General features: G+C 42.8%; 2 protein-coding genes across 4 annotated transcripts; both read left to right on the top strand.

Annotated features, from left to right (window-relative positions):
* The first annotated feature begins 16468 nt into the window (after window positions 1–16468).
* Window positions 16469–20277, top strand: LOC134475426 (RING finger protein 225). Its single transcript, XM_063245838.1, has 2 exons — window positions 16469–16838; window positions 17413–20277. Exon 2 carries the CDS (start codon window positions 17529–17531, stop codon window positions 18549–18551), a length of 1023 nt encoding a protein of 340 aa, XP_063101908.1. The 5' UTR covers window positions 16469–16838; window positions 17413–17528; the 3' UTR covers window positions 18552–20277.
* A 17012-nt stretch (window positions 20278–37289) lies between these two features.
* On the top strand, window positions 37290–127222 carry Pax3 (paired box 3). 3 transcript variants are annotated; one of them, XM_063245816.1, is made up of 10 exons: window positions 37290–37643; window positions 38716–38951; window positions 40275–40404; window positions 41427–41561; window positions 98626–98831; window positions 106861–107026; window positions 107938–108152; window positions 124955–125201; window positions 125691–125721; window positions 125885–127222. In XM_063245816.1, the coding sequence occupies exons 1-10, from the start codon at window positions 37559–37561 to the stop codon at window positions 126000–126002; spliced, it is 1569 nt and encodes a 522-aa protein (XP_063101886.1). In that variant the 5' UTR covers window positions 37290–37558; the 3' UTR covers window positions 126003–127222. The 3 variants fall into 3 exon arrangements, with proteins under 3 accessions (XP_063101886.1, XP_005001090.1, XP_003464037.1); XM_005001033.2 differs by having other exon boundaries at window positions 40278–40404; window positions 125691–127222; XM_003463989.2 differs by having other exon boundaries at window positions 125691–127222.
* Window positions 127223–144179: the final 16957 nt, after the last annotated feature.

Raw genomic sequence — 144179 nt, 5'->3', positions numbered from 1 at the left:
CCTGTGCCTGCCCTGAACAGTTGCCCCTCAGCCATGTCACCCGGCCTTGGAGCGAAACCTCCAAAAACTGTCAGCTAAAAAACCTTTCCTTGCTTCACTTTGGGTGTCAGATATTTTGTCTCAACAATAAGAGAAAAATAAAGAAGGCAACAGCCAAAGAAAAAAATTTTGTATATGTTACTGGCGATTAAACACAGAACCTTTGCATTGAGCTATATCCCAGCCCTTTTTGTTTCTCTTTGAGCCGGGTTTCTCCAAGTTTCCCAGGCTGGGCAGGAAAGCACCACCCTTCTGCTTCAGCCTCCCATAATGCTGGGATTTCAGGCATGCACCATCATTCCCAGCTGAAATGTGTATTTTTTAAAGCAACACATAATGTTTTAACCCAATGCCAGATTTAAGAGCCACTGATCCACATAATGCTAAATAATTGCTTTATTAGATTTAATAAATTGGCTAACTGAGATTCTATGCATTTGCTTTGTATTTTCTAGAGATCTGGCCCTTCAGTTCAAGGTGCAAACTTACAGCCTTCCAAAAGAAACAACAGTATGTCTGATGGAAGAAAATTTGAATTTAAACTAGAAGTGGGTTTGCCATGAAAATAATGAAGCTTAAGTTTCAAACCCCCTTGCTTGGAATTATAAGTGTTTCCATGGCCATCTGTTCCCATAATGTTTACAGAAATATGATATTTTAACTGCAAATGCTTGCAACCACTGTTTCTCCGACTGCAACTTTCCCTTAGCCTTATTTCCTCTTGTGTTGGGCAGCACGGAAGTAGCCATGTGCAATTCTAGGCCATGAATAAGAATGATACAGTTAGAGTTAGCGAGATATGTATGTGAGTCATGACATTCATGGCCTCTTCTTTACAGTTTAGCTTCTATCGGTTGTCCTTGTGCAAGAACAGTTTCCAATAAGAAGTAGGGGCTGACGATACAGTTCCCTAGCACAGTGCCTGTCTGGCAAGCATGAGGTCCTCAGTTCAATTTCTGGGACCCACTGCCCCCCACAAAAGAATCCCACCACTGCTGTATCTGTGTATACAACATTGTGGAATCAATGTGCAGGTTTAATAATAGCTTCATAATATACAATAACACTAGGGAAAAACAAGAGGCTGTCTGGAGAGTACTGTTGATTCAGGATTTAAAAGTATTTAAAATCTTAAAAGTATTCAAGATTACTCCCTGTGGACAGGAGCCCTGGTGCATGCCTCTAATCCCAGCTAGGTGGGAGGCTAAGGCAAGAGGGTTGTAGCTTGAGAATAGACTGGGAAATTAGCAAAACTTTATCTCAAAATAAACAAAAAGGAAGGACTAGGGGTATAGCTCAGTGGTACAAGCCCATTTGGTTCAATCTGTAGAAATTAAAAACATCAAATTGTCAACAGATAATTCCCTGAGAAGCCTTGATATCTTCAGCTCATTTATAAAAGACACAGGAGACAAATTTTCCTAAAAGGGATAATAATCCTAAAAATATCACATCAATACCAACAATAAGTCATAATGCCAAAAGAAACATCTACACTAGAAATAAGAAGACACATTATTGGGTCCAGTAAGCTAGAGGAAAGATTGATTTTCCCTTCCATGCTTTCTGCATAAACTGTGAGAAAAATCACTGTTACACATAAAATCAAATAGTATGCATACAAATAATTTTATTGGGTATACGGGTCAGTTAATTAAGAAAAGTATTTTTTCTGGACTTTGAGATCTTTCCAAAACTTGCCAGCTTTTAAGTGTTTTGCTGTGGAGGTGGCTTATAATTCTAGATGAATATTTCATTGTTTAACTCTCAATTCTTTTCTGTACAAAGGGGCCGTAAAACCGAACAAGCTGCAAACACACGGGCTTGTCCGGGTGGCAGTGAGCACCTCGTCTTTGTATTCTTGTAATGGATGTGAAAGACCCTAATGGATTTGTCCTTTATGGCTGCCTCAGTCTCCTGAAAACCAAATCTGCTTATGATTAAGTCAGCAAATGCACAGTTGATGGATTGTAATGACTCTGAAGGAATCCGTGTGGCCAGAAAGATAAATAATACATTGTTTAAAGGTTTTTGAACTCTTAAAGATATTTCAGAAGAAGCCATTCTTTAAACTATAAGAGAAATTAGGAGGCAGGCTACATCATATTCAGGGAGCCAAACATATAAACAAGCAACTGTGATTAACCAGGCTAGATGAAAGATGATTTATCTCTTATTTTCATCTCTAGGAAATATTATAGAATCAGCATGTGAGAAGCCAACACAGCAGACCCCACGGATCATCGTACTGGACTCAACACACGCTCAGATTCTCTGTGCTCCTTTCCAGGAGGGCACTGCCACAAGCAGGATGGCATATAGCTTCACACGGATGACGCAAACAGCATACGGAAGAAATCTCCCTGTTCTTCATTACAAACATGCAGGGTTCTGTATAGGCCACCTCTTGCTCCCAGCTCTGGCCCCTTATAATAGGGGTAAAGGGAGAAATCAGTTCCATCCTACTTTTTGCACCTCTTTGAATAATCTTAATATTTACAATCCAGCATCTAAAAAATACTGTGCATTTAAAAGTCTCTGTTGCAAGTGGCACTGGTTGTACTATTGACTCATTAAAAGATTTACCAAGAAATATAACTGCAAACATGCTATGTACTGGCTTGTACAGCACTGAGCTGATTTCTATACATGTCTTCCATGGCACTTCTCAGAGCCTTTACTAATCAACCCGTGAACGCAGAGTCTAAGCAGTGTAGCTTGAAATGCTTCCCAAATTACTTAATCCTTTTTTGAGGAATTAGTGTTTCTGGGATCATACATAACTTTGAGAAATACTGCCTTGGACCACAATAAAATGAGATGTAAACGAGTGTAGATGCTTTATATAATCTAAAAAAGACTAAGCAAATTGTATGATACTATGGTAATAATTCTCATTGTTATTATTAAAGCCACAATAATCAAAGGAATAAACTACTCTTTTATATACTCTCTATATGGAGTGTGGGAAAAAGGTATAATAAGACAAATGTGTTTACTTGCATGATTTTCTGCTATGATGATTTCATTTTACAAAAGAGGCTGAGAAAAATTATAGTAGATCTTGCTGCCAATCTTCTGTCTTCCTGTAGATTTCACTACCTCATTTTTTAAAGATTTTCCACTAAAGAACAGACTGCCAGCACCATTTCTATGAAAGCCCTGTGGGATGCTTTGCAGAAATGGAAAACAATTCATCGTAAAATTCATGTGGAAGGCCTATGGATCCAAATAGCTAAAACAGTTCTGAAAAAGGGCTAAAAGAAAAGGCTCCACTTTCTGAATTCAAAAGATATTACAAAATTACAGTAGCTGAAAGTGTGGTATTGGGCTGGGGGCATAGCTCAGTGGGAAAGGACTTACCTAAGACAGTCCCTAGCGACCCCTAACACTGGGAAAAAATGAGGAACTATCTCGCTGGAACACAACACAGATCCCAGGGATAAACTCCCGTATATATAATCAAAGGATCTTTGAGAAGGGAGCCAAGGCCAATAGAGGAAATGTCAATCTCTTCAACAACTGTTGGAAAAACTAAATGACTTACATTACATACAAAAATTAAATCAAAATGGATGAAAGACTTAAGATTATGAAATTTCTAGAAGAAAAACATTGGGGGAAATATTTATATTTGCCTCAACTATGAGTTCTTGGCCATAATAGTAGAGCACAGGCAACAAAAGTAGAACGGATAAATGGGTAAACTGAAACTGAATCCAATTTTTAAACTCTTGTAAATCAAAATAGTGAAAAGGTAAAAGGTTAACAGCTAGAATATACCAAGAACTATTAGTCAACAACAACAAAAATAGGACCGGGGATTTAGCTGAGAGGCATAAGTGCCTGCTTGGCAAGTGCAAGGTCATGAGTTCCATCCTCAGCACCAAACAATAAAAAAGAGCAAAACAACAACAAAAAAACACAGCGATAAACATGCAAAAAACTATATGATTCATGGTAAAGTTCATAGAAACAGAAAGTAGAATGATGGTGACCAGACGGGCTGGATAAAAATGGGGGGAAAGGGAATTGTTGCTTAATGGATAGAGTCTCATAATTGCAAAATTAAAAACTTTTCAAGAAGTTTCATAGCAATGTGAATATACTCAGCATTACTGAGCCGCATGCTTAAAAATGGCTGTGACAGCGAATGTTGTGGTGTACGCGTACACACTCACTCACACACACACACACACACACCCCAGTACGGTTTTGAAGCTATGCAAAGATAAGCTGAGTTCACTTACATCTGGATTTTCGAGTACTTCTGTTTACCTTTGTTTTATCAAATGTTGGTGACAGGATATCTAAGACATAAATAGATGCACATGTGGATACAACAAGGGAAACAAAAAGTGAGAAGTTGATGATAGACTGAAATGCTTTCATTCCCAAGCCCCCTTCCTTTCAAATCTTTTCAGTTGATGACCACACATGTGGAGACTTGTGTGGCCACTCGTATGGCCACGAAGCCTTAAAGCTTTTTACTGCGGAGGCCTGTGGGAAGGATCAGAGGCTGGGGTGTTTTTAATATTTCCTCAGGCACACGTAGAGTTTTGGAATTCATTGCCGTCACAGCAGCATCAGGACGACTAATGCTTAACAATGCCGTACAATCCTAGCTTCATTTACTGCTGCTTACGGCATCTGAGGAGCTTTTTTGTTTTGGTTTCTTTCTTGTTTGTTTTGCTAAATCTGTACCTTACTTTCACATCTCAAAAAGAAGATCTATAGCTCAAAGAGAAAATGCTTTTGTAAATTTAACACCATATCTACCTAATTGTTTTAATAACACTGAATAACAGGGCAGACTTAGAAGAGGGGATGTGGTTCGTGACAATATCCAGATTTAATTCAAAGGCTGCAGAAAGATCTTGCAGAAAAAATAACATTGCATGTGTGCCCAGCTGATCTGCTCTTCAGTGCACAAAGGGTTACTACATAACATAAGGGGAAAGGGTGTTTTAGGATTGAGCCTGGTTGGCATTTAAAGCACGAACTCTTGAATGACTCCCAGACACAACGATAGGATAATCTTATCACAGACTTTTCCAGTTAGGAAATGGCCCTGCCCTTTCCCTTCCCTTCCTTTTCTTTCTCTTCCCTTCCCTCCCCCAGCCTCCACCTTGGGAGGCAGGTTAAACCCAGGGCTTTTACAGAGTTTAGTTGTCCACACTGGGCTTGAACTTGTGATCCCCTTGCCTCAGTTTCCCATGTGAATGTGCCACCACTTTCAGCTGTTTTTGTATGTATATATGTATGCAAGCATTGACGAGGTCTTGCTAAATTGCCCAGTCTGGCAAACTTGCAAACCTGCCTCAGCCTACCAGGGTGCTGTGGTTAGAAGTGTGCACCACATGCATCTCTAACATTTCAGAAGTATCTATGAGCAGCAAAAAGTTTCACAGACCATGTGGAGAGGCAGGCATTTAAATCCACTTCAAGGAAGGAACTGTCCTTCAATTCTGCTTGCAGAACATCCATAACCCCTTCCCTTCCCTCTTCCTCCCCAGATGCAGTCACCCCAGGATGTAAGGCAGTGACATCACTGATGTCTGGAGCGAGGCAGACATGGGGCGGGGGAGGTCTCCCCACCCCCGTCCTTGGAAAGAGATGCAGGAGACAAACTGTGATAAGGGAAAGGAAGAATGGTTAAAGAAAAAATGCTTATCTATACAGGGTAGTTCAGGTAGTTATACAGCTAGCTTCAGTTTGTTCCTTGAAAAGAATGTTTTAATGTTGTTCAGACAAGATGTCATGCCTAAGTCCTGAACTCTGAATAGCAACCACAAGATGCCAAGTATTGTAACTGTCCTACTGCCCTTTTTGAAACTTGTTCTCATTATGTTTTTCTCTTTAAAATAAAATAAAATAAAGGAAAGGAAAGGAAAAAGACCCTGATTCCTTAAAGGAGAATGAGAAGGAGAAAAGAGCAGAGTGAAAAAGGGAAGCTAGATTGAAGAATCATTCCCTCACTCCTTCTAAAGTGCTCAGCGGGGTCTTTAAAATGTAAGCACCACTAGTGTCATTTTATTTTAAGAACGCTGCTGAAAGTCAGCCTGTCTCTAAGACGGATGGCCAATCCAAACCCTTGCAAAAATCACAAAAAAGAATGATATGATGAACTCCTATGTCCCTGTCATCTGACGTCAGCCACTTTCATACTCTGTGACACTCTGATTTTTTCCACCCACTTTTTATTTTTTTATGCAGTCTAGGAGACAAGCATTTTTTTAAACTATGCTGCTATGATTATAACACCCCCCCCCCCGTAATTCCGTGGTAACAGCTGAAAAGTTGCAGGGTCTCCATCTCATCTGCTGAGTTCCCTGAGGTCAAAAGAAGCTGCCAAGAGACAGCCCTTGGACACGTGTTTTCCCATTTCTCCTTTTTGCTGACCCCTCTGCTGGGTTTAGGGGTATTAGATCGCCCCATAGCACTGGAGCCTTGATAGTCCTCCTCTTTTCAAGATGGCTCTGACCTCTCACTTCTTTAGACCCACGAGAGGAAAGCAACTTAGGGGAACATGGTGTGTGTGTGTGTGTGTGTGTGTGTGTGTGTGTGTGTGTGTGTGGCGAGGTGGGCTGAGAAATACAGTCGTTTTGGTTTGATACATTTGTATTAGTCTACATCGTCTAATAAACCTGTTGTTGCCTGAGTTTACTCCTATGGTGCCAATAGGGATGGACCACAGATCCAACAGGTAATGAAATACCCTCTCTGATGACAGGTGTGATATTTTCTGCTCAGATTTGTAAGCTCCTCGTCTTTCTTAAATGACAGCAATACAAACTTAATTTTGCTAATAGCTCAGTCACTTCCCTTTCCACTTCAGAGCAGCTTATTTGAGGGTAGCTGTCCAGCAAGCTCAACAGGAGCTCTCTCTCTCTCTCTCTCTTCGGTTTCCTTTCTCTCTGGATAGTGCTGGGCTGGAGGAAGGCTGGCACGCCCTGCCCTGCCAGGGTGCTCTGTCACATCAGGGCACTGGATGCTGACTGATGGCCTGATCTGGGCCTGTCCCCACTGCGCTGCGTGGGCCTGCCCTGCCCCATCACTAGTCCACACCCCTGGCCTTTTCAAATGCAGCTTCTCTGAAGGGCTTTGCAGAAGGGAGACACCAACCTCCATCCTTGGAATCGCCTATACTCTGTGAGTTACCAGTCCTGACCCTGCTTTACTTCAAGACAGGCTCCGCAAGAAACACCTTCCCAGAGGTACCCAGATATTCTTTGTGCTATGCTCCTGTCAGAGATTTTCCTGGGGCTTAACTTGGGGTCCGCCAGAGGCCAAAGTAAGACAGAGGTGATCCTAAGAAAGGGTCGAGAATACTGATAGGAAAAACAGATGGACACTAGTACATGCCCTGTCAACACAGCAACCACAGGGTGCACCTGGGGCTTAATTATGCTGTGCAAAACTCCAAAGCCAAAGGGAAAACATGCACTTCAGAAATAAGTTGCCTCCCATCAGCCAGAGGTGCAGGGCTGCTCCTGGGGTGTTCATCTTTTAAGAACTCTGAGCAGCCAAGAAGACTGTGGTTGCAGGAGAAAATCTTCAAGGAAATAAATTCAGATGCTCACAGATGAAATCAGCAAGTCCATTGGATTGGGAAGGGCCAGGAGACATGGGCAAGATACTGGCTGTATTTGCTATACCCAGAACACAGACTGTGCTTCTCTTCTTACTGTGACAAGACATCGGCTCTTATGTTACCTTACATTTACAACCAAGCTTCCCATAACCCCACAGACCACAAATGGACTTGAGGATTCTGATTCCCCCAGTCCCTTTGCAGTTAAGTGAGGTCCACTCAACTGAAGCTACTTGAGAGATAGCCACATAAGGATCCCAGGAATCTTATACTCCCAGAAAAGGACTTTTGTGGGTGTGATTAACCTACAGATGTTGAGGGAGGGCAAGTACCCTTGATTATCTAGATGGAGCCATATGGTCACAAGAGCCGTTTGTGAGTGAGACAGAGGACGCAAGAGGAAGAGACACCATGATGGAGTGATGTGGCCAGGAGCCAAGGAATGCCGATACCTCTGCAAGCTGAGGAAGGGAATGGATTTTTCTCTAGACCCAACATCAGGAATGCACCTTTTAATTTTATCTGAACTCATTCAGTGGCCCTGCATCAGTGGTTTTGACTTTCATGCTTTATACTTTCACCCTTGGCAGGAAATGGGAGCAGAATGAAGAGCAAAGAATCACTAAAGATTGCTGAGGTCTGCTAATTCAGAGCACAGAAAAGCCACTTCTTATCTAGAAAGCATCTTTTAAAACAGAAGACAGTGACATTCTTACTACCTCTTGTCTTGTTCAGACTTGACTCTGTTTAGCTTTGACATGAAGATACATGATAGCTCTTGGCAATTACCCCCTGACACCAAAACGAACCCTGGAACCCACCTAGATGATGAACACCATAAACCTGGGGCACTAAAAGCATCACAGGATTGCATAAATCCTGACAATTCATGGGGTTACAGGTCACTAGACTTTTTATTTTTGTTGGTACTTCAAATAATTATGGTGATTGATGCTTCAAAATTTATTTATTTATTGGTACCGGGGATCGAACTCACAACTGCCTGTTTACAAGGCATGTGTTTATGCCGCTGAGCTAAATCCCCAGCCAATGCTTCAAAATTTAAAAATGCAATTTCCAATAATCACCAGGGAGGGCCGGGGATTTAGCTTAGCAGCTCAAGTGCAAGGTTGTAAGTTCGATTCCCCGTATCAACAAATAGATAAATAATCAGCAGGGAGCACAGAAATCACAAACTACAGTCTAAACAGAGCAATGTAAAGCAGTGGTCAAACATCTAATGAGACAAGAAAACATAAACAAATGGAACATATTTATTGAATAAATGATACTCATTCTTGACTGACAGTTCAGTGACACAAAATTAGAACAAACCTGTTACAATGTCCTCTTTTATCTCAGTCTCCTCCTTTTTAAATTAATCTATTTTTTCTCATTTTTTTTAATTAAGGGAAAACTAAAAAATGTGGATTATAGTAACTTTTTTGTTTTCCTATTAACCTGATTTGAACCCCAGTATTGCTCTCCCCATCTTGTTCTGTCTGATTATTCTATTTTGTTTGAAAGTATCAAGTTTAAGGGTATAGGCAACCACTTTGAAGGCATTAAGATATACTATGATGCCCATTATGGTTTGACTATTATCTTTTTTTGAAGTCCTGTAAGGTCTCAAGTGTAGGTTTTATTGGTCTTGTTCTGTACTGTTTTGATCAGTTCTATTATACATGATGATATAGGCAACTCAATTTAAAAATAGCAAGAGGCACAATGGTAGCCACTTTTGATCACCTGGTATTCTATTTTTGCATTATGTACTATGCCCATCTTTCTGTTCTAACTGACACTGTTTTGCTTAGTCATGTTTGGTTTTATTCTCTTCAAAAAAAGTAATAAGAACTGTGAGAGTAATAAAACCCAAAAAGTGTAATTGTTATTGTAAAAAAAGAGAGGAAAGGAAGGTGGACTAAGATAAACACAGGTATGTTTGAGTGTGTAGGATGGAAAGCCATATTACTGAGCTTTTGCTGGATCACTGAATGGAGCTGTCTCCAATATCACTGTATGAATGTATACTTTATATGCTTTAATTTTATAATTTGGACAACTGTTTCTAAGAAGACAGTATGTAACCTATTAACTAGTGATCTCTTACTGTATACATTTTTTCTTGATATTCTGTATTACTTGTATCCTTTTACTGCTTTGTTTTTTATGTCCTTTTTTCTCTTTAAATAAAAAAAATTTTAAAAAAATTAAAACAAACAACAGAAAAAAATGACTTTAACACAATGGATTCTGGAAGCAAAAAAAAAAAAAAAAAAAAAATTCCCTTTTTCTTTTAAATGTATTTCTTGGGGCCGGAGATTTAGCTCTATGGCATAAGCACCTGCCTGGCAAACACAAAGTCATGAGTTCGATTCCCGGTACCAAATAAATAAATAAATGTATTTCTTCACATACATGACTGTTTACAAAAATAAAGCACTTTTTGTGCAGTAAGTAAATGAATAAATCTATTCAAATTGTCAAAAAGTAATTAATATGATGTAAGGTTAACGAGCCAATCACATGTAGCAAATTACATTTTTGGAAGATATGGCCTACATAAATCCTACTCTGATAACCAACCTTAAGGAACGCATCAAAAACTGACAAAAGCTTTATGATGAAAACTTTTATTGCCACATGATTTGCACAAATAGGAATAGCAAATATTTTACTTGCATATTCACTAATGGAGGAATGCTTAAGAAAGTTCCAGGACTGTAATTACATGAAATGTTTATTAGCCATTGAAATAATGGCTATGTATGGTACTGTGTGTCTGCCACCTTCGACTTACTGTTCCAGATACCGGAGGAAGGGCAGAGAACAAAAGCACAGAGACCCCAGCCTCCCACCGAGTGTGCCGAGGGGCAGAATAGAAACCAATAAATGTCACTCGTGTACAGGCCCTGCACCCAGAAAGGCCTCCTAGCAACTTTAATGCTCTGCTGATAAACTTCTCAAAATCCTTAATTTTATAACAAAGGCCCCACATTTTAATTCACACCAGACGCAGCCAACTGTGTTGGTATGAAATGAAATACAGCAGAGCAAGAGGGACAGGAAGCCGGGAGGGGCTGTAATTTGAGAACGAGTGGCCAAGGAGAGTCTCAGGAGGTGACATCTGAACAGGACAGGCAGGAGACCCTGGTAATAAAGACGACAGACGTACACGTGGAAGACGCTTGCGCGTATTTGTATTTGTTACATTAATGGTCGCCATTTAAAAATCGTGCTGGTGTTCAGTGATTCAGAAGCCTCAGAAAGTTCCTGGAAAATGACTTTGCCCTCCCCACACTGCATCAGGGAATTCTGGTCAATTTCACCTCCAAATGGCTCACAGAGGCCAAGCAGCTGAGCACTCCTCTCCCAGCCCACACTGCTTCGTCAACGACTCCTACCTGGACTAACCATGCCAACATGCACCCTCTGCTCAGCTCTTCACAAGGAATCTACCGTGGCTCTTTCCTTTTGAAAGCTAAATTGGACTTTAGCTTTCTGCTCAAAACTCTCCAGTGGTTTTTATTTCCCTCTAATTTAAGATCTTAAAAATCACTGAAATAGAGCTAATGCAGAGGCACATGCCTGTCTGTAATCCCATCTATTTGAGAGGCTGGGGCAGATGGATGGCAAGTTTATAATTTAAGAAGATCCTGTCTCAAAATTTAAAAATTTGTAAAAAAGGAGGGGGGGATGTAGCTCAATGCTAGAACACTTGCCTAGCATGTATGAGGCCCTGGATTAAATCCTCAATACCATGAAGAGAGAGAGAGAGAGAGAGAGAGAGAGAGAGAGAGAGAGAGAGAGAGAGAGAGAGAGAGAGAGAGAGAGAAAGAAGAAGAAGAAGGAGGAGGAGGAAGAAATAAGGAATCAAAATATCTTAAGTCCCTACATGATTATCCCTGCCCCAGTGTCCCCTGTAGTCCCCTCTCCTAGTTCATTCTGCTCCTGCTATTGGCCTCTGGTTTGTTTATAGAGCACAGTAAGCACAGTCCCACCTCAGGACCTTTGCATGTGCTGCTCACCTTTGTGTGGAACCATCTCCTTCATGACAACAGAACCACACTTCCTTGAAATCTCTGCTCAAAGTTCACCTTATTGGATGGGCTTTCCTGGCCACCTTAGAGTGGCAGAACACCTCCTTCACACCAACACTTTCTGTGCTCTGATCCTGGTCTTTCTTGCCATTGTGCTTTCCACCTCCTGCCATATGATATATCCATCCATCCATTTGTTTATCATCTGTCACACACACTTCTCCACTAGAATATAAACTCCACAAAGGCATGAATGTCATTCCCTGTCAGTTATGTGTCCTCAGTTCCCACACAGAGTCTGGCACACTGTGGGCACCAGAAACTGTCATTTTTATAACTACATCTAGAATGAAGCAAGTAATTCACATTATTACAACTACATAAAATACATGTCTACAAGAATAAACTCAATGATGGTACCAGCTAGGCTGAAATGCTGACATACAGATTTTAACACGCTCCTGCCTCAATTTTCTAGTTGCAGGATTTCTATACATCTAAACAAATTACTATTATTTGGATGTTATAATTATTATTATTTGGATGTTACTATTATTTGGATGTGATACTCTAATATAATAAATAATAAATAAAACATTCCCTTTAAAGTTTTTTCATATTGGCTTAATGGATTTTACCAGAAGTGATGATACAAAGGCCAGTGAACAGATATGATTTAATTGAAAAACATTTTAAATGTTGAATTTGAACCAAGGGGCTCACACGCTGGGCAAGTGTCCAGTCACTGAGACACACACAGTGCTCTTCGTCTAAAACATGGAATTCTAGTAGCCTTGGAGTTGCAAATCTCATAAATCATCCACATTTTTTAAAAAATCAACCTTTTTCGGAAAACAACCCACCGGGGCTGGCAGTGTAGCTCAGTGACTCCTGGAATGCACAGGACCCAGCCTTCCATCCCCAGCGCTGCACAGAAATCAGGGCTTGGATGTGTCCCCCACAAATGGTCACGCTAAAGGCCCGGCTGCCAGCCTACTGTGATATTAGGAGGTCGTGGAGCCTTTGAGAGATGGAGCCTCATGAAAGAAGTTAAACCATTGGAAGGGGAAAGGGGGAAGGGGAAGCCCTTGAAGGAAAGGATCAACTACCTCCTCCCTCTCTTTTGGCTTCAGGTTGCCCTCAAAAGCAGCTGGACCAGCTGGCCAAGGACTAAAAGCTCCAAAACTGTGAGCCAAAACAAACCTTTCGTCTTTATAAGTTGATTATCTCAGGTATTTTCTTACCGGTAATAGCCAAGTTGACTAATACAACCCCACAAATATGTACAATGACAAAATTAAACTTATTTTAGAATAGCTCTAGATTTACAGAAAACTGCAAAAAATTTCCAGTAGTCTCTTATCACCATGCCTAACGTTCTGTATTCCTCACATCCTAGAGCAATATACTACACTTATCATAACTCATGGACTCATGTTGACCCTTTATTATTCTCTAGAATCCAAGCTTTATTCAGATTTCCTTAGTTTTCCCCTAATGTCGCTTTTCTGTCAGACCCCACCCTGACCCAAGGATACCACAGGGCGTTTAGCTATCTTGTCTCTTCAGGCTGCTCTTGGCTTCTCTGTTAATTCTCGGTTCCCAGAGGCCGGGTGTCATGATCAGTATCATGTCTTCTGAAACAGGGCCTCAATAAATGTGAAACTGAATCGACCCAGCTCCTACTTTAAAATGTCAGCTGTTTGATGGAATGATTTACTACTTGCTTCTGAGTGACATTTTCTGCCTAGAAATCTATCCCTCCATCCACTATTACCAATGAAATCACACTTCGCTCTGAAGTTGTATGCAGAGCTTTATTTATGACAGCTGGCAGATCCACAGTGTACGGTCAAATGCATAGTGCCAGCTCTGGCATGGTCTTCCGGAATGGGATGCTGCTACCTGTATCTCCACCTCTGGAACAGCAGAAGAGTTGGATGAGAACCATTTTTACTATTGACTGTGCCATCTCAGGCTGGTTACATGAACCCACGGGGCCACTCAGTAGGGTATTTGTTAAAGTTACTGAGATCAGGTTTGCAAATCTCTGCAAATAAGCAGTATTAACAGGGGTTGGGAACTACACTTTGTATGCTGTATATTCAACATATTCAGTCCTTACAATAGGCTTATGCAGTAACTGCTCTTACTTCCATTTTAAAGTTTGGGTAACTGAGGAACAGAGAAGCCAAGAAGCAAATCTAACACTACATAGAGAGTGAAGAGCTGTCCTGGGGTATGGATTTAGGACTGTCAACCCACATGTGAATGCTTATTCCTACCAAGTCCTTAGTGAGACAGCTCTTCCTGTAACGTAACACAGGCTTCATGGAGGGAACAGAGACCAAAAACTGCCTGAGGTTATGCCTGGCTCCTGTTTACTCAGATTCTTAAGAATTAAGAGTAATGTCTAATCTGGTCACTGCATGAGCAACATTCTCACAAAGCCTATCCAAATACCAACAAGGATACAATGCCACAGAAAACACCCCCTTCCCCCAGCCAGTATACCACAGTTTCTCAGTTGCCCAGGTAATGGTTCCTGTTCTAGTTCCTGTTGCTTCTGGTCTCTTAGAAACAGCGGGGCACTGTGACACATAGCTGGTCACTATGATGCCTGTTGTAAGAACCAATCACCACTGGCAAGCATTCTGCCTCTGCACTTCCTGCTTGCTGATCCCCTATAAGCCCTAGACCATCAGCAATCAGGGCCTGATATCTGAAGGTGATCCTGATCAGTGCCCACTCATGTAAAATAAATCTGCCTCCAAATCCTGGGTGTGTCATTTCAGTATTTCTGTTTGCTGAAGCAATAACATAAGGACCTTTTCAACACATTTTTCTTCTCAGGGAGATAGTTACTCCTATAGGAATGACCAAGCTTTGTACTGATTAGTGCAAGTAAACAGCAGGCACTGGGCCCTAAGGTTCATTAGGATAGATGACTGTGGCCTCCCTCAGAAATGTCAGGGCCCCTCACTGTGCAAGAGGAAACCCCTCTCTCACTACACCTTCTCAACTTCCCTAAAAGTGAGCAACTGGCCCCAGGATATAAAGGAACTAGAGAGCCTATGGCCCCTAAAAGTACTATCCTAATTCAAACAGCAAGTCCTGGCATCTTTGACCACACTTTGGTTTTTTATTAACAAAAACCATACTATGCCTTTTCAAAGAGTGCATTGGTACCTAAATTACAATGAGTTATAAAAGAAATGCCTGTAGCTTCAAAATAATTATTTTGGTTGCTCCTCTATTTATTTATTTTTGGCGGTGGTAGGAGGGACTGAACCGGGGGCCCTGAGCCCTGGGTATTCAGGGCAGGTGCTGTACCACTGAGCCACTTTCCCAGTCCCCACGACACAAATACATTGCTTCCTGCACTAGACAAGAGTCTGGAGATGGTCCTTGTCTTGGCATAACTTTATGTCCCATCGTCTCCAGCCAGGGGGGATTTTGGTTGCCAGGGACACTGTTTTGTTGATGGTCACAACTGGGACACACTGCAGTCAACATCAAGTGAGTAAAGGCCTGGGGCACAGTTAAATATCAGCCACATATAGAATATCAGCCGTGCACAGAAACTATCCAGTTCAGAATTCAATAGGACTGAGGGCAAGGAGCCACGGTGCAGGGTGAAAATGCATTAATAGGGTGAAACTGTGAAGTCGTAAATGTTTTGCTCCCACACATGCTGCTCCATATCCAAACATAAAGGCCATCAGAATTCCGACCAAGGCACCTTTCAGCACTGAGGAAGTACACGTCCTAGGAACCAGGTGGTGGGCAGAATGGCCCAAGTGCACAGGAGTTCTCCCGCTTCTCTACGCCTCGGCTCAGTACTCTGCTTTTACATTTTTCCTGTTTCACCGGCATGCCTCTTGTCAGCGCAGAGCTAATTGAGGTTTAGAGCAGCAAAACCCAGTTTCAACTGTGCACAAAACAGACATGTCCAGGTCCTTCACAATTATACAGCAAAGGGCAGAAAGCCTTGCACTGTGGTGAGCTGTGTGGAGCTCTGCAACCATCCAAGGCCAGAGTGGATCCTTCTGATTTCCCACCCTCCTGCCCTCTTTAACCACAAGATGAAATTGCTAAGCAAAACTAAACGAACATCACTCCAAATTGGAACTGTAAAACTTGAAACTGGGAAATGGAAAATTAAAAGTTCAACAGACTCCCCCTAAGTCCCCCTAAACTAAAGATGCTGTTCACATACTGTAGCGATCGCCTATCACTATTTCACTGTTCATGCAATGTGGGTAAATATACACACATATTCAAATGCCACCCCAACACAGTAGCTATTTATGACTCCACCTCTTCTCTGTACTGTGGTGCTTTCTTTCTGTCCTTTCTCTTGCTTTAGCTCGCTTGCTATCCGTTATTCTTTTCATGACATTCCCTGGGGCATCTTACTGTCTTCTGCAGGGAATCTGGACAGAGACAGCGGCCCCTCTCCTGGGAATCTGGAATCTTACAGAGCCATCTTTCCCCCCTTCTTTATTGGATGCGTGGGTGGCAGCCTCCCTCTTCCCAGGGCGACACCCGGCCTGGAGAAATGGCAGGACCATGTCAGCATCACTTCTGGTTAGGAATATGGGACCATCAGTCCTTAGCTGGTGCCCGAAGCACTCTTGTAGGGCTTAGAGTGTTTAAAAAAAAACTCTACTTCTTGTTAACCTGATCATTAGGGCTCCTGCAAGGTTTACTAAAATGAAGATGTACCATTTGCTCACAGTTCTGGTGCGCATATTTGTCTGATGACATTCGCAGAAGCAGACAGGTAGGGGCAGGAGGCAGAGATACTGGCAGCTTTTGGAGCTCTGTGGTCCCCCCGACCTTTTTCCAACCGCTTTGCCCCTGTAAAACATCTGGGCACCTAGGACACAGGGAGGATGCACTGCGGTTAGTCCGGGAAGGGGCAACACCCTGCTCTGTGTCTGTGTCTTGGTGCCTCAAATCTCACGAAGTAACAGAGCAGAGGGGGAAAAGGTACCTCTGGGCTCCAAAGAGCGCAGAGTACATGGCTTGGTGATTATTGGCTTTCGCCTTTGGACAGAGAAATGAGATCACGGTTCTCACCAAGGGAAGGAACCGCCGCTGCCAGGCTGCCGAGGCGGCCGCTTCCCCTCCCTGCGCGGGTCCGCATTACATCACCGGTGAGCTCTTGCGGGTGGGGGGAGAGGAGGCTTCTCCAGGGACCCAGCCCCAGAGGAGGATAAGCAGAATGGAAAGGAGGGGTGGCGCGGGAGCGTGTTAGAGAACAGAGGAAAGAGCAGATCCGCGTTTACCACCGTCAGTCCTTGGAGGTGGGGTGCACAGGAAAACCGCCACATCCTTACGCAGTTACAACCCCAAAAGCGTTCCCGCGATCCTCCCAGCAGCCCCCAACTTCCAAGTCCAACAGAACTGAAATCCAGAGCTGCCAGAAGAGCTGCCTCAGGGGGCTACAGGGGACAGCGGTGCACAGACGCGGGGGAGGGGGAGGTACAGGGAGGGACCGCTGCGTCCAGTCGGGGGCGGGGTAAGAGGGGTGGGGTGGACGGAGGGAAGAGGAGGAAAAGGAAGAGGAGGAGGAGGGAGAGGAGGAGGAGAGGAGGAGGAGGAGGAGGAGGAGGAGGAGGAGGAGGAGGAGGAGGAGGAGGAGGAGGAGGAGGCGGCGGCGGCGGCGGCGGCGGCGGCGGCTGCCTCTGTGCCCCCAGCCAGCCCGGCCGGCGGTGCCTTCCCTGCCAGGCGACAGCAGTTGGAGTGGGGGAGGCAGAAGCGCCTCCTCCCCACCCCGAGCCGAGGCGGCGACCCAGGGGGAGGAAGGTGCCTCACCTTGCCCCCTATGAAGGGCGGATCATGCCATGGCAGCGCCGGCGAGCGACAGCGGCGGCAGCGAACAGAGCCCGAGCAGCAGTCCTGGGGGCCGGGTGGGAGCCGGGGACGCCGTGGCCGGGCGCCGGGACGGCGGGGACGCGGGAGCCCGGGACGCCGTGGAGACCGCCCCCGGCCTTCCTCCGCTCGAGGACTACGAGTGCAAAATCTGCTACAACTACTTCGACGCGGATCGGCGCGCGCCCAAGCTGCTGGCGTGCCTGCACACCTTCTGCCAGGAGTGCCTGAGCCAGCTGCAGCTCCGCGCCGCCGCCGCCGCCGCCGCCGCCTCCAGCGCCGCGCCCGAGCGCGCGCCGCGCCCGCCGCCCTGGCACGGCCCTGCGGGCGCCATCGCGTGCCCCGTGTGCCGCCACCGCACTCCGCTGCCCGACAGCCGCGTGCACGGCCTGCCCAACAACACCAAGCTCGCCGAGGCCTTCCCGCTGGCGGTGCGCGCCGCGCAGGACCCGCTGCCCCAGGACCGCCTCCCGCCGCGCCGCGCCGCGCCCGCCCCGGCCCCGCCGCCCGCCCCGGCCCCGCCGCAGCCCCCGCCGCCGCCCGCCGAGGACCAGGGTCCCGCGCCGCGCTCTCGCGCCGGCCTGCGCGCCCCGGGCGCCTACGAGAGCTGCCAGAACTGCAAGCGCGCCGCCCTCACCGCCGGCTGCGTGTGCGTGGTCTTCTCCTTCCTGTCCATGGTGGTGCTGCTGTTCACCGGCCTCATCTTCGTCAACCACTACGGCGGCGGCGGCGGCGGCGGGGGACCCCCTGCAGGCGGCGCGCCCCCTGGCGCTGCCCCGGCGCCTGGCTCGCCCTCGCCCTCGCCCGTGGGGCCCATCTGCCTGTCGGTGGCCAGCATCCTGGCGCTCTTCTCAGTCGTCGTCACCTGGGTCATCTGCTGGCTCAAGTACCGGCCTGAGGGTGCGGCCGCGGGCTCGGCGGGGGGCGGCGGCGGCGGTGGCCCGAGGGCGCGGGCGGCGGCGGCAGCTAGCAGCACCTGGAGGAGCGACACGTAGCGGGACAGCGCACTGGGCTCTGCGTCCGCATCGAGGCCTCGGGCTCTGTGCGCTGGAGCTTCTCCTCCTTCTCCCTGCGACCCTGGACGCTCAGGACGCGCACTCTCCCCGCCACCCGCCCACGGCCGAGTCTCGGTTTTCGGCCCCTTGGACTGTCCGCGCCCCACCTCCTTCCCGCTGGGCGAGACCGCCAAGCCGAAGAGGAGAGGATGCTGGAGTCCCTTTTGCCTTGTCAGTGCAAGATCGACCTCCGCCTCATGCAGCCACCCCACCCATCCCGGCCGGAGTGCGTAGGCATCCTCTCCCAAAGTCTGAAAGAGGACTGGCAGAAAGGGGCCGAGGTGTGGGACCCCGCCAACCTCCCGGAAGCTGGTTTTCGGGAGCCTGGAGTTTAAGGGTGCAGGTGCGCGCGCAGTTATGTCCGCAGCAGTTGTGAATGGACTTGTGTTCTACTGCCCAAAGGGAGAATGAATAGGATATTACTAAGCAGGGGAGAAAGATTTTCTTGCTTCCTGGCGATCTTGAAAAGGTAGACACCCAGAGCGCTGGGAACGTGGCGCCCATCCTTGCTGGCGCAGTTCGGGCGCGATTGCGGCTGCGACTTTACCAGCCGCCGCCTTGAGCGCGCTACTGGGCAGGTGCGCACCGCGCATGCGCGTCTCGGGGCCGCGGGCTGACTCCGCCCGGCAGAGGCGGCCGCGCGCGCAGGGCAGCGTTCGGATGGGGCTGGAGCTGAGCCCAGAAGTCCCATCTCCTGGATGCCTGCGCCTCGTCTCATTCACAGTGTTACTGCCAGGAAGTCATTTCGTCTTGTGTAACTGGACTCAGGGAGCTTTAAAGAGCCCGACCTCCCTTCTCTCAAAACTGACTTACTGTTGCCCCCACCTGGAAGAGGCTGAGAGCTATTCACGCCTGCTGTAGACCACAACTTTCTCCTCGCCTTTGCCTTTTTTCCTAATTTCATTGGAAAAGCAGTTTATTTTTGAATAAATACATCTGGAAATTTTAAGATTTCCAGAGAAGTTATTTTACTAAGTGGTGACCTCCGATCCAACTACATTTCAAAATTAGGAGCAGAGAGTAAAGCTGTATTGGTAATCGATTAAGATTTTATACTGTGAAACAAATCAATGACTTTCAATTATCTGACAAAATAGTGCCCAAAGATAAATCAACTCTTTTCTGCCTTTTACTACAATATATATATAATATATGCATATATAGTGTATATTTATCAGAAAGTATTATTTTGAATTTAGCTGTTTGTTAATGTTGGAATCACTGAAATGTTCATATCCTAGTCACACGACATAAAAGAATATATGTTTATCTGATTTTGTAACTTAGGAGATGAGTGTATATTGCCAGTAGGTTAGATGCCCTTTTTAATGTGGGGAAAGGTCACAAATGTATTTTATATGAAAACGTTTCTTATTCCATTTTTTTAAAAATTTGGAATAAGACAAAGTTTTCATGCTTAAAACTCACAGAAGAGACTAAGGATATGCTGTTATTCCTTGTGTATTTATGCAAGCTGTCTGCATGATATCCTGATACTATTCAATTAGCTGAATTTGAGTGGAGTATTTGTAGCTATCATATGAGCAAAGTAATTTATTGGCCATTGATAAGTGGCTGTGGCTGCAATTTATGAACCACAATATGGTGTGTTACATGTCCACATTGTCTTGATAATAAAAACAAGAACCATTTATAGAAAAGAAAACGTTTTTGTGACATTTATTTCACGGTGAAATTGCTCCAAGATATTTGTGTGGCTGTTTCCTTCCACAAACACATCTGCCCATCTAGATCCCAATTTCACATTTTGAATGGGGCTGAGAAAGAAAGAATTTGCAAGTGGGAATATGTATTGAGAGGTTGAAATTTCAGGAATTTTTTCTAATATTTAATAGGAGTCCTTTAAGGCCCAGTAAGAGCTGTTGTAATATTCAAGGGAGAAGCAGCTTACCCATGTACATCTATAATATCCTCTAAAGCCAAATTCTGTTTTCACACTCTGGCTTTTGTGAAATGTTTTCACATTCCTAATACTAAGGACTACATTTCAGAGATTAATTTTAGTTGACATATCCCAACATCTTGTGTTATTTTCATGTATATTTTATCTTTTTATTCTCCTCTTACCTCCAGTATGAAGGTTCTTTTTATAATCACTTTAGTTACACAAATGTCTCTACATATGTACGTGCCATGTACATGGCTACATATATAATATGTATAGGCACACCAGTAATACAGCTTGGCTTTGTGGATGTAACCATGTGCATATGTGTACACAAACATGTGTTTATTATTTCACACCATTAAACTGGAAACCTAGAAGTCTGTCTAAACTTACTTGGGGACCAGTTTGCTTCTTATAGAGTTTACTTATGTTCCACAGAAGTACACCAATGATGTAACCTAAATTATTCCTCACAAATGACAAATACATTTCCTAGTTGCCTCAGTTCCAGTAAAGCTACATTTTGCTTCTTTTGTGGGTTTCCCATGTAAATTTCTTGAATGAGAAACTTGATTCTGGAACTACTCTAAAACCAAATAGATACAGTTAGTAGCTCAATACTTAAACATACTTAAAAGCACTTAAAGCTTTTCTTCGTGACTGATTTAACAGCCAATTTCTGATTTTGTTCATTTAATGGCAAGGTGGAGTGACTGCTTTCCCATGGTTCTCTGGTATCAGGTGTGTCCCCACCCCTTATTCTGCAGATTTGATTATTCATGCCTACCACACTGGTGTCTGAGTCCAATCAAGAGTTTGGAAAGTAACTCCTGAAATAGTGACTGAGCTCTTTGAAGTGCTTCTTCTCTCCTTTTGCATGGTATTGCTCATCTTACTGAGGAGTTTTATTCAGTCCTGGACACTGCTCATGACTGACCAGTAAAGTCCATTCTAAAAGCCAAACCTGACCTGGAATGCATAGTTCTGTCTAGATTTTGGAGCTGCAAGCTGGAGTTACCATGATGCTTCCACAGAACCTAAAGTTCAACGGAAAGACCCTTGTGTAGGGGACAAGATGAGATGCTTGACCTTCGAAAGCAGTAGGATTTGATGAACAGTGTCCATCAACAAGAGTTCCTTGGTTTTTGGGATTCAAAAGCCAGTATCTGGAGCCAGGAGATGTGATTCTGAATATTGCTTACTCCTTTATTTAGAAAGATTTAAGAAGTTATTTAACCTCACTGAACCCAGACTCCTCATTTCTAATAGGGGGAGAAAAGATATTGGTTCCTTCCCTCTAAGGAATCTGTGTGAGACTTAAAGTGTATACACTTTAAGACTAAATGGCTAAGGGCTTGGGGATTTAGCTCAGTGGCATAAGCGCCTGCCTGGCAAGCTCTAGGTTGTGAGTTTGATCCCCAGTACCAACAAACCAAAATCAAAACAAAAGCTAAATGGCTAAAAATGGTTTGGAAGTAAAGTCTGATGTATAGTTATAGCCTTATTTTCATTTAGGTCTCCAAGAATTTGACATTATTTCTCCAGAGAGGACTTCTCCACTCTTTCTCTAGGGGATTTTGATCCTAGGGGTTATTAATGCCAGTTTTCCTTCTTTTTCTTCTTCCTTTCTTTCTCTCTCTTCCTTCCTTTCTTTCTTTCTTTCTTTCTTTCTTTCTTTCTTTCTTTCTTTCTTTCTTTCTTTCTGTTTCTATCTTTTCTGGAGACAGGATCTTGCTATATGGTTCACGCTGGCCTTGAACTCATAATGATCATCCTGCCTCAGCCTCCTGAGTGCTAGGATTACAGATATATGAAGCCACCTCTGGATATTTACTTCCTTCGTAACAGAGCTGTCTGCAGGGGTTTTATATAGTTGTTGCATATTTTATTTTCCCCAATCTCCAGAAACCAGCATGCAAAGACAAAGACAAGATCCTTTTCTGCTTGGTCCTCTGCTCTGTCCAACAGTGAATGTTCCTCTACAGTGAGCCTTAATGAGTTTTCAGCACATAGAATGTGACTGATAAGTATTGTGCTAAGTATGCTTGAAGAAAACTCTGTAAGGTGTTTTAAACAAATTGGCTCCCAGACTCACTGTTAATCAACAATAAGTCTGGAGGCCGGCAAGTCTTAGGTAAGCAATTGTTTTCCTACTCCTTAAGGGTTATTGAATGATGAAAAGCTAGGTAATGCACTTTGAATTTTAAAAATACCATTATAACAGTGGAACTCTTACTGTGCTATATTCAGTAAAAGAAACCACTATGGAGACTAAAGGAAGTTTGGCTTCTGTTTCTTTCCATTTCTACATGTAGGCGCATTTATGAATGTACTTCCACCGTTCCCCTCCAGAGCAAGCAGCATTTGTGTAGTTGGGAAGAGCCCACGCTGCGGTGGAATTCCCCACAATGCTGAAAACAAATTCTATTAAACTGCGCATTCTTTATTGTTCCCTGTTTTATTAGCTCCTCCATCTTTGCCATTCTGACTATTCTTCATGAACTTGTAACTGTTTTGTTCTCAATTTTAACTGAAAAATCTCTTTGCTCTGTGATTCAACTGGTACCTCCCATAATTATTTAATTTCTATGGGCTATTATACATATTTTACATTTCTGCATGGATACAGAAATGATTAAATTCACATCATGGGCAATGAATTACATATCCTTGCTTAGTAGGCACTTGCCTTTCTTCTTTTGAAGTTGTATGTTTTGACTGTATACGTTACAGTGAGTTTGTTAAAAGGGTAGCTAATTTTAGTACACTATTTCTAAGGTGAGTATTAGACATAGTTACAACCTGGTTTTAGTTTGAAATGGTGTGGATTAATCAAATATGAGAGATAATACCTATTCATGGCTAGATCTCTTTTAAGTGCCCTAAGCTTTGTGATGTATACCATCACCAATATTTCTTCTTCTCAGTTTTAGTTATGAGGTTTGTATTTATTTATTTATTATCTTTTTGAGACAGGGTCTTACTGCGCGGTTCAGGCTAGTCTTGAGCTCACTTTGTAGCCCAGGCTGGTCTCAAATTTGCAACAATCCTCTTGCCTCAGCCTACTGAGTGCTGGGATCACAGGTGTGCGCCACCACTCCCCAGCTTGGTTATGTGGGTTTTATTCTCTTGTGCAGAGCTAATTTGAAATCACTCCTAATTGTAAGACAAGTTTAGGAAATAAGCATTCATGTCCTATCTCCAAAACTATTACTAGGAGCTAAGGAAGGATGTGTACCCATCTTTTGGAAAGAGTTGTCCCCATATGTACAATTGGATTATCTCTGGTTTAGAAAAGCCACATCTCCACAATGTAGAGCAGGACATGAAATGAAAAGAAAATCTCCTTAGCTCCCAATATTACAAAACACATCATAACAGGAAGAGAAGAATATCTAATCTTTGCAAAACATAAAGCACCTGCATTTCAACCATGAGATGTTTGGAATCATGAAATGTACAGGACTCCCAGCTACCTCTTGCCAAAACGACCAGGAGTATTTACCACCGTGAGTATGGAATCCGTTCATGTTTTTATATGTGTGCATTTGAAAACATTTTGCAGTCAAACTTGAGAAGCTGAGATTAAGTTACTTCTGACCCAAAGTTCTGAGGAAGGATTAACTCTCAGTGGCGCTTAGATAGCTATTGCCTGGGGGAAATTGGTGCCGGTGTGCTGAACTCTGTGTAGCAGATTTGTTCTTAGAGGCTCACAGTTTACTAAATTCATCCACCACGCGGCAGATTTATTTCCTGATGTGAGTCTCCGCAGAGGCTTTCAAACCCAGGTCACAGGTTAACTTTACCTGGAGGGCTGAATAAAACTAATATAGAAGCAATCTTGGCCCCCAAGAGACTACATTTAATTGGCCTAGACAGGGGGAAAGGAGGTGTATTTTAGAAAGGCAACCCCAGGTCATTTTTCCGAGCAGCTAGATTTCCATCATTACATTTCACAATGTTTTTGTTGAGTGCAACTGTCCCCCTAATCTCACTTTAAAGAACTAAATGCCACCAGGTTGTGTTTTCTTCATAATTCATCGGAAGATCAGGGGGTTCTGCTTGTATTCCTGAAATGGTCATAATTTAGAACATCAGAAGGGCTGTTTAATTGGTTCATATCTCTCTCTCTCTCTCTCTCTCTCTGTCACACACACACACACACACACACACACACACACACACACACCATCCCTGATCCCTTTGCCTCACTCCCATCTCGTGCACTCCAATTTTCCAGTGGGCCAGGGCACTGTTTGTGTCTTCTCCATGATGATGAAGTTATTTCCTGCGCGAAGCCAAGTCCGGGGAAATTCAGTTACAAGCCTGGAACAGTGTGGAGGGTCCGTAGGCCCAGCACGCCGGGGGTCTCAGGGAGGCTGAGGACCACAAGAAAATAGCCTGAACAGCATAGCAAAACCTAGTCGGAAGACAAAAGGAAAGAAAGGTGACAATGTAGGGATTTGGAAGAGGAGTCTATGAATGGCCTGAAAAGTCTGCAGGTGAGATGACCCTGAAAAACCAGCAAGGACGGTTTCGCTATCAACCCCCCTGACAGCGGACGGTGCTTCTCAGCTGTCCACCAGTGGCAGACAGGAGCGGATGCAGGAGCCACAGTGGTTCGCACAGTCGGAACTCAAAATACTCGCTGGGTGAGCTGTTAAATTCATTGCAAAGATCCTTCCGAGTAGCCATGCAGCGTGCAAATTAATTCCATGCACCAGGGTCCAGGTGTCAATGGGTTCGGCGCGGAGACCCAGCTGCCCTGGGTCAGCGAGGCGGGGATTACCTTGATTTCTCTGCATTTGGGCGCAGAAGGAAGCGTCCAGGGTTCCAGTGGATGCGCTCACAGGGGAGGAGACGGTCACAGGGGAGGAGAGGGGACTCGGCTTGGAGCCCCCCGGGTCGGTCGTGCAGAACCTGCCTCGTCGGCGCAGCGACGCTTTGGATTGCCCACTGCGCACCGGCGCGGAGTCGCCGTCGCCAACCCAATCGTCGCGCGTGGGGGGAACACGCTGTAACCTCTGCATTGCCGCTCGTGCTCGCACGTGGTTTTCTGTCTTTGTGTGGAATCTGGTTTTCGGCCTCCCCTCTCCGGACTTCGGGACGACCCCGGATTTCAGATGTGAGTTCCCATCCCAGGTCCCCATGACCGACCGCTTGCACGCCATCCCGGCTGTAGCGACGACGCGCAGGGACAGAGGCACATCCGGGCCAGGTCTTTAATTGAGTTGATCTTTGGGGTCTCTGGCCCTTTTGCTCCCCCGCAAGTCTTCACCAGTCCCCAACTCCCGCGGCCCCGGGAAAACTCGCCCGACGCTAAGCGCCCTAGTTTCTCAGTGACAACCAAAGTTGCATAGATGTGACACCAATGAGAAGGGGGTGCGTGGGGCGGGAAACACCCCAACTCTCCGGATTCTCATGCCCTCACAACTGGGGTCCCAAGACCACGTGGGAGACGTCGCAGAACGCTCAGGACAGACCAGGACCTGCCCATGGGGAGAAGGCAAATTCCTGCGTGGGGCTCGGCGCCACGCAAGACCACAGGCCGCGCGAGGACGCTGCTTTCTCGGGTCTGAGCAGTCGCGGCAGGAAGGCGAAAGCCACCTGGAGGCCTGTGAGCTGTGGTCACCCCGCCGCGTGTCTGGCCCCAATCAGACATGGACGGAGGATTCCTCGAGCCTCAGGTTTTCTTCGGTGAGCGTGAGCGAGGAGAGTCTGATAAATTCTCCCCAGGACAAAACTCAGAGCTGTTTAAAATAAACCAAAGAAAAATATGTAAAATGGTATAACATCCCTTGGGTGTGTTTTAAGGGAGAACTGAGTTAGAAGGAATTGTACAGATTCTTTTCCATCGAAATAAGGTAAACCCCTGCCTGCCTCCCGGCAACATGAAAGGTCAATTTCGTTGACGTTATTTTCAGCCAGAGTAAGATAAACAGTGAAAGGTGAGTTATTAGATAGCTCTGAGATTGCATCCCTTCAGAGACTGATTAGAAGGGTAGAACCTTGAGGTCTCCTGACAAGCAGGACTGCAGACCAGACAGGTCTGGGTTTGAGTCCTAGCACAGATCCTCCTGAGCTGTGTAACGTGGGGCAAGTTCAGGAACCGTTCTGGGCCTCTTTTCTGCATGTTTAACTAGTTATTTTGAGCCACACGTGTACCTTTTTGTCACACCGAGGACAGTGCTGGCACAAACTAAGCATGCAGTAAATTAGACAGTTTTGCTATGGTGACTCACAATCATCAACTATGGTTTTCACCGCAGACTGAGGGATCCCTACAACTCCCTCCGAGGTAATTTACTCCGCCGATGGAAGTGGAAAACAGCAGGCTCTCTGAGTTTTCCAGACACTGACACCACCTTGGAGAAGTCCCACGGCGTGTAAGTCACCAGGCGAATGGAGAGGGGACAAGTAGCCGGTGAGAGGGTTCAGCTATTCACAGCCACTCTTTCGTTCAACACCCTGAGCTTCAACAGGCAGAGCCCAACCGCTTATTTCACTTTCTTTTTAAAGTAAACGAATTTTAACAATTTGAGAGCAGACCAATTTGCATTGTTTTTAAGGTAGTGCTAAGCAAGGGTATCAAGAGCCTAGTAGGATCAGAACCTCTTCAGTTTCCTTCGTAAGGTCGTTTTCCTTTCCTGGTCCCCTATGCATGGCTGTACCCAAATGGGCGAGTTTCTTCCCATTCACACACATTCTGGGGGTGAATGGGGGCTTGGATCGCCTCTCCTGGTGCTAGTCCCTTCTTCAGAGCAGAAACAGTAATTCAGTGCTGGCAAGAATGAGCCCACCTTGATTTTGTGAGGGGCATAATTAGGATTCATTTTGTCACAAATGCAATACTGGTTCACCCAGTCTCCCTCTTCTCCTCTATTTGGTTTGGAATAACCCTCTCTTTTCTGAAAGTCTTTCTTTCTCTTCCTTCCTTCCTTCCTTCCTTCCTTCCTTCCTTCCTTCCTTCCTTCCTTCCTTTTTCTGTCTGTCTCCAATAACATATATTGATATGAGCCTCTTCTGCTTTTTGGGCTTAAGTCTCTGACTCCCAAGGTGATCCTCCTCTGCCTCAAACAGCCCTGGGGACAGACTCCAGCCCCCAGTCACCCTTCCCCAGTGAAGTCACACTATTTGCTTTACTGAAATTAAGACTTCTGCACCAACCCGGAGAATGGAGTTCAAGTCCTCCCTCTCCACATATGACCTTGTCTTGAGGAACTAGAGATTGTTATTTCCATTACAGGGGTGACACTCATTCCCATTGTGACCAGGGCTAACGGGTGTTTCTGAGAACTTCTTGGCTTGAACTAGAGATATAAAACTTAGGTCCGGAGATGTTACAGTAATTCCCTTTCCACATGAATCTTCCCACCTCTGCTAGTCCCTGCTAAGCAACCCTAAGGTAAAGTTTTGCTTTATCCACTAATTTTGTGACAGGTAAAAACCACTCCCTCTGCCTGGGCAGCGTTGCTGCTCTGAGAAACCCATGGTTTCTTTTCAAGCCCCTGCCATGGGGTGATGAGCTATCGCCTCCACTTCTGTTTTCCTGGTTCCCAAGCTTCCAGGGCTTTCAGAAATGTTTTCAAAACTTGATGTTAAGAACCAGTGGAGCATTCTGAAGCTGTTCTACCCTCAATGGCCCTCTTTGTTTTTTCCTCCTCTTTTTTCTGTTTGTCTCACAGAGAATAAGGTCTCAGTCTTCCCTGAATTAGGTGGGAGGAGGACACAGGTAGTGGCATCTGTCCCTATGTCATGTAGGAGGGACGTGCTGAGCAGTTCACACAGTGTGACTCAGGAGACTTCTACTCATGGGGCATTTCCCATGCCATTTGGGGAGTGGAAAGAAGGGCCAGATAAATGTGTTTTGTGCAGCTCATGGAAACCTAAAGGAAGGTGTTTACACTCATCTTGGATTTTTGAGCCACAAACACAAGAAGGGAGGAGGTTGGAGAGTTTCATACTTCTGACCAAACAACCATGACATCTACCTTACACCTAGAAATGTGTGTGTGTTTGTGTGTGTGTGTGTGGTGAGGAAGGGGGGCCCAAGTTCAGTCCCTCTGTCACTCAGAGTCAGGATAAAATGCCACCTCAAGGAGATAGTGAGGACTCACAAAGGTATGTCAGGTACCAGGAGGACATGAGCTCATTCTCCCCCAGGCAGAGCCTATCTGGACTATCCAGGTCCTGCCCCAGTTTGCCAGGACCACAGACTCCCAGCCAAGGTGGGGACCTTCCCAAGACAGCACTGTTAGGCTTGTGTAGTTCTTCACTCTCCTTGCTCTTCCTCCAGCAAGCTCTGTCCACCCACCTCCTGTAGAGCCTGCCTGGAACTCCCTGGCTGAGTCAGCCGGTGTCCTTACCTGACCTCACCCTTCCACACCACCCATCCATCCCTGCTGTCACCCAGGAGAGGAGAGGGAAACCAGGTGAACTGTGAGCAAACAGGCCTGAAACACTGATGAGCACTGTGGGAGGAGGAGAAAGAGGATGCCAGGTGCCCCAAGTGTATACCCAGCTCTGGTGGCAAAGAAATAGTGTAAAGTGGGCGCCCCACCTTCCACAGCCACAAGCACCTCTCCTCCTGCCAGTGCAGCCCAAGCAGCGCAGCAGGGTGGCTCTCTCCACAGGTCAGTGGCCCCCAAGGCTGTGCACCCAGCTCCTCCTTGGAAGCTCCCTCCCAGGAGCACATTCCAGGGAGGCTCAGGAAGCAGAGCAAGGCTGACTTTTCCTCCCCTAGGGGAAGGTCCTAGGGGAGATCGGAAATGGTCCTGGGGCCAGAAGCTCACCAGCATACCAGGGTGGTGCTGCCAGTCCTTCAGGACAGGGGTTGGTTAGGGTTTGAACTTCTGAAGCTGGGCTGGATCCAGTGTTTATAATTGGGTTGAAAAACCCACTAGGCATGGACACAGCCTCCCTTGGGATGCCTTCCTGACTCCCAGAGAGCTCACAGCCCAAGAAGAGGGCTTGCACAGCCTTACCTCATTGGCTGCATACGGCCTCTGATACCACTGCCCTGTGAGTTTGGACCCTGAATTTTTTCTCTCTTTACTATTTTATTGAGTAGAATCTTTTCCCCTTTGGTACTAGGGATTGAGCTTAGTGCCTCTGCACTGAGCTCCATCGTAAATCCCTTTTCATTTTTTTCTTCTTTTTTCTGGTACCGGGGATCGAACTCACGACCGCCTGCTTGCAAGGCAGGTGCTTGTGCCACTGAGCTAAATCCCCAGCCCCGTTTTTTTAAAAATCCCTTTTCATTTTTTTAGCTTTGAGACAGTGTCTGTACAAATCACTAATTTCCCCAGCATGAATTCACGTTTGGCCATCCTCCTGCTTCAGCCTACCAATATGCTGGGTTACAGGAATGTGCCACAATGCCTGGCCACCAGTAGATTCTTTTTCAGAGGCTAGAATGGAGAAATCCAATAGTCCAGGGTCCCGGCACAGGAAGGGCAAGACCTGCCAGGGTGGCACTCGACATATGGGGTTCAGACCAAGAGGACTGGCCCTGCCAGTCCTGAAGTCGTGTGGCTGGGATATGGCTAGAGCTGTCCTCAAGGAAAAGGATTGTAACCCCTCTTGTAGTCATCTTTCTCCAAGCAGGCATCTGACTGACAACCTGGGGTGTCTACCTTTCTTGGGTCTCAGCCTCCCCACTCTGCTTCACATGCACCTGTGCTGCAGACCTCTGGGCGACCAGAAAGAGTTGGTGGCCCAGGCAGTATCTCAGGTCTTTTGTACCCCTCTCCTGGGACAGTTTTCCTGGTTGTCCTAGGGACAACTGGACTGGATTTTCTGTCTCTCTCTGCCATCTCACCTCAGGGACAAACTGGCTGTTCCTGGATTGCTTCTCTGCTGGGATTTGGGTCTGGGAGAATTGATTTTTATTACACTCCTCTTGGGAGAATCCCAAATTAGATGATAATCTGAGATCTATGTGTCCAACCAGCTCTGGAGGGAAGTGGGCAGGCAGAGGGTGTCCTAGGATGCAGCCCCAGACATCTGTGGTGAATTTTTCTGTGTGTTTATGAGCCACAAGCAAGTGCCTAAAGGTTCATGAGTGAAGGACTTTTGGGGGGCCAGTTCCAGCGACTAGAGCCGTGGGGCCGAAGCCATGGGAAGCTCAGGCTTCCAGTGGTCACCCAACCTGGTCACCAACACAGGGATAGCCCAGAAAGCTGAAAGTGGTGGAGGAATGCTGGCCTCTCCCTCCTCCAAACATGTGATGGGAGAAAATCCCATTCCGAGCCTCCTGTACTTTCGTTTTGGATGTGATTGATGGGGATGAACACTGAGGACTGTGTAATTAATAAAGATTACATTCAATTTGTAGAAATGTCCCTCTTAATTAATGGAGAGACCCAGGGTGATTTATTTGCATTTGGAAAATTCCCTAGGCATTGAAGTCTTTAAGGTAGAGGCAGCTGCAGGGACCCAAGACCAATCCCCAATTCCTACATCCTCTCCTGCTTGGTGAGCTTCTCAGTCCTCAGCCTAAAGGCCTGGCTCAGTGGACACTTCCCAACCCTGCAGGGTCCCAGCTGTGGCTTGTTATCTGCTCCTGTTACCATCCAGAGGGGACCTCGAAGAGCTTAATTCATCCACTGCTGGGTTCCATCAGGGCTTCCCTCATGGTGCCCCTGGGAGCAGATATCCAGATGGCAAAAGGCACTGTCCTGTGTCCGGAAGCCAAGGGGGCACATGGAGGCTGAGAAGCTTTCTTTCGTGTTAATGTGTCTGTATGCCAAGGTGTCTTAATGCGGTGACATTTACCACCTTCCTGCCCACCTGAATGAGCCCAGTAGAAAGTGTCACCTCTCCCCTGAGTTAACAGCTGTAGGTAGACTTCCCTACTCCCAGCAGAATGGGAGAAACAAGTGCTTCCATCCCAGCAGGAGCTGGGGGCGAGGGGTGGGGGGAAGAAAGCCAGGAAGCAGCTTCAAAGGTTCTGGTAATGACTCTTCGGCCTTTATTTATGTCCCTATTAATACAATATCCATCATGCAGATATCGATCTTTATCCTTTAAACTGATATGCCGAGAATCAATTAGCCATGCAGATTACGTTTCCTACGTATCCAAATGTTAATCTTTCAGACTCAGGCTTGGTGATATATATTTTTGCAGCCAGATAGTATTAGATTTCGTTTCGAAAAGAGAAGAAGAAAGGCTCTCTGATGCTTCCTCCTCTTGGGGCTACTTGTCTTAACTCCTGGTCTGGGCTGGGTGCTGGGGGCTGGGGCTGGAATGCCGCTCACAAAGCAAGACCAAAAGGGTGACCTGAGCACGGGGCCACGAAGGGGACCCGAAACAACTTACTGCAAGATGGCTCAGGAGGAACCATCTCTTAGCCTGGCCTATGCGTTTTTCTCCACGTGCCCTTTGCAGCTCCGTGGCCCCATTGTGTGCCCCCCCCATCAGTTTGTGGTCCAGGACGGTCAGCTTTAATGTTTCCGTCTCCCCTTAGGGCTCTCCCATTTCCAAGCTTCCGAATCAAAATTATTCTCTCTCTCTTCCCCAGCCTAAGACTGGTTTCAGGTTTCCTCTGGAGAAAGAGAAAGCATATTTAAAAGAGGAAATGAGCATCTTCCTGAGGGAGGAGGAAGGGAGAAACGGTACGGTCTAGGAAAGAACTTGATGGAAGTCAAGGTTAGAAACCAGAGGCTGGAGCTTCCTGGTGTGTTGTGCTGGTGAGAGATTTTCCTTCCTGCCCTCCTCTCTCTCGGTCCTGCCTTCCTTTCCTCTCGCTCCCCGCCTTCCTCTTCTCCCTCCTTCGCTCTCCTCTCTCTCCCCATTCTTGGGAAGGGCCTGGGGTCTGGAGGGCTGCATTCCCACTGGGCGGGCCTGCCCGGCTCTCGGGGCTCCCAGGGGCTGCCAGGTCAGAGCTGGGGTGCGGGCCGGGCAAGGGAACGCGGCGCGCTGCCGACCTCGCCCTGGAGTCCCGGAGGCTTCTGCGCTCTGCTGCGACCCGGCCCAGCTCGGTCTCCGGAGCGCAGCCTCCTCCACCTGTTGCATTTGGTCCACTCACTGGGCTGCTCAGCCCTCGGCTCAGGCCGGCTTTTAAACCCGAGGGCTGCGGGTGCTGGGCTCACTTACAGCCTGTGGGCTCGGGCTCCTGTGACCCCATTGTGGCTTGTGGGGAGACCCTGGGTTTGGACAATCGTCTCCCAGATTTTTCTTCTTGCTCCTTGCCGTTAGCTTCTCAACCCCGTCCCGTCCCTCCGGCTGAAATCCGTCTCCCGGAAAATTTCCTGCAGGAGTTGAAAAGATCTGGGCTGAGAGGGCCTGGCAGCTGCCTGCGCTGGGTCAGACTCCGAGGCCCGCAGAGTGAAGACTGCGCGCCCCCATCCGAGGAAGAGGCCGTGAGCTCCGCTCCCACCCCTGCCCTTCTGCTCTCCTACCGCGTCGCGCAGCCGGCCTGACCGCGGACACACATTTTCCAGAGTAGCAAGGGACTTCCTGGGCAGTCGTGTGCCTGCCTTTTGCCCCAGAGGCCCACAGTGTGCTCACAACCCCTCCAGGGCCTCAGCTTTCCTTCCTCAGTCCTCCGGCTCTGTTTGGCAGCCTCCACGGCGCTCAGATGGCCCAGGCTGTGCCCCTGTGTCACTGCCCAGACGCTACAGGCACACAGCAGTTAACGAAGTTCTTTTCTAAACCTCAAGTCCCAGTGGACTCTTAGTTCTACAGAGGTAACTAACTTTAGTTCTTTTCCAAGACCTTTCTTCTCCTGGAGTAGTGGGTTCTGGTGTCTTGGCTTTCTAATTTGCATAAAAATTTTCAGAGACCCAAAGGAACTTCTGTAGGAAACCAGAAGCTGAGAGATTAATTTTCTGCCTTTCAATTACTTTTTCCAACTCTCTCCTCTCTCCTTCTTGCCTTTTCCCCTTCCTTCCTTACTTCTTTCCTCCTTCCTTTCCTCCCTCTCTCCTACAAACCATGCAGAAGCTGCTCTCATTCCTGCGATCCCTGGGCTGCAGGGTCACCGCAGGGGCCAGCCCACGGTGCTGGTCAGGCCACATTTCATCGCGTCACCAGGATCCTCATCCAGTTCAGAAATCCTAACTCACCCCCTGACTTTCTGATGTGGGGAAGGCGGCGCCAATGCTTTTGACAAGTAACAGCAAGGGGCCTAATGGGTCGCTGGGCCTCAGCAGCCTCGAATTTAACCAGCACATTGACCAATCCCTACCTTCGCATCCAGCCAGGAAGCTCATGACCAGGAATCTGGAGTTTTAATTTCCTTCCTGGGAGCCTGGGGTAGCCTTTTGGTTGGACTAAGGATTTAGCGGGATCTGCCCAACCTGAGACTGCAGTCCTGAGTTGAGCCCGGGGCTGGCCCAGACACCTGGCTCCTCGATGTCAGACCTATCCAAGCTCCCAGTGCTGGGAGCCTGGCTGGAGCAGCCCAGGTCACCTCCTGGACCCCACCCATTGCCCTCCTCCAGCCCTGGGCATCTGGGTCCTGATTCTGCACAGATCATAACTCTGCTTAAAGAGTGACATCTTCTGTCAGAGGCTTGCAGAAGCCCGTGAGCCAAGAAACACTTGCTTGGGGTCCCTAGTCTGGCACCGGCACCTCCGGGGGAGTTGCTAGCAATGAGAACGTAGATCAGTCCTGCAAACACTGGGAGAGCCTTCACCAGGCAGGTGCCTCCTCTGAGACAGGGACAGCCTGCTCACTGTCACCTGAAGTGCCTCTGAATCCGGCAGAGGAGCAAAGGAGGCAACAAGTTATTTTCCTTTTTTAAAAACCCCTTAATTATCCTACTGTTGTCCTCTAGGCTCCAGTTTCATTTTACAGGTGAGCGGATAGCACAGGTAGATTCCAGGTCCACTCAGGGAACTCTACTAGGGACTCCCCGACTCTTTCGGGGTAGTTTGTCAGCCTGGGGAAATGCTGCTTCTCTAAGCCCTGCCCAGGCTGCAGGACACTGGCTCTCTCCTTCCAAGCCCCACCATGGGGTTTTGCCAATTAACACCTACACAGTGGCCAGTTCCAAACTTGTGGCTTGCTGGTTGGCATCTAGGTGGTGATGCCTTTCTCCATTTGAGGAGTTGGGGGGGGGCGTGACTTCTGGAGACTCTTTAGAAAGAAGGGGAGGCCCAAGCCTCGAAGACTTGACAGAGGAGTTGAAGCATCCAACCCTGGTGTCCTGTGCTGTGTGCTTTAAACCTCTGTGGGAGCCGAAGGCCCTCTTGTGACCTGTTGCACAGGCTTCTGTCAAGTCCCTAGCTCTGGGCCTGGTTTGGTCTGGTGGCAAGTGGATGGCACCAACAGGGGACCCTTAGTCCACATCCATAGCACTGGCCAAAGAAAATGTGGACTCTGGAGGTCTTTGGAATGTGGACTCTGGAGACTCAGCTGTTGACAGCCTGAGGGTGACCATGTACCCACCTCTAGAGCTACAGGGCTCTCCTGGTATAAGGGTGAAGCTGATTCTCTGGCTATACAGAAGCCTCTGAGCTCTCAGCAGGGGAAGGCTTTGGAAAGAGGAGAGAATGGGTCATCTTCCCAATTGGGAGCTTTAGGCCCCCAGCATTCACACAGGCTCAAGCTAGGTGCTTCCCATTTTTTAAAAAATATTTTTATAACAAATGGCAACTGGTTTATAAATGTACTACCAGAACCCACACACACTGGAGAGTGGTCTCGGTATCCTGGGGAGTTGGGGATGCAGTATCCTGGGAGAGAATGCACTACTGGAGAGCACAGATCAGCACTGCTGAGCAGCCTGGAGACGGAACTTGGGCTCAGAAACAAATGAGACCAGCCGTGGTGTTTCTGGGTTGCTCACTTTGGATATCAGAGTTCCCTCTAGCTGAGTTTTGAGCCATGTTTGCCAGGTGGAAATCTACATTAGGTCTTTTTCCTCCCCTTCCTTTTACCTCCCTCTCAGTCTTTTGGAGGTAGAAAACTTGGAAAAGGTCTATCTCCTTGGATACTGTTCATGAGAAGTGGCCTAGGAAACAAGGACAGAGAGAGACCTTGGTGGCTGACTTTCACTCTGCCCTCAAAAAGGAAGTGAGAATGTTTCTCCCCTGACAAATTGAATCATTTGATGTGAAACTAGGTTAAGCAGGGCTCTGTTCCAAACAGCTTCCCCATACTCTGAATGCACATGCTCTTCCCGGGTGGATGGATGGATGGGGAAGGGGTTTCCTAGAATCCCCACGGGCCTGTCTCAGCTGCTCTCGGGGTCTACTAAGCCTTTTGGCATCAGGCCTAGGAGAAAGCTTGTCTGTTTTCTCCCCCGGGAGTGTTTTTGTTGTTGTTTTGTTTTTTCCTAAAGGCTGACTTGGGGACTGCTGAACAGCTATACTTTATGCCCTCCCCCTCTAGCCTTCGGAGTTTGCTTTAATGAGGGGGTGGGCAAGTAGGGTTGGGGGCCTGAGTTCACATCAAAACTGTCAAAGGAAAGGGAGAGGGGACAGAGAGAGAGAGGGAGAGAGCAGTGGAGAACTCCAGGGCAGGAAAAATTCAAAAAATCGTAAAAGGAAAAGGGGGAACTTGAAGCTCAGAAGTCATTGTTTCCTTTATTTCAAAGGGAAAAACCTGCCCGATTCTCATCCTTTTGATTGATTAAGGCCCTGAATACCTCGAGGCCCCGGAGTGACAGTCATTGAATAGACTTGAGCGAATAAAGCCCAGTGCAGAACGCGGGGCTGGCACTCGGGGGTGTAAAGGAGGCGAGTTCGCTGGCACTTACCAAGTTATAAATAAAGGGCTATGCACAATGGTACCTTCTCTAAGGACAGACAGTCTTTACAACACTCCTGGCGTCATATCCTGCTGGGGACACTTCAGCTCCTAGCCAAGACTTCACTCCTTTTATTTTTCCAGCAGTTTAGTCTGAATGCCATAATAAATTCCTGAGAACAAACGCCGCAGCCGGGCAAACTTTAACATATAGATGCATCTCTGCGTCAGGGACCTCCACATGGAGATTTAGAATCCCAGCTTCTCGGAGTAGTTTTTAAATCAAGAAAATGAGATCCTCTCCTCAACTAACAATCCCATAGTTTAGCGGCTGGCTGCCTGGGCCTCAAGAACGTCACTCGCCCCCACCCCTAGATTAAGAAGACAAAAGAACATTACAGGGACACCCCCCACACTCTCCCTGGGAGGAACCCCGCTGGGAGGATCCCCTAACAAGCCCAGGCTTAGGGGTACTGCGCAGAAAGGCGCGGGGTGGGGGGGGGAGCATACTTCTCTGGGGGTCCCGATGCTTTCTTAGAAGGACGGCGCTCCCTGCAGGTAGTAAACCCCGAGAGAGCCCCGCAGGTGAAAGGGGATCCCTAGGGACAGATTGAGAAGCCTGAGAGAGAACCGCAAACACAGAGAGACTCACAGAGAGACAGACTAGCAAGCCAAGGAGGGCGAGCAGAGACGCGGCCCAGAGAGTGCCTGGCAGAGCCCGAGCCGCCTCTGCACCCTCCGCGCTCCGGTCACCCGCGTGGCGCTCTCTCGGGAAGGGGCGCACGCGGGTCCCGTCGGGGCCGGGGAGGCCTGGGCGCTGTCAGGGATGGGAAGAGAAAGTGGCCGCTGTCGCCCAATCAGCGCGTGTCTCCGCCACCCGGGACGGTCTCCCCGTCGGCCAATCGCAGCTCAGGGCTCCTGACCCAGCTTTGGGTGAAAGAACTAATAAATGCTCCCCAGCCGGGATCCCCGCACTCGGTGTCACGACGGGAGGAGACTCGCCGCGCTCCAGCCGCGCCCCCTCCCCGCCGGCCGCGGCGCCCCGAGCCCCCTTCCAGCGCCCCCGGCCGCGGGGCGGCCCGCCCGGAATCGCGCCCAACTTTTGCGCCCTGGGTTGGGGGTCCCGGCCTCGGAGCTCCCCGGCAGCCGGCCCCGGCCCGGTCTCCGGCCCCGGCGGACAGGCGCTCGCCGCCCGCCTCCCCGCGTCCACCCTCTCCCCGCCGCCTTTCGGGGAGGAGCTCCCCGCGCCCCGGAGCCTCCGGAGTCCCCGCCACGCCGCTCGCGCCCGTCCCTGTCGCCCGCACCTGGATATAATTTCCGAGCGAAGCCGCCCCCAGGATGACCACGCTGGCCGGCGCAGTGCCCAGGATGATGCGGCCGGGCCCGGGGCAGAACTACCCGCGCAGCGGCTTCCCGCTGGAAGGTAAGCAGGGCCGCGCCCGGGGCCCGGCCTGGACTCGGCGTCCGGGGAGCCCGGTCCCCCGGCAGCTCCCGCCCCGAGGAGCCAGGGCTGGGCCAGGCCCGGCTGGAGTCTCCGTCTGCACGCGGAGCGGAGGCCAGGCCTGCCCGGGCCGGGTGCGCTGTGCCCCGCAGCGCTGGAGACAGGCGGTGGGAGTGGGGGCGACCCGCTTCGGAGGCCCGAAGCAACTTTGCCGCACGCAAAGCCATCTTCGAATTGTGGCGGCTGCGGCTCAGAGTGCGAAATTCTTGTTTCTTTGGGGAGAATTTCCTGATGGTGGCTGACGCAGCGCGTGTTAACTTAAATTGAATTATTAATTATTATTACTATCGATTATAGTTCCATTCACCTCAATCTCGAAGTCCCTGTTATTTGTTTGAAAATCTCCCTTCGGGTTTCCCTAGAGACTCTGGGAACCCCTGGGATGTAGGAAGCCGTGCTAACTGGACCCTACCAAACAATCTGCCGACACTGGGCGCTAAGGAGGGATTCTGGCGGCCCCAATGGGGAATGGGTTGACCTCTGGTAGCCTCTGTCTAGAGGTGTAACAGGTGACAGGCGCTGTCTCCTATACTGCCTTTTGGGATTCTCTCTTTCTCTCTCTTGAGTTCTGCAAAAGCCAAGACAGAACCCCCAGGACTGTCAGCTCACCCAAGACCCCTGGGGCAGCCCCGTGGGTCCGATTTGGTGGCAGCTCCTGTTTTTACGGCGAGGCAGACTCTGCAGGGACCCCGAGGTCTTCCTCTGGCTTGCCTGCCCTCGCGGACCCACGAGAAGGACAGTTCTGGAGCGAGTTACCTTGCCCCAGTTCCTCTCATTACCCTAGATGATCTGCCCCTGAGTCCTTAATGATTTGAACAAATGAGACTGAAAGCGGGTCTGGGGCCAGAGGCTGGAAGTGGAGAGTTTCAGCTGTCACGTGCGGGATGGAGGGAAGAAAGCCCTTCGAGGTGAGGTAGGTTCTTCCTCACCGTGCTTTCTGTTCCCCCAAGTGACTCTCCCTTTGCTTCTTTCTTTTTGTCGCCTTCTCTGCCAGTTTCTACTCCACTTGGCCAGGGCCGGGTCAACCAGCTTGGTGGGGTCTTTATCAACGGCAGGCCGCTGCCCAACCACATCCGCCACAAGATCGTGGAGATGGCCCACCACGGCATCCGGCCCTGCGTCATCTCACGCCAGCTGCGCGTGTCCCACGGCTGCGTCTCTAAGATCCTGTGCAGGTACCAGGAGACGGGCTCCATCCGTCCTGGGGCCATTGGCGGCAGCAAGCCCAAGGTGAGCGCTGTCCTTGGCCCTGCCGCCTGCTGGCCTGCAGTCGCCAGATGGGGGAGGAAAGAAGGGCTGGGAGCAAGGGGTGCTATCCGGGCTTCCGAGGAGCTGCTCTCCAAGTCCGTGAGAACGCCTGTGCGCGTGTGTGTGTGTGTGTGTGTGTGTGTGTGTGTGTGTGCGTTTTGGACAGTGGAATCAGCTCTGCCTGAGGCTGATGCTCCTTGAGGAACTATGGGAAATCTCCAGCTTCTTTTGCAAAGGAAAAATAACATTTTTTTAAATGTCTGGGAACTCTGGGTTTCTTTCTCATCAAGTTACTATAATAAATACTGAACTCCCCGAGCTGTAAGCCTGTGGGCTCCTACCTGTTACCTTTCTTGCTCAGTTCACTCCCCAGCCCCACCCACTGTGTGTGCTGTCCTTTCCCAAAGGAATCTAAGCAGTCTTTTTTTTTTTTTTTTAAACTGTTTCTCCCCCAACCTCCGTTCCCTTCTGTGTAAATTGGTTTCTAAGAGCCAAAAGCCAGGGCAATTAGTTTTCTTTGGAATAAGCCTGAGTACTCTCAGTTTTTAAAATTGCAGTTCGGTGCTACCCCCGGAGTATTTTGGTGCTTCTTAGGGGAGAGGCTCGCACAGGGCCTGTCTTTGCTTCTGCTTTGAGGGGAAGCCAGTCTGACTTTGCAGCTTCCGTGGGACAAAATCAAGAGGGTTAGAGCACTGTGGAGACTTCTGTGTCTGGTCCTCTCTGTTCTGTCCTGAACCCCTTGTTCACCTAAGAATCTTTGCAAACACTTTTTATTTGAGTGGGGTTGAGGTGAAGAGCCAGTGTCTCATCTTATACATACTTGCTTTCCACTGTAATTTAAAACAAACAAAAAACAGGCACTGAAACTTTTGCATGTACATCCATTCTTCTCCGTAGCTATGATCTTCTTGCCCTTTGGCACGGCACAAGTTGCCTAATTTGATTTTTGCAGCCCTCTTTGAAGCATTTCCTTTTTTAGTTTCATTTTCGTGTTGCTTCAGTGTAAGGACTTGCCTTTATTTCCCCGGATCAGCAACGCACAGCCTCCGCCCCTAGATGTTCTCATTCTGTATTTAACCGGGTTGTCTGAACTTATCTAGGCAGGTGGAGGGTCCCGGGGCTGCTTTGGAGTGGATCACCTCCTTCCGGCCTCAGAAAGTTGCGGTTGTTTGGCTAAGAAAGGGGGGCGGGCATGCTTCCCAGGCTATGCAGCCTGGACCTTCCGGACAAGACCAAAGGCAGTGGGACCATGGTGCCTGGCCCAGAGTACCCGGTACCAGCGCCGGCCCGCCTGTTCTCTTAAAGCAGGTAACAACACCTGATGTGGAGAAGAAAATTGAGGAATACAAAAGAGAGAACCCGGGCATGTTCAGCTGGGAAATCAGAGACAAATTACTCAAGGATGCAGTCTGCGATCGAAACACCGTGCCCTCAGGTACGAAGCCCATCAGCTTCTCCCAGAGGTGGAACCATCAGTCAGCCACTGTTACCCAAGGGGGGTCTTCCCAGCCCCGATCACCCCAATTATGGAGGCCACCTCTCCAAGGGCCTGGAACATTCACAAACCAGAGGTTTCTGGGGGTCTGTAGACCTCAGTGTGAGGTGTTCATCCCAGGGGAGGAAGGTCTGAGAGACTGCCACCTAGGGCTCCCCAAAGAGACTCTCCATCTGGAGGAAGGGGGGCCAAGTGTTTATTAATACTCATTCCCCTTTTAAAGAGAAACAAATGTTTTGGTAACCAAGCTGGCTGAGACCTTGCCACGTGCTGAAGGAGGGCAGGGAGTGCAGGTCACCCCGATTTTCCCTGAGAGTCCTCAGAAGCTTTTGGGAGCCCCAGAAGACTGGGGGAGGCAGAGGGAGAAGGATCAGCACAGGGCCAGTGCGAGGGTGCGTGGCAGAGTTTGTTTTTAATTAAAAGGAAAACTCCCTTTTCCCCCTCTGCGAGAACGATATATTTCAGAGCATGGATTTGTTTACTATACTGGAATCTGGAAAAAATAAATGAGGGAAGAGTGCTTTTTCTTTTGATTTTTACAATAGGAAACGATTCTGCAGTTGAAATTTAAGTCCTGTTTACAGCCTCCAAAAGTTGATTTGGAGGGGCCAGGTCCTGTCGCTTAGCCGGAATCGCGGGGCCCAGTGTCTTCAGGTGGGGAGGAGTCTTCAGGTGGGGAGTGCAGGGCTGGCTGGAGGAAGAACTCTCCAGGTCGGGGCCCTGGAGCCCCGCCTGGGGTGCGGAGTGAGGAAGCACCCGCTTCCTGCCAGGACCACAGAAACAGTGATAGCATTTCTAGTTCTGATTTGGAGGTGCTTTCAGGCTTTCTGTACCTAGAAGGCCAGAAAAGGGCACTGGGGGGTTGAGCGGGAGGACAGGCGGGGCCGGGGTCCGAAAGCCAAAGCCGTGGCTGGAGGTGTGGGGCTCAGTCGGGTGCGCGCTCTTTCTCCTCTTGTCCCCAGTGAGTTCCATCAGCCGCATCCTCAGGAGTAAATTCGGGAAGGGCGAAGACGAAGAGACGGACCTGGAGAGGAAGGAGGCGGAGGAGAGCGAGAAGAAGGCCAAACACAGCATCGACGGCATCCTGAGCGAGCGAGGTGAGCGGCGCGCTTGGGTTGGGCTTTGCGAGCCAGAGACCAGAGAGACGCTATTTAAACAAACATCTTCTCTATTCTAATTTTAAAATTTTGTAAATCTTTCTCCGTACCACTTGTGTCTAGGACTGCTAATTGCGCTGTAAGGTGCTGAGAATCTGTGTGTGTGTGTGTGTGTGTGTGTGTGTGTGTGTGTGTGTGTAAATGGTCTTTTGAGGGATTGGGGTATAGATTAGGGAGACAGAATATTTAGAGTTCCTGAGCCTGAAGTAGCTTTTGTACTCTCAAGTAAAGCCAGAATTTCTGAGAAAGGGAAGGAGAAAGAGAGAGAGAGAGAGAGAGAGAGAGACACCTGAGGTTGCCCACATCTGCCTTATGTTTGGTTTTTCATACATGCATGCGTGTGTCTATGTGTGTGTGTAAGGTGACTGTTTTTGATTTGTTTTTAAATTGGTTTTCACGTGTGAGGGCATTTAACTTGCATGTATCTGGGAATCACAAGTCAAGGGATCTGTTTTCTTGGGTCCTTAGCACTGGTACCCCTTGTCTCTCAGGGGTGAAGACCACCCACTCCATGTTGGCTGTGGCCTGTCAACACCAGGAGGAAATCTCCCCCAGGGAAGCAAGAATTGCAGCCAGCTTCCCCTTTACCTGTGCTTAGAATCATCTTTGAAGAGAGATAGATAGAGAGAGAGAGAGAGAGAGAGAGAGACAGAGAGAGAGACAGAGAGAGACAGAGACAGAGACAGAGAGAGAACAGGCGGGCGCTGATGTTTTGAGAGGTGAACTAGGAAAGAACATTGCTGCAGCAGGAAGGGAAGTTTGGTCTCAGTGTCTTTAGCCTCGTGATAGTTGATAGTCGCATCTTTTCAGATGGTCAGCAGGGACCCGGACCCTGTGCCCTGCGTTTACCTGGAGACTGGCCTGGCACTTCTTTGGGCTGAGTTGAGTTGGGAAGTTGTTCCAGAGGGGCAGGCTTGGATGAGTCACCCACCTACTGTGACCAGTGGGCTGTGTGTTCCACCAGGACTGCAACGGGGCGGGCGAGACTTAAGCCCAAGTTGGTTGCTTCCTTTACCTTCATTATTGTACTCCAGAGCAGCTGCTGGCCTCCACAGCTTCGGGTGTGAATGTTACAAGTCCGGGTTAGGAGATCAACAGAAGAGTGTACACTCTGAGGGCATTCAGACAACCAAGAAAAGATACCCCAGGGCTGAGGATCTAGCTCAGTGGTGAGGTGCTTGCTTAGCACACATGAACCCCTAGGTTCAATACCTGCTACTTGGAATAAAAATACGAAATTGAAAAAAATGCAGAAACAAAAGCCAGCCCAGACCATAGCAGGTCCGGCAGGGTGATAGCATGCACGGTTCTTTTCCTCTCTTGTTAGCAGGGGACTCCCAAGGGCTGAGTCTAAGTCCGTCTTCATTGGCTGGGTATTTTCTGCCCTGGTCTCTGAGAAGATGCCTCTACTTTTACCCTAGCCTGAGCCAGAGCTCTGAGGCACTAGGGTGGGAGGAAAGTGAGAAGCCGAGGAGTCGGACTACCCCAAACTGAACAGTCTTTCTGAGGCTGTGCAGAGAGGCGATCTGGGTTAGAGAAGCTTCCGGGCCCCTGGCTTTGCTACTTGTTGCTGGAGGCGCAGGCGGTCAGCTCCAGCGGCGCCCTCACAGCATAGGCAAGCGAGGCCCAGGAGACAAAACGTCCCAAATGAGCTGGTCAAACATTTGTACAACTTTTCCAGCTTTTACAAAGAAGGCCTTCTCTACACAATCTACACTTGGAGATGAACTTGGGAGACAAAGCCTGGAGAGTCCATTGAAACTCACACTTTAGCTTGGACCAGACAAAGCTCCAGCTCGGAGCAGCTTGATGTGAACAAAGGAAGGCAACCTTTTTATAATTCAAGGAGAAAGGAAGAGAAAACAGCCCCACAAAGGACCCAGAATAGACATTATGGGCTTGCAATGAGGGATGAATTATTCAATGAGCCCCAATAGCTGCTGCGCCAGGAAGTTTTATGGACTCTTCAGCGTGGAAAAAGTGGCCATTTCACCTACAAAATGTTTCTAGTCTTTTGGGCCGGCTAGCTGGGCCGGCTGCCACTCACGGGCAATTGCTACCATTTTAAAATCCGAGTATTCTCCCCAGTGGGGGCTGTGCCTTTGTACACACACACACACACACACACACACACACACACACACCCCTCAGAGGCTGAAGCCTAATTTAATTTCGGGTTGTCAAGGAAGATGCAGAGTCAGTCTTCCCAGTGCCTCCAGCTCTTTTTCCGGATGAGCCCTGGAGCGCCAGAGGGGCCCAGAGAAAGGACGGGCAGAGATGTGCTATGAAGTTTAGAAACCTCAAAAACTTGCCTCTGTTGTTTGGGCATCAAAAATTTCTGGCTGCCCCGCTAGGCTCGCTTGTAAATAGAGTGAATGCTGAGAAGGGGCTCCCGGCTCCCCGGCGGAGGGGGAGGGCGAAGTGGCCGGAAGAGGACTGTGGGTGTCTGCACACCGCCGCGTGGATGTCGCAGCGGTGGGTGTGCTGAGGCTGGCTTCGAGGGGACATCGGTGGCCCGAGGTCCACTTGCAGGCGCCAGGACACAGGGAAGGCGGCGGCCCGCGGGAGACCAGACCATCCTCGTCCTCTCGGGGCTCCTACCCCTTTCCCTGGCCAACTCCTTTTGCCTTCCCAAGTTTCCCTTTTCCCTCGCCCAATCCGAGAGCGGCGCAGCTTGCTGCAGAGGACCAGGTGCGGGGCGGCGCCTGCGCCCTTCTGGGTTCCCCCGGTGAGAGCAGCGGGTGGGGCTCCCCTGGAACCCCCAGCCCCTCCTACTCCTGCCCCCGGCCCGCACGGAGATCGCAACGGCAGCACCCGGAGGAGCCAAGCCCCGGCCGGGCACGGAGGCTTCGGGCAGTGCCTGCTCAATGGGCGCCTCTGTTCCTCCCTTGGCGCGGCCGAGCGGCCCGCGGGCGCCGCCACAATGGGCCGGGCCCCCGCTGCTGCGCCCTGCGCCAAAGCGCCGCGCCGCGCGCCCCTCCCCTGCGCTCCGGCCGGCCCGCAGCTTAGCTCGCCGGGCTGCAGCCGACTCAATTGCCCCCTTTATGTCCTCCTCACTTTCATCTAGACACAGCCCGCCTTCCCCTCCTCCTCCTCTTTTTTTTTTCTCCCTTGCCCGAGGCTCACATTAGTGAAATTTCTGCAGCCTCCTCCCCCATTTTTTCTTATTTTAAAGAAAGCCTTTAACACAAAAGCAGTGACTAATCAATAGAAACTGCTCCTTCATCATCTCCTCCTCCTCCTCCTCCTCCTGCTCCTCCTCCCTTTCCCCCCTCCCCCGTGACGCTTTTCCTGTTTGCAAGTTTTGGGCAATATTTTTGCTTCGCGCTGTAATAGAATTACCGGACAGATGAGGACTGTAAATGGACACGCGTCTGCAAGGCTCTCGCTTAAATGTTTAGATGCATCGTTACAATTACTGACTTGTTGTAGCGGCTTTGAAGTGGCAGCTCGGGTGTACGAGGGGAGAGAGGCCAGATTGCCGGACCGATGTTTTGATTGCGCCTGAGATACACTTTCCTAGGAGCCTCCTCCCTTTAAAAAATCCCCAGTGAGCGTGGGAGGTTTGCAAGAGTTTCAAAGGTTAAACTGAGAGGCTCCAGTTCGGGCTGCTCCAGGGTTGTATCTCGTTCCTATCTTTCCCCTTGCAGCCGCACATTGCTGGAGAGGGGTTTGATTTATTTACTTATTTAGGTAGTTTGTGAAAGTCAAAATCACAAAACTTTTGCTTTGGGCCTATTTTGGTTGTGAGCTTGTGAACGTTTCTGAAATTAACCAGATTTCTTTAAAAATATAAACCCGCAAATAAACGAAGTTTTGGAGTCCTTCGAATATTTCCTTTCCAGTGGATGGGTGAAAAGAGCGTTTTTATCACCGAGCGCTGTCACTGAGGGAAAGAAAGTCCATTTGTTTCCCCAAAGTAGTGAGGAGGGAGGCGGATTTTTGCTTAAATTTGGGGTCCAGCACAGCGGAGGACGAACTTTCCCATAGATGAAAACAATGGAATGTGGATCATGTATCAGTGGCATCGGAACTTTATTAAAGGAGCCACAGCCCGACCACTCTGCAGATCCACTTGTTAGGATCAGGAATTTGACCTGAACATCGTCTCTATTCAACAGGACGTTATTTCATGTTTCCATTGCCCTTAAAATACTCAACAAGGACGTATCTCCCATTTGGGGGGGGGGGGAGACATTGGAGATAGCAGAACTTGAATTAAGTCAGCGGACCATGCTATGTTTCTGTCGGTCCAGGTAGCCATAGCGATTTCTCGGCTGCAGCAGTGTGAAGAGAAGCACCAGGGTTGGACTGGGTTGGTAGCATTTTTCGTTTTGGCTTGTTTGTTTGACTTGGTTGACCGCTGTACCCTTACTTTCTAGCCTTATTGAAAACATGCAGATTTTCTAATTAATGCTTGAAATCGTATGTTTATTTTGGAGTTTGATGTGATTGTTGATAGCCCCAGAACGGGGAGGTAGAGACTTCAAGTGCGTAATAATTACCGAAGGGTCATTTAAGAGTCCCCAGGGCTGAGCAATAAAAGCCACCCGGGCGGGGAAGCGGAACCAGTGAGCGCCCCTCGGTTCAGGCCAGTGGAATATGGCGAAATCCGTCACGTGCACAGGAGCTTGTGCACAGACATGTCCATTTTCAGCGCAAAGCAAATATCCTTCCTAACCATGCGATTCAAAGTTTACGTGATGGCTGATGAAAATCAAATGCTCAGCAGCATCTATGATGGTTGGAGAGAGTTTGGTTTCAACTGGGATCAGGAAGGTTGGTGGGACTCTCTGACAGGTAACTTACTTACGCGGGTAAATAAAGATTAAGGAACCATTAAGAATGTACATACATAACCAACAAGGCACTAAAAGGCAATTAAGCAGTCAGTTTAATGCCTTATCTCACGGGCTGCTCAGGGGTTGTTTTACAACTAGGAATTAAAATCTGAAAAGGAAGTTTTCAGCGACTCTGGCCAAATATTGATTAAGTAGCTGTTTGTTGATACCATTGTTCCACAGTAAAAGGCGGTGAGCAGGACCTCTCAGTAGCGATCTTCTATTGTGAGGGATTCTTAACCGCAGAGATCAAAGCGGGATCATTTCAATTTATCTGTCGCAGAAAATCCTCCTTTTCCTCTGAAACCTCTAAGGAGGAATTGACCAAATTCTCTCTAAGAAATGGGAACTGAAACCAGTTACATGTTGGCTGGCAGAGAAAACTCATGGGGTGTTTTTAATTATCCTATGGTGATTTCTTGTTTAGAACTGAGGCTAAAGTGGTGACTTTATCATCAAATTGATTCTCAGTTTTATGGAAGGGGGGAGATGGGTGCTATTATTGGCCCTTGACTAAATTTCTAAATATAGAAATCTCATTAGGTGCCTTCCACGCTGGAATGATGTAGAGAAAAGAGGTCAGATTTTGGCATAAAACTAGGTGGAATGATTTAAATACACAGGAAGCTGTAGTTACATGGACCACTTATCTCTCTGTGTGCTTTCATAATTTTTGTGTTTACAGGTGGCTGTCTGAGTGTCCTATACATTTTAACTGCCCCATGATGTGAGAATAGAGTTTCATTTACATGTAGGCTGCGTGCATCCTTGGATTTACTTATAAAGTGGTCACTAACAACTGTGCTGGCACTAAGTTATGTCCATCTGCACCATGTAAAGGTTTGTTTATCCTGTGGACTGTACTTTCTAGATTACTTTGAGGTAACCAAACAACCCTATTTCATACTCAGTTGTTGAATGCTAGGAAAAATACTTCCTTGAATGATTTTGGTTGTTGAGTTTTAGATGAAGTATTAGACTTTTGTTTGTTTGTTTAAGAATTCAATATATTTGGATTGTTTTTTGTTTCTTATGAGAGCAAAACATTCTTTCAAGGGCTCTTCTGGAAATACCATCTCTGTGCTTAATTTACAAATTCCAACAAATCACTCTGAGGTTCTAAAATTTATGCCAGATTCAGGCTTTGGGTATTTAACTATGTATCATGAATCTGACTGTGTATCATTTTTTTTTTAAATCCCCCTTTCAGTATTAAATGACTGCATAGAATTTATTTTATTTTATTTTATTTTTTACTTTTTCTTGCTTACTCTTGAATAAACTGAGCCTTGACATACAGTGCAGATGCATGGGTGGATATTTTACAATAATTTTTATTACAATCCCTCAATGAATAATAGGTCTATCTTTAAGTGCTCTGTAAAATAATATAAAATGTTTAATATCAACCATTGCAGTGTAGGTTAATATCATAAATGTTAATATCAAAAATAATACAATGTTTAATATCAACCAGTGCAGCGTACTTGTTGAAATAATCATGCTAGAAGTTAGTACCAGCTTGGATCTGCCATAGGCCCATGTCCTGGGTGCAGATGGAGGCTTAGAGAGTTTTTTGTTGCATATTTCACAAGTACATGAATATTTTATATACACGGAGTGGGGTGGGAAGATAACTTTTCACCCTTGAGTATTATGTTTACACACTGCTGGGGTGATGGCAAATCCCAATTTAAAACTGGGTCTGAGCTTAGTACCAAGGCCAAATTGCTGACCCCAAAACTGGCTACCTCAGCCTGGGTAGCTGTTACTTCTGCAGAGTGCAGAGAAAGTGAAAGGGAATTTCAGACTTTGTCATTTTTCTTCCCCAACACAAAAGTGGAACCAGACTCATCTCATGGCCGTCCCTTGCCCTGTTGGGAAATATTTTTCGGGTCCACTCACACTCATCTCCTGTTCACTAGTCCTGCTGCCCTGTAGTGTTGGTCCAGTGCTGAGCTCAGTAGTATTGTGAATTTTGCTTGGAATGAGGACTTCTTTCCTCTCAGGAAGCCTCTCAGACACATACCAATGATTTGTGTTGAGATTATGCTCTGAAATCAAAAGAGGATATGTATTTTCCAATTTCTAGTTGGGACATGCACAGTTATCAAGATGTTCATTAATATTTCAAAATATTTAAATGAGATGAGTTAGAAACTTCACTGTTGTCAAAAGAAAGCAGGAAAATCACAAACTGCAGTTGCTGAGAATGGTTGAATAGGTTTATACATTCTTTCTTTAAAGGTCTCATTTCCTTCCTTTTTTTGTGATAAAAACTAAGACAAAACTAGCAGATGATTTCTGCTCTAGAAATAATCACTCACCTTTAAAAAGAAAGTGCGTTTTCATTAAAAAAAAAAAAAAAAAACAGTGTGCAATTTAGAATTTGATTTGATACGCTTTTTCCCTAAAGAGGAAACTCTGGAGAAATTGTTTCACCTTGCACATTGCATGTAGAAAAAAAAATTTTGTAGCATTTTAAATTTAGCTGGCAAGATTTTAAATAAAACGAAGTGAAACACCTCCTCCTTGGAGTAAAGCAACTTGATCAAAGTCCTCTAAAGTTTTATGTCATTTTCCTACTGCAGTGACTAAGAAATAGCCTTCTCCAAAAAAGCAGACTAGATCTCATACTAGGCAGTATCAAAGGGGCTTTCTGTTGATGTCCTTAAACCCATTCCAGAATTTTCTGATTGAACTTTCTTAAGTACTTGTCGCTAGGCAGTGTTACTGCATCTAAATTAATTTCAACTCTGGATTCTAAGAGCCCCACTCATCCTAGTCCAACAGATTCCATTTAAAAAAAAAATAGCTGGTTAAAATATTTTGGGGCAAGGAAAGGAGACAGTTCTGGGCTAATGGAAATGGACTGAGGGGGAGAAAATACCACTGATTTTCAACATTTAACAATTTACAAGATCACACTGAGAACTCAAAAGGCGTAGTTTTATGATGATTTAAATGTAGACTTTTAAAAGTTCTTATAATTGATTTTTTTTTGTCTTTTTCATTTTTATCAAAAGTTCTTATAATTGACTAGTTGGCCTATTTCTGGAAACAATTGGAGATTTAAATGCATTTGTTTTTATGTCAGATGGGTACAATAAGAAGTTGGTGTAGAATAGTTTAAAAAGTTAATTTATACTGCAACACGAAGCTTGTGTTGTTCCTTGGATAGTTTCATAGTAAATACCAATATGGCCATTTGCACTTTTAGCAGAAAGTCTGTGTCTGTATTTTATTATTTTTACAGGTACACAGACAAAGTACAGTTACAGATACCCATTTTATCTTTATTTTTTTTGGCAAATTCTAGCATAGACTTAATTAATTAATTAACTTAGTTATTGTGGTGTTTGGGATTAAACTCAGGGCCCAACATATATATTCTATCACTGAACTATATCCCCACCTTTAAACATACATCTTAAACTTTAGTATTCAACTATATTATCATGAATAAGAAAATATTAGCCAAAGATTGGGTGCATGAGTGTGCCTATGTGATCATGGATCTAAATTATCATCAATATCAAATTGAATTTAACTTGCATTAAAGAAAATTAATTGGTCCAACTCATTTTATTATAACAAAAGTAATAGGTTTCATCTCTCTGAACCCTCAGCTGGCCAGTTTTAGAGTCACTAGGGCAATGAGTGTTTCTTGCCTGTCTAATTTAAATGCACCCCAAAGTACTTTCCAATGTCCTTTCGTACCATAGAAGAGCATAATACAGAAAGTAAAAGTGGCCTGTTCTTGTATAGCCAGTTTTGCTCTGGAGTTGAGACCTCACATGTTTCAGGTGTGACCTTTTGCACTTTAGTTTTGACATCTGGAAGATAGGAAACATCACACTAACTTCACGGGGTTCTGTGGGAACAAAACAGAAGATGCATGTTATGAGAAAATGACAAATGTAGTTTCAAAACCCAGAGTCTTGGGGCCAGGGGAAATCTCTGAACACTCAGAAAGTGCCTGGCCTACAAACTAGCATATGGGCTCTGCCCAAGGGCAGATAAAAGCTTAATTCAGGGCTTAGCAGCAACAATGAAGACCAAACCCCACCAGTACACACACACACACACACACACACACGAATATGCATGCGCGCGTGCACACACACACACACACACACACACACACACACACAACACAAAGTGCATTTTCACCACACCAAAAAAAAAAAAAGTTTATAAACAACTACTTAATGTGGAGGGTTTCACTGATTTAATACATATGAAAAATAATAGCAGTCTAAAACTGTTCACTGAGATGTCAGAGGCTGTTTCTTAATGAGTTTTCCTCCTACTTTGTCATGATTGTTTTTTTCTTAGTTTGGCTTTTTTTTTAGAAGCCCTCGAATCTAACTTTTATTTGCACACTTTTTTTCCCATGTCAAAGACTGACAAGTTGCTTTTGGAAAGTGGTCCCGAAGTCCATTTTTACTCCTGAAGCCCTTTCACTGTGTAGAGCAGTGCATTTTCCCCCAATTTCTCAGGAGCGTCCTCTGCAGCCTGCCATGGTACTCACATGCCCTCAGAGCTCCACACCTGACTGTGCAGTTCTTCCTAACTTTCTTTCCCTTAAGTTTAGAGCTCAGAAATTTCAAGGAAATGTTCCCACATAACCCTCTTTAAACTAGAGGATAAATCTCAAGGAGTTTTCTATTTTATTTCCGTCTATTCAACCCCCTTGGATGGAAAAGATCCATTCAGCACCCTCACCTGCCACCATGGGTGTTACTGGGATACAATTTGAGAGTGAAAAGAAAGTGGCCCAGCTTCCAAGGCTCCTGGGGGTTGAGGAGCTCTTGCCCCCATCTTTCTAGCTGAAGCAGCTTGACAGTGGGGCCAGTGGCTGCGAGGAAGGTTGTTTTCTTATCCCCACATGCTCTGGTCTGACCTGTCTCCAAAATAGGTCAGGCTGGGGCATGGCCAGTTTATGCAGCTGTTACGGCTTAGGCGTCACAGCAGGCAGCCGGAGCTCCTTGGCTGGCCAGCCCCCAGCAAACTGATAAAAATGCACCGGAGAGCTTGGAGCCTTCCTTCTGGACCGTCCTGACCCTCTAAAGGCTTTTAGATGCAAGGGGACTCCTGGATTAAGGAGCTCAGCTGCAGAGGGAACGGTCCTCTGTTCCTGGGATTGCCTTCTCATGGACCTAAACACTCAAGTGAAGTATGTGCTGTGTCAGGTTTTATCTTCCAAAATATCATCCTTGTTTGTGAGTGGATGAAACATGTGCTTTGTACTAAATCACAAAGATATAAATGAAGGTATAGTGAAAAATGCCCCTCCCAATTTTGTCCACTGCTTAGTTCCCCATATCTTGTTTCTCTGGAGCTATGTATGAACATGCAACTACATTTCTGTCTTTCTCAGAAGATGGGGCTATGAAGGCCTTAGATTTAATCCTTGGTACCAAAATAAATAGTAAATATATAAAAAAAATTAAAAATCAGATTCTTCTCACCTCTTGCAGAAATGGAAGTGTACTGTAAGACATATTCTGTGCCTCTCTGGCCTTTTCAGGTTTTACGGTAGATCATATCTCAGCATTAGTCTTCAGCAGAGCCTGGTGTTTGTCTTCAGCCTCGTTTGTCTAGCAGTGTAGTATTCCGTTGCATTGGCAACCAGTGATTTATCTTACAACAATTAGAGTGTTTTCCGTTCATCAGCACCATTTGGTCCATGTGTGAGTTTATTTGTAAAATAAATGGATGGGTATTTGTAATTTTGGTAGCTTTGGGAGAATTTGGCTTCTGCCTTGAAAACAAATGGTTGAAAAGCTTGGAGCTAGAGTGTGTTTGCCCTCAGGCTCTTGCTCTACACCAACAAGACACTTTCTTTTACTGCCCTAATAGTAAGCAGGAGTTTCAAAATGACTACACAGAGTTGCTCTAACAACTGTAACTGCTTCTGGAAATGCTTCCAACTTTCTGTTGCTTTTCCAAGTGAAGCATTTCCTAAATCTAAGGCAAACTTTTTTCTTCTATTGATCGGTTCTTTTTCCTTCCTTCTTCTTTTGTTATTGTTGGTTGTTCATTTAATTTCACTCTCATCACACGTAGCCTCTTTAGAGGAAGTGTTCTTACTTTTCTCCTTGTATTGGAGATATTATGGATAGTTTTACAACAATTTAGGGGCAACTTATGGTGATTAGTTACAAAGAGAAACTATCTTCTAAGGTCACACTATGATGTTTGAACTAGTAAGTGATAAAATGCAGTCTTTTAAGGATTTTTAAGAAGTGCTAACCTGATATTCTAGGGGTTTCTTGGGTTAGGAAGGGGTTGATTTTTGATGTTATAAATTTTTAGAGACTATGTATCCATTCCCTTCCATGCACAAAACACTTTCTATGCTTTTTTTCAAATACCTTGCCTCCCCCAAATCATTTTAGCCTATTTTCCCTTAAATATGATGCTCTGGAATTCATTTGTTGATACTGTTGAGTGCTGTGCTTACCCAAGTTGCAAATCAGAGTCTGAAATGAGTCAGGAAGAACTGGCTTCCAACTATGTGAGAAAAACAAGCCTTTGCACTCCCCCTCGAAGAAATGGGGCAGTGGGTGCCAAGTGAACACTGCACAGAGCAGGTTCCAGGCGTCCCGCCTTAGGAATGGGCTGTTCAGAGACAGGAGAACGAAGCAAGGGCTCAGGGTTAATTTTTGGAAATAAAATCTTAATTTGGCTTTAAAAAGTAACAAAAGTAATAAAAAACAAATCTTTTTTTCCTCACTGTTCTATGACTAACCTGGAATACCAAGCGTCTGCCAGCATTGGACAGGCAACAGGCAGGAAGGTGTGCTCCTCCCCTCCCCTCCCCTCCCCTCCCCTTCCCTCCCCTCCCCTCCCCTCCCCTCCCCTCCCCCTCCCCTTTCCTCTCCTGTCCTCTTTCCTCTTTTTCTTTCCTTTCCCTTCCTTCTCTCCTTTCCTCCCTCCCTCCTTCCCTCCCTCCCTCTCTCCCTCCCTCCCTCCCTCTCTGTTTTGGTGCTAGGGAGGTACATTTTCTTTCTTTTTTTAAAAAACAAGTTAGTTTATTAGTACATGTGTGTGGCGCACAATGTTTACATGCGTTTTCTTAATGCTGGAGCTTTTGTTTCTGCTTAGCTAGAAGACAGCTAACTAGGTTCCCTGTGTGCCCATCCTGCTTTCTGTCTGACTTGCTTATGGAAACCTGAAGGAGTCAGTTAGGGGATATAAACAGGCCTGGTGTTATGAGCATCTGCAAAGTGCTGAGAATCAAAAGCAGCTTTTTTCTCTTTCTCCGGCTCTGTGCATAATTTGGATTGAATCAGGCCCATAATTTGTGGGGTCTGATTACTACCTGTAAGTATATCCAGCTTTATTCATAGGAAGCAAGCTCTTGAAAGGGTTAATCCCAAAGAAGAAAATTTTGATGGGTTTGTCATGTTAGTGTGATGTTCTCAACAGAAATCTAGACCACAGCAAGTAAATGACTACTGGGCTTGCATCAACAGAGTGACCACAATTTAGGTTCACAACACGTTACTTTTAGCTGTACAGGTAAAGGGAGATGACCAGCTGAACTGTCCTCTAGGGATCTGGCTTTAAGTCATCGAGCAGGTGTTTGGTTGGGAGAGGTGCCCCTCTGCTTCAAATGAACAATTATGCATTTCTGTAAAATATGAACTCAGTGGTAGAGCTCTTGCTTAGTGTGTGCAAGTGCTCCAAATTTCTTCTCACCCTGAAAAACAAAATAAACAAGAAATAAAATAGGAAGGAATTCATGAATTCATCTGGGGGAAATGCTTCAGCTTTCCATTTCATGATCCCCAAGTAGATGGGCTCTCAGTGTCTGGAATTTTTGGTCGCAATTTGGAAAGTTTTGGGCCTCTAACATGTTCTCAGACCATTTCTAAAGGGAGTTGGAAATCCATTTCAGGAAGCAGAGCACACAAATGCAAGTGTCCTCACAGTGCCTCTGTGCGGACAAAACAGCACTTGGAAACCAAGGCTGTGTGGAACTTTTCTAGGGGGTAGATCTGCTTGGCGTTTATGCAGACAGGGCACATCCGTGGCCCGTGTGTGCAGAACACACATTTATCAGAGGCAATAAAAAGGCAACTTCTATAGTTTCTTACCAGCAGCCAGCGTCTGCTTGTGGTCGCTGGGCTTGCCAAGCTCTAATACTTGCTGAGATTTTGTCTGGAATAAGAAGGCAAATGGAAGGCTCAAGGTATAATATCAAGTCAGAGACTGCAAAGAGCCGGACTTTAGTGTGCAGGGGCCCGAAGGATGCTTGGGTGTCAGGCAAATCCTTCTTAGACAAGAGGTGGGCTACAGGTAGAAGGCAGGGATGGAAACTCAGGGCCTGATTGATTTGAGATTCAGTTTCTGGGCTTTTGTCAGTGAACTCTTTGGGCTTTGACTTCTCTGTGTCTTCTCCTTCCTGCAGTGCTTTGTGTCACATTCTTGTCCCATGTTTTCTGTTCCCTTTAGGAAAATCGAACCTAAGCTGTTGGCCAAAGCTTCTATTTTTAGTGGGGTGCCAGCATATACCTTCATCAGATAAGGGCAAGAACAATTGCTTTCTTGCAAAATACAAATGATATACAGAACTGAGTTTGGTCTGAATCTTTGTTGGCTAACTTTCATTATTTTATTGAATTACTATAATTTAATGTTACTAGTTTAAACTAATGATTCCCCCCCTGAAACACATTTTGTTTTCTATGTTTTAAAAATGAAAACCCAAACTAAATTCATTAGGAAAGGCAACGACTATCTTTCACATTAAAATTTCTGATACTTGGAAAATTCTTTCGGAAAAACCTTAGGAAAAAAATTAAAGAAATACGGGGAAATGGTATTACCAGAACAAGGTTAGCCCTTTCTCAAGCATGTGTGAAAATCCACTTAAACTCCCAACCCTCCTTTGGGGACGGTCTTCATGTTTCCCTTCCACACCCACCTGGTGAGCTGGTGTTTGGTGAAGGACTGAGGTGATCTCAGGCCTGAGCTCTTTCCCTTTCTGCACCCTCCTGCCTTCGCCTCCGCTGAGCTCATACTCTACACTCAGACACACAGGCGTGTGCGTGCACACATGGTATCCCACACAGTGTGCACTTCCGTCCAGCTCTGCCTCCTTCAAGAGAAACTCATGCAGAGGTGTGCGCACTTTCTGAAGGGATCCTGCAGACTGACAGCTTAGCATGGAGGAGAAAGGGATTCCTGAAGGTGGGACTTTAGATACTCGAGCAGCAAAGCTTTGACTGGTAAGGAACAGAGGTCTGGGTGCCACACACATCACACCCTTGCAGACCCTGCCTTCACTTTGGACAGGAGTAATTCTGCCATTGGACTTCCCTTGTGGCTGAGCAGGACCTGTGAGGACACGATGCCTATTCAGCTGTCCTGGAGGGAGCAGGGTCAGGCTGGGCCACAGTACCCTTCACCACAGAGGAATTTTCCCTTACTTCTTTGGAGAAGATGCTTAGTTTGTCTTTTGTGCTCTCTGGCAGAGTAGGGCCAGAGGAGACCATGAGGTGTTTTTCTGACTCAGAGTCACAGCCACAGAGGGTACTACGGGACCCATCCTGTTTCCTAGCTTAAAACCTTCCCTAAGAGCAAAGCTCTGATCTGAGCTCTCATGATTCCAGTGGTTCCAGGAAAGTCATCAGGAGTCTGAAAAGATGAGCCTGTCCTTCACAGATCTAGGACATCAGAGGTGTCCCTCGTGGATATTCTCTGGTACCTAAAGACTAGAAGTTGAAGTCTGCAGAGCCTTCTAAACTCTTGGTTCTAGGGCACTGGAGAACCTCAGAGACACATATGTAAGCCCCCAGCCTTTCAGAGAGACAGCAGAATTTATCCCACCCACTATAACTGGGCTTAGAAAGCGCTTGTGTTGTGGATTATTTAAATGATCATGGGTTCCTATTGGACTCCAGGCCCACTCAGACTCAATCAGTATTTTATGAAAATTATTGCAGTGAATGCAGGTGTCTAGAAAAAGCCCACAGATGTCCTAAGAGTGGCCCTTGTCAAACATGTAGTCATCTTAAAGCTAAGGAAACGATGCCACTGCACCTGGGGGACCCCTTGCAGGCTTGGGGAGAAGCCCTAACTACATCTTTGTTTCATTAGATTTTTGTAAATGTTGCAAAATTAAGACATGATGATATTATATCTCACTAGGGGTCCCTAAATTGGAAGTGCTGTGAGTTCCCCAGAACTGTGTCTATCTCTGTCCTTGGTTGGCAGGGGTGGGGAGAGATGGCACACGTCTTCCTGCCAAGGGCCCATGGAAGAGCAGAGCTCCGTGGCTTGGATACCCTCTGTGCTATCTCAGGATGAGGCTTTCCAGGCTGGTTCCTCATTTCTTGTGCCTTATCTTGTTTACCTAGGGAACCAAAGTCTGGTTGGGCAACTTACCTTTGTGGTCCTTATACTGTATAGTGTCCTTAGCCCTGGCAGGGAGCCTCTTAAGAAAGTCTTGGGCTGACTCCTTCAAAGAAGCACAGGCGGTAAACTCACTAGATAAGGGCAGGAAAGCAAAGCCCTTCGTTAGGTGGGGCTTAGTGGTTTCTGCCAAGGTGGCATTAGATAATTTTTACATGTTTCTTTCTTTTTTGGTATTGGGGATGGAACTCATGACCTCATGCTTGCCAGACAGGTGCTTATACCACTGAGCTAAATCCCCGGTCCAATATTTCACTGTTTATTTTTTGTCTAATCTATTTTTTTTTTTTAATCGGTACTGGGGATTGAACTCAGGACCATGGGTTTGCAAAGCAGGCGTTTATGCCCCTGAGCTAAATCTCCAGCCCCTTTTATGTGTTTTTTGTTCTGGAATCAGTTTACTTTCTCTTCCTAGAGATCATTTGCCCCTCTTCTGACAAAAACACTTGGCAAGGGGCAGGTTGTGGTGACACAGCTCTGGAAGGCTGTGGTGTCCCAGGCCACATGCTGGTCTCTGGACTCCTAGTAGCCCCAGATAACCGTGTGCAGACACAGTGGGGCCTTGAAGCAACGGGGCTGGACAAAGCCGTGGCCTCTTGATTTGGTAAGTGAAGGACTCCTGCTTTTGGGGGTGGAGCAGGATGCCTTTAGGTACTGGAAGAGAACAGTGGCAACAGAAGCCCACTGTGCAGTCTTGCAGTGTGGCCACACTGCTCTGCACCCTCCATGCAGGGCATGCATGTTGGTTTGTACTTCTTGTCAAAGCAGAGGCTTTTAGAAGACTCTGGAAGGGTCTGGCTTGTTACTTAGTGAGTTTTTTCCTGTGTGCGCGCGCGTCTGTGTGTGTGTGTGTGTGTGCGCGTGCGCGCGTGTGAGAGAGAGAGAGAGAGTTAGGTGCCTTATGCAGGATGGTCACATTTCCTCTTTCAAGTCACCTGGGCCTAGATGATTGCTCTAAGAGGGCCATGGAGATTTCTGGTCACGAACCAAGCCAGTCCCAGAAACTGTCCGGGCTCAAAAAGAGAATCAGAGAATGGTCTACTCCCTTCGGCTGAATCTAAATCGTCTCTTAAGTGAACTCCTTCATGTCTCACACTTCGTAGTTGTAAAAAACCTAAATCAGGCAAAAACAACAACAACAACAACCCAAAGTTAAAAAAAAAATTTCTGCATTAAAGTACACATGCCACACATGTTTTCCAAACTCTTATTTGAATCAGTGAAAAATTTCCACACAAAACAAAATTTGGGAGAGACTTTGTAAAGAATAAACAGGAGACCATTTCAAATCTGAACATTTTATTTGAATTTTGATTACTTTGGTATGAAGCATTTTAGAAACTTGGGTGTGAATTTTTCTTTCTTTGTGGTGCTGGGGATCAAACTCATGGCTTCATGGGTGCCAGGTAGGCACTGTGCCACTGGGCTCTATCCCCACCCTGTTTTAGAAACTTGGAAAAAATGTAAAAATACCTTTTTCGTTATACTAAAAATAACTGAAGGCAAAATGTCATCTATCAAGAGGTGATTTTAGCAACCTTTTCCCCCTATTCTTTTTATTATTTTACTTTTATGGAACATTATTTCAAAAGAATGCTATTTCATATGTCTATAACATACAGACTTTTAAACTATATATCCTGAAAATAGACAATGATTCATTTGAGTATTTCAAACTCTTGCGGCAAAAACAGGATGATAAAATTAACTATGTAAATTGGATTCCGGAAATTTTGTTTTTTTGTTTGGAGGAAATTTTGATGCATGTAAAATTCAAAATAATATTTACATGCATTTTTAACGTACTTTTTATCTATGGCTCAATTCCATTGTAGTTTTCTTTATTCTACATAGGCTTGTAGAAAAACATGTAAGTGTTGCTATAAAATACTTACTAATCTTTTAAAATATAAGGCGAACACTATGAAATGAGAACATTAGGGTGATAAACTATATCCTTTCTACATCTAGAATTCAAAGCACTACTACTGACCATATGAAAGTTTACTTCTATTTTTCTTAGTGGTTATCCTTTACTCAGATCAGATATTTTGCAATTCTGAGCTTTGCATTGCAAATTAAGGTTTTTATTTGATAAGAGAGAAAGGCAGTACTTGACCTTTAGATTAAAGAAACCCGATCTTAGCCACTATTTGACAATGTTAGATTGTTTTTTTTTTTTTTTTTGCTGAGTAACTTCATACGAATCAAAACAACCTAAATTATTGACTCCACTTTCCGTATACATGGGCAGACTCTGAGTTATACTACCACATGAATTCAGTTCCAACAGGTTGTAAGAAGTTAAATTTGTGAAAGTTATGGCATAAATTTGTTTAATACAGTTTGAACAGCAAGATAACCATATAACTTTGAACACAGCAGGCATTTATAATGCTTTGCCAAGTTTGGGGTGGTGGTAAGTAGCATTCGATCTGAGTGTTTGATTTCCCTGACTTAGTTTTTTTTCCATGTTTTCTTAGGGAAGTGCTAGTTGAGATTCGAAGAAGAGTTGTTATTCTGTTTAACTATATAAAAACATTAAAACATTTTAGGGAATGCAAAAATACATATGCTTCAGGTTAAAATATTGAGACATCTTGGATATTTTAATAACATTTCCACTCTAACGTAGCAAAAGCAGACTTTTTAAAACTTTATGCAGGAGGTTACATTTGCTGATTACAGTAATTTGAACACTTTTGAAAGAACACTTTAACTCTGCGATGGTGAGACATCCACTATTTTCCACTCTGCCATGGAAAGAGATGTTTTTCATTTATGGGCAGAGTGGTATTATGATTATTTTAGTGATTGTTCCAAGGGATTTTAAAGTTAATGTAAATATAAATGTATACTCATTAAAGAAATTGAAATCAACAAATGCTAAAGTAAAACTGCAGAATGACATTCTGTAAGATAAGATCAATATACATTTCACCAAAATTATATATATTAAGACTTACACAATTTATTTTGGATATTTGAGATTTAAAGCATCTCTAGAATTTGGAGAAAATGAAACTGTTACTGTCTAAAGACAGACCAGAAGAGAAAAACCCAGTATAGCAGATACATATTCTAGACATTGCTCAAACACTAAGGATTCTGTATATTTTATTTCACAAGTCTTTTGTGAAATAGATTTTTCCTATTAGGATTGAAAAGGTAATTTCCCTGGCAACTTCAAATTTACGCTCAGGGCAGATTATAATTTAGACCTGCTTTTCTTAGAAGAAAGGAAATTTCAAGTGAAAGAAAAGCAACAAGGAGCAAATTTTAAAAGTTATCACACCTCTTTTCTTTCGTACCTACAGTTTCATTCTGTTACTGTCCCAAGAACTGTCAAATTATCTAACGGGAGCAATGAGCTTCTAACAGAAAAAAAAAAGATAAAAAGAAAAAATTATCCAGACAGAGCTGTAGCTGTAACCATCTGCAAATACAACTGAATATTCATTTCATCAGACAGAGCTGGCTTACACGTTAGGATGGATCAGGAGCTGGTTTTGGCATTCCTTCATTTTTTCCCGTTCTTTTGTTCACTTGACACACAGCTTTTATATACTGGCTTTGCGGGAACCACGGGCATGATCTCTGAACAATCTGTTCGGGGAGGAAAAGGCTCCTCCAACCAGCAGCCAGAGTTTTAATTAAATACTGTCCATCCTGCCTACCTCGGCAGCTGAGGAAATAGCTGTTGGCGTAAAGGTACCAATGAACTTCTGTTCTCTGGTGTTAGTGGGGTAAGGATCCTTCGTGATGGTGAGGTTAAAAAAAAAAGCCCACACGTACTAAAATCATGTGGTTATTATTATTTTTGGTGTTAGGACGAATCACAGCTAAACAGTCTGTTCTGTCCCACTAGATTCAGTATCATGTTGTAAGGGACATGCAGTTGAAGAAATTATTTTGTTTATTAATTCTGGTTATATATCCTGCCAGCCTGGCTGGGAGAGAAAGGCAAGAAAGGTGTAACTTTAAGCGCACACTGATTTGTTCTTATTACATAACAAAAGTCTATTTCTTTATCATGTTATCATTCAGTTAATAAAAATTAGCTACAATAACAGCATCAACTTTAAAACCCCGCGAAGTCCAGGGGATTTTCTTTCACAATGAACATGAATACTGTTCAGAAATACAAACAGTCAAAGGATAACTTTAGGTCTGAAAGGGGAACCTGGCGAGGGTAATTGCATAAGCCTGGGTCCCCTGACTGTGTCATGGTGAGGGCAGTGGACATGTCATAATTAGGTTTATTGAGGGCCATTCCAACAATCTGCTTCTATTCTTCCTGCCTTATTGTCCACAGCTAGGCAAATAGCCAAGGGACAAAAGGAATCAAGTGCTGACAAAACATGAAAGAGGAAAAAGATTTAGCTGCTTTTATCAAAGAAACTGAGAAGGACTTTGTGTAAATAAAATAAGTGACTGGCCATCCTGCGTTTAGGCAATGCCGTTTTCATTAGAATTAATTCTTGACATATTGGAAGAGTTCCAAGGGAAGGATTTCTACTTCTGACAAGTTTAATTTGTAAATTAAAAACAGTTGGTTAAACATGAGCCTCCATCAACAAAACTTAACCAAAGCCATACATGGTGAAGGCCTAAGCAGGTGAAAAAGAGAATTACTTTGAAAACAAAGTCTTGCCCAAAATTATGCAAATTCTTATTGCTTCATGACAAATGTTGGCCATTGCAACCTGTGGCAGGATGTCTGCTCTTAGAGGTTTGTTTAGATGCCATTTTCTTGCTTTTAAGCTTCTTTAGCTGACGTAACACTTACTCATGCTTGGGTAACATGCTGGTGCTTGGAAGAAAAACAGGCAGGTTAGCAGGTCCTCACATTTTTAAAGAAATGAAATTAGTATAACTTTTGTAAGCCTGCACATTTTGGGACGATTTGCTCCCATGTTTGTCTTCTTTCAGTCAAAGGTGAGAACTCCTGAGTGTGCTCTTGAGTCATAGTTGGGGTGAAGAGTAGGGGCAGCTGTGTAGAGCTCCCCAAACCCCAGAGCCCTCCAGTCCCAGGTCAACGCTGCTTGGCAGGATGGACGTAGGCGACTAGGGCAGCTTCTGGGCTGTGACTCTGAGGAGGAGGGAGTGAAAGCCTCCAGAAGAGAAGGGCAGTCGGCACCTAGACAAGGCTTTCATTTAAGCCTCAGGAAATCTTTTAATAAAACAGCTAGTCGTGAAGCTGAAACTCCTTTCCTGCTGCCTTTGCACTGTGCAGCTTGGCCTAAGAGCACTTTTACGCAGACCTGCATTTTAGAAGGCCCTTTGGGAAGATGGTGAGAGAAGAAAACGCCAGCATGAAAGATTTATCTTTTGGGGGAATACAAATTTTTACTTGGATATCAATTGCCCCTCAGTTTTATTGAGAGAATCTTATAACTTGGGTTCCGTTCAGTGGTTAGACTTTTTAGGTTGAAACACTATTTCTGTTTACTTATTTAGTTGTGTTACTGGGAATTGAACCCACAACCTTGAATACGCTAGGTAATTGCTCTCCGACTGAACTATACCCTCAGACTTAGGTTTAAACACTTTAAATTGATTTTTAAATTATTTTTTTCATCTGACATCCAGGGATATTTCCTTATTCCTTTGTACTTGAAGTTCAAGAGGAAAAAACTTTTATCCTCAACTTGGAGTATCATAATGATATCAGGTAGTACGTAGGAAAAATATGTGGAAGCCCTGATAATCATCATTTTCAACAGCAGCTATGCGGCCAGTGTCTCTGTTATTCCTGTGTTTGGGATGGCATTTATCAGTGTTTTGTTTTATGACTGTTGTGTCCTGGGTAAGCACCGGAATATGTGGGCCAAACACTTTACTTGTGTCTCATTAAGTTGGATTTGCAGGGTCTTGAAGTTTATTCCACTTGTGGATTTTGGTAAGGAAACCACAGAAGACTGAACTGCCAAAATTTAGTTCTGCATCAGCTCTAAACGTGGCTTTATGAAAAGTTTTGGGGTTGAGACTGGTTTTTGTTCTAGCTCACTCTCTGACTAACTGGGTGATCACTGCATGTTCTAAACTGGATCCTCCCTAACACAGATGGAAGCATTTGCTCCTCTCCCCCAAAGGATTATTGTAAAGTATTAATGATCAGGAACACATTAGAAGGTCTGAGCAAACGTAAAATATTATTTACTTGTAATCTGGTAATTACTTTTGTACCCATTGAAATGAGATTTTGTCACTGATTGATTACCTTCATGCTTTCTCAGAGTGCATTTTAACCAGGATTAAAGATCTTCCTGTCAACAGTTTGGAATATACTGAACTCACTCTGTATCCAGGGTTCATGGAACCTCGTTGCTGTGATAACATTGGTTTATTGCAAAGCAGCACACTGGTGCATAGCTAGTGGAAAACTGGTATGGAGAAACCGTTTTTAAGGGCCTGAATTTGGGCAAAATAAGTCTTTTGATTTCTGCATTGTTCCAATGCCTGTTGGCTCATGTCACAAGATTGGAAGGCCCAGCAGGGCAGGAAGGAGTTTCTCTGGAAGGAGCTGGAGATTTATGCAGATTGGCTGACTCTCTGACATTTATTTGCTGCCCTTTTCTCACTCTGTTTTGGCAACTCTGAACCAGATGGATAAGCTCATGGAAAATAAGGCCAGTGAGGAAAAGATGCCTTTGATTTCCCCAAAGATAAGGGAGACTTCTCTCTTGTAACATAGTACTGGTGATTCTGTGCATGGATTTAAAATTGGCAACTCACTCTTGGAGACCTTCTGAAATCTCTGAACAGGGCCCTCCCTTGTATACATCACTGAAAGAAACATAAATTCTTGTTTTCAGAGACACCCAGGGAAGGGACAGAGATCCAGGCGATGGTCAGGATGTTGTATCTACCCGAGACCAGCCGTCCAGTTTGTAGCTAAGTACCTAGTCTGCTAGTCAAAGCTGTAGCTACGATGATAATTCACCAGGACTGCATTTCTTTCTTAATCACCAACATTTCTAAAAAGGAGAAAGATGGAGAGGGGAAGCCTGGCTTACTGTTTCACTCTGCAATCACTGATGATTTGATCTGTATTTTACCTTACATTGACCTTTGTGTGCACTATAGTTTTGGCAATGTTAACCGGGGAAGGGAAGACAGTAGATGCTAATATTGACTTGTGCAGGAGAAATGCAAAAGACAGTGCAGTTAGACAGATAGATAGATAGACAGACAGATGGACTGATTTTCTGTGCTGACGAGTCTAGTGTCCATAATATAAGTACAAATGTTCACATCAAAAGTAGCTACATCATGAACAGTGGGATGCTTTTGAAAAAGTTACGTTTCCGCCTTACCCTTTAGCCATAATATTATTCTCTCTGTGTTACCCATGGCCCCAAATATCAGTCGGAAAATACTTTCTCTCAGGCATGTTGTTGAACTCTGTCCTCGGAATTTCAATGTTGAGATTTGGGATTAAAAATAGTGAATAGATTTGCTAATTAAATGCCCGCTTTCTGTTTCGCTTTTTGTTCTGTTGTTTTTTGGGATGGGAACGTGTGTGTGGAGGGGGAGGTGTGGCTCTTGAATTCAGTCTTACTATTTATTTTGTGTTGTCCTGTTTGTAGATTTTTTTATTTGTTTACTCTTGTTTGTTTGAACTAATCACTGCTTAAGGAAAAGTCTTGGGGGCTGACTCCCCTTCGCAAGCCCTTAGCCGTGGAGAGCATTCAGGCATAAAAACGTGCTTATCTGCAAATGAATGGCAGCTCTTTGCTTCATTAAAGCCCCTTTCTCTTTTGGCACTCGCATTGTGACCCTTTGATATTAATTCAAAGGCCAATTAAAGAATGCGGCCCATCTTTGAAGTAAGGCATTCAGGGCCAGGGTAGGGACGAACCTGGCCCTCTGATGGACTGTGTGCATTCAACAGCCTTTTCAAGGCAGTTTGAAGTGAGTCAAAGAAAATGGGCAGGAGAAGGTCAAAGAGAAAAAAGGGGCTAAAGAAACAGTCTGTATTTGTTCGGAGTATTAGCCAAGCAAACTGCAAATAGCAACAAAATGAAACAGTTAATAGAGCAGCCAGACAGAGCCGTGTCAATCACTTAACTTGAACAGCATTCGGCTACCAAGGCTCCTTCCACTGTGTTACCTAATTATCTTGGGAAAGGCAGTAACTGGAAGTAATGGTATTGTATTTCTTTCTGCTTACTGCCCAGAGAAGGTGATAAATACTCACTTCTCCATAATTATGCAACATATATACATAAAGGAGTAGGAGGGGGTGGGAGGGCCCTGAGGGGCCAGAAGGCTGCATTGAAGTGGAGTTCCTAGGAAAAGGGCTGAATATGGCACAAATATGGCATTTTCAAACGTTGGCGTGCTGGAGGATCCTTTAACTGGTTTCAGCTGGAGCTGGCTGAAATATGCACGGTCTCTCCTAGAACAACCCTTAAAGACAAACATGTTTACCCATCCAGGAAAGTTCTTTTTTAGGAAATGAACCCACAAGAGCCGTGCACAAATAATATGAAGGATTTGGTCCACACTCATCTCTGCCCCGTGGAAAGAGGAGATTGAAAGTGAGGTCGGAACTCAGTTCTTAGCTTTCCCCATTGTGCTGGGCTATTGAAACGCCCTTGGGGAGAGGCGGCAGTGGAGCGGTCAGTTGCATCTGTGACCCAGAGAGGGGGTGGGGAGGAGGGAGGGCCAGGAGGCTGACGGGAGATCTGATCAGTTTCTATTCCTGGGGTTAGGTTGGATAGTTTTCCATCTCACTTTTGTTGGTCACTAGAATAAGTAAAAGAGCATCGTCAACCAAGTCCTTGGAATTGTGAGCAAACTAATTAAAATAAAAAAAAGATATCCAGACTTCCACAGGGGTTTATGGGTAAGACAGAGGACAAAACCCCAAGCACCTTGTACAAATGTCCGTGGATGGGTTGAATGTGTCTCTGTAATTGCAAGCCACTGCCAGTTTTACTGCCCTCCCTACATGATTCTGTTTGCATTATTGGCAACATGGTTGCTCTACACTGCGTTTGATGTTACATTCGTGCATAATGGCTTGGTTTGGAGGGACAGTAATAGATCTGAGGGATCTGCTGTGCAGCTTTTTGACAGACTGTTGCAGGATGTGGCTATTAATATAAAACTGACTGCCTTTGTATGATGTTTATTGCTGAACTAAGGACTCAGTGGCTGTGCACTGCAAGATGCCAGTCTTACAGCAGTGCTTGAGACCTTCCTTTGCTTAAAAAGTTGTCTCCGTGGTAGGGGGTTCCCCAAGCTGAGTTGGACAAGGATATGAAAACGATGTGATTTTAAAAAACATATTAGTAAACTCAGCTCGTTAGCAGGACCAATCAATAAATTCTTCTGTCTGACAGAGCAAAACTGAAGAGATTAGGAGATGTTACTCTCATGGTTAACAGGGCCATTGCTGCTTAAGCAAATGGGAATCAACTGTGTGACATTGCAAATTTCCTTAGCTGTCTTGGGAAAATAGTACAAGAGACCTTCAATAATAATAAAAGCTTAAACAACAAATTGTGAAACACAGGAGAACTCAGGTAATAAAAATAGAACAAGGTAGGACGTTTTTCACCAATAGTGTTGGTGGAAACTTTCTATTGTTCTAAAAAAGTACTTTTTTGCAGTAAGTTTCAAAACTTGTTTTGCTTTAGTTTTGAAATACTAGGCTCACTTTGACGCCCTTTGTCTCTCTTTTTTTTTAATGTGGTGCTGGAGATGGAACCTAGGATATTGTGCGTGGCAGGCAAGATTGACCATTGACCCTTTAAGGATGACTAAAAGTCACAAAGATTAGGAAATGACCATCACCTTGGCATACTGAAAATGCTGACACATCCTGAATGTCACTATCAGCAAAATGAGAAGAAATATGTGGGGTGTCTTGCTTTTAATTGTGTCTTTCCCCTCTTCTTCCTAGGTAGTTTGCAAATTTCCATCAGCTTTTACCTGTTCAAGTTTTTTTTTTCCCTCCTTCTTATTTCTTTCCCCACACAAACCAAAATTGTTTGTTGCAGGAGTACAGATTGGGAACAGTGGCAACGAAGCACGCTTGGGTTCCTGTTTTAGATGAATTTTGTCTCGGGATGGTAAACAGGGAGCAGGAGTAGTGATCTGTAGCTCATTTCATAGGTAACAAAGCATGAATTTAGAGAGGCTGAGCAGCCCAGCTGGCAAAAGGCAGGGTCGGCTGACTGCAGAGCTTATTTCCTCACCTTGTTACTGACCGGTGACCCCTGAGGTGACACATGGCATTAAGAAGTGGGGAGCTTACTTCAGGGAGTGTGCCCCAAGCCTCTGCAGCTGGTAGTTCTGTAGAATGGAGCACATGGTAGTGTTTGCTTTCTAAAATCAAGGTGACTGCTTGAGGTTATTCACAGGGGTACAGGTGATCCTTAACAACATCAGACACTGTGGCTGTTACTCCTATTTGTGTGATGTGTTAATCATATTTTTGTGGTGCAGAGGAAAATTTTCTGGGAGGCAAAGAAAGCTTAACTTTGGGGTTCTTACAGGAATCGCAAGAGTGCTGAGCATTTCCTTAGTGTTGTGGAATGGTCCAGATAAGAAGAAGCCAGGGTGCAGTCAAGATGTGTGTCTCTGTGAGCACTTCTGGTAAACAGCTCCAAGAGAGACACGAAGAAGAGTCCAGTAATTTGCTATGACTCCCCAACCCCACCCTAAACAGCTTTTACCTTTCATAGTTGATTTTGTATTTGTAGATCCAAATTCATTTTTTAAAGAGTCCCCCAAGTCCTTCCAGCTGTAGGACTTCAGCATCTGGACCTTCTACCGGTCGTCCACGCTACTGCAGGGTTGGCTCTGCTCTGAAACTTGTCTGTAGGCATCGGTGAGCCAGGTTCTGTCAGGAGGATGGTTATCTGTTAGTCTGCTGATTGGTCACTTACAGAGGTTTTGGCTGGGAATTCTAGTCCTTTCCTCAGATTCTTTGTGTAGGTACGTGAATTGAGACTATGTCCTACTTTGGAAACATTAGAAGTTCCATTTGCTGAAGGCTCTAATCCCCAGTATGCCCCCCAAAGAGGCAAAGTCTTGCAAACAATGTTAAGGATTCACAGGAGGTTGAAAACTAGAGAGAACGAAGAGAAGCTGGGAATCACAATTTATTTTAAAGCCAGAGGAGCAGTATTTACATAAATTAAGGAGAGACTGGGCCTGTCTGGGAAACCGATCCAGATTGTTTTATGAGAGAAGTACAACAAAATCCTCACAAGCCAATTGCACTTACACAAGTACACTTACTGTCCGCTAGTTCCTTCAGAGAAGAATGATGAATAGGCAGTGTCTTGCCTTTCCAAGAGCCTACAGCCCGCAAGGGAAGACAGTCACATGAGGACATCACACGAGCTCATGTGCTGGAGTATGTTCAAAGGTCAGAGCTCTGGGCAAAGCAGGGGGAAAGTTGTCCCTAGGATGAGGGAATGCTGCCCTGGAAGAGAAGCTCTCAGAGCTGAGTGTTGAGGGTAATTAGGAGCTAAGCAGCCTAAAAAGGAATAATAAAGGGGAGGAATTACCTGCCAAGCAAAGACAGAGCATCCAGCATGCAGAGTATGTGGCGATGGCAGGAGCTGAAGGAAAGAGGCTCTCCTGACCAGGATCCCTCAGGCTTCCCAGGCAAAATAAACCTCTTTTTCTCCAACTCTTTTCTGTTCTAGGATGGTTCTAAATTATAGCCAAGTTTTCAAGAGATTAGTTAGGTAACCATAAACATTTGTATTTAGGCAAGTGTTGTTTGAAAAGAAAATGAAATTTATACACCTGCCTTTCTCTCTGTCTCTCTATCTCTGTCTGTCTGTCTCTCCTTTCTAAAATGGGGGGAAAAAAACTACTCTCATGATGGGTAGACTGTTTTGCAAGGGAAGGTTTTGGGAAGAAGACAGCTTGTTATACAGGAGTTGGAAGTCTTTTTATATCTTGTAATTTAACTCTCACCTTTTCTGTGTTCTTTGCTCAAGGTGATAATCTGAGCACAAGTAGCAAATTATTAATTTTTTCCTAATTTTCCTCTTTTAGTGGCTTTAAATATTTCTTCTGAAGTTATCACAGCCCATTGACATTTTGGGAGTCAAACTGAGGCGAAATTCACACAATTTAAAACCAACCATTTCACGTTCTGATACTGTACCCACCATTGCAGTAGGATAGAGGAAAGCTTCATTATCCCCCAGAAAGGTCCTTTTACCACTGGGTCCTTCTCATCCTTGGTTCCTGGAACACTGTTGCCTCATCTCCACCACTGTAGTTTTATTCTTTTAAGAATCTCATAAAAAGTCTCACATCTCATTCATTATGTATCACACATACATACTAATAAGAACAGAACCTTACATACACGCAGCCCCAGTGCATGACCCTTGAGCTAGCTTCTTTCACTCAGCATAACAGTGTTGAGATTTACCCAAGTCTCTGTGTGCATCACTGTTTATGCCTTTTTATTACTGAGTAGTATTCTTTTGAATGAGATGCCACAGTTCATTCATCCATTTACTTGTTGAGAAGTATTTGTGTTATTGCCAGTTTTGGGTTATGATGCACAGAATTACATAAACATTTGTGTCAAATTATTGTGTTTTTAGTTCCCTAAGTACTTAGGAGTGGGATTTCTGGGTCATGTATTAACTATTTAACTTTAGAAGAAGCTTCCCAGCAGTTTTACCAGCTGTACCTCTTACATTCCGACAGCAGTGAGCAGAAGTTTCCAGGGCCCTGCACATGGCCGGCTCTTGTTTTAGCCAATACTTTTCATCCTAATCATTTTAGTATGTGTGTGGTGCCATTCAGTTATGGCTTTAGTTCACATTTCTCTGATGACGAATGATGCCCAGCACCTTCTGAAGGGCTTGTGACCATATAGCTTCTTTGGTAAAGCCTCCTCTCAACTCTGCTTGTTTTTGAATTGTTTATATTCTTGAGTTGAGAGTTCTTATATTTCCAAGTACTTTGTTGGATAAGAGATTTGCAAATATCTTCTCTTAGTTTCTACCTGATCTTTTCAATCTTTTAACAATGTCGTTTGCAGAATAAAAAGTTTATTTTGAGGAAGTCAAATTTCTCGATATTTTGTTTATGGGTTCTATCTTTTACATGTCTAAGAATTTTTAACTGGTTTCTAGCCCTAGGTTTTCTGCTATAACAGTTAAGATTTTAGGTCTAGGTCCTAAACCTAAATTTAAGTTAAGTTTCATTGTTGTTAGATTTAAGGCAAAGTTTATTGATTTATATTTGCATGTGAATGTCTTATTGCTCCAACACAAGTTTTGAGAAACTATCCTTTTTCCATTGAATTACATTTGCACCTTTGTAAAAAATCAACTGATTATATTTGTGTGGGTCTGATTTTGAGCTTTGTATTGTGTTCCACTGATGTATGTGTCGTTTCTAAGCTTGTACAGAATGTCCTTATCATTATAGATTTATTGTAAGTGTGTGGGTGTGTTTGTGTGTCTACGTAATGTTGAGGGACAACCCAGGGCCTCATGCATGCCAGCAAACTCTCTACAACTGAGCAATATCTTCAGCTCTATAGTAATTTTTAAAGTCTGAAAATGTGTTTTTTCCTGACTTTATTCTTCTTTCTCCAAAATCATTTTTAGCTATTTCATGTCCTTTATGTCTGTATACACAGTTTAGAATTTGCTTGTCTCCTCTCCCCTCACCAAAATCCTTCTGGAGACAGTTTATTATTTATTGGTCTTTTTCCTTTTAATCGGTATTGGGGATCGAACTCACGACTGCCTGCTTGCAAGGCAGGCGCTTATGCCGCTGAGCTAAATCCCCAGCCCGAAAGTTTATTTTTTAAAAGATATTTTATTTTGATTTTAAAGAGTTTTGGAAACCAATGGTGAATCTATTTCTGTCACATACAAAATTAATAAAATTACCTGTCCAATTTAGGATATCATTATATGACAATATTCCCTCTGTGTGAATGCTCGTGTTAGTAAAATGGTTGGCGGGAAGTCAGAGAGTTTGAGGGAACTCATGCTAGCTACACCAGGGAAACACTTGGGGTTACCATGCGTGTTTAACCTGCTTTACTCATTTGTCATGGGACACTCTGAGTCGTTCTCGGAGAACAAGGGAGGCATACATGAAACACTTAATGCATGTTCGTAAAGCTCAGGTCAACTTACTCCTGTCACTTATGTAATTTATATAGTTTTAAGCATTTGGGTGCTGTCGAAAAACCTTTGCAAATATGCCGTGTTACTGGGTTTCCAGGCCAATGTCCTGGCCCACAGACTGAAGACCAGCTTATCAGCAGCCCAGGAAGGGAAAGGTAGTTTTGCTTTCTTTTATTCTTTCTCTTTTCTTGTTTTTTTTTTTGTTTTTGTTTTGCTTGAGTGAAGACAGAAATCCACCCCTTGCTCTGACTCAAAAGGGAGTGATTAGATTTTACAAACTTCTTGGTATCTTTTTGTCCTAACCTAAAGTTTCACTGTCACATTCCATTGGACTTTGAGTGCCCTATCCTAGATTTCTGTAAAAAAGGATCTGTATTTGAAGTACATAGTATGCTTTTTCCTATGCAATGAATCTTCCAAATTTTGAGTAGGATTAACATATAATACTGACAAAGTCAACGTGAACTTTATGCAAATGAGCTTAATATGTTAAATGTAACCAGGGATGCACCAAGTGAGCCTCACATTGGACGAACAGCCCACAGATCTCTTGGCTTTTTGAGGGACAGCTTGGCAGTCACTGTGTACTTGCAGGCACACCAGGACAGCAGGTAGTTGATATAATTTTGGAAGCTTTGGTTAGAGGAAGTTTGCCTTTCAGATCACTTCTTTAAATCTCTGTTTTAAAATGAATATCTAGAATTGTAATTTATAATATTAAATTTAGAAATTATATATCAAGACTGCATTGCAATGAATGATGTGCTACTGAATGTTTCTGGCTATCACTGAAGCATATTTTAATTATTTATGAAAAGTCTGGGTAGACATAAGTGATTATTTGGTGGTTCCAAGGAAAGTTTTGTTGCCAGAAATATATATGTATATATTTTTCCCACTATGACCTTATGATGTTGCAATACAAACACAAATAAATGAAGATTGTTGTTTGACTCCTCAGAGAACAAACAGAAAACTCATTCAAGCAATGACAATTATAATACGCCTTCTGCAGTTCTTTTACATGTAGGTTTTACTTACCACTTCAATCTGGGGATGAACTACAAAAAGACATTACTTTCTCCTCTTTCAGACAAAGAAGGTCAAGCCTGGGGGTATAGCTCAATGGTAGAAAACTTGCCCAGCATACTCCAGGTCCTGAATTCTAATCCCAGTAGAGGAAGTGGTTACCCAAGGTTATGGAGCTAGTAAGTAGCAGAGTTAAGAGATAAGCCTTGTTTTCCTGAGGCTGTTCATTTACTTCTAGGCAAAACAAACTTCCTGCTAGAAAAGGGAAAGGATAATTTCAAAGTATTGAACTTCTGCCTCTAAGGCAAAAAATACTGGTTTTTAAGTTTTTTTTTTTTTCCATTAAAGCAAGAAGAAAAAAATACGAAAATACTTTTATAGCCTTAGCTCTACTTTCAAAATGCTTTAAGAAATGGTGGGGAGGGGTGAAAGGGTAGTTCGATTTTTCCTGATCTAAACACAATCGATCTATTTCCCAGTGTATTTTCTCTTTTTTTGGGGCTAGTAGTTATAAACCCTTTCTATTTTGACGTTCTTAATCAATGTTTATTGGTATAATGCTATGCCTCGCTTTATATTTGGTATATCATATATTATCTACAAAGTAGGTAATATATTTGCTTTGTGCAACCTCTTGGTCTTACCTTTTGATCTAGATATAAAACAGGCAGGAGCAATGTGATTCCTGTAGCTAGTGTAATATGATTCCAGGAATTAGGAATTTCCATCTCAGAATGTACTAGGAAGTAGGGAATGGGATTATTCAAACAATGATGTTCTGTTGGATAAGCTGTGTTGGTGGCTTCCACGTATGTGTGCACATGTATGTGTTTGTGTGTGTGTGTGTGTGCAAGTATGTGTTCTTTTCTAAGCAGTCTGAATAGATTTTTCATCTCCTAAGAAGTTACTCTCAGAAGCAGATCTTAGATGCTGCGGAGGAGGTAAAATCTATAATACCTTTAGTTTAGGAAGCTTAGCATTTAAAGACATTTGAAAGAACAGGCTATAAAGTTATAAACCCTCAGGAAGATGCTTCCTCCTTGTAGTTCTCTTTGGGGGCCAGTTTACTGGCTCACTTCACAGTATGCCTTGGGGCTTGAGATTTTCATAGCCTGTGTTAAATCAGTGCCGTGTAGTCAGTTTCAGATTTGACCCTAGAGAATAAAAGTCAGGGAAAAAAATGTCTCGGTGTTACCGTTTTTTAAAATAAAGAACTGAAATTCAGTTTCATACCTTAGGAAGGCAAAGGCAACACCCAGTAAAATTCAGGTTAAATGAAATTTACATCTGCCCCAAATATTGCCTAACTGCAAACAATAGGCAAGGTTAAAAAATCAAGCCAAGGGGTTAAAAGTTCTTGCTGACCAGTGAGGAAGGGGGGGTGGGGAGGACTTTGACACGTGTTGGTTCCCAGATTCTGGGTTCAGGCTGTTGTTCTTACAGGGAACAAGGCATCTTCAGAAAAGTGCGATTTCCAAGCAACAGATGAAAGTTTATCTCTAGGTCAGTGAAAAGACACGTGTGTGGTGTCATCATTCTGGCTCTGAATATAAACTTAGCTTAAATAAATTTGCGGGAAATTAAATAAATTTGCGGGATTAAAAAAAACATAAGTAACTCTATTAGATTTATTACATATTACTTTGGAATCATGTAAGTGTTCCTCCATGTGATGTGGAGTATAATGATGTTAATAAACTTTCACATGGGTTATATAATCTAATCTTTACAAAGGTATTCCCACTTTACAGATTAAATAATTGAGGCTTAGAAACATGATCACCTCTTCTAAGGTCACTGTAGAAGTAAGTATACTGTTCTTTCCATAGCTGTAGTTCCCATCAGAATTTCTGGATGGTGGTTATGGATTAATCTTAATTTAATTTAATTTTACTTAAAATAGAGATGTGCTTGAGATCACTCCAGAAAAGCCAGCGTTAGGACAGAAGAGGGTCTGCAACATTCCTCTCCCTGGAAGCAGTTCTTTTCCCCAGAAAGTTCTGCCATCCACCCCCTTACAAAGCTCCTCTGTACCCTGGCCGGGATGTTCCCACAGTGGTGATGTGGGAATGCTCCAAGAGGAGCCTGGACAGGGATGCAGCCAGCAGTGAGGGGGCGGCCGGGAGGCCCCAGTGGGCACAAAACAAAACGGTCCATTTCCTGAGGGGCTGTGAGCAACCAAAACCCCTCTGCTCCTTCTCAAAGGCTGGTCCTCCTCCTCTTCTTCCTTCTCTTTTGATAATACTTTTTGTGGACTTACCGACATTCCACATGCTAACTGAAAACAAGTAGTTAATTTCAATTACTTTTGTGCTCCAAGATGCAACAGTTACGAAACACTCTCTGGAACACAGCACCTTCTCAGTGGCAGTCATGGAGAACAAGTCTCCTTAATAATGTGGTAAAACCTCAAATAACTATTTGTTAAACATTTGGAAGCAGCTGTGGAGTGTTACTTGGGGGAGGGTCGTTTGTGAGGCGCATAAATACTTGTTCAAGGATAGTACTGTGTTTAAAAAATAAAAAGGTATTCTTAATAGACCCTTTACCATTGGCTTTGTGAGCTAAAAGCCAGGGGAAATAACCAAAACTACGGCACGGAAAGGGCAGTGATGGGTGTGAGTGGTTGCTTGTGTCCTTCAAGTGCGAAGCTGCCAGAGACTTTCAAGCAAAAGTGAGCAGTTCATGAAAGTTACCTTCCTCCCTTCACTAATATTTTTATCTTACCAACCAGAGCCTGTGATACGGTGCACCTGTGTGTGACGATATTATAAATATCTCCCAGATTTCACCGCCATTGCTGATTACATTTGCGTTTCAAAATTAGCGTTTTTTCAAAAAACAAAACTTTTTCACAACTGTGGGGTCTATTGCGATGCTGTAGGCTAAGCCTGAGTGTAGCAGAGTCTTGTCCCGTGGCCATATGTAGCTTGGCCAGGTGGCCCAGGTTTTGGGACAGCATGTCAAGTTTATAATAGAAAACCAGTTCTCCAAATCCAAGGATTGCTTTCTGAGAAGTCAGGTTCCTTTTCCCCAAACACTTAGAATTCACTTGGTGATTTTTAGCAAAATAAAACTAAAAAGAAAAAAGATTGTTAGTTTACAAATCACTGTTACACGCAGTATTTAATAAGACTTCCAAGCTACTGGTAAAGAAAAGTTAATTCCTTGCAGTAGAGAAATCAAAGAACAGTTTCCGAGTCTCTGGGGCCTGGAGGACTTGGAGGAGGTTAGGGGGTCTTTGTGCCTGGGGGATTGTCTCGGTGGGAGTGGAGAGGGGAGCCAAGGATCAGGAAGCGCCTGGCTCAGTGGGAGCCCCAGGGATCAAACTCGGACTGCAGGGGTCTCAGAGGGAGGAGGTACTGCCCTGCCTTGGGGAATCATCCCAGGATGGTGAGCGCAGGCTGAGGGCCGGCTGGAGGGAAGAATGGCTTTCTGTGAACAGCGGGAAAGTCCATGCAAACTGAAAATGCTTAAGAGGATCTGCTTACCAGCCTGTTTGCCTTTATGGAATGTAATTGATTCTGGCACATTCCAAACGCCAGAGGAGGACAAGAGTCTGTGAGCTCTGAGGTTTCCAAACACGGAGTCTTGTACAAGCTGCATAGGACTGATCACCTCTTCTCAAGGTAGGTAGGACCCAGCCATGGGCAGAAGGACACAATGGGGAGTGTCATTCCCATTTATTGTAGATGTTTTCTTCTGTACAGCGAAGCACTCCCTGAAAGACAGCATGCACTGGTTATGGCCACGTGGGTAGAAAGTGCCAGATGTAGAATTTTTGTTTTCTGGTGCTGGGGATTGAACTAATGTATCTTAACCACTTCTCTATCTCTGAGTTTCACCCCTAGAACTTGACTCTGTGTGTATCTTACTCTAATGTCCAGATAGACCAGAGAACCCCTAACTTGAGGAAACCTAAAAGTCTCACAAAAAAGAACCCGCGCCAGAATATATGTGGGAATGACTCAGAACACTGCTGTAATACATGCTGAAGTTCATACGCTTAGATTCATTTCTGAGCTCTTTGCTTTAAAAGACTGTATCTGAAACCAGCTGTGAGTGAGTGATTTTATAGGTCTGGGGTGGAGCCCAGAAAGAATCCTTTCTAACAGATTCCTTAGGTGATTCCGGTGTGAATGCGGGCAGGCAGGCAAATGACACAATCTATTAGGCTCTCTGCAGCTGGGAATCCCAGTGTCCCTCTCCTCTTCTCCTTGAGGTCTTGTCCTTATTTAGATAGGGTGGGCCTTTTGTTTATTTGTTTTGTTTTGGTGCTGGCTGGGGCTAGAACTAGGGCCTCTAGAACACTGAGCAAGTCCTTTCCCGCTGAGCTGTAACCCTTGGCCCCTGGCTCATGTTTTTGAGGGCCACAGATTCCTTTTCTTCTTCAGAGAGATCTTAAAATGATCTGGCCACTGAACAAAACAAAATCTCAAGTTCTATTAATATTGCAATTTGCTCAGCGAACTCTGTGAATTGAGTGTAAAAAGCTCACTAGCAAAGCTTCAGTATCTGAAAATCTACTATGAGTTCCATGTTGACATTTACTGAAAATTTTTGCTGTATGTAAGGTGTAGAATATCATCAAAAACATGACCCAAAATAAATCCTTACTAACTCTCTCTAGTCCATCTTCCAGCCGTCTCTGTAGTCTATCGCATCCTGAGATGTCAATTTAGGGACAGATACAAAGATGGGCTCAAGAGACTATGGCAAATTCAGGTTCCCAGAGGTCTTCCTGGTCATCTGGGAGACAAGATTTCAGACCCGTGGGGTAACCTTATATGTCTGCAGCGTTGGAGAGGGCTGATTGCAAGAGGAAGCATGTCAGAACGGACAGGCACGTTTCAGTACAACAAAACCAACTAATGTAAGGTGAGAAAAAAGACTGACAAAATCTAAGATGAAAAAACCCATGACAGCACCTCTTTGACCCCCAGGCAAATAACATATCCTCTGAACACAAAATGGGATTAAAAGTCCAAGTATTATCTGGCTAACCATCTAACATGTCTGACTGAAAACTTAAAGTGAACCTCCCCATTTAAAAAAATTTTTGCAATTGGCATTTCCTGGAGATTGGGTGTCAGTTTTTTTTTTTTTTTTTAATTTGGTATTTACTAGATTGTAGCTTTATTCTACACAGCTTTTTGTGTGTTTGGCTTTGCAGAGTGGGCATTAAATAAGCATTTGGGGAATAAATGCATATGGATTTAGGGGAAAAGTTTGTAATGAGCTTGTTAAAAACTTTAACCTCCGTTTGCTTTCTCTGGGAAAGAAAATGTATCCTTAGCTTCCAGTACTTTATATATGCTAGGCAGGTGCTCTACCATTGAGCTATGTCCAGAGCTCTTTTTATTGTACATTTTGGGGCAGGGTCTTGCCCAGGCTGGCCTCAAACCTGAAGTCCTCCTGGCTCAGCCTCCTGATCAACTAGGATTGCATGCCTGTGCCACTACATGTACCCTATGGTTATATCTCTGATAGCTTGTTTAGCTGGCATTTCTGATGGTGTTTCATCTAGATTTATTTAGGTATGTAGAAGCTTGATTAGCATAAAGTTTTGGATACTGAATCACAACCCAAAATGACTTTAGGGTTTGGTAAAGCTACTTGCTTATGTAAAATCAGGGTATACATTATATGCTCTAATATTATATTTCTTTTATCTTGTATTCTGCATTACTCTATTTTCCAAAACCTATTTCTTCTTAAGTAAATTCATTTTCATGGCCTTGTGGATTGTCATTGCTCCTCTACAGAAGGGAATCTGAGAGGCAGATGGTTTATGCAGCTTGTCCAGCTGATTTTCTGGGTTGAGGACAGAATTTTGGAAACATGAAAGCAGCTCTTTTTCCTTTTCCTGTTTAGTAAATGTGTAGACTTGCTGCCCTGGTGAGGGCCATTCACTTAGAATGGCAGTGACTGTGGGACATCAGGGCAGAGGATTTGGGCCTGAAGTGAACTCTGGTTCCAGCAGTTTTGAGGCTGTGACCATGGTTTATGTCACAGGTCATTGAGTTTGTGGCATGGATTCCAAGACGACCCACGAGCTTGCAGTCAAAGCAAGGCTTGGCATGGAGCTAGTGTGATACAATGCCAAGAGGCCAGACCTTCTAGAAAACTGTTGTCATTAAAAATTTCCTGTGTTGTCAGTTGCTAGATGTAATTAATTTATGAATTAACTTTTGAACCTGCCCAATGAAGTTTAGTAACTGCACAGAGACCTGAGTCCTTGTGAAAAAACAGAAAACAAAAACAAAAACAAAAACAATGAATAAAACCAAAAGACAAAACCCAAACTATGCAACTCTGGCTTCACTGAGGCCAGAATACAGGAAGATAGCACCAAGGAACAGGGTAAGGCATTCTTCCCTCCACACTGTGGCAAGTTTGAGATTTGCATTATGCTACAGATAATGGGAGTTTTGAGTCTGTATCTTGCCTGCTCTGGGGTAGTGGTGGTGGGAATGAAGTTTGGCACAGAACTCATAAATGCCCATGACAGATAGATTTATTTATTTGTTTGTTTATTTATTTAATTTATTTGAGACAGGGTCTTGCTATGCAGTTCAGGCTGGCCTCGAACTCATTTATATAGCCCAGGCTGGCCTGGAATTCATGAGGATCTTCCGAACTCAGCCTCCTGAGTGCTGGGATTACAGGCAAGTGCTACCACATGAGAGGATTTAATGTCAAATTTTACCTTTGCTTCATACTAGCCATCTAACCTCTCTGAGTTTCTATTTTTTCCCTTGTGATTGTATCACAATGTGATACAATAGGTGTTGATTTAAAGATTAGATGAAGGAAAAAGAATATGGTTCCTGGTGCATAATAGACTTATAACATGCTAGCTACCATATAAAAGAGTTGATCAAAATATATGGTGAATGTTTAAATTAAAAAAATTATGACAATAAAACTTGAATTATCATTAATTCCTCTCGCAATGCTCCTCCTTTTTGGAACACCTCACATCATTCTTGTCACTTTCCTGAAGCAGTTTTTGAGTCCTTTTTAGGGAGCATATTTACAAGGTATGACCAAAAATACAGAAAGGTAGGCTCACACAACATTACAGTGTGTCCTCAACCACTTTATTCATTGAATCAGGCACCACGCGATATCCAGTTCCTCCTCAAAGTCAGAATGATGATGAAAGGGAAACATTTTGAATTAATTAAGACACCACATCAAGACAAGCAGGATAGTGCACCTAAAAATGATGGAAGAGGACTTCCAGAACTGCCTAAGAACGTGACAGTGATGGGGCAAGTGTGTCCCACTGAAGGAGATTTCTTTGAGGGGGTTTAATGAGTGTGTCTTTTGTTGTGACAAATTAAAAAAAAATAGATGCTCACCGTATTTTTTGACCGCACCAGGTACACTAAGCACATTTTCCCATCCAGGCCATAGAGGGAATATTTTCGGGGTCATGGCCACTGTTCTGTCTCAGCCGCTCAGCCCTGCTGTTGTATCATGGAGTCATAGAAAACCCCTCTGTGAATGGGCGTGGTTGGGTTAAAGTAGGTTTTATAGTCACTGACATTTTTTGTAGTATTCAGGAGGTGATGTCATTCTTCTTCTCTTATTGTTTCCAAGCGCAAACCCATCTTAGCTCATGGGATTTGCAAAAGCAGGCAGTGGGCCCTGTCTGGCTGGCTCCTATATGGAATGTCACACATTCAATTTGGAAGTATTATTTGGTTTCCCAACCCCACTTCCATGGTTGTGGTGAGCTTGTTGGAGTCCTGCTGGTGACCTCTGACTATGCAGCAATCTCAGAAAGCCATTGTGAAATGGCTCCGGGTGCTGACAGTCTTCCTCCTTATCCAGAATTGGTTGTGCTCACAAAATATTCTAGACAACAATGGGAATGCTGTGGGGGTTACTAATGACATGCAAATGTGCATTTTTAATATTGTTTTTATCCAGAAGTCTTTTTTTTTTTTTTTTTTACTTTTTTTTTTTTTGTCTTTTTAGTTTTTATCGGTACCAGGGATCGAACTCACGACTGCCTGCTTGCAAGGCAGGCGCTTATGCCGCTGAGCTAAATCCCCAGCCCCTATCCAGAAGTCTTGGCAGTCACTTCAAAATTTCCATATTTAATAAATCTTCCTCAAATGGTCATGTGTGACAACTGCTGGGATGAGTGAAAACTAGTGTTTAATTAATTTATAAGTATAAGCAAATACAGAAAAATGTAGCTCCTAATGAGTCATTTGGGGCAAAAGTGTAAGACCCTAAGTCATAGTTGGAATTTAAGGGACTCAGATGAGAATAAAGCCACATTTTAAGATGAAAATAAAAAAGAAATATAAGGTTAATAGGTAAGTGAAATTTAAAAACCTTTGTATTGGAAACAACCAACCAATTTTACCAAATACATGCTTTTTTCTTATAACTTTCTAGTCACTGCATTTCCTCCACTTTAGCTTCTGTGTGACTTGTGTCTGGTGCACGTTCTCTCTTTCCAAGTCTCTGTGGTGGAACTATTTCTTCTGCAAGATGTTACAGAGTCAACTAACATTTGCAGGATTTTCAGTGGTATTTATTATTGTTACTCTGATTTAATTTTTTTTATACTGTTGGGATTGAACGCAGGGCCTCCTGCATGCTATGCATGACCTCTACCACACAGTCATATCCCCTGCTTTGATTTTTTTACAGTTTAGCAGGGGCCAACCTTATCATCTTTTGCGTACAAAAAGATTATATGTGCTGAGTCACATGTTGGACTCACTCACAGTTGTTTGCAAATTCTCAAACTCCCAAGTTTTTGGGGGGTATTTCTCAGCAGAACTACTTCCATTATTATAAAAGTAATACACATTCCTTATAGAAAAATATTTGAAATAGAAGTTCCCGGGTCAACTTTCTTCTCTCTCTCTCTCTTTTATTTTTATTTATTTTTTATTTTTTGAGGCAGCATCTCATCATGTAGCCCAGGCAGGGGGCACATTTGTGGTAATCCTCCTGCTTTAGCCTCCCAAATGCTGAGATTGCAGGTGTACACTGCCACACCTGGCCCTTCTGTTTTTTTTTTTTTTTTTTTTTTTTTATTGGTACCAGGGATCGAACTCACGACTGCCTGCTTGCAAGGCAGGTGCTTATGCTGCTGAGCTAAATCCCCAGCCCCAGCCCCTCTGTTTTTAAAGAGAGGTTTTTGACCCTGAACTCCTGGGCTCAGGCAGTCTCTCCTGCTTCAGCCTCCCCGGTGGCTGGGACTCTTGGAGTGTGCTCCAGTGCCTGGTAGGCTGCGTTTCTTTTGCTATCTACTGAGCATAGGGAAATTTTCCATGCTGGAATGGGACTTGTGGGAGCTGTTTTACAAGATACCATCCAATTCACGAGCTCCTTTTATTTCAGTTAAATTATAGGTTTGCAAGACGGTTTTGTGAGTTTAGAGCACAAAGAAAAATGGTGTCCCAGATTTATCCTGGGCTCTGAACCATCCATGACCTATGTCTTCCACATACACATAGGCTGAGGCAGTGGCTACAGCCAGAGATTGATTTTAGAGGAATTAGGGAAGAAACAATGCCCATACAGACTAGGTGGTGAATAACCATGAGTATTGACTGACTTGCTTGTTGCCTGCTGCTCAGTGGCGGGAGGAGTGGCTATTACTATTTTTTTAGGGACATTTTACAGTGTGTTCTCTGCAGGAAGAGCTGATGTAGAAGCAGACTGTCTTTCGCTTGACTTCACTGGAGATCAAGAGAAAAGTGGAAGTTTTTTCTAGTACTGGACCTAAGGCCTTCACATTGAGCCACATTCTCATCTCTTTTCAAATGTCTTAAATTTTACTTTAGGGCAGTGTCTTGCTAGATTGCTTAGATTGGTCTTGAATTTATCATCCTCCTGCCTCAGCCTCTCAGACTGTTAGGGTTATAAGCGTGCACCACCATATCTGGCAGAGTAGATTTATAAGGAACAGAACACCAGGGCACTTTCCCTGTGAGGGCTGCTTTGCACTTCCTGCAAAGGGGCCCTCACATGTGTTGCACAGTGATGTGATTTTGTAAAATACACCAGAGGAAGCTAGTTTTGTGTTCTCTAAACCTTTAGTGTCCCCCCAAAAGATCTTTTGACTCTGGGTTTTGGGACTAGCACTTAACTCCTTTTGAAAAACAAAATCATTTTTGTTGATAGATATGTAGGATTCTAAGAGTTGAAGCATAAAACTTCCCTGAGGCCAGCAATTGGAGATGAAAATACGATTTACTCTAAGCAAGAGTCCCTGAGCTGCAGGAGGAATGATATTGTTGATGTCTTTCTGTATTCAAAGAAAGTACTAAGAACTTAGAAAAAGAGAGGCAAGGTTATGATGAGTAGAGGAGAAAGCATCCTTTCAAGTTTTTCTTTTCTTTTTCTTTTTTCTGGTTCTGGGGATCAAACTCATGACCGTGTGCTTGCAAGGCAGATGCTTATGCCACTGAGCTAATTCCCCGGCTCAAGTTTATATTTTCTTCAGGATGTGAAAGGCTTATACAATGCTTCCTTAGATTTTTTTTTTTTTTTAGTTTGCAAACACTTCTTTTTAAATGCTTCTTTAATGTAAAACTAGCTAGTAAATTTATTGAATTGGAGCTCCATTATCTCCCGTAACAATCCAAGCCTGGTGTCTGAGTTGGTAAGAACATGTGTGTTTCATGGGTGTTTCAGTCTGGGAAAAACCATCACACTGTCTCGTTGGTATCTACTGCCAAAATCAAGAGTCTCTGCATATTACTTGCAGATGTCTCTAAATTGTCAGAATTCTGTGGAAGACTGAAGTGGACCTGTCTCTAAGCACCTTAGTTACCTTCCTCATTTTGCGATGATACTGTTCTCTCCCATCTGTCACTTTCTTCTCTGTTTTAAGTGCTCCAGCCTTGTGGCATCAAAATATCCGTTGAGCTCTGACATGCAAACCCATTTCTCTTAGAGCACTCTCTGAGTTTTCACTTGAAAAACCACTCAGCAGGCCAGCAAAGAGCCCAGCTCCTTCAAAACGCTTTGAGTAGGGTAGTGGTTTGCATTTGCTCCCTCTTTCCTCCCTGAACTTACTGGTTGCTTGGCTGACCTCTGACTGTTTAACCCTTTTGAGTAGAAAAAGCACCACTGGGAGACATAGTTAAATTTATACAAATTCAAGGAAGTGGTCGATCAGAAAAATAAATGTGGTCACACCGAGAGTTGACTTGTAAGTCTCAGTCAGTGGTCCAATAAGGAGGGAGAGTTGCTGAATGCATGGAAAATATAAAACCTCTTGCATTACAGAGAAGGGAGGGGATTTGTGGTTGGGAGGTTCAGAGAAGGCTTTGTAGAACTGGGTTTTGAGATGAGTGTGCAGCACAGAACTGGACAGAAAGGCATCTGGGTGGAGCAAAAAGCAAGGAAGGGAAGGAGCCAAGAGGTGACCAACACTTGGTGTTTTTGAAGCGCACAGCATTCTGGGAACTAGGATTTTTCTGATCCAGTGAAGATTTTAAATTGGTTAGGGTTTTTTGTTTTTTTGGTATCAGAGATTGAACTCATGACCTTGTGCTTAGCTTGCGCTTGAATTGCTGAGCTAAATCCCCAGCTCATTAAGGTTTTTGTATGCATGTTGTTTTATATTAATAACTAGGTCTCTATAGTTTAAAGCTGAATTAGGAATATATTAATCATTTTTATAAGAATTGCTTCTTAGTGATCAGTATTCAACTATAGGTGTCATTTGAGTGAAAAATTTTGTGGATGATACTAAGTCACATGATCCAGAAATTGGGTTTTTTTTTGTGTGTGTGTATTTGGAGCGAGGACTGGTGGTTATGTTGGTGGCTGTGATATCTGATTGACTTGTTGGAACTTTGGACAATTCCTTTTAAACACTCCAACTATCAGCTTTGTTTTTAAACAAAAGTCATCTGCCCCCGCCCAGTATTGTATAAAAGCATAATGAGAGAGAACTTTAAAAATCACAAGTCAAAACAGCTTTCTGTAATGGTTAGATATAAAGAAAATGATTGAATTTTCTCCCCTTCTGGGCCCAGTCTCAAATTCAGTGTGTTTCACTTTAGTTCATTAATTTTAGCATTCATTGGTTCTTTTGGTAGAGGGGAGATTTTAATTATCATAGCTGACTGGAAAAATAGAAGATAAGTTACTCCTGAGTCTAAAGAAAATGAGTTGATTATACAGTGAAGTGTAATGAGCTATAATATAGAATTTGATGGGGTCTGAGATTTAACTCTGCCACCAACAGCCAGGTGATGATGAAAATGTCTGTCATTCCTTCCATCTGAGACTCAGTGTTTTCCTTTTTTGATTTATAAATCCTGGTAATCTGTACAGTGATTTCCAACTTTTGAAAACCTCAGCCACAGATTTAGCCAAAACATGGACATCTCTAGAAAGTAGTGGGAAACAAGTTTAAGTCACGAGGTATCCCTAGTTTTCCCGCTGCAAGAGCGTCATGTTGTTAATAACGAGGATGTTGTCTCCTGCGCTTGAACTGGCTTTCTTCTCTGGCCGCACTGTATGCACAGGCTTACACACAGACGGTGTCCACACTTTCTCCCTGCCTGGCTTCCTCTATTAAGAAGAAGAAATCATCTTAAGATCTCCTTCCCAGTTAATTGCAGCCTGGCTAGAAATGAGGATGAGGATTTGGGAGGGGTGGCCTTTAAAGGCAACCACTCCCGATGGCCCAGGTCTTTGACAAGTTTCTTACACCTGTGGCCTGTTTATTGTGAGAAAGAAAGAGATGCATAAGGGTGAATTCAATGCTTGTTTGAATGAATTCCATACCTGTGTTATGTATATATGTGGTGGAAATATACCATCTGTGCATTTATCTCAGCTGCCATAGAGAAATATTGGCATATTTAAATACATCTACGGGTATAGACAGCACATTGGAAGAAGCCAGGGTTTCATAATTTCAAGCACTTGAGTTAAAATTCTAAATATAAACAGTGCTATTAACCAAACAAAAAAATTTTTTTATTATTGATATAGGGATAAAGTCATTCAGATATTTTCTAGTGGAAAGTGTTTTATTTGCTATTTAAAATGTGTAGCTAGATAGTCAAGAAAGCTTCTTAAAGACTTATATTTTGTTAACAGTATATGGAATGAAATGTGGAGAGAAATACAATAAAGGAATTTAATCTGTCTATTGATCTGTTATCCCCCCTCTCTCCTGATCTGCTCTAATTCTCTATTTTAAAATCAGAAGTGGCTTTTTTTCTGGATTCTAAAGCTGTCATTGTTTCTTAGTTGCAGGTACCATCCCTCAGATTTTAATATGATGTATTTTATAATGTGAAAGCCAGAATTTACAGTGAAATAAGTAAAATAATGTATCGCTTTGTCCAAGAAACTCTTAGGAATAGGTGATGAAGAATAAGGCTTGAGTTCAAATTGAACTGGCAGCAGTTTCTTTGAATGTTGGCATCTGTCCTGACGTATTGATGGGATGATTTCCAGTTGAAATCCTTGGCTGGTGTGGGTGGAAAGGATGGGTGGGACCATTTTTGGTCTTTACTCAAGAAAATCCTTAATTTATTCAAAGTTGCCAGGGATCAGGACACAGTTCAGAACCTTAGTTTCCAATGCTAGCTCCTTAGAGTGGATTTTGCTCTTTCAGAAAGAGTTGTCAACAGAGGCTTTTGCAGGAAAAAAAAATGACTGTGGTCAATCCCACTGACTTTAATTAATTAATTTTTGAGACAGGGTCTCACTGTGTAGTACTGGCTGGCCTTGAACTCAGTTATGTAGCTCAGGCTAGCCTTGAACTCACAATGATCCTCCTGCCTCAGCCTCCCTAGTGCTGAGATTACAGGCGAGCGCCGTCATGCCCAGTGTAGCCCACTGACTCTTAAACACAGATCTCCTTATTATTCTTTGCTGGACAAAACACCCTGACCCTTTCCTTTTGCTTTTGTTCCCCTGCCTTCTCTTTTCTCTCCTCTTCTGATCTTTTTTCCTCTCTCTTCTCCCTTACTTTCTCCCACACAGCACTTCCTTATCTGCTTCTCTCCAGCTATGTAAGGTTGTTCCTGGAAAGGCATTGTGGAACAGAAAGGCAGTTGTCTAGTGATTCATGTGCAAGCTTGGTGCTCACCAAATTCTTAGTTATTTCTGGAGTTTGGTACCTCATCTATTCACAAAGGCTATGGGTACTAACCAAAAAGACCTGATAGAGAACCACTCGAAACTGTACTTCATTTTGCCTCCCTAGATCCATATCAGCAGACATAAGACAAGAATTTGCCTGTAAGCAAATATATTCAAAGTTCTTCCTCATGAAAACTAAAATGAATGTTGGCATAAAGGACAGGCCATGTAAATAGCACTTAATTTCTTTTAGGCTGTTTGCTTGATTTTTATTAAGCTCAGCCTTCTTGTTTAGGCCTGAGGGTGTTTGGGAGCGCAGAATCCATTTACTTTTGTAGCTCCCTTAATCATTAGTCCCACAGCAGAGACGCGTGTCCTGGGCCAGGTGGATCTGGGTAGCCTTGGCTTCCATGGTGGAATTTTAGGGGCTTTAATTATGAATGAGAGCTGCATGCTCCCTTTAGTGGTCACAGAGGCTAGCTCTCTGTGGACAGCATCTCCAGAAAGGAAGCAGATGGTCTCGTTTTATAAGTTTGCGAACTGCCACAAATATCTTCAGTGCTTTGAGGTCATTTCTGTCTCTTGGTCTTAGAATGGAAGGAATATTTGTCTCAAAGTGTTCTGTTATGCTTGGTAGGGGTGGGGAACAAGAGGGCGAGTGGGGATTGGCTAGGAATATGGCACATGGGGAGAGTCTGTGTGTTTTTCAGACCATTGTTTCCTTAAAGTCAACCTTTGAAGCAGGTGTTTAAAACCCTGTATTGCTGATGAGAAAACCAGTTCAGAGGGCTAAGTGAAGCTTGCCCCAAATCGGATGAGGAGAGGCCAGGTGGGCTTTTGGAGAAGTTGGCCTGTCTCCTGAGCTGCACATTTTCCACCATGAAATGAACCCCTCTCTGCCCAAACCCCTTTTATCATTTTCCTACCTAGCAGAAGTTCCTACTAAATGCTGGTGGTAAATCATTCATACCACCTCTTTAGCCACTTGATTGGTTTTCTTATTTTTCCTGAGTTCCTTCAGTGGAACGTGACAGTACTCTTGCAGGTTCTGGGTTGGAACCTTACACTTCTGCAGGATGAAGGAGGGAAAGGCAGCACTGTCCCAGGCTCATTATCTCCCCCTCCCAGCCTCAAGGAGGTGCTTCTTGCAAAACAGATATCCTGTCTGTGATTTCTGATGATGACCTTGATGTTGCTTCTAATTTGTTTGCCATTAAGGATTAAGCTGAGTCTCCTGTGTTGCCTCTGGGGAAAGTCTCTTCTTTTATTTATACTCAGCCATTACCTCCTTCTATCTCCCAACAAGCAATCGGCCAAGATAAGATTTAGAGTTTGCAAACAGGCTTCTGTGCCATCCCTTTTGCTTCCATATGGAACTCAAGAGAAAATGTGAAGCAGAGAATCTTGAAAATGCTCCATGGGAAATACTGAAATAAATATATATATAATTTGACCTCTATATTAAAGATCACAGAATCAACGGCTGTTATAGTAAGTAAACGTATTTAGATTTCTAAGACTTGAGAGGCTGTCTTTCTGTTGCCACAGGGTATAGCTACTTTCTCTCTCGTATATGCTGACATTTGTCTTTGCCTAGGTAGAAAGAGCACTGGGAAGAGTGTTTTGCTTTTGAGTTTAGTTTCCATCTTTGCATTGCTGGAACCAGAGATAAAACCAGAGATATCGGGCTGAGGGTTTGGCTCAGTGGTGCAGCACCTGCCTGGCAAGCGTGAGGTCCTGAGTTTGATTCCTGGTAAAAAACAAACAAAAAACAGAGATACTGCAGGAATTCAATAAATTCTCACTGATGAGTGATTTTGGGTAACGTCTTTTGTTCTGTGGAGATTTCATCTGTAAAATCAAGGGACTGGTTTAGGGCAGTGATGTGAACTTTTTAGAGCTTTAGCCTTCAGTGATAATATCCTGCTGCAGTGCCTGTGCCATAGGTTCGTCACCACTGGTCCAGGGTTTTTTCCTCCCTCTGGAATCTTACAGCTTTGCCAATCCTTTGCATTGGCATTTCAGTTCTCTTAGTCATTTATCTTCTTATCTCTTTACATAGGTTTCTGGCACACAAAGTGTAGTATTTGTCTTTCTTCTTAATTCTACCTTTCTTCTAGTTTTCAAACATCATGTGTCATGCTAATCCTAGCAAAGTTTAGTTGTGGATACGGGTATTTAAGTTTTGTGTCTTTGGATAGAGCTGTCCTAATAAGGGTTGGCAAAAGCATTCTTTAGTTTTCTATCCCCGAAAGGCTGTGTAACCTGCTACCTCTCCTACATATTGAACCTTAGTTTGTTGACTTTCAAACAATTTATGTACACAATAGCAAAAAATATTTGATAGTGGCAAATACAGATGAAGGCAAGGTATTCCTTTGTCTTCCTCAGATATGTCATGAGCTTTAGTGAACACATTGTGTCTTATTTAAAGCTCTGCAAATATAACTAAGATTTAGGTTTCATGACTGGAGGTCTTTCTTAGTAACTGCATAACACACTTTTCTTATACACCAATCACTCCTGAAAAGAAGCCTCACCTTTTATGCTTGCTCATGTTTCCACAAGTGATTTATAAGTTTGACTGTGATATCTGAGTCAAGGTTGTATAGACAAGGAAGAAAATGAGTAAATATAGAGGCTACAATTTTTCTTCTAGTCCATAACAATTCTCCTTTTCAAATGGCGTTGCTAACAAGATTTTACATTAGGATAGTTTGGCTTCTCCTAAATCAGGTAGATTTCATTTTTCTTTTTTCTCATCTGCAGGTCGGGGTAACATTAACTTTCCCAAATGGAGTTTTGCTAAAGATTTAGGAAAATGTGCACAGAATACCTCACAGGGAATGGATTGGGTAGTAAACACTGTCAGCTCGTCATAAGTAGCAGCTTTTCTTCTAATATTCTTATTGTTATTATGTTAGCTGTGCTCATCATGGTAGAGAAGCCACCATAGGAAAATTTTTGAGAAAACCATGTTCAGCCTCTGGTCAACCAGTTTCCATAGATATAACTTCAGAGTTAACTTTTCTGTATGGCAAAGGACGAACCACTCTTGGACTGAAAGATGTGGTTTCAATTTGGTTGCAGTAACAAAAACATAAGCTAAATCTCCTTACAAAACCAGTCCTTTGTAACGTAGCTTTTCTCTTTCTGTGAGAAAAATATTTTTTCCCAAAGGAAGATGGTGAATGTATTTGAGAAAATGACTAAAAAGCTATTTTAACCCACTTGGTTTCTGTTCTATCATTGATAGAAACTAATGGTAATCAGCTCAGAATGAGAGCATTTCTAATGTGCTGCAGTTTGAATAAAGAAGATGTAAATGGAAGCAGGTATATCATTGCTGTGTGGAACGTGACCTTATGTTCCACTTCATAGAGCTTTTTTTCCCATTTGGAACCCTTGAAGTGCATATTTATTTGCGAAAGATTCAGCATGCATATCGCTCTTTCAACTGTTTGCTTGTGTTCTGTGTTTTTCCCCTAAGTTAGTTCTGTTGACTATCTCTAAGTGGTCACATTTTTTAGTAAGAAATAACTGTGTCAAGCTGTGCTGACAAAATGTCCCCACATAACTGTTAATAAGCATTGTCATTTTAAGCATGAAACAGTTTAGCTCATGATTTATCTCTTATAATGCAGCTCTCAGGGCAGCTGTATGATTCGTCTCTTTAGCAAGTCAAGTAATTTCTTTAACAAAATGTTAAGCACAGATGGGCCATAAGCTGTCAGTTAACTATTATTGTGTCTGCATCTGCTGGCTTTCAATGCACTGTTTTATGTATCCAGTCAGTCACTTAGCTGCAGCCCCATGAAAGGCTGAACCTACTCTGATTGGCAAATAAAATGTTCATTTGTCTCTTCTTCCTATTGTTTTGTTTTGGTAACACATGTCAGCGGCTCAATTACCCAGTTCATTAACAGCTCCCAAAGGACACGATGGCCAGCCTGTGATAAGAGGGCAATTGTGGCACATATGGTGTATAATGGCCTCTCTCTTGACAATTGTAAATAAAAGTCACTTGGCCCTTTGCCTTTCACGAGAACTACTGTTTTCCTGTTCCCCTTCAGTGTGCCCATTACCTCTCCTGCTCCACTCCACCCAATCCCAGTAAAAGAAAACTTGGCTGACAGCTTTTAGACACAGGGAAGCTTAGTATCAATGGCAGCTCTGGCTCCTAATTTTAATTATGTGTGACTTTTAAGCTCTTGAGGGGAAAAGTTCTTAGCACTGGAGATTATTCTTAGAAAGCTGTTAGCTGATTAATTAGTTAAGTAATCAGTTTTCCTAATTGAATAGTAACACATTTTCTGGAGGCTTTAGTCTCTTTTTTTCTTTGAAACGTGCTGGTGGTGGTTACCATGGAGTTTTACAAAGTCATTTTTTTAAAAATTGCAGATGGAAGTAGCTTGTCATCCCTGCTGGTTTAGAGAGACTCCTGTTGGAACAGGAATTCTTGTTACACGTGCACGTGCGCGCGCGCGTGCGCACACACACACACACACACACACACACACACACACACCCCCATGCCCACCTGTAGACGAAGGACTTAAGAAGCCACTGGGTCAGTTTGGATCAACATCAGGGTTCCTAACCTTGTTTTGCTTGAAGCCTTTGGGAAGCGATGCTAAAACAGGTTCAGACTGGTCAGTATTTCTTGGCTCCCTTAAACAAAATGTTGCTTGAATCAGGAGATGAGAGAGAGCACAAGCATGCTTTCATTGGAATATTCCACCGAACACTGCTATCTTCTGTCCAGCGGGTTATTACAGAGAAGGCCTTTTGAATGACTGATGGTCAGGTGGTGGCTGATAGGAGAGAAGTTCACCTGCACTAAGGTGTCTGGAAGCTGCGCATAGAAAACCTGACCACACCTGAAACACACATTTATGGCATCCTTGGGATGTGGGAGCTTTGGGGATTGCTCAGCTCAGCACCTCCAAGACAGCCTGGCCATTCTGCCAGTTCTTGTTTGTCACCCCTTATCTTAAACGCCCAATGGCCCACACTGTGCATTTCAAGTGACTCTTAGCCACTTTGCTCAGGCCCCTCCTGGACCGCGCCCGCGGCTGGCCATATTCATAACCAATCTGTACTCTCCTCCCAGGGCAGCAGGCACTCAGGGAGTTGTCGAGTGTCAGGGTTTATTTGTGTTATTTTGATTAGCCCCAACCTGGCAGGAGCTTATTTTCCTTCTAATGACCTCGTGCTGTGAGCCGGCAGCTTCCGAGGGAAGGGCTTGGGTCAGAGGGGAGGGGAATAGCTTTACATTTCTCCAGCCAGAAATCGGGCACTGCTGGGCAGGAACAACACTAGGTAAATGACTGGAGGGTCTTAATTAGAAAAAGAGACCTTTCCTCGAGAAAGCCTGATGTGTATCCTTGCCGAAAATCATCCTTTCCTTTTCCCTAATTTTACACTTGGTAAAAATCTTTCACTGGCACGTATGGGGAGAAATCATAGCTGGAATAACAAGACTTTCTACCCCACGAGTCCCCAAATAAGCTCCTCATTAATATAAACCATCTTTCTAACTTTGCAACTAACAAAATCCCAGTAACTCGAGTTTTAGGTCTGGGTTAAGAATTCCAGAAAAATGAATTTAATGCTTTATAGGTTGCTAGGTCACACAAGTTCTAGGTGTACCTTGGGATTTTGTGGCAAACCTTTGGTATGTGCCTTCAGAGGTGTATCTCTTTCCTTTCTCAACATATCTACAAGTTGAAAACACGGAAACATAAAGTCGCCAATTACTTCTTAGCTTGTGAATTAATGTGGAAGAAAAGCTTGCAGGTGCTGAGGTCTCTTAACTGGCTTGGATTAACCCCTACTGTGCATCCATTTCAACCCCCTCCCCTTCTCTGAAAAAAGAAACACCCAACGTCCCCTTTCTCATCCGCCCGGCATCCTTTGTGTCTCCTGCACCCTGCCAGGCAGGTGTCAGAGCCCTGAATGAGGGTAATGCCCCGCTGATGGATTCCACAGATGGAGCGTGGAAATCGGTAGAATAGGCCCCAGCCACAGGCCATTTCTTGGGATCCAACAAAAGCCTCCAAATAAGTCAACAAAAATCCTGAAGATCACAAAGGGAAAATGTCATTTGTCATTTACTCTGGGTCTGAGAGGGAGTATCAGTCTTGCCTGTTCCTGACTTTCACCGAGTAAACACGAGAGAGGTCACTCACATCTTTCTCCATGTAAAAGGGCCACTTCAGATCAGAAAACAGTTAGCCATCTCTTTGTACCCTGCGAGTTAGATGGTAAAACTCACCAGGGCTGGACTTCTGCTGTTAGCCAAGTGGGTGCCTCAGACTTTGAGCGGACCAACTGGAGACCTCCCGGAATATACTGCCGAGGTGCCCGTCTGCCATCAGAGGCAGTATGAAGCCTCGTTGTTAGGTACCCAGCAAGAGCTGTTATTTTTATCTCGTGTTTTCATCAGTGACATACAGCTTGGAGTAAAAATGTGGTCAAGTCTATCTCAGAAAGATGAAAACTAATGAAACGCCTGTGTGATTTGGTTTGGGATCATCTTCCAGAAAGGCAGGATGAGCAGGAAGTTGGTTCTCAACACACTACCTCCCCCCATGTACCCCCATGCCTGTAAATCGCATTGTATTATATCTAGGGCAAACCTTAGAGTTTAAATGGTTGTCATGTTTTGATTCTTTAATTATTCAAATGAATGGTCTTGCTGAGAAGAAAGACAATGTGTCAGATTCATGCTTGTGAATTATTTTGTTTCTCCATTTTTTGCCTGTCTTCCATCTCTGAATTATATTTGTCTGGAAACCAATAATTACAGAATTCCTTGGGACTAAATCCCTATAAAATTGAGGCAAGATTTCATGTATAACAGTGTTAACTTAGGATGAAATATTTCCTGAGGGGAAATTTCCAGAAGGGGTCACCGGGGGCTGCCAGACAAAGACACACTCTCTAATTCTGTAATTCCTCCTTTAATTAAACTTCATGCTTGGTCCACTGGTGGTGACACTTTTTCTCCTTCTCCTCCTAGTTTGAGTTGTTTCTGAGGGAATCGTTCGTAATCCTGTGGGATATGACGTTTATCACACCCTAGCGTCTTCCTTTCTATTTACTGACAGTGTCTATTTTCTCAAGTTTAGTCTTGAGAATTAATGTGAAATAAGTGGGGTAACTGAAAAATCTGACTCCATTAGCTTGAAGTAGAAAAAGATGCAATCAATTGTCTTATAAAATGCAGAGTTGGGATACTCAGATACTCAGCAAGAGGTGAGACTTTCCAGGGACCGCTTTGGAATTTTTGCTGAGTAACCTAAGAGTATTCCGAAATGCTTCAAGTTCTTTATTCCAATATTTTTGTTTAATCAGAACTTTATAGGTCTTGATAGTCTTTCACTAAATGGATTACAATGAAAAATTCTCAAAGGAGACTTTAATAAAGAGATACAAGTCGTCAGTTCAACTGCTTTCTGTAACTGTTACATTCCAGATTGACTCTGTGTGTTAGGACCAGGGAATGGTTTATGATCATTCATAACAGAGACTGCTAGTGGCCAAGCTCTTAATTTCTAAACTCTGTACAATACCAAGGTAGAGTGGGCTGGGGATTTAGCTCAGCAGTGTAAGTGCCTGCCTGGCAAGCATGAAGTCATGAGTTTGATCCCTGGTACCAAAAAAAAAAAAAAAAAGGATTTTTTTCTTTTAATTTCTTTAAAACAAAAAAAAAATGGGCAAAACTGATTCTATTTTTATTTTGTTTTGTTTCGTTTGTTTGTTTTATCAGTGTTTAAGAATCAGAGCATGGGGTTGGGAGTTCAGCTCAGCAGTGCAGTGCCTGCCAGGCACGTGCAAGGTCATGAGTTTGATTCAAAAAAAAAAAAAAGAGCAAATTTCAATATATTTATAAAGTTCAACACCTTTTGTTCAAGCAAATTGAGTTCCTTTGGGAAATTTTTTGATTTGGTGTCCAGTATTGCTCTAACGGCCCTATTTCTGTAAATTATTTCTGACTCTGGGCAGTTTTTGAAAATTTGGGAGAAATGATAGCAATAGTGGCTGTCAGTGAAATGATGACATTTAAGTTTCTATTTTGATTCGTCTCTACTGTTGCTCTTCAAGGACTGCGTGTGTGTGTGTGTGTGTGTGTGTGTGTGTGTGTGTGTGTGTATAAAAGAACTAAACACTCTTTAGGATACCTGGTATCTTTTGATGCAGTGTCAGGCTGGGATAATCATACCTCCCTGAGCTGTGGGACCTGTTTACCCTCAGCACCTCAGTTTCCCTTGGTGCATTGGGTAACTCTTTCTGAGGGCTGTGATGTGGTTACACAGGAGGGGAGTTGTGCTCCTCTAGGGTAGGTGTGCTCCCTGGCTTCTTGTGGCACTGTCAGACAATGAGTTGTGAAGACATTCTGATAATAAAAGTTTAAACCTTCAACATCAAATATCTATACAGATTGGATTAAAATCTGCCAGTTGTTTTGCAAATTAAGGCAATAAAGTCTCAATTTACAAGGCTGTGTGTTAAGTATTGATGTATGTTTTTATGAGAGCTATTCTGCAATTCCAAAATTGGGGAGCAATATCTGAATTTAATGAATGTTAAAGGATATTTTGTTTGTGAAGGTGTCTGAGGTACATGATTGAGCAATTTAAATGTAATTGAAAGCCTTCCTCAAAGGAAGGCTTACTATTGTGCACAATAGTAAGAGTCCAAAGAGATTATTTTGAATTTAGTTATTGTATTCTAGCAATTTATCAACTCATTTAGAGTTCTGTTTTGTCAACCCTGCTGTGGACATTAGATATTCTGTACAGAAATATATATATATATATATATATATATATATATATATATTAGGATCTAGTATCTAATTTGTTCTAGTAGTTTGAATAAAACTGAGTATATAAAATAAATGAATGGCAGTAACATGGTCCCTGAATGTTATTAAAATGAGATTTGAGTTTTTGAGTTTTAGATGTGTTTTGATAAAAACTGAATTATCCCAATTCAGGTAATTGTGAATTAAATTCTATGCAAGCAATGAATTTTACTTCTATTGAGTGACATAAGAAAGAAATAGTACCATTTTTGTCTTTAGAAAGAGCTCATTTTTCCTTGCTGGTAAATTATCTCTGGGTTTCTGACTTTACATATTTTAAAGCCCATATCCTCTCGGGGTTTACACATGGGGAAAAGTTAGAATTAACTTGTAAGATTGCGGCTTCATATTGCCGAAAATGATCAGTTGGTTCAAATGATTTTCCAGGACAAAAATCAGGCAAGTCTGTTCCTCAGTGTCGTTTGAGATGGTGCTGTATGAAGGTTTTCTTAGTTAGATACAGGTTTTCCATTGCTTTTGAATTAATAGTCTAGAACTGAAAATAGTGATTTGTTGGCTTGTTAGAAAATTTTGTTTGTGGTGATGAAAGCTGTCCCATTAAAAATATTGAGTCTTCATAATTGCTGGTTTGCGGTAGTTTATCATCTTAAAAAATACACACAGCTTTAATCTCTTTGAAAAATTATTGCTAGTTATTACTCCTGAAAATGCAGGTTTATAAATTCTTACAAAACCTTTCTAATACTTTTTGAGCATCACAGTCTCCCAAAACTCACCTAAATAAATGTTGGCAGATTTGCAGGAGCAGAATTCCCAGTTCATAGATATGAAACAGTGCCGCAGAAACCAGTGTTAGACCAGAACTGAAGTGTTATCCAGTGCTTCTGTGCATTCAGCATGCACTTATTGAGCACCTGCTGTGTTCCAAGGGTTCCAACAGTGAATGGGCATAGCGAGGCCTTGTGCTCGCAGAGCTTGTCTTCTGGGGGCCGTGGACTGCTAAGGTGAAGCACAGTGGGCTTGACCCTGAGAATTAATTCTTGCTGGTGCTTTCAAATTTAACCAGTCTTTTTCTTCAGAAACTAGAGATGATTTTGATTAATTGACCTGACAGTGCATGGCATATCATATTTACTTGAGAGAATTTAATAACCCAGGAGACTCCCAAAGGAAACATGAAAATTTCCACATACTCTTATTCTAATGGGATCATAGTCAGAGAATGTGCAAGCAAAGATTTAGGGCTCTTGCAGGCAGAGGGAACTTTTGGGTGATCCCCAAATGTTGTTGAAGTTTTCACTTGACTTCAATCTGGAAATAAAACTCAGTGCAATGGAAAGTGGAGCCTGGGAGGAAAATACTTTGTGGCAATGTTTTTTACTTATTTATTTATTTTTTGTACCTGTGATTGAAATTATGACCTCACGCTTGCTAAGCAGGTGCTTACACTGCTGAGCTAAATCCCCAGCTCCGAATGTATTATCCTCTTAAGGAGTAATCTGTTTCTTAGGTAGCATGCTATTTATAACTTAAAATATGTATATAGATGTGGTTTTTGTGATAAATTGGGATAGGAAGTATTTTATATTCTAGGAAAATTTGTGAGGGGAAAGAGTTACTTTGGAATATTGAATAGAGATGGTTCTGCAAATGTGTCCAGAACCAGTGGGATCAGCATCAATCACCAGCAAGTGCATCAGAAATGCAAATTCATGGGATCAGCCTAAATTTATAGGACCGGAAGCTGGGAGGGGAACCAGCAATGTATGTGTTACCAAAGCCTTGGGTGATTCTAATGTTTCAAAAGCTTGAAAACCACTGGTCTACCGATTTATCACTCATCTAGTTTAGTTTGCATTTATCAAATATATGTGTGTATAATTTGTGTTGGGGACTTTTAAAGTTTATAATTCAGTGCCTTTGCTTTTATGCTCAAGTATTTGTCTTCAGTTATATTTACTTTGTCGTGTATGCTGCATTGCTGATTCCCTCTATCGCCTCTTCATTTCACACTGTGTAGAGAACACCTGAAAATATTAGAAAACTTAGGATCATATTTATGGTTATATTTTGGGTATATATATATACACACACATTTATATACATATCTTTCTGGGAAGCTTACAATTTATACTGAAATAGAATGAAGTTTATATTTCTGTGCAGCAGATTTAAATTTGAGCTTAGGAAATTACACGGATAGGACATTAAAGAGCATCTACATTCTAACATTGCTTCTAGTGCAGATCCTGCCAGTCTGAGGGCATGATTGAGCTCCCTTGACTCTGACATAAATATTCTATAATTTTCCGACTTACTCTCCCCATTTGGTGACAGCATACTGTGCAATCTTTTCACTGGAGAAACCCCCAGTTCTTTGGGGAGTTTTCTGCATGCAGTTGGATGTCCTTGGGAGCGAGGCTTCTGTGACACTTCCTCTAGTTTGAGGTCCTGCTTCCGCAGTTTTTTGACAGGTCTCTGGCTCCTCTTTCCATGCCTGGAGGGGACTGCTTTCCTGCTCCAGTGAGGCCTCAAACCAAAGAATGTTCTGTAGGCCACAGGTGCCCTCTGAGAGTCACAACCCCTTTCACTGTGGAGGCTGTCATGTATCCTTAGCAGAAATGCTGCTCTTTCCTCCCCACATCAAAGTCCGCCCTGAAAACAGCAATATTTGGGCCTCCCACTTCACTATCTTTTGTCACAGTTTCTTCTTCCTTAGGATTCAGGTCATGTTCCTATGGGAGAAGACGCAATAATGCACAATAAGGCAAATTTTGTCTGATCCCCTAGTTCCTATTTATTTTTTCTGGACATCTGCACATTGAAATCTGAAATCCCTTTCCTGTGCATTCAGGCAAAGGCAAGCTTTGTGGGGAGGGGCTAAGCAAGGTCCTGTCACCCAGGTCTCCCTGTTGAGAAGAGCTCAGGCCTCTGTTGTTACTCTCTTGTCATTTGTAATAATTTTGAACAAGAAACATCATGTGTTTTTCTTTGCACTGGGCACCTCAGATGTAATAGGCAGGGGTCCAGACTCTAGACTTCAGCTGGGGACATTCATGAGACAATATCACCTTCATAATAGATCAGCTCTTCAGATTTACATTAATAAAACATAGACTCACTTTAAAGCATTTCCCAATATCTGCTCATGAGAAACTACATTTAAACATGATTTTAAAATAGGGGCTATAAACACATAGAAATACTATAGTACTTTGCTTTTGTTGGCTTTTGAGACATTAAGTTGATTTTGGAATATCTTTCAAGAAATCATGTTTGTTAATAGAATTCCCAGGAAAAGCCTGGTGCAAATTGATCAGAAACCAAATTAAATGTGGTTTATTCATTAGACATCAGTGAAGTGCCTACTAAGTGCTAAGTACAAAGCTGTAAAAATGGAATAGCCCTGACCCTATTTTCTGAGAGCTCAGAATGACAGATACCCAGATGGGGAGGCGGGGGAGGGTAGGGGAACAGGTTAAATAGCATTTAGTGATGTAATAGGACACGGGAGGGGTTGGTATACACACACAGACACTGTGACGGAACTTTAGACTAAGGTTTCCATCACTATGGCTTGGTCAGATTTGCTTTTCCTGTGATAGTTTATCCTGCCTTTCTTCCTCTTGTGCCTGCAGCCTCAGCACCCCAGTCAGACGAAGGCTCTGACATTGACTCTGAACCAGATTTACCGCTAAAGAGGAAGCAGCGCAGAAGCCGGACCACCTTCACAGCCGAGCAGCTTGAGGAACTGGAGCGTGCTTTCGAGAGAACCCATTACCCTGACATTTACACCAGGGAGGAACTGGCGCAGAGGGCGAAGCTCACAGAGGCGCGAGTCCAGGTACTGATGTCCAGCTGTCCAGGCTCACTGAAATCCAGAGAGCAAACAGAAAAGTACCTTGTCCTCTGAGACGTATTTTAACCTAAAGAAATAAGTATATTAGGAATGGCTCTTAAGGTGAATGCACATTATTACACTTAGGAGAATAAGATTCCATCCTTTAAGGCGCACAGGAGTTCATCTTATCCACCCTGGGTTTTCATTTCAGAAATCCTTATTGTTCACCAGGCACTGTGCAGACTTTGGAGTGGGACCCAGCTAATAGTAGACACATTTTGAGTGGTCATTCTGTGATACAGATCACTTTAATTCCTTTGCACAAATTAACTCAGGTAGTTACTGCAATCCTTGGTTGATCCTGTTACTATCCCTACTTTATAAATGTAGAAGCAGAAACTGAGACTGATTAAATAATTACCCGTGGTTGCATACTACATACCTACTATAGAGATAATTGTTTCCCACACGCTTCAGCTCTGTGGCTTTTCCATCAGGAAAATGTGCCAGGGTGCATAAGGCAAAGGCCTTTGCTTTAAGGATTCTTTAGTCTGGAAGCATTTCAAGTAATTACATTATTTCAAGATCATGTTGACTTATCTTTTGAACTCTTACGAGCATGCTGAGCCCTCTGGAAAGATCTATGTAGGTGTAATATGTTTCTATTGGTGTAGAATAAAGTTTTCACTATCAATGATGAGTTTTTCTCTCACAATAATTTCATGGATAACAAGAGTCAAGGTGTCTTGGGACTCCTCACTGCCCCACTACTTAAGTTACCTTACGAGGAAATGTGTTGTGGTACTCTTAGATACTTGAATTTCGTAATCAAAGTCAGTGGCATCTAGGCAGTGAACCACTCTGCTCACATGCTATCAAGATTGATCAGCACATGTGCAACCCATTATCTCTCCAGTCACAGCATTTTATAGAAATAGTCTCTTCTAGGCTGCAGAATCTAGGTAGAGGGACAGTTCTGTGCAGCTGTCCAAATGATCATCACAGAGCCCAGAAAGTCAAGGAGTGTGGAGAGGAGCAAAGACCATTCTCTCCAGCAGCTGCAGCCTAACACGGGTAATGAAGTGACCACATAAGCACTTTAAAACAAAATGTGTGTAGTACACAGCAAAAGAGAGGGAAAAGGAGCAGTGTGAGTGGATAAAAGGAAAAGAATAAATAGGGCATTAGACTAGGTATTCTATTGGTCTGGAGTGGGGAAAGCATGTTAGTAGTAGGAAGTTACATGTGCACGGAGTTGTTGGAAGTACCTGGGCTGCACAGAAGGTGATGTTTAGTTCTCTCTCCAGTCCAGCTGGCTCAGTGTGAGGAGTGGTAGGGTCGTAGAAGGAATATAGTTGGGGCCAAGCCAAGCACATCCCGTAGAAGGGTTGAGTTGCAGGCTGGCGAGCTCATGCTTGATGTGATGGTGATGCAAGCCATGGCAAGGAGTACACAGTGGCAGTGGGGTTGACAAGGAAGGTCTGCAGGGAAAGATACTCGAGGTGGGATGTGTGCAGCTGGCTTTGCAACCTGGGGGTGTGTAGAAGGGTGAATGAAAGGGTCACAGGTACACCAAGTTTAGTGGGGCTGGTGATTTACAGTTAGGACTCGAGTTTTCTCTTCTCATTTCACTGGGATACAGAATGCTCCTCCCCAGTGAACAGTAAGGAAGTGACCGCCACTAGCCATAGGTCATAAGGAGTTGACTCTGTATCCCAGTGAAATTGGAAGAGAGATTCAGTAGTCTATAATGATACAATAATAACATTTATATACATTAAATATTGCTATATATTTTGTTTATTTATTATAGTTCTAGGATTACCCAGTTTATGTGTGAAGTGAGTGCCCTGTATGTCTCAAGAGTTAGCTCTTACACTGCATGCCTGGATGCTGTGCACCGACTGGGTCAGTTCTTAGATTATTTGTTTGAACTCCATGTAAGTAAAACAAAAAGAAACTTGTATTTGAAGAGATGAAACAGTGAAGGTGATCAAAGTGGAAGAGCCATTCAGTGTTGCTCTACTTCATTCCTGCTTTTGTCAAAATCAAGGATGAGAGAGCAGATGAGTTTCTAACCCATGTAGCTGTACAGCGCCCCGCTAGCTCATGTGGCTCAGTGAATGTCAAAGGATAGTAATAATGGCCCCTTAGCTTTCAGAGAAATGGGATCAGACCAGTAAAGAGCACTTCATATTTTTCCATACAGTGACCTCCTCTCCAAAGCAGGGACCTCATTAATGTAACAGCTGTCTTAATGTGGCTTTAACCCGGTGACTCTTTACATTCCTTATGGCCGTGTTAGTTCCCTTGAGACACATCATGTCCTGCACCAGGCTATGATCTACAGCCTAACAAATTCCCTAGAACACCCAGCATATGGATCTTTTACTTAACCCAGCAGGGAAAAGAAGGGAGCAGTTAATCACTGATTAAAATGCCAGTACAAAATCCTTTCATTTTTAGGAGTATCTGGGAAAGCAGTAGCTAAGTCAGTGCCCTTTGAGTGATAGCCAGAAAGTGCGAGTTAGTCTAATTTGGGGCACCTGGGAAAATCCAACCCTACGCCCCCCAAACTCCCAATCATATCTACATTTCGTTATTTTTCCTCCTGAGGAAAAGTTGTTCTAGAGCTCTTCTGGATAGAGATGAGACAAAAGCTATAATAATTTAGGGCTTTGTCAGTGTTTCATAAAAATTCATTTGACAGTAGCTGTTTTGTATTTCTCTTGGCTAAATCTGAGTATAAAATCTAAGAGCTGCTGTATACCATAAACCATTAGCCTGTGAAAAACAAACATCAACAAAAAAGACCTTTCACTGAATTCACTGGGCTAGTTTTTTGACGCAAATAGTGAAAAATATTATGCTTTTTAAAGCACAAATTACTTGCAGATATGTGTGATGTGTAAAAGTTTTAATAATCATTGCAGGAAGCAGGCAAGTATCTTACCAATGAGCAGGCAAAAGACAGGGTAGGAAGCTGTTTGTGGGATGGCATTGACCCAGGAGTCAGAATCCGTGAGTTTTGATTCTAGTTTGCTAGAAGTGTATTTTTTAAGTGAGTCTCTTTGTTCTGCTGGGTTTCAGGTTTTTGTTTTTTAAATTTTAAAAATGTGAGGTCAGTTAAATCAAATGGTCTCAGTCTGGGTGTATAGAATATCAGGATAATCTTTGGTGGACTCTACGAGATCTGGGATATTTGAGATTTATATACAATGTGTGTGTGTGTGTGTGTGTGTGTGTGTGTGTGTGTGTGTGCAATGTATGTGTACATGGGGGTTAACTAGGGAAAGTAAAGTGTCCCTGACCTTCATTGTATTCTCAGATATTATCTCCCACCTGCAAATTAAATGCTACTAGGGTAAATGATCTCTTAGGATCCATTTGCATCAATAATTTGGGATTCTCAAGGAATCCAGTCCGGAATTTATATAGTCCAGAAGTTAGGATAGGTATGGAATGTTGTGAACTCCATAAAGAATCAAAATATGGTCAACCCACAACTCTCTGCGGGAGTTTGTTCCTGAGGTATCCCGATGTGCTTGTGTGTGCTTTTGCTGTGCCCACAGCCCCTGCTGATCTGCTGTCCACACAGCAGACAAAGCTGCATCACAGTAGTGAGTGGAGGACAGAGGAGAGCATGGCACGGGAAAGGAAAGGAAAGGAGGTCGCAATGAATGAGACAGTCTGGCAAAACCAACAGCTGGTCCCCAACTTCCCTGCTTAGAAAATACTATATTGCACCATCAGAATCACGGAACCTAGTGTTGAATCTAGCATTTTATAATCCGGTTATAAATTCTCTTTCTAAGGGTTGAGTACTACATTCTCTCTCTATTTTTTCAAATAGCATTTGAAATAACCATCTGAAATAATGCAGGTTTGATTATTTTGAGGACACAAAAAATGTGAGCTAGCAATTTATTGATGAGCAAAACTAGGCTGACAACCATGGGACAAGTAGCACTAATCCATGAAACCGTTAGCAAATTTGACCTAAGCCTCCAATCAAGGCAAACTGGCTCTCAATTATTTGAGGTGTTCGAGGTACTTTCCTACTGACCCATTGGCATGAAGGGGTTTGGCTGTAGACCACAGAGGGAAAGCCTTTAATTCCTGGCTTTCTCAGAGAGAAACGTCAATGTGAAAATTTTAACTTAATACCTAAAATTTGTTTAACACATGGTACCTCCTAAATTTTCTCTAAAGGCTTTCATTCTATTGCATTTTTAAATTGTTATAATTTTTGTAAAGAAATATGTGTTACTTTAAATTGTTATAATTTGGTAAATGAATATATATATATATATAGTTAAACTATTATAATTTTGTATATATATATATATATATATATATATATATGATCTCCATTTAGATATGATCTCTATTTATTTATTTATTTTTTGGTACTGGGGATCGAACTCACAACCATGCGCTTGCAAGGCAGGCACTTATGCCGCTGAGCTAAATCCCCAGCCCATGTGATCTTTGTTTAGCAGGTAAGAAAACAGAAGCCCTCCAAATGTTAAGCAAACCATTCAAGATCACAGTAGTGAGTGAGGGTGTGGAGACTGAACTATTTGAATAAAAAAGTATTCTTATGTCTTTCATATGAAGAGTACTACATTTTCCCCAGTTTATATTATCTAGTGCCTGAATAAATCATTTTACTCATGAAGAGAAAGACTCATTAAAATCTTATTCCTCTTTTGTAATTCACCATCCCCCCCCCCCCGTTATCATGGTGTTATGAGGATCTTTCATCCAATTTAAATTTTGCCTCAAAAAAAAAAAAATCACTGGACATTGTATTAGCCCAGAAATCCATGGAGTATTATTATTTTCTAAAAGGCATGGCTATAGCTTTATGGCTGAACTCATGAGGAGACATATAAGGAGAAAAGAGTCCAGAGGGCAGATGGTAATGTGTCAGTCTGTGGCTTACAACATGAAATAAGCACTTGTTTTGAGTGTGGTTTGATGTATTTATTACTGCAGAGCAAGCATAGCTAATTAATAGTGTGTAGCAAGTTACAGAGCAATGTGTGCGTCTGCTCTCTCTTCTTCCCCATGCCAAGGGTGGGGTGGAGGACCATCGAGCATACTTCAAGGAGAGGAAACTTATTTTGGGTTAGAGATGTTGAAATTATACCTCGCAGGTATGTACTTGACTTTGTAAAACTTGTTTTTGCGTTACTGGAAAAAACATTGGTAGAAAGCTCATTCTCAACTAGCACATTGGATAGTCCAAGGAGGTTTGCTTGTATTGTTAGTGTTATTCTTTCCAAAATGGGATTTCTGGATTGGAACTGAGTGACAAATATCTTCCATCTATTTTTAGATAAACTGAGTCTTATACATTCACACATACATGTCATTAAGCTGATTATCCATTAATGGCTTATTAGGGATTAGCAATTAGGAGGACTTCTGAGTGTCAAAGGAATTATTTTTTCAGCTAACTGTAGAATCATAACAGCTTTCCAGTAATATCATTATGTGATCCTTATAGGAATTTATAATGAATGTTGTTTCAGGGGCATTTTTCCCTACCAAAATTGAAGATACGATTTTCTTGAGTTTCCAAGTACAATGAAGACAAGGACTACTTCCAAGTTTTCAACTTTAGTATATTTTTCTTTTCTTGCTTTGTTTGGCAGCCCAGCTAGTTCTAGAGAATACAGAAGGTTGGTACTGGCAAGATGTTTAAGAATTCTGGTTAGATGGTCAGAGACAAGCAGAGCAGCCTCATTAAATCCAACTTTCCTCAGCAGCAGTCCTCTGGATTTATTTAACCTAAACTTAAATATTTAACTTCTTTCCTTTTCAAAGCTTAAGCCTTCTGCTGAAAATCTGTTCTTAAGTATAGATTTGTCTTTCAATTATTTATCTTCGTCTTTTTGTCATAGATATAATAGATATTGTATCATAAACATAAGAGTTTTTAAAATACAGCTCCTAGAATCTTTGATATTTATTTGTCATTATTTTGGAAAAAACGAGAACAACTTCCCAAATCCTTACATGTCTAATCTGTATGGATTTGATCTCTTGAAGAAATTTGTAGAAAGTTGTGATGTTCTTCCTTTTACATAATTTGGGGAATGATAGAAATTTGGTTCATGGTGTAGTTAGAAAGAAGCCTGAATGAAAACTAAGTTGAGATTGAAGAGGAGGCTGGGCATAGCTGCCCTCTGGGTAGATCAAACCTGGTTACTTATCTGAAGGTTACAGAAGGAAGTTGGCATGGACAACTTCATTGTGTGCTTTGATACAATGGAAGTGTAGGTTTCTGAGTTCGTCATGGTGGATCTCACTACTGCCACCGTGGTGGTAAATGCACACGGCATGACTGAAGCCGTATCTGAACTTTTGAGAGTCCCATTCTCCTCAGAGTCTAGCACATAAAATGAGATGCACTGGATATAGTTGATTTAGAAAACTATGAGGACCCTCTCGTGTGAGTTGGAAATGCCTCTTTAATCTTGAGGTTTTATAATATAAAGTTATGACTGCAGTGGGTGATACAGCATGAAAATGACCCCCATTTCCCAACCTCAGCCTTTTCAGGCTAATGCAGTTTGTTCCAAGAAATAGTTTTCTTCCTGTAATGCTTCTAGAAAATTGTAACAGACGCTCAGACTTGCAAAGAGAAAACACAATTGATGCAGGTCAAATGTTGAGCATCGCTCATGGTTCTGTTATCTCAGGTGACAATTTATTAAGTAGCGTGCTAATTCAACTATGTACCAACATATGGAAAATATTGACTTACTTTATCTTCCTGATGGAAACATAAGGATTTATTAAATGCTAATATTTTGGGGAAATTCAAACCACTTTCTGGTTGGAGGAGACAAAACACTGTGTAGCAAATGCTTGAATGAGTGTCAGAAGGTTGACCAGATGCCTGAGTAAAATGCTTGCTAACTTGGGTTTCCTACTTTGAAAAGAACAAATTTGCACTTCCTAAAATTATATGATGTAAGCATTACAGTTACGTTGTGTAAGTGTTAACATAGTCTTCAGAAGAAATCAAAGCTAATCTGCTTTTAAGGTAGTCTAGTCTTTCTGTTTTGTACTGTGACCTCTGTCTAGAGCAATCTTTCATTAAAATCATGTCCAAACTCCAAAATGAGCTGAAACTTGGCCTTTACTTGTAAGTTGTCCTGATTCTCTGCACTTCTAAACACGGAGCTTCTTTCTCTAGTGAGTAACTGTTTTGGTCTCCTTGAATTCTCCGTGAGCCCCCATAAGGTTGTTGGAGTCTTAGAGTGCTGGGTCCTGCCTTATTCCTCTTCTGTCCCCACCTAAGCACAATACTTTCAAGTCATGTTCCAATAACTCTTGATATAAAAATTAGAACATCTTTAACTGGTATAAATCTTTCCTACCAATCATCATCTGTATTTTACATACAAAATGTTTTCATGTTCTCAAACTCTTCTTTGTTGCTTACTTCCACTGAGATCAGTTCAGTATCTCACATGGTAAGAAACACTGTAACATGACTCCATCTATTTATCATGACTCTCTAGGAGCTGTACTCATAAAGACAATGGTAACAGAGAGACTGGATGATAAAAATATAAAACACAATGCTTAGTGTATGCAACAGGCAGTGACAGATTTAGGACATGTGGAAAGTGAGAGTCGAAGAGGCTCATGGATCTTCCTTGAAGGTTGTAGTTGTAGTTATCCAGGTGGGTGGTGTTGATGGTTGTAAGGAGGTGTTCCAATTGTTCCCACACCTGATCAGTGATCTCTGCCCAAGGTCATCATGAGGTTCACGGGGGTTGCTGCTGGGCCACAAAGGGTCCTCAGTGCCTTGCTCTCGACCCCTGCCATTAACTCCCCTTTCAACCTGACAGGGCTCCCCAACAACACCGAAGGCGGGGTGGGGGTGGGGCTCTCGCGTCTACTTGCCCTGTCAGTAAGAGGTCTTTAATCTGTTTTAGCATGAAAAATTCATTAAGAATGTACCATTATTTCATCAGTGAAATCCTCAAATTTTAAATTAAATCCATAGGTCTGGTTTAGCAACCGCCGTGCAAGATGGAGGAAGCAAGCTGGGGCCAATCAACTCATGGCTTTCAACCATCTAATTCCGGGGGGATTCCCTCCCACTGCCATGCCGACTCTGCCAACATACCAGCTGTCGGAGACCTCTTACCAGCCCACATCTATTCCACAAGGTATAAAGAAGGAGAGTCGAGGCGATTATACTATAACTTCCAATTGTTTTCTCTGGTAGATATGTTATATAATTAATTCTTTTTACGATGCTGACAGTGATGCCGTTTGTATGTCAATTATTGACATCTGGTTGTCCTAAATGTTCCGTCACATTTCAGAAACATAGCTTGTTCCATTTCATATCTAAGTTCCTCTAGATAAATATATATATTTTATATTTGAAATTTTGATATTTTATTACCATTTTGATATAATAACATTTTGATATTTTAAAACAAAATAACCTTCTTAAATAAACAAGGGGTTTTCTTTTTTTGTTAAAAATTTACTGCTGAATTTGTGCACCAGTTTCACAATGGTTACTAACTGCAGTACATTTATACACTAGTTTGTAACTGACTGAAGTTCTGTGATGGTTACTAATTGCAGTTGTAATATAGAGGAGTGGTTTAACAAAGTTCCTATTTCTTAGCACTTAGAATTGAATGGGATAATTTTAAGTTGCGAGGCTCAAGTATTTTGGATTATGAAAGGTAGCATTTGAGATTGCTATTGCATTAATATATAGGCACTGTAAATGTGCATTTGGTGACATACTTGAGACTTGCGGTTAATTGTCACGCTGATTAATGGCATTCACTGCCAAAAGATGTTTGTTAGCACTGCAAATGTGATTTCTGCATTCATATTCTGGGTGAATGTATAGTGAGAGTATGTACCTGAGTTACGTACTTGCAAATATGCAGAGGTAGATGTGGTTGAATCGTTCTACACCTACACGTTAGGTGAATTATCTTTGGACCTCACCGATACATGCTACTGATGGCTTGATGACTTGTGGAATTTTGCACCGAACTGGCTCTGCTGGCCTACGTAGAACCTGCCTAGCTGACAATCTTCTTCATTTCAGCTGTGTCGGATCCCAGCAGCACTGTTCACAGACCTCAGCCACTTCCTCCAAGCACCGTACACCAAAGCACTATTCCTTCAAACCCGGACAGCAGCTCTGCCTACTGCCTTCCCAGCACCAGGCATGGATTTTCCAGCTATACAGACAGCTTTGTGCCTCCGTCGGGGCCCTCCAACCCCATGAACCCCGCCATTGGCAATGGCCTTTCACCTCAGGTCAGTCCGTGTCTCTAGACAGATGATTTGCTGTATACCAGAACCAAATAGTCAATTCCCCGAGGCAGTAGTATAATGAATTGCCAAATTTAAACCATAATGTATTCTTTATACAAGCCACATGATTTTAGTTTTCTAGTTTCCTTTCTTCTACCCTTCCTACTGGCTGCAGCAAATGTTGTAGCTTAGACTTAAAATTCAAATGATTCTTAATGTAATCTCTGAGACTTCGTGTTTGTACTTAGTTGTTGAGGCCCTTGTCCTGTGTCTTCTCTATCCGCAGCTTTAGGTTTTGGTTAAGAACCTCACCAACATGATGGCTTTAGTTTTATTTCTTGTTTTAAGTGAAATTTGTTGAATGGTCAGGGTTTTGAGCAAAAGCACCTGATAAGAAAATAGCAAAGCTTTGACCCGACAATCTGAGAGGGAGAAGATAAATGATGTGGAGAGAGACTGAGCTGATCACCACAGCACTCTGAAATAAGAGAGTTATAATGCACAAATTAGGAGAATTACTGCTCTTTGGGAATATATAGATATTTGAATGTTGTAATTGTTTTTCTAATTTGCATTGGACTATGAGCTTTTCTTGAGAGATCATATTAATAAATTGCCTTGATAATTACATGTCAGAGAGATGGTTAAATTTCTTACATGTGGCATCTGTCTGAGGTTGACATTATTAGCAGTTGTTTAAATACAGATCGCTTGATTTTATTAGAGAGCAGTTGGCCCAGGTGGCGAGAAGAGCTCTCCACTAAATTTGGAGAAATGTCGCAAAGGGGTTGCAATCTATAATTGCAATCGAGAATCTCTTCAGGGCTGAGAGAGTGAGAGTTTTAACAGCTTTATCTTTTCTCGACCTCCTTTTTCCTCCTGGTGGTTAGAAAAACAGAGAGAAGCTCAGAATGACACAAATGAAAAGTGAAAAGACAATTATACTCAATTACACACTAATCACTGACTATCACCGCTTCCTAAGCACCAAGAGGGCATTCTAATAGGCAGAAAATGAGATTTTAATGGCACAAAGGGTGGCCAAAATAACGACTCATATATCTTTGCCTTCTTCGTTTTCTTCAACTTGTGGTGTGATTCTTAGGAGTGAGGCTCTGGGGCTCTGTGCCACTCTGATAACTGAGTAGCTGAAAAGTTCAAAGCCCTTGGAGTTGAAAAGAATGGATAGCAAAGGCAATGAAATAAACATTTTTGCCTAAAGGCAAAAGTTCATAAATCCTTTTTTTTTGTAACAGTAAATGTAATTAAGTTTCATAGATTCCTATGGCATATCTTGGTATAAAAATAATCATATAAAAAGTAGGAGGTGGCTTTAAACCTCAGCTGAAAAATGACAACATGAAAACAATTCCTACAGGACTTTAATGCATTTGATTTCCCAGTGGTGGCATTTGTGAGTATGATTTTGCATGACAATTATGAGCTTATACTGATAGAGTCAACTTTAAAAACCCCAGATTCACTGCAGATAAGCGTCTCCTACAGTTTAGACAGAATATCTATAGCTATTTGTGATTTTTTTAACCTTAGTAGTTTGTGGCCATAGAAAAGCCTTTCATGAATGTGATTTGGTGGAAAGTTTTAACAGAAGTAAACTCCAATCTTAGGCACTTCTGTAAGGTAAAGTGCAGAATCCCATCAACATTTCTCAGCATCTTATTTCAATCACAATGAAAAGAATGCAAACCTGTACTCTCTGTAGTGAAACTGCTAGTTTCTCATATATATTATTTTGTAGATAATGTTAATTGCATTGTGCTGTGTTATGTAAGCATTATATAAGTTAAATTTCCAGGGCTTGAACTTCCAACAGTTAATCTTGGACTTCAGTAAGACTGGAGATGAGTTCAGGGTTGGTGGTAGGTAGGAGTCATCCTAATATCAAGCAATGGATACAATGACATTTTTTGCTATACTTCTTTCATATTCTATTAATTACTTACTTATTACCTTGTAAATATTCAGGATATTTTGTGTTTCTATCTTATAATTCTGCCTCAAACCAGCCATAGAATCCCATGTTGTCCTCGTTCTTGTATCTTTCTTAATTAGCCAGAAAAGCAATGAGTAATACAAAATTTCTCCTTATTTCTTTAGGCAGAATTAGAGAACAAGAGAAGAAGTGAATCCATATCTTGCCAAACACTTACCAAATAATGGTGTAGGAAAATTGTGATTAGGCCTCAGATTTCATTGGAACTGATCATTTCTTAGGAATGCCCCTAGTTAGATAAGACATGTTTACACCAGTTTTTGTTAACTGGCTTTATTAAAAATAAAGAGAAATTTTAGGCAAAGGGCTTAGATCTAACAACCTCATTTACCTGCTAGCTAAGGAGAAGAGTTGGTGATTCTTTAGTTACTGCGTATGGAGAGGTGCAGGTTAACATATTGGAGTACACAGTTCTAACAATGGCACTAATGCCATTTCTCTTCTTTCTCTCCACTTATTCTTCTGTGTCTGCCCTCTGTCTGGTCAACTGTGACACAGAAGGTTCTACTGAGACCCAAGAGCCTGTGATTTGCCATCAGCAGTCGGACAGATAGGGTGGAAAATGTGCCTAGAATCTAAGCTCTAGATTTCCACTATAGCACATGATTTAGTGAAGAGGAAAATAATTTAGTAATTATTAGTAATAATTTTAAAGCAATTTAGTGTAAACTGGTTTTCTAAACTTTTAGCTTTGGGTTAAGCCCAACAAAATCTTCTAATAATGAAAGTATTGCATGCTTATTGCAAAAAATGGAAAAAATGGAAAAGTGTCTTTAGAATAGGCAAAATTCTTCCAGGGGAACACTACTGATATCCTTGCATATTCCTTTCTGGCTCTTTTTGAGCTTTAAGACTTAAAACATAATAAAACCTGATGTAGTGGTGCATGCCTATAATTTAAGCACTCTGGGAGGTTGAGGCGGGAGGACACAAGTTTAAGCCCAGTCTGGACAATTCAGCAACTCAGCAAGACCCTGTCTCAAAGTGAAACATTCAGCTCCATGAGAAGGCTCTGGGTTTGATCAAAATAAGATAAAGACGTAATTGAGATAATAGTGTATATAATTTTGTGTCCTGCCTTTTCCTGCCTGGGCATATCAGCATAGGCTTTTCTCTCCTATTAAGTTAAACTGAAGTGAATATAAAGTTTTTGAGTAATTTGTGGTCTTGTATTTTGTAGATCTCTTTGGTGGAGGTTATGTGACATATTAGAATGTGTATTTTATTTGATGTTTTCACTTATTGTTATTAAAACTGGTGTATTTTTTACCACTTGGACTTGGAAATTACGAGCTAGAATGTGTATGAAAAACACAGAATGGTCTTTCTAGTTTTTTTTGTCAAGGAGTTATTAGGAACCACAAAGACAGGCAAATCATTTCTCTGTATGTGTTGTACTTGAGCATGAGTTGGTTTTTTTTTTTTTTTTTAATGTCTCTAACATTTCTGCTTTTTCAAATGAAGGTTCTTTTAAAGCTAAAATAAAAAGCACAGGGAAGGTCTCTGTGTCACGGGAGCAGGTGTGAGGCCCACACTGGGGGAAGTCGCTCCTGTCCGGAGGATCGGGCAGCAAGCAGAGCAGTGGGTGGATGAGTATTCTCCCAGTAGAAATCTCACGATGCCAAAAAAAATTCCTCTTGAAATTTTGGTACTAGCCCTTCTGGAGCAGCTGACCCCGCCTGAGTACTACTTAGGTGTTGACAGCTTTTCCTATTCTGAGTGAATCAACAATTTTATCTGGGGACTATTCCCATTTTACTCATGGGAAAACTGAGGCCACAGTAATGTGATCATATAATGTCAGAGGAAGTTTCTGGCAGGGCCAAAAGGCAAGTCTGTCTTCCGGGTGTTACTTACTCTCCATCAGCACAAGTTGAGCATTTTAACTGCTGGTCTCTGCCACAGGAGGCAGAAGGTCCCAAGTTTTCCATGAGCTACAGTCCTGCCATCAGACCTAATTTTCCTGCAAGCCAGGATGACCCATTCTACAGATGGTGCACTCTGAGTCACATTCTGTTCCAGACTAGAGTTTCCAGGCAACTTGGAGAGATTCTCCATGATGAGTGAGAGGGTGATGGATCAAAATCCCCAAATAGTGCCACTTCTCTGGATGGCTGTCTGACGACATGACCCTTCCAGGAGATGGGATGTAGAAGGCAGGACAGAGCCCTCCCCGAGAAAAGCCTTCCACTCTTTCTGGTGAGGGTTCTCCTTGCCTGCATCAGTCAGCCTTTCCAGAAAGGTTGTGTTTGCTTGGTGTGGGGCCATGAAGGACTTGGGGAAAAAATAGACCATTTATTTCCTCTCCGTCCCCAGGGAACACGTTCCCAGCACCTTGCTACACGTGCAGGGGGACAAGGAATGCTTGCTTGGAATATGGAGTGCACAGAAATACTACCATATGCTGGAGACATGAGGCTAATTAACATTTGGACCATATTCTTCTAATTAACTTTCCTCTGCAAGAAATACTACCCTCGCTGCTCCCCCACCCCCAAAACACACATAGACGGCCCCCTAAAACAAGGCCAATTAAATTAACAAACTTATATCATTTCACACCCCACCTCCACCCTACTGCTCCGAGCCCCTCAGTGCTATGGCGACAGCTTCTAATGATCTCAGAGTGAAATGCAGTATCAGTGGGCTGCATGGTCTCTGGGAAGCTTTTCTATTGTTCTTTAGTGTACAAGAACGGGCCAACTTGCCTGTGTGTAGGGTTCGTCAACCCCTGCAAATGATTCTTCAAATGTTTTGGGTTTGGTAAAACCTAAAACACATTTTTGCCAAGCACTTTTCTTCCTTAATTTTTCAAACTGTATATTTTCAGGAAAATTTGGCCCATATGGTTTTGATTCATTTACTCTTATATCATTGACTTTTTTTTCCTATGGAGCCATTTGATATCCAGGGAGCTTTCCCAGCCCTTCCTATGTTCATCTTAAACTTTTTCCTTCTTAAAAAGAAGAAGTCCTCTTTGCAACCTCCGAGGTCATAAATGTCGAGTGTCCCTCCATTCAGCATTACTTACAAATACATTTGGTATAAATCTGGATTATTATGAATGCGTATTATGTTTAGAGCAGATGGGCAGATTTTAGTTGTTCTGAGTGAAACCAATGACAAAATACGAAAACAGGCTCAAATTACAACAAAGGTTTTTTTAAAGAATATTTAACTGTTATTGATAAATCCCCATGGTGAGTGCTATACTCAGAAGCCTCATTTCAAATTTTGTCTTGGCTGAGGAGGTAATTGAATAACCAGTACACCTGTCTTGCTTCATGGGTAATCTACTGGAGAAAGAAGGAAAATTCTCCTAAAGATTTGTGGACCAGCCTTGAACATGCTTGAATGTTTGCTGAGCGCTCATCACTCAGGAACAAAGAGGAGGTCTGCAGATCTCATCAGGTTTATTGACCATTAATCTAAATCTGGTTGAATCATCACAGCCTTATGGTGTGGAGACACTGGCTCTGAAACAGCCAGAGAGAACAGATAGATCTGTATCCTAACAAGATTCTGCTTAATGGCATCAGATGCCAGGATCAACTTCTGTTCTTATTCACATGTTACAAAAGGAAATCTTTAACTCCATTCCCCATCCAGTTGGTTTTAAAGAATAATATTAAAATGGAGATTATTAGTGTGTAATGTATGTAAATTGCATATTTGGTGTCAGCTATGCCTATTAGGCAGCTCCTCCATTTCATGAATATATGTATTAGACTATCGTGGTTCCATTTCAAATTAGATTTCAATTGCTCAGCACAGTTACTTTTGACAAACATTTGTTAATCCTGAAACTTATTAGGGAGAAGCATTTAAGTGTTAATATGTGTACACAAAACCCAAGACTGCTTTTGATTTTGCTTGTCATTTTTTGGGCTACAGTGTTAACAATGATCTCAAATTCTTTAGCCGCAAGGCAAGATGACGGCTGTGTGTTTGTTGAAGATGTAAAGAGAGGCTGACTGGATCAACTTACTGTGTGGACAGAGATAGATAGTCATTAAAAGTGGACTACTGTAAAATGACTGAAAGGGGACTTTACTGTTTCATCTGTTGCACCGATAATCTGTTTCACCATGCTTGAAATTCTTTGCCCTTCTCTCGTGCTGTTGGTACAAGTAAAAGCAGAAATGTTTACTCTTGTGGTACAGCCCCCTTCCTCTTCCAAGAGTGCAGTTTTTCTGGACTTTTGGGGCACATATCCAGAGGCTGTGTGATGCAAGGCTTGCTGATGAGCCATTTTGTTTTTTGCGTGTGACACAGGTTACAAATTCCGTGCCCTCAGCCTAGTTTTATCACTGTGAAGAACCAGAAAAGCAGGTGGCCAGCCATCAATCCATTCCCCAGCGGAGGCCCCTCATTGCATTTACAGTCTCCAGAAATTCATCTGTGGAAGGAAGGAGTGATTTTAATTAAAGAGATTTGTTGGGTGTCAAACAAAACCAGCAAGGAGAGACATTCCGAAGCCTCTCAAGAGCTTGGGCATCGTGCTGTTTTCTTTCTAATGCAGCTCATGAGCTCATTACTGGGGCTTGAAAAGTCTCTCATGTTTACATAGATTAGAGGATGTTTATGATCATAAATGAGCCGATTTCAGGGAAACCAGAAGAACCACGGTCATTTGCATATTTCCAGTCTGTCGTATTATGTTTTTGGGAAGCTCTGTCTTGTGGTGAAGACGTTCATGCTAATTAATTTGTTGAATCCATGGAGGCTGTCATTGACCTGGTGCCTTTGGCTTTGCTCTACAAGCTGTGGTTGCTACCCTTTAAGAATACGAGGAGAGCCCTGGTTTATGTCGCTTAGCCATGGGATCCCAAGTTAACTGGTTTTGGAGAACTATGAGAATAATAACAGCACGCCTCAAATCTTTTTACAGGAAGGGAGGAAGCTGAAGCCAATGATTGCATCTTCCGTCTGGCTGCTAAGTGAGCCACAAGAACTCTTTCTTGCTGAATTAATATTTTCGTGTCTGCCAAGTTGATTTAAATGGAAACTCTGTCAGCCATGTTCATCTGAATATGGGACAAATCAAATGCAGAGACTCCCTGGTGCTTAGGTCCATTTGAGTTCCTCTAGCCGTCGAGGAGTAAAAGAAATTGAGTGTGATTGCTCAGCTTATAACTAAGCTACTAGAATAAAAAGTTTTTCTTTGTAGCGAGTACTACACAGACAAGCTGTGCTAAATTCTAATGCAAGGTCTGAATCAACCCTTTATATGCGATTGGAATGCAATGTAAAGCTTTTAATTTATTACCGCATTTGCAAAATGGCAATATCTAGAAAATCTGAATACTTGCATATTTACTCAATTAGAGACTGAATGTGTGCTTTGTACTTTGGTACAGAAGGCTTGATTCAGTCATTAGTTGTATACTGTTTTTTTGTTGTTGTTTTCTTTTTCCTGTAAAGAATCTGCCTCTGCAAAACAGTCTGGGTTTCATCAGAGGTGTGTATGTTTCAAAGCAGAGTGTAATATTTTTTAAAAAAACTTATTTATTCCTGAAATTTAGCTTGAGGTCAGTGAATGAGAGCTTCTCAGATTAGCAATCCAGTTGTCCCTGCTGATCAGCAAAAGGTGACAAACTCAGAGGCCTTTGGAAACAGTGCAGTTTTAAAATATATTTCTCTTTATAGTCAACACACAGTAATTGCACATCTTTAGGGGGCCCAGTGTGACCTTACAGTACATGTGTACAATATATAACAATTAAATCAAGTTAATCGGTGTGTCTATCACCGCAGATTATTTATGATGGCACATTCAAAAATCCTCTCTTCTAGCTATTTTCAACTGATGTCAGCCACAGACCTTCTGCCTTGCTAGGACATTTGAAGTTATTTCTCCCACTCAACTCCAGATCCATTCACCTTTCTATTTCTGTCCTTCCTCCTCCGTATCCTGTTTGGCCTCTGTAATACTACTTCTCCCTCTGTTGCTTTGAGACTGACTTTTTTACCTTTACACATAAATGGGAGCCTGTGGTATTTGTCTTTCCGTACCTGACTTAGTATTTTATCTATCAGCTTCACATAGTTTTGCCATATCGAAGGGAATGTTTCTTAGGTGTGAGATGCCTGTGACACGGTGCCTGAGAGCTGAGCTCAGAGTGAAAGAGGCATGTCTTATGTAAAGCAGTGACTGTTCTTTTTTCTTATAAAATACTGATGTCTCATTTGGGAACTCAAATGATTAACCAACCATCTTTCATTTCATGTGGCTGAGGGCAGAGAAGGGAAAGGGTGGGCCTGTTATTTCTCTTTTCTTATTCTTGTGTTGACTTACTGAAATTTGCATTGATGCAAATGTGTTTTCGAAACTGTACAGCTGTTGAGTGTGGTTGTGCCCACATGCTGTCTCAGCCTGCTGGGAGGCTGAGGCGGGAGGAGCACCCTGAGTGCAGGGCCAGCCTGGGGAGCTGGGCAATTTAGTGAGATCCTGTCTCAAAATAAAAAGGGGTGGGAATGTGGCTCAGTGGGCAGGCCCCGGAGTTTAGTCCTTATACCCAAAGAAAAATCAATGAAAGTGGGCTGGGGATTTAGCTCAGCGGCATAAGTGCTTGCCTTTCAAGCAGGCAGTCGTGAGTTCGATCCCTGGTACCGATAAAAACGAAAAACAAAACAAAACAAAAAAAAAAAAAGAAAGAAAAATCAATGAAAGAACAAAAAGTAAAAACAAAAAAATCCCATCATCTATCATGCAAGATGCCGGATGAGCTAGAGGTATGATACTTAAGCTCAAGGGCAGGGGATTCTGAGGCCAGTGATGTTCTATCCATCAGGAAAAAAAAAAATCAGCACAACAGGAAGACTTAGGAAAGTACATGACAAGCTAACTAAATGATTTTGAGTTAATAATTTGCCACATTCTTTTAATCAGCCTGTTATGAAGATCTTACTTGGGTAGGGGTCACAGGAGCCGACTTAATTTCTGTAGACCACAGAGCTTTTCCAGAGACTTCACTGGGTCCCTGGGAGCTGTCAGCATGCATCAAACTATCCGTGTGATAAGTGACATGGGTGTGCAGTGTGTGGTCAAGAATGCCAGTAAATTTTTGGGTGTTCAGAAAGGAGAACACAGCATTGTTACTGGTGAGGTGCTCCTGGATTGGTGTGGGAGCAAAGAAACTGGAAAACTTTTAGCTTAATTGTGTCATAACTGCTGGTTCCTGCAAGAGTATACTCTCGTATGTTTTATGTTGGTAGTTTGGCTGCATGTTCTGTGTATCTTAAATAAATGCTTATTTCACCTTCAGAATAGCCCATGAACCAGACCAGAAAGCATTTCCTAAAATGTGTGTTTATTCTCAGATCCTGGCAAGACTGTTCCTTACATTCCATGGTTAGTAGAAGTTCATTTCCTGACACCTACTTATCAGTAGCATCCTAAAGCACCACTTGGGGTTTCTGGTTGGTTCTTCGTCTTAAGGATATGCTTTCCTTCCCATGAAGAGAATGGTAAGAAGGCATCTCTTTTACAGTCCTCAGGCGTTTAGAGATGGAGTCTTATGCTGGTGACTTTAGGCAGCTACAGAAATAGCTCCTCCTGAAAGGAGGCAGAGATTTTCTTGTTGAGCTGAGCAACTGTTTTTATTCCTTTAATTGAGCAGCATGTCTGCCTTCCACGTTGGAAAGGAACTACAAGGCGTGATCTAAATACACAGTGAATGTTTAAAAATTGTAAAAAGTTATTATAGTAAAAGATGCATGGCCACTCATCCCTTCAAATGTTCTTCCTCCTCTGAGCACGCCTGTCCCATCATGCTTGCTGCTTTCTGAAGTTGCTCTGGCAGTCTTCGGAAGCAGTTTTAGAACTCCTGTTTCATATCTTTATGAGGTGTGATAAAAGCACAGTGAAAGCTGCTGCCCAGGACCATTCACGGAGAAACAGGGTCTCAAAGCATCACTGTGTGTCCTTATCCACCTCATTCCTCAGGGCTGGAGACTTACGACTTCTGGCGCTTCCTCAGAGTGGGAATGACGGGAAAGGTGGACGCTAGGAATTGATTCAGGACCTTAAGTCACCGGCAGAGTGTACCTGAGTGCACTTCCCGAAAAGGCCTTCCAGAACTGCTCAGAAAGCGGCAAGAGTGATGGGAGGAGAGTGATCCAAGTGGAGTATTTTGAAGGGATTAATGACACTTTGGCTTTCACTGAAATAAACCTTAAAAAACTTCACCAAACATGGTAATTTTCAGTCTTACTTCGTGTTGTTCACCCAACATTCTCTGCTTGGCAGAGGCCAAGTTAAAGTTCTTAGTAAAAGTTAAAGTATTTCTAGTTTATTGTCTTATTTGTGAGGTTCAGATGGAGCTGAGCAGTTCAGGTTCAACAAAATTTTCATTTAGAAAGTATTATCAAGGAGAGTCATTCCTGCAGGTTTTTAAAATGTGGGCTTAGTAATGGGGAGTTACAGAGCATTTGTATTTACACTTATCATTTATTTGTTTGTTATTATTTTGTGGTGCTGGTGGTGGAACCCAAGGCCATACACATGCTATGCCACCACACTCTCTGGCTAAGAGAGAAATCTTTACAGGCCAACTCACTGAAATACTGTGGGATGCCTGAGGGTAGCTGTTCTTTCCTCTTTTCTATATTTAGAATCATTAAGTCCCAAAGGGTCAATTAATATTTAGCAAATGTGTTCTGAAGTAGTCAAGAAATGAAATCAAGATATATGTTTGATTTTCCACAGTCATGTTCTCAGGCGGGCTTCGAATTGGCGCTGGGTCTGAGTGTGCACTCTGCAGAGGGCTACTGTGATTGTGAGAATTTGCCCCAAATGAGAAAAGTTAACAGCAGGTAATGCCATTTGTCCCCCGAAAGAGCTGAGACTGTGTGCGGTGATGAATGAGGGTATGTGACCCACATCTGTTTTCCATTAGAATGGAACATTGCCCTGACATCGTTAGGAGCATTTGTCAAGATTCCCTGGACAGAGCTTCTGTAAATTACATGCTGCAAATGTGTCAGGGTTAGATAAGAGGGTATCATTAACTCCCCCAAGTTTACTCAGGGCCCTGTCAGTCCATCTTAATATGCCATGGGCCAGCGATTTCTCCTTCAACCGTGTGGTTGCTGTATTTTTTCACTCATAGAAGAAAAAAATATGTGCGCTATACCCTCCCAATATTACACATGTTCTTTTCTCATAAATCATATTAATTGTAGACATGGCCCCAAAGCATATTAAATGCAGGCATGCGTACATGAATTAAAACATATGAGGATTTTATTATGCCCACGGAGGCTCTAACTTAGTCAGATGCCTACCATAATCAGTGCTATACTTTTTCATTTAGGTGGAATGCCCTTTTCTCTTAATGGGCTTAAAATGAAGCCCATTTTATTGAGTATAGAAGGACCCGATGTGGTGGTCCATCACATAAATGCACATAACTGTATATCACCACATGTATGTCTTCCTTGCAAGCTATTTCTATGTCATTTTCCCAGATTTATATTTCTGTCATCAGTCTCTAAAGAATATTGCGGGTCTGAGTGTATCTTGGAGGTAGCAGAGTGCTTGCCTAGAGTGTACAAGGCCCTGAGTCTGATTCCCATTACCGTAAAAGCAAGCAAACCCAAAGTACAAAAAGAACATTGCTATCAATTTACCTGCATAGCTCTATTGAGAAATAGACATTCTAAAAAATTGATAGAAGACAGCTTTATTCTCTATACACACACACATACAATAGAGCTTAACTTTATGCAAGTCTGACTGTACTCTTTACAAATAAAACTTGGAAATACGTGAGCCTGTGAACAGCATTTGTCTGGCACCCATCCTCTTCATGGTGCATTCAACATAACTACTTGCAAAATATGAGCTAAGAGTTATCATAAAAACATAAGGACCTAGGCAGCTGGGCTTTTTACTCTCAGGTGGAGGTCAGCGTGTCCCTGCCCTCTCAGGATGGGTGACGAGGTTAGCATACAGACTTTAAGAGAAACCTCTACCTCCGGGCCACTTCCCTCCACAGCTTTCAAACAGACAGGACCAAAAATCTAATTACTTAGATGCTAATTAACTGCAGGAGGGTTCCTATGGCATTTGAATCCAAGGATATTTTCAGGAAACGTCTCTGCCACTTAAATTGAGGCTTTTCTGCTTCAAAGATAGAGTCATTGAAACTTAACTATTAGCTGACTCCCGTATTCACAAAAAACAAAATAAAACAACAACACACAAGTAGAAGTTTTTGTTTAGTTCTGGAAATAGATTCTACCAGAATAAAAGATGTAGTCAGTAAACTTTTGAAGGGAACAATAGAAAGTAAAAGGAAGGAAAAAAACCCTTTTTATATCCTACCAAGCTGTAATTCACAACGGTTTTTGGAGAAAGAGAAACTAAATGTGTGTTATTAAATGTTAAGTCAGGAGAGCATCTGGTTACTTAGGAAAATGAAAGAAAATGAAGGCATTAACCAGGGTTCCTCCTAAGGAAAGTAAGAAAAAAGAAGTGCCTAGACACACACACTAATTTGCTAAGCCATTTTAGATTTCTGATTACCTCGGAGGGCTTTCAACTGATGGCAAGACCTGACGCTTGTGCCAAGGCAAATATTTTCCGGACACATCATTTTCAATGTAAATCTTAATTTGGCCCACGGTTTTTACTTAATCTTTTATATTTAATCTTACAATAGGAAAATTAATTCAAGAGAAATATGGCATGAAGCAATTGTCAGGAGTTAGTTTCTCCTGAACCGTATAATCTTCCAATCAAGATATAAACAACTTATTTGGAGTTTTGGAACTTCAGGATGAGGCTGAAGAAAACGTCTCTAATAACCTAAATGATAGAGAAACCAACTTAAGTGTGAGCAGAAGATGGCATAGTTTTGAAGTGGTTTTTAAGGTTACTCATGAAACAATTTAGAAACTGGGTCCAGTGGGCCAGGGAGCGTTTTGGAGGTAATAGTTTGGATCTATCTGTTTCCTAGATCCCACTCTCGTGCCTCCATTCAGTGTTGTGTACAATTAAAGGGAAAAAGTCAGAACCAAAGAGCACACCTCAAGCATTTCCCACGGGAAATTCTTTCTGGTTGTCCTGTCTCCTGGAGTTACCTGGTATTTCCTAATAATATGGTCAGGTTCAATAGACAAGATTGAATTAATAGCCTTGAGTTTGTTTCTTTACCTTTGAAGATGTTTGTGGAACTAGGCAATTGTGCTTTCCCCCATTCCAAATTAAAACAAAACAAAACAATCAAACAAGAACAAAAAAAAGCCATTCCTATAGTAGAAATAGCTCATTAATGGTTTAAAAGCAACAACAACAATACAACAAAAATCCACTTTACAATAAACAAAGGTTTGATCTTAAGCTTTGAATAATAAATTGCTATAGGAAAAACACATGTAAAAGAAATCCTGATGATAGTCTTAGAAAGAATATGACGGATGACATTCCATAACTCTGCTGGGGGAGCTGTAAGACATTCATTTATCAACGTCTTTGTACACAAACAGACATTTCCATAGTTCCCCTTGAACCACACGAAACACAAAATAGCTTTCAAAGAAACATACGTAAAAGTGTAAGGGGACACTTCCACTGAGCCTGGAGGTTTTAGATTATGCCGGAGGAAAGTATTGCATTTTCTACTGACACATTTACTCCCCCTCCCATTTCCTTCTTAATTTTTACATGACAATTTCTTAAAATTGTGTATATTTCTCAGTGTGAAATATTGAAATTAAATCACCTATTTATTAATCTAAATTTTAGACCAAAGCGATGGAAATACCAGTGCCCCCTTCCTTCTTGATACGCAGTTTCAAAGACTGTTGGTTATGCGTGAGATGTGCGTATCGCAGCAGAGGTAGTAAGTGTGCTCAAGAGAATGTCTGTCTCTTGGGCTCTCTCATAGAGGCAAAGAGTCACTTTCTTTTCTTGCATCCTCCATTGCAAGTATTGGGCTCTGGTGAGAAGGGCTGTTGCTAAACTTGGAGCCCTTATTTGGGTCCTGTATGCACGGGGCTTCAGAACCACGGAGGGATTGTCATTGAGTACCCTGGAACATGGCTCTGACGATGACACCGTTTTCTTCATCTTCCGGTTGACCTATTTTAAAGTCTGAAAGTTCTGTTCTAAAATTTTTTCTAATGCAGAAACAGTAAAAAAAAAAAAATTCTATAGGAACAATATCTTGTGCTGATTTTGTGCTTAAAGGAAGGACTTGTTTCTTCTTTTTTAGGATCTTCCTGTTTTTTTCACCCCATGGACAGCTACTGCCTTCAAAGTTATGCAAAAGAGAAATGTATGGCAGGGGATTAAAAAAAGTTTATCATAAAAATGTACATATATAGCTCATGGGAGAATGTGCATGTTTTGAATCAAATCATATTCTGAGCTCTTCAGCTATAACTGTACCCAGCACATTCCATCTCTTAAAGTGGCACAACCTCAGCTGAGTTTCAAGTACATATCTTCATGAGGGATAAGATTAATTTCAAGTATGTGTTTCCTTTTGTGTCCTGTACTACTGGAATAATTATATTCTCTGAAGCAATAGTTGCAAAACTGATTTTTCTAAGTGTTAGTGTTTATGTTTGACCTTTGTCCCTATCTCTTTTTTGTTAACAAAAAAATCACAGTTTCTATATTTTAATTTTTCTGTCCATTCTTGCTCCTCAGGCCACCTTACTTTGAAAAGAAGAAAAGAAAGTTGTGCTCCTTACTTTGACACTAATGTGTCTCATTAGATAGATGTTCCTAATTTGGGCTGAAATAAAGTTATGTAGTAAATTATTGCATAAATTGAAGTTATGAATATTCCAATATATACTGTCATGTTATCAGCATAGCTGAAAGAAAGACAAAGACGAAAAATATCCATGTAGATGCAAATCCACCCAGGAGGCAAAGCTTCCCTTAGCTGTGAATCTTCCCCATTCATTGTTTTATGATTTTCACATCTTGTGATCTCCAATAAAAACAAAGCTATGCTCATGCTACCAACTATAATCTTTTTAGGATATAATTCATTTTCAGAGGTTTCAAAAAGGATGTCACACGTATCTCAAGAAAATTTGTGTCCTTGTGGTGTGTTACAAAACGTGGACAGTGTGTTGATTTCTCCAAACCTGCTTATGTTTCCACCTGCAGACATGCATGGTAACTGAAAAGGAGGGTTGGGGAGAGGAAAAGATAGTTCACAGAAGGTGACCAGGTGTTCCCGCCTCTCCTCAGTGTCTACCACCTCTTGGGTGTCATTCAAGATGGATCAGTTTAAAGCTGTAGTTTGCAAAGATTTTGTTTAGCTGTAAAATTATGCAAACTCTTCCCAAAGGAAGTTATGGAATCCCTGTTTTTCAGCCTTGGTTACAATACTTTCTGGGATTCAAGATGAGCTCCCAAACCCCAACTCTGCCTTTGATTCAGGATTCTGTGGCTTGAATTAACTTTGAGAGATAGTTGTTTTGCATGTAGCCCCAGAGCCTGTAGTCAGGGTTTGATTTCCATTTCTGCAGGACTGTTAGGGACACGTTGTGTATCTGTGAACCCTGAATTTAAATGCTTTGTAATGCATAGGTTTTCGCCAAGCTGTACTGTAGAGTTCAGCTGCAATAGCTTTATAAAAAAATCACTTCCTCTCTTGTGTGACCATTTTCCAGTTGCAAAATGAATTACCCACTTGTTTCCATCAGGAGATGCTGGTAGGGTCAGCGAGCTTGAGTTTGTAAAACACTTCACCAGGATGATGTGAAAGTTGTGCTGTTACCAGTGCCTTTTGGTATCATTTTTAAATTTATCTTACTCTCTCGGGTCGTTTACAAAGCTGCTCTTTTAAAGACTATGTTTGCCTTTCCTTTTTAACACTTGCTATTGAAAAGCTTGTCTTTCTCTCTTTGACTGTGCCTTTCTGTGGGAGGAATAGTTTGGTAATGGAGGTGGTTGTTTGGAGAATCCTCGGTTCACTCATCCCTGTTGATGCTGAACACTTTAGTGCTGGGTTAGAAAAGCAGCAGAGATGACTCTCAGACTCCCTGTGTCAAAGTAGGTGATTCAACTGATGATTATTCAGAGGGAGAGACAAGAGAAGCACAAGAGAATAGTGGGGGAGAAATAATTGCTGCTTCCCAAAACAAATGTGGTCAAAATGAGGAGAGGAGCTTCCTGGAGAGGCAACATTGTGAAAAGAACTGTGGAGGCTTTGGAATTCAAACACAGTGATTTGGGTTCCTCTGCTCAATTTCTCTTTCTTTCTTTCATTCTTTTTCTTTTCTTCTTTCTTTTTTCTTTCTGCAGTGCTGGGGATCAAACCCAGGGCCTTTTGCCTGCTACATGAGAACTCTACCACAAAGCTACCCCCAAGCTCTCACTTTGAAAAAACATACATATAAGTTTGTTTAAAATCACATGTGAAAGTTCCAGATGTGATACATGATTGTACATTTTTCTGTAAGAACAGTTATAATTTTTCTCCCTTCCTGCCACTTCTTTCCTTTGCTTTGAAAATCCAGGCTGATTTTATCACTGGGGTGTAATCCCTCCCTGACTCTCTTGGCCCTTTCCTTCCTTCTTTGCCTTTTCTCTCCCTTCCCCCTTACGCCACTCCTTTTTCTGAAACAGAAGTCAGATGTTATCATCGGGCATGATGTCATATGCGCTGCCACTTTGAATCGAGGTCACAGTCTTCAGTGTAGCTCTTTAGCAGATTTGCAAAGAAAGAGAAGTTGGACTTTCAAGTGATTCTTCCAGCTGTGGGCTACCATCTGGTCCTCCCTATACGCAAACTTCTTCCAATCTGCCTGTCTCCTTTAGGTAATGGGACTCCTGACCAACCATGGTGGGGTACCTCATCAGCCCCAGACGGATTACGCCCTCTCGCCTCTCACTGGGGGCCTGGAGCCCACTACCACAGTGTCGGCCAGCTGCAGTCAGAGACTGGACCACATGAAGAGCTTGGACAGTCTGCCAACATCGCAGTCCTACTGTCCACCCACCTACAGCACCACAGGCTACAGTATGGACCCCGTCACAGGCTACCAATATGGGCAGTATGGACAAAGTAAGCCCTGGACATTCTAGGGGTAATTGCTCTTGAGAGGGAGATAAACTCATCTCGCTTAAGAAAGAGGCATTAGCGGCATGAGTAAGCCCTCCATCTAAGTATCCATTGTGTGGCAGAGCCTGCTGATTGGTCCAGGCAGGGCTCCCTTGTATAATTATTTTCTTAAGTGATGTCAACAACATCTTGTGGTCATTAATTGCTGAGACATAAAACCTGATTGCCAGTAGGTAAAACATGAGGGTTGGCCCAAATGAAACAACCCCTGGCATTAGAAACACATGTTCTTAATGAGGTCAGCTCAGGGATCATATGGGATGTAATCCCAGGGACACAGAGTTGTGTCAAACTTGTCTCAGGAATAAAAATATTAGTCTGAATCCTTTGATACCACTGTATTAAATATGACATTGTCAGCCTGGAGCTGATATTGCCCCTGACTGGGAATTGTCCTGACATGACCTAAATACTGCCTGTGTTTCCTTGCAGGTGCCTTTCATTATCTCAAGCCAGATATCGCATAAGTGAACTGTCCACTTGGAGCTCCAATTGGCCCTGCATCCCATCTCCCCAGCCTACGCGTGAAGAATCTTCTCAGAAAAATAAATAAGTAAAAAGAAACAAGTCACCCTTTGGGGGAGGTGGACACAAAGGAAAGGGACTGATTTTTCCTTCTCCAGTAGTTGGTTTCAAATACTTTTGAATGTGTTGGACAAAAGCAGTGGAGAAGAGGAAGATCTGAGACTATTGAGAAGCAAATGCAACACTTTAAGGCAGTGGCTTAACCTGGCTGCTTATTAAAATACACCAACTCTTGACTGCTGGAGAGATCAAAGAGCTGAAACATTCCATTCAGGTGTGTGTGTATGTGTGTGTATCTGGACTGATCTGAGCAAGCCCAATGTTCTAAAATACCATAGGAGAATACTATAAAGCATAACATGTTGGATGTCTAAGGCTGACATTTCGACAACTTTAAAACTGCTCCCGTAATGAAGCAGGAATGGAGGAATCCTTAACTTCTACACACTGGAAATTGATATCAAAATAATTGCCACCATATTTTAGGAAACTAGACTTAGATGTAAAGGACCTCCCAAATAAATTATTTGTTATCGTATCCTCATTTGTAATCTAGTTATCAATAAATGTCCCGGATGCACGTCTTGCCAGTAGGATGTGGGATAACAGGAAAGAAAGCTTGTTTTTGTTTTTTTACCAGTATTGAGAGATGGTTGATGTTTTCCCAATTCACATTCATCTGGAAGCCAGCCTGGGCAGGGACAAAGGCATGGTGGCGAAGAGGTGACATGCATTCACGTATCTGCTTATCAGTGTGCAATACTGTGTACCTCACAGATGCTTTGGCCGTGGCCAAGGTGATAGAAACAAAATCAGAACTATATTTTTGCAGGTGCTTTTATTTTTGCAGCTCGTAATTCATTGTGGTAGACTCGTGATGTTCGCTATTTGCTGGACAACTGACACCCAGCTTGCTCCTTTTGACTAGAGACTACATCACAGAATAATGCTTTTAAAAATGATTACGTTTACATTCTTATCTTTTCTATGAAAGACAGGGCAAGAATAGAAATGTCCATATGGCTCTCATGTACTTTTAAATTATACAACGGTACCCAATATGAAAAGGTGATAGGAACTGAGGTTTACATATGTTTGTGTGATGACATTTTAGAATGTCAATAAATTTGTTCTTTGAAGTGTTAAGAGGAACAAGAAGGTGGGAGGCAGTGTTATTTATTTCTTCCTATTCTCAGAACCATGAATGAGGTAGGCACAAATCCATTCCTGTTAGAGGTGAAAACTATGACGTAGTGAGTTAGCGAACCTAGGCATAGTGCTGAGTTGAGTTCCTGCAGTGGACCGGGGTGGTAGAAATGAGAAGTAGTATCTTTGTGTTGCAGCCTCAGCCAACAACAATGTGTTGTAAAAATGTCTTTCATGTAAAAAGTGCAGTAAATATTTACTATTTATAATGAATAAACAGTTATGAAAACTTGCCCAACACTGCTTTTTGTGGGAAACTGGCGAATGTAAAAATAAAAAACTGGGACACGGGATGCCCCCAAAAGCATATCCTTCATTTCTTGTGTTCCTCTGTTACATGGACAGATAAGGTTACGAAGTGCACAATCATATCCCCTGGAAGATATGTCATTGAACACACTCTTAAGTTTACGTTTTCATGGGTGTGAGATCTAGAAAAACCCTGTAGTCTGCTCTCCTTCATCTGTCCTTGGTTTGCTCAGGGCTGTCATCCCACCACACTGTCACTTGGAAGCACTTTTCCTGCAGCATGTCAGGCTTCCTTGTCATCCCTGAGTGTCTTCACCACAAAATGTTTATTTGAGGCTCTCATTTTGATTTGCTTTATTTTAGAAACGTACTTCAATCTTCATGAGTTATATTACTGCTACTTTCATTCCTATTTTCTCTTCTCTTCTTCGTCCCTTTGTCTCACTCCATCCTGCCCTCTCTTTTCTCTCTCCTTCCTTCTTGCCACCTGTATTCCACAAAAGTCTAACTGCACCAGGCCTGGAGTGCAGTGCCTACAGTGTGAAGCAGAGAAGCAAATGCGGGGTTTCAAGAATGTGAGGATTGTTATTGTATAGAGGAAATAACCATTGTATCCTTTGAAGCCTTTAAGAAACGAGGAAACTGAGATGCAGGGAGCTTATCACCCAGGAGTGGAGCTCCTGGATTTGAACCCACATAATCAGACTGCAGAACCTAGGGACCAGAGCTCACATTCTCCTGCTTCCTCCAGTCCTGGTGTGGGAGAACCCGACAGTCTACAAACTCACAGTAGTACCGCTTGCTTCAGTAACTGCTGGGCCATTTGTGGCTGTTCAAGTTTAAAGTACTTCAAAGCATATAAAAATAAAAAGTTAGCTCCTCAGTGGCACACATTTGAAACATACAACAACCACATTTGGCCAGAAGCTACTGTACTGTGCTGCATTGCTGTAGAACATTCTGGAACACCACTGCAGAGAGCTGCCTTGGTCCACTCACTTAAAATCTTTTAAAAATCCCAAAGACCTGAGGACAAAAGGCAAGATTTTCTGAATAACCTGATACTCTTCTTAGCTTATACTTAACTACATTGCTTCTTTTCTAACAATTCTCTATTCCAAAAATAATGTGATTGGTTGACTGATGGATTTTCAGATAGAGTCTCACTGTGTAGTTCAGGCTGGCCTTGAGTTCATTATTTAGCTCAGGCTAGCCTCTTGCTTGCAGTGATCCTCCTGCCTCAGCCTCTCAAGTGCTGGAATTACAGGCATGCATCCCGCCACACCAGGCTGTTTTATTTTTCCTCTCCAAATGCTGCACATCATCCCCATTTCATAATGTCAACCTCACATTCGGCCAGATGCAGATTCAAAAAATAGTAACTTACTTCCAATCTATGAGAGAAACAGTGTGGATTTCACAGTGGAAATTGATCTTATGCGATCACTTCCTTTCCATCTCTTGATCTGAAAATGGGCTATGTGAGGCTCATCTCTTTTTGATACATTTCTTTATGCCCATCTCTAAAAGTTATTGCCCACCTTATATTTCTTATGCTCAAACTCTCTGGAGACCTCTCTCTCTCTCTCTCTCTCTCTGTCACACACACACACACACACACACACACACACACACACACACACACACACCCGCCTTGCCAATCTCTTGGAAAATAGGGATCTAAATTACCTCCCTGGCTTGGGGCCTCAACTATTATCTCAAGCAATAAGCCACTCTTAAGACTTCGAACTCTTGGGGCTGGGGATTTAGCTCAGTGGCATAAGCACCTGCCTTTCAAGCAGGTGGTCATGAGTTCGATCCCTGGTACCGATAAAAAGGAAAAAGACAAAAAAAAAAAAAAAAAAAAAAAAAAAAAGACTTTGAACTCTTGGACTTTGAACTCTTGGCATTCAACCAAGTTTGAACATACTTGCAAACCAATTGTCAGAATTCAAGGCCATTACATTGGGGATATACACCATGGCACATTCTGGGCAGCAGGTTTCCTGGGAGGAGATGTGTTTCATGTCTGTGATGTAAACAAGCATAGCATTTTTTGCTTTTAATTAGCTTAATTAGGAAATGGGTTTTCAGAACTGGTAGATATTCAGGGAAGCCTAGAAAGGATCTCCCTAAAGATTGGCAGGTAGAACTGGAGTACTGAATGTGATCACAGGCTCATGTTGGTGGGATTAGAAAGAGTCTCAGGTGGAGGAGGAGGTGGGCTAATGAATGCCTCTTTCTATAAAGGTGGCCGGGAAGTCTCTATTCCCACACTACCTAATCAAGAATTAACATTAACACATGGGACTTGAGCCAATGTCTCCATAAGGAAGGAATCTCTTCTGAGAATAAAGACTTGGGCCTCATTTATTTTGAATGAATGATAAATAAAGATATCACAGATAAAGAGAGAGCTGGTGTCCAACACGGAGAGCACGAGGGACCAGGGGTGATATTTATCCAAAAGCAGTCTCAGGACCAGCCTCCGTCTTAGATAGGTGCTTATGGACTGGAAACGAGTGTCAGATGTTGTGAGAGACAGGAAGCCACAGAGCAGGGCACAGGGCTTCAGAGCAAATGCCAGAGACAGAAACTACTGTTCCTTTTCCTAGACTTCTCTTCAGGATTGCTGTCCTTTGCATCCTAAGAGTCCACCCTTTGTCTTGCACACAGCTGGTGCTCACAGTCCACCTGTTGAGCTCAAGTAAAGATAAACAAGTGAAGAATGACTCACTTATACTATCTCTAGTGACCTAATGAATGAGGAGACATTTGGCTTGTGTAGGCACAAAGATGCCAAAATTGTCTTAAAACTGGACAGATGTAAAACCTTCAGTAAATGGCTCCAGGGATAATTTGTTGGGTTCACCACTGAGAGGATTAGCATACAGAAGGGAAACACCCTAACTGTCTTAGCAGAATTTTTGAAAAGTGGGGATAGTAGCTGGTCTACTTGGGCCACTGGACTCAGAGTCCACACAGATGAGTGCAAGGAGGGATAACACAACAAGAGCTTGGGCAAAAGCCGTTGACTACATCGAAACTGGGCAGTTTGCTGAGGCTTGAAGTGATGGTCAAGGTGCTTGACACAGCATACTCAAGAGAGAAGTTGGCATGGAGACATGTTAGGGACCCCCTGACCTCACCCCCAAGTCCCACAGCCACTTCTTAAGCAAGAACAAGATGTGGAAAAGCAGCAGTTCCAGCCTGAGGGTGTGGGGTGTGGGAAGGTGAGTCATGTTAACTTGGTGATGTGTTTTCATCCCATCATTTCCCCAGTGGAGGCTGCCAAAGCCTCTCTGTACAGAAGTGAGTACTGCTTGGCCTTTTTCCCAAGAGGTGTGGTGGCATCTCGTGCCCCAGGTTCCTGTGATCCTGCAGCATCTGGGAGAACAGTAAGGGTGGAACCCAGTAGGTTAAGAGCTTTTCCATCATCCTGTTTGCCTGGCTTCTTCCCCTGCTGTCACTGAGCATTCGCAGAGTTCTTGGTGCTGGGAAACAACTCCCACCAATGTTGCTTTTATTCTATTACTTGTTCAATGAAAGGGGTAGGTGATGACTTATTCCTAATTAGCTGGTTAATGCATGGATTACCGAGCTCTTACTGTATGCCTGCTTTGGGGCCATGATGAGATATAAGACACAGTTCCTGCTGTCAAAAAATATCAGAGCAGAGAAACAAGCAGGTGAATAAACAGAGTTGGGATATCAAGTAAGCAAAAGTTAGCAGGGGAACCCAAGAAGAAGACATAGCATTGTCTGCCCAGCACTGAAACATTTTTTGAAGTGCTCCTGGGCCTAAATATACAAGAGTACATACTAACTGACTGACAAAGGCGTGCTAGTTCCATTTTGTATAATGCCAGCTATTATGGTGCCATACAAAAGAAGTCAGAGAGATCAGATTGGGCAGCCTTCCCAGAGTCTCTAATAAGAAGAGTCATCAGCCAGTTCTGGAAAACACCTAGTTGACAGAGCTCCAAATCTTAGTAGTTTGAGAGTGTCTTAATCTCAAAGGTCAGCTAGGAAACTCAAGGAAGAAGGAGCATTTGTCTTCCTGGCATTTTTTGGAAAACTGCAATATCCTCCCCATCGCCAGCCACTCCTTGTTTTAGGGTGACTGGAATATCCATTCTTACCAATCATCTGGTTGTGTATAATTGGGTGCTTAACACTTTTGACTTTGATGGCTAAAAATGGGAAAAAACTTCCGAACTTCCTTCATTTCTTCTTATTTTTTGAGCTTCAAGCTTAAACTCCTTCTTAGGATCAGCTGTCCGTACCACCCCCATCCTTGCAAACACTCTCTCGTGATCTTGCTTGTATAGAGGGAAACCACATACCCTACTCTTGAGTGGAGAGGCAAGTATCTACAGATGCTACGTAGCTAACTTTGTGTGAGGACATCAAAGGCTGTCACTGTAGGTTGAGTTCTATGTTTATAGATTTGATTTACTGAGAGGAAATGTATCACTTCTTTCTGGGCTTGGAAGTGTAGAGATCAGCTCACAGAAAGTAAAATCTTCTTAGAAACATAGTGGCAGCTAAAACACTCTGTAAAGTATTTTGTTTGTTTGTTTGTTTTTTGGTACCAGGGATAGAACTCATAACCTTGTGCTTGCCAGGCAGGTGCTCATGCTGCTGAGCTAAATCCCTGGCCCTGAAAATTATTTAGATTTGAGACCGCTGTCATTTCACACAACCATGATTTGCCTTAGTGAGGGTCTCATCGCAGACACTATACCAAATGTTCAGAGAAGGGCTTTGAATGAAGACCTTATTTACAAATTTGAAGAAGTGCAAAGGAATCACAAAGGATCGTGTAGTAACCTAGTGAGAGCAAGATATCTACCATGGAGTAGGTATGGTGAGTTTCCTATAACCAGAGAGAGAGAGCTTTGCAAAACAGGTGGTCCTGAGAGTGACTGCCAAGCAGACATCCAGAGGAAATTTCAAGAATTTCAAGGGGTCTGGGGACAAAGGTCTGGTCTAATTTTCTTTCCTTCTCCAGCTCTCACTGAGGTCCTCATCAGCTGAGCTCAGAAATTAGATCACAGGCCACAAGCATGTGCTTTAAACAGCAATCTGCTGCACGAAGAACAGGGTAGAGCAGGTGAAGAAGGTTCTGGGTTAGCTTAGGTTAAATTTCCGGTGCTTAGGTTAAATTTACTGTCTTGCAGTTTGTTATAGTTTGAATGTTTGGATCCCTCCTGCTCCAATTCTTTCATTTCCAACACTACATTGTTAATTGTCGATCTGCCTGACATGCTTACTGAATACAATCAAATCATTGCTTATCATTTCTTACCATTTTTGCTTAGTTACTATGCAGCACGTGAATATAGCAGATACCTTATACCTAAAATATAACAGATTTCCTTGTTTTCAATTGTGCTTGATTTAAATAGTAAGTTCTATAGGTGAGTGTTTTATGATGTTTGATCATTTAACATGAATGATCCCTTACAATTGGCAAGAAGGTAGAAAGTATTTGGAATTAAATTCAGTGTCTCTATTCTAGGTCGGAGATGTTGGGAAGAAAAAGAACAATACAAATCATAACTCTTAGATTCAGCTGATGAGGATTCATCTATGGATAAATTTGTAATGTTGTTTATAAGATTATTTGATGAAAACTAAATTTTAATTTACCACTGTAGTAGAAATGAAAGATTTGACAAGAAAATTATGGTGTCAATGTGATTGTAAGATCAATGATGAGCCTATTACTAAAATCAGGTCTCCAAAGTCACAAAAGGAGTAATTTATGAATGCATAAAGTTACTCTAGTATCATAATTCAGAAGAGCATGCATTTTTAAAAGAGATTTCATAGAAATTCATATTTCACAATACTTCCTGAGTTGGTAGCTGAGGTTACTATAAATATATTTGGTAATAGTAGAACTTTTTCTTTAAAATGTTCTGTCAGTTAGAAAGGGAAAGCAAGCAGGGAGGTACAAAGCAGATTTGGTGCATATGACTGGAGGTTTGGGTGACATCATGTTGCTGAAGGAGGTAAAATATTTCAGCCCATCAGCTATACAAAGCATGAGTTAAAGGAAGGAATTTCCGGTTACATTTCAAGTTAAACTGTAAGGTCATCAGTTACACATGAGCAGCAGAGTCAGGGGTTTACACAAAAGAAGATGCGTTAGGGCATCGGGCCTGCCCGACAAGTCCACTTGGTCTTGGTGGTACAGGCTTTTATTTAAAATTTCAATTTTCCTCCTTCAGTACCACTGAGGTGATGGCAGGGACCAGGTCCAGTGAGGCGTTGAGAGCTGTTGTAAGATTTTCCCCCTAAAAACACACACAGCTGCTGGAATGAGCTTTTAGAGCAGGGAGAAACCGCACCCTAAACTCTATTGTTGGTAGCATCAGTTTTGACAATGGCTTTTGAGGCCTGGGACAACAAGGGAGCTGGCTTGGGCTCCCCTCTGTACAGTGAATTTTGTAGATCGACAGCCGCAGGGCTTGACCTGGTACCAAAATGGCGATGTTCCCCTGACACAACTGTCTTTCCCATTCCTTTGTGTCTTCCATGTCCTAATGCATTGCTTTGAAAATATTTTCATGGCTGTGTAGTCTGGTTCTAGGGAGCAACGATTTGGGGACCCACTAAGATAGGTTTTAAATTTTGGATCCATGGTTTATAAATTGTTAGCTATGCAATTTTGGACAAATGATCTCATTTCTCTAGCCTAATTTCTAGTTCCATCAAAAAGGAAAAATATCAATGGTTCCTTTGTTGGGCTTTAGTAAAGATTAAATGAGATTTTGCGTTATTCTAGTTTATGAGGAATAATCAAGAAATGTTAGTCATTAGTATGATTGTGTAATCACATTAGTAGTAATATGTAGATTATAAAATGTGTTCAAGTTAAACTTGACTATTAATTTATCTAAGTCACAAAAATAACAGATTGTCTTTGGTGAATGTGAATGAAGAAGTCGCAAGAGAGCATTTTTATGTGAACATAATTTATCAGGATGTTATTTATTTCACAGTTTATTTTTTTTCACATTTGGTCAGTTTTTCAATAATGCTTTGTTATCAGAGAGTACCAAAACTACCGAGACTAGAGTTGCAAACAAGAAAATAATAAGCTTGTGTTTGGCTCTGAAGAATCTTTACTGATGCTGACTTATAACTGCAACTTTATTGATGAAAACTGCTGTGGTTCTAGGACTAAGTATCTTCACTGATGAAAACTGGTATGTTAACAGAACTAAAGAAACACACTAAGACCCAGCACAGGCAGGACCATACGACTTCGTTTTGCTACAAACAGGAATACGGCTCTGCAAGACTGATTCTCAACCGAGGCATGAGAGGACTAGGAGAGTATCAGTACCAGGCTTTCTTTTAGGAGAGTTTTACTAATTCTTTTTGGCTTGGATTTTGCAGAAATTTCTGCTTTTAGGGGAAATTCTGAGTAGATTTTTGCAAACACAAATCAGTGGGCTATTGACTGCATGGCCCAGGGCGAAAGATGATCTGTTATTTGACCATCTAAGTGGTCAGCATTCTCATCTTCTTTGCCAAATAAACCCTGACTTCTTTTGAGTACATGGTGGTCATGTGCTGAGGTCAGAGGGGACCAGTGCAATCCATGGGAAAGGGGAGGAAGAAGGAAGATTTGTGCTCCAGTGACCGAAGATGAGCGTGAGACAAATACGAATTTAAGGTAGAGGTGAACCCAGGCTGGCCACATCACATTTCAAATGAACATTTTAAAGGTTATCTCAGTTCACTGAAAAGAAAGATTTGTGTTATTATCTGCTTCTTTTTCATAAGAATCTTTTTGAATTATGTCTTGTACTCTGAGTAATTGCTTTGAAGATAATGATACATAGTGCAATAACCCGCTATCCTCTGGTTATTTGATTACGGAATTTCATTTTATTTTTTCATCAAATTAAAAAAATAATTAGAATGTAAATTGCAAGACATTGGGACTGAGCTCCAACACTTTGATTCATTTTTCTGGTAACTGCTTTCTGAGAAGCTTTTACCATCCAAGTAAGTGTTTTGATGTTTTGGTCAGCAAACGACTTGGTTTCTGCCTCCTGTGGCTCAGATGGGGGAGGACAGGTATAAACAAATAAAGAAGTGAGCATGCAATTAGAAGTTATGCTGAGTGCTGGGAAGGAAAAAATAGGATGCAGACAGAAAATGAGGAAACTTACTGACTGGTGGGGAAGGTCTTATTGGAAATAGAAGAAATAAGCTCTGGGGAATGAATGGAGTAATTTTCTAGCCAGAGGATCAGCATGAATTCTGCTTGTCTGAAGAGCTGAAGTCCAGTCCTGTTCTGCCAGTGCAGGAGGTGGAGTGGAGTGGAAGCTGGGGTTGGCTGGGTTGGGCTGTTTCAGAAAGAGCCAGGGTTTGATCTTGAGTGCAATGAGAGGTTGGCTAAAGGCTTTTGAGTAGAGATGGAGTATTATCTAATTCCCAGCCTCCAGAGGACATATTAGAGGGAGGTAGAGAGTTGTGATTGAACTATACATGTAGTGCTGTAAATGGTGCTTGCTTTGGAATTGGTCAGATATGGTTTTGGATCTTGGTTATCAATTCACTTATATCCTTTAGTCAGTAGTTGCTCTGAGCTCCCACTTTCAATTCCAATGGAAATTATATTGTGTTCATCTCATAGTATGGTGAGATTACCTGGGCTAATTTTATGTGTCTTAGAATTATTCTAGCACTTCTACTGAACTTCCAAAAATGTTAGTTCTTTTCCTCTCTCACTGGATAGAGATAAAAGGCATGATACTGTGCCTCTTAATTATGAGCCATGTGCAGAACGGAGCCCATATGCTGTTGACCATAAGAGAAGTCTGTGTGTGGTGGGGCACTATCTATTAGAGCTTACTTCAAAGTCTTAAAATTCTGCTTTTTCTCTAACAATAATACAGGCTCATTAGAGGAAAAAGTGGAAAACATGGAAAAGTGGACAGGGGAAAGTACTCTTCGCCACAACCCAAACACAACCATAGTATGTAGTAGTAGTTTGGTTTTCTTTGCCTCCTTTAATGGGCATAAAAATAACATTAACTACTTGTTAAAGGTGCAGAGAAAAAAAGTAAGATCTTACTTGTGTGAAGTTTTATACATTTTAATAAATAAGGACAGTGTATTCTTGTTTTATTGCCACTTTCAAAATGATCATAACAGTGATGAAATGCAAATTTAAACATTGGGATTCTTTCTCTTTTGGACTGCTCAACATTGCAGAGGTTAAAGCCCTTGATTGCCATGCAATAAAAAAAGGCACTGAATTAAGTACATGCTTTTGGTAGTTCAAGAATTATCTCCCTTGCAGCTCAGTGCATTTTATGTTTTGTAAGTGCATTAATTCATTTAAAGAAAGTGTTGATTGTGACGACCTGAGATATCATTCCCTTTTGCTGTGGAGATGATTGACACTACCTTCTTCTTCTAGTGGTAAATGGTCAAAGGGGATTTCTGATGGTTGGTAACTGGAGGATGTTCAGACAGTGAAGAAAACTTTGGCTGAGAGTCTATACATTCACAGCGTCGTATAAAACCCCATTGTCCAAGTGACTAATAGCACACCACAAGAAACCAGCATCTGAGTGTAAATGTCTTCCAGTCTTTGGAAAGACAGTGTATATTCTCCAGTTACTCAGTCTGTGTCATGAAACATGAAAATAGTCCAGGAAAGACACCTCCCACTTGACCTTTGCAGAATGATTTAATAAAGTTAGCTTGCTACAAAAATATGAAAGAGAAATTGCTGATAAAAGCTGAACTGTGGCTTCCTTCTTTGTGATTCCCTGTCTTTGGAAATGCTTCCTAGGCTTTATTAACTCTTTAATATTTCTGTAATTGGTGGCATTTGTCCCGAGGCTGTATTACTGGCCCGGAGGTGGGTCCATTAGAGTAGAGATTCCACAGCTCCTAGTTTTTCATCCCCTTTCAGCACTCATCTTGATATCTTTGTCTGTATAATTAGGCAAATATGTTTTCAATTGCTTTTACGTGTGTACACATTTCACCCCTTTTACTGCTATCTTGATGGATGTTTTACGGGATAAATTTTCAATTGGTGGCCTCCTCCACTTAGAGAGGTGCCAACTTTTGCTTCTGTATCCACTTACGGCTCTATCGATTCCATCTGCAGGTGTAACTGAATATGGTCCTTCACTTTCTGCAGGAAGCCTGGGCCTCCTGGGTTTTGTGAGCACTCTATTACCCTACTATTTTCCCCGCTGTTACTCATTTATTGTATGGTGTTATTCTGATTTAAGATGAAATATAGACCTATGCCCTCAAACCTGAAAACTACAGGAAAGCTTAAAGAAACTTCTGCGTGGTTTTAGAGCTATCATTATGATTGCAACCATGAGCCAAAGTGAGTCGTGCGTGGAGGCTGCTCTGACCACCTACTCTCGTCCCAGTACCTTCCGATAACACTACGAGGCTTTCTTTTTTCACCAAAGCACGCCTCGTTCTGTGTATCTTCTTGGTCACTGTTTTTTGTTTATGCTGATTGTGAGAGTGAGATATTGTCAGTCTTATGTAACAATGTGTCTTCTAACTGCCTGGGATGCATTTGGTGCCCTGTCAATATGTGTTTACTGAATGCATGAACTAATTTGTTACTTCTAAGCATATTTTCATGTACAAGTATGAAAAAGTTCTAGTAGAATTGCTAAGTTTTTGTTTCTCTTTGTACTCAGCCTTTCTTTCCTATGCTCCATCAGCCAGGATAGGCTGGGCAAAGCTGCCATAACAAACAACCCCAAATCTTAGTGACTGAAGACAACGAAGGATTATTTCTCTCTTTCTCTACATGTTTGATGTGAGTCACCAAGAGAATTCCACTCACCATAATCACTCAAAGACCCTAGCTGATCATGTGTTTACCTCTCTACAGGCTTTCAGTGTGGCTGGAGGTGTGGTGAGTTGGACACTGCATCTTAAAACCTCAGGCCAGATTTGACACAGTTCACATCTGTTCACATTTTATTGACTTACTTTACTTTAGCCCTTCCATAGGCTAACTTTAGAAAGGAGCAGGGAAGTGTATCCCCACCATATGCTTGGGGAGCTCTGAGTTATTTGAACTGTAGTTTGCCTGACTGCTCCCTAGGTTAACAGTGCATTTGGGAAACAAGGAAAAGTAATTTTATTTCTTATCCTAGACCTTCCGTCTTTCTATCTATGGGCAGGCACTCTAACAGGCTCTGGCATACCATACCCAAAATGTTCTCCTTGTACACAAACACATGTGATATATATGTATTCTTTTTGTTGTTGTTGCTCACGAATATGCAACATGCAATATTCTTTTTTGATTGTTGGATTATTTTATTTTTATAATATATGTGGGAGGACTTTCCTGAATTGTATCATACAGTCTTCTGCATCAATGCTTAATTACTGAATGCATTATAAGGCACTTAACCACCTCCTTTCTGAGAGAGGAGCAGGGTGCTTCCAATGTCTTTCTTTGATGTACCAACAGTACAGCGCACGGAGATGAAGCTGTTGTGGTGTAACTGTAACCCCTAGGCTTCCTTCAGAGAGATTGGGTTGGCGATACAAAATTCCACCGATTAGTTCAGTGGCCAACTCATCATGGTCTTGGATTTCCTCCATGGTAAAACAGATATTAATTCATCCCTCCCAGAGTTGTCATGAGAAATAAATGAGATAATTTTCCTCCAGCTTAATGACTGTTCAATAAGTTTTTGTTTGGTGAGTGTTTCAAGTCTTTGAACTTGAATATAAATAAAGTCTTGTCAAATGAATCACATTATAACAGGAGATAGTAGTAAGCCCTCAGCTGTACGGAAGCCTAGAGTCTTTCATTCCTCTTTCCATTTTATTTCTAAAACTGAGCCTTACAGAGGAGAAAGAAAATTGAGATTTGTTAATTTATGATGCTGAATTACCATGGCACACAAGTAGGACTCAAAGCTGGGAAACACAGAATGACACCATTACCAGAGTCCTTGAGGGAGTACAAAACTTGTATGGATGGAGCAGTGATGGTCAGGCCCTGTCATCTTAGTAGTAGGGTCACGTGTGAGTTACAACGGGCTACACAGAAGGTAGAAAAGGGTAGGTAAGGGAAGGTCTAGCGTTAGGCTATGACCTAGGAATTTCCTCTATTAATTTATATTCCCTTCCTACATCTCCTCCGAAAATTATCCACTGCAAAAACAAGCAGGTAAACAAAAGGATCAAATATTGCTTGCCATATGGGCATTTATCTCTTCTTCCTCTTCCTCCTCGTCTTCTCTTTCTTCTTCTTCTTCTTCTCCTCCTCCTCCTCCTCCTCCTCCTCCTCCTCCTCCTCCTCCTCCTTCTTCTTCTTCATCTTTTGAGACAGGGTCTCACTGTGCAGTTCAGGCTGACCTTGAGCTTACTTTGTAACCCAGGCTGGTCTCAAACTAGCAATGGTCCTCCTGCCTCAGTCTCCCGAGTGCTGGGATTACAGGCTTGTACCACCATGCCCAGCTCCATCACACCTTTTTGCTGTTGTTGAGGTATACCTCATAACTGACTTCAGATTTTTGTCAAGTGGATAGACTTTGCATGTGTGGTATTCTTTCACAATTTCATTCTATTCTATCCTAATTCTTTTATTTATTCCTGCTGGGTTCTTTCTCATCCTATCCTAATGTAACCTACACATTTGCTTTTCATTAAAATAATTATGGCTTTAAACTCTGCCTCAGTTTCATGATCCATTAAGTGGGCCAAGATCTATAGTTTGAAGAAGTTGCCCGTAAAGCTCTCCTTCTGTTTTGTGGCTGTACTAGGTAGCAACGTGGACAACAACGTCACACAAATTTGCAACTTTAGCAGGAACACACTGTGCTTCTCCTTTGACCTCACTGACCAAAGCAAGCCAGGTGGACCTTTAAACTGCAAAAGGGCTGCCTAGCCTCCCCAGGTGGATGACTGAAAGGCAGCTCAAAGTTAGTGCACTCTATGCAAAACTCGGTATTTGTCTCTGTGAGAATCTGCCTCTGTATGTTGCTCCGAGCTGAACTAAATGGCCTCACCACTATGCTCATGCCGCTGAATTTGAACTGCGTTGGATGCTTCTGTTTTTTACTCTGCATAAGCAAATTATCAGCAAATTTTAGCAGCTTTGAATTAAAAGTAGATTTCAACTCCAACAGCCTTTCATTACTTCTGCTGCTAATATTCAAGTCAAACTGCCCTCCTGTCCCTCCCTTCCCAGTCTGGGTCCCCTACAGCTGCTAGGAGTGATGATTTCAGCTTTGGTTGTTGCTGATTTGTTTTATTGTGGTGCTAGGAACGGAATCCAGAACCTTTGCACTGAGCTATATCCCAGCCCCTTTTTGAAAAAAAAAAAATTGCGTTCAGACACAGCTTCCATAAATTGCTAAGTGGCCCTATGCTGGGCTCAAAATTTCAGTCCTAGCCCCTCATCCCACATTCCCTCAGGGTGCTAGGATTATAGATGAGCAAGTCCAGAATGATTCTTTCAGGTGCAGCTCAAATCTTGTGAATTCTTTGCTTCTGATGCCTTCATATTTGTAGAGAAAAACTCAGTGTTTCTGAAACCATGGCTTAGGACAGCTATATTCATGGAAGTGTGTACGTGCAAACATAGGCATACACTGGTTTGTAACATGAATTTTTTTCTTACTAAGAATTTCAGTATAAATAACTGGAAACACTGTCCAATACAATCCAGTCTCTTTACCACCTCTTGTAATTGTTTTCCTTATTTAACGCTAAGCACCCTGGCTTCCTCACTATTTCTCAGCATCTGCCTCAGGATCTCTGTGCTCCCGGCGTGTATCCTTTCTGAAACTCAGTTCATTCTCAGGACGTTCTACAGCTTCGGTTTCCTTTGCCTTCTTGGAAACCTGGCTCCTTTCCTCTTCGTCATCTTCAAAAGCCCCAAAGTTTGATTTAAAGAATTAGATTCTAGAATAAAAGGCTTCAAGAAAAAAAAAATGAATGAGGAGAAAAATACATGTACTGTCTCTTCATGGTCCTTTATTATACACACACAAAACTAATTCTATACTACTTGCAACCAAACTCAAAAGAGATATGTAAATAAAAAGCTAAGAACTTGCTCACCTCCTTTTATGCTTCCAAAGTTGATAGCACCTTGGACTGATTTCTTACACTCACAGAAACACTTACAAACTCATGTTTACATATATGGAGAACTTTTAACATGCTACGCTGTGCTGTACTATTTCACGCAATAGTAGATCCGGTGAGTCCTACCACACAGCATGCAGAGTGTGGGCACGAGTAGATGCCTGTAAACGTGGTGCCTATGAGTCCTTCCGTGTTGCCCTGTTATTTCCATAAGAGAGACCCGGAAGTGGAGCTCCTCTGACAAGTGACCTAGGTTCATTTCACTTCCCAGCCTCTTTGGGATCCTCCCTTGCATTTTTCCTTAGCGTTTGGCCCTGTTGGCTCCCACCCCCAACCACCCCGCCAAAGTGCACACAAGATGGGGACAGCAGGGGGTAAAGTAGCTATTGTGGCTCTTGACCCGAGCTGTTTGTTTATAGTGATCCAGCCTCAGAGCAGAGGGCCTGTGCCTTTTGACTGCTGACAAAGGGGTAATTAATATAAAATTCATGGGCTTCTCTAGATTGTCTTCTGGGATACTTTCCCTTAAGAGGAATTTCAGTCAAACAGAAAGCACCTGGAATTTAGGAAGAATTTTGCGTTGTTCTTAGACAAAAAGAGGAAAAGTGAGATGCTGTTAAATGCCACCTAAAATCCCATGAAATTGCATGGCTGGTGCCTCTAGCCCTGAATGCTTGAGAAAGAATATATGAAACCTATCACTGTAGGACCAAAATGGCATAGACTATTATTTTTATATTTGCAAGAGATCATTTAGAATTGTTTTCCTTTTTTTCTCCCACTTTTTCATGACTTATGGTTTCGCTGTTTTATCTTTTAGTACTTGTAAGTTATTTGATTTTACTATTTTTGAGTAGTATTTGACAATTAAAAAAGATCTGTGGTTACAGACAAAACAAATCAATACAAACTTAGTTTTAAGTTAACTGGAGTAAGCACAATGACCACAAAGCAAACCCAAAAGAAAAATGTGGATCAGAAAAAAAAAAATTAGTATCACAAACCTATTGTAAATAAAACAAGCAATACCCACACTTATTAATAATAATAAAGTATATATTACATTTTAACATACACAAAATTAATTCTACAAAATTGGTTAATATGTACACTCTATATCTTCGAGATATTGTAAATGATTAATTTCTTCACTTGATCTTCACCAAAAGACTGAGAAGTGATAAAATGATTATTTCTAATGCCAAAATGGTATAAGAAAAATCAAACTGTGTTACAATACACCAAGACCACCATTGAAAGACTGTGTGGCAGGATTGGCTTCTCAGCTTCACCATATCAGAGACTGAAACTCAGAACTCAGGGTACTGATCAAATACATTCCAGAAACAAAGGGGAAGTTTCGTGACTCCATTTCTGCAGAGTGTGTACTCTTTTTCCATAAGAAAATGAAGAGCTTGAGTCCAGGAGGCAGTGGGGTGTTGCCCAAAGCGTGCAACTACAGTGCTATCGCTTCTATTCTGATCTTGCTCAAGTTCATCAGGGAAAATTAACCTTGGCAGCTTATTCAGTGACTAAATCTTGATATTTTTCTGGCTTAATTCATAACATAACTGTAAGCTATTGCTCTGTGTTTATATTTCCCATCCATTTCTCACATTTCCAAAGCATGCTGATATGTGATCCGGGCAGTTTAGCTACCATAATTGGCATTTTTCTTGGGCCGAAAGGAAACAAATTCCTTATCCACCATACTTTTTTAATTTCTGAAAAACAACAAGTAACATGGTTAATCCCCTTTTTGATCTTTTTTCCTTTTGAATTTTCCTTATATTCTTTCCCTCTTTTAATCTTTTACTCTCTTTTTAATCTTCTCCTTTTGCCCCACCCCTTTTATTTGATTTCTCATTATGTGTTGCTTTAAAAGAACTGGTCCAGTCTATGGAAATGGGTCTTTTCGGGTCTGTTCAAAGACCCATTATCCACATTTAGAGGCCTCTCTATTTCCTTAAGGAATTTCACTGCAGTGTTTGCCAAGATGCTCCAACAGACTATCTTTCACAATATTAACAGAACACAAATCTTGTCGACCCAAATGACAATTAAGTGGTTTCTTGCAGTGAGAAGTAAATAGAAAAGGTTTTTCATCTTTTGCATAGATGAGCGAGATATGAGGTCATTGTAACAACTCAGAAACATTGGCAATGGCTGTAACAGGTCACTTAGCATTTTCAGTCAGAAGCATCCGTACACACACTTTTTTAAAAGCTCTATTAGTGGATTTCGGTGATGGCGTGGTGGTGATAGCACAGGTTGGTTTTTGAACCAGGCACTGTTTAAGAGTTCATCTTTACCTTCTTCTTAGATGATTTTGAGCCTCTCACAGCAGTTATGTTCATGCATGAGGTAGACTTTTAATAGTAGCCAGTGGTTTGGAAAGAAAGAAAAATTTGGGAAGTTCTAAACAAAACAAAACTGTATCTATGTATTTCATATATAACTTGAAAGACTTAAAGTGAGTTGCCCATTTCTCTTATAAGTCACATTTTCAAAACACGCTCCTAGGACGTTTGGCAGCTGGTCTAATATTACGCCTTCCTCTTTCATCTTTCTTTTTACTACAAACCCTTAATGACAAACGCAGGCGGGTCGGTGATACTGATATACCTTGCTCTTAGCATGTGAATTAGTCATCAGACAATCAGTTCAGGGGTCAGGCTTAGAGAAATAGTGCAAAGTGAGTGAGATGCACGTCGCCAGAGGTGCGCGCACTTCAAAGGGGCAGGCATGGCCAGTGGGAGCCGGATCACAGGGAGGAACAGCTGGCATTCTCTTCACTCAGGGAAGCAG

The sequence above is a fragment of the Cavia porcellus genome, unplaced genomic scaffold (assembly GCF_034190915.1).
Source record: "Cavia porcellus strain 051 isolate PalLab524CR breed Dunkin Hartley unplaced genomic scaffold, mCavPor4.1 scaffold_1, whole genome shotgun sequence".
NCBI classification, from domain to species: Eukaryota; Metazoa; Chordata; class Mammalia; order Rodentia; family Caviidae; genus Cavia; species Cavia porcellus.
Note: the sequence above shows the minus strand (reverse complement) of the source record. Positions and strands in the feature narration are given on the sequence as shown.

Bases quoted from the DNA above. Each gene is read 5' to 3' on its own strand.
- LOC134475426 (XM_063245838.1), top strand. From the start codon at position 17,529: ATGGCAGCGCCGGCGAGCGACAGCGGCGGCAGCGAACAGAGCCCGAGC.
- Pax3 (XM_063245816.1), top strand. From the start codon at position 37,559: ATGACCACGCTGGCCGGCGCAGTGCCCAGGATGATGCGGCCGGGCCCG. The intron at 108,153-124,954 runs GTCAGTCCGTGT...TGTCTCCTTTAG, and splicing joins GCAATGGCCTTTCACCTCAG to GTAATGGGACTCCTGACCAA. The intron at 125,722-125,884 runs ATAAGTGAACTG...CTTCTCCAGTAG, and splicing joins TATCTCAAGCCAGATATCGC to TTGGTTTCAAATACTTTTGA.